This window comes from Helianthus annuus, chromosome 9 (genome assembly GCF_002127325.2).
Source record: "Helianthus annuus cultivar XRQ/B chromosome 9, HanXRQr2.0-SUNRISE, whole genome shotgun sequence".
Classification (NCBI taxonomy): domain Eukaryota; kingdom Viridiplantae; phylum Streptophyta; class Magnoliopsida; order Asterales; family Asteraceae; genus Helianthus; species Helianthus annuus.
The window spans coordinates 141803091-141947269 of record NC_035441.2 but is presented as its reverse complement, the minus strand read 5'-3'; the positions used below and the strand labels follow the sequence as shown (position 1 = coordinate 141947269).

Genomic DNA, 144179 nt, shown 5'->3' with positions numbered 1-144179 from the left:
TTCAGCCTATAAATAGGAGTGCTTGGTTTCATTTCAACTCATCCCTTGGCACACCACCTCTCTCACACTTCATCCACCACCCACCACCATCACAACACCATCATCCACCACCATCATCCATTGTCCATCATAGAGTGTGTGAGTCGTCTCGGGATCCAAGATTGATCGTAAGAGTTCTTGACAATCAAGGCCATGTTTGCCTAAGTCTCTTACATCACTTGGTGAAGACAAGTGTTTAGTATAATACTTTTTATTTTTAATATTTTGCACTTTTTATTTGGTTTTGTATTAATGACTTTAATAAGTAGTTGCTTATGTTGAAGGTGATCTTTCCTTATCGTTTGTCCGTGGTGTCTTGGCATTATTTTACTGTCTATATAAAATAAAAGATTTTCACCATTCATATCTCCACGGTCTATATGGAGGTATGTTGGCTACCTGGTCGGGGGTTAAGGGAACGGTTTGGTAAGGGTCTTGCCCTTGTTCAGCGTTTAGAGGTCCTGCAAGGGACCTGGGTCAAATTTAGTAGGATCTCCTTCAATGCCCATAGGTATTGGATGGCGGGGATCCAAACTCTTTGACCCCCTCATAAGTTAACTACTATTAATACTATAAACCGGCTATTTAGGACTGTATCCCTGCTGACTCAGACTACTTAGTCGAGGGTAACGTCACCGCCAAAAGCGGGGCCTACCATAATTTGCATTAATAACTTAATTCATTATCTTCCAATAATCCAACACTTTAGGATTGTATCCTTGCTGACTCAAACTACTGGGTTGAGGATAACGTCGCCTTCAAAAGAGGGGCCTACTACAATAACTAAGATAATCTCTTAAACAAGTGCAAAAGTGCGAAAATAATCAAAGGTTATACTAATACACGAGTCGGATCCAAGTGATTCATCTTGTCTATCTGTTTTTATTTTTATTTTATTTTTCAACATTTAGTTAGTTTTTATTTTCTTAGTTTAAAAACTTTTTCTAACTTTTTGATTTGATTAGACATTGAGGATAAACCGGTACTAAAAGCTCTTGTGTCCTTGGACGACCTCGGTATCTTACCAACACTATACTACGTTCACGATGGGTGCATTTGCCCATATGTGTGTTTAGTGTTAGTAAATATCGTGTTTTATAAATTTAAAACTTGGCTAAAAGTATAAAAAGGGCTTAAATATATACATCTAAAATATATTACACCTAACGCACATCAAGCATCATTACACATCAAACATCTATCATCTGACTTCTTTCAAAAATCTCTTCTTCCCAGTCATTTTCTAGGGTTTCAACTTTCATATTCTCCGTCTTCTACACTTCAATTACTGGAGGTTTTATTGTTTTTTCTTCAGCAACTGGTATGTACATTCATATTGTAATGAACTTTATATTGTTTAACCGATTTTAATTTAAATCCTATCTTGCTACAAATACGATTTTAAACGTTTATTTCTATACATTCAAGAAGGGTTTAGTTAGGTGTTTGAATCATTTGTTAAGAACATATTAAAATAGTTATTATTCGCAGAAAATTTTTAACTCATACTCTGTTTCTATGATTAATTTCAGTAGATACTCTGTTAATACAAAAAGTTAATGTTCATCTTCGAAGCCAACTTTTTAATTTCAATCTTTTAACATCTTTACTGATTCAGGTTTTATCATGTATACTACATTTGTCAAGTTTCTTGATAACCCAGAATCTTTGAAACTGGAATGACATGTTTTTATATACATAATTTATTTTTATTGAGATATATATTTAACAGTTGTTATGGTTTATATTTGATACACTACTTAAAAATTATATACAGGATGTACCTATAGCCTTTGCTAATCAAAAGTGGGGAGATTGTTGGCAAAAAAATAAGTTGCGAATCTATCATGAGTCTGGTAAAAAATGGGTTGTGAGGGTCAGAACAGAAAATTCAACACTAATAATAACTGACGGTTGGGACAATGTTGTTAAAGATCTCAATATGCCGAGGGATGCTTTGTTGGTTTTCAAAGCGTTAGGTGATTTTGGGCTTGAACTTTCATGTTTTGTTGATGGCATGTGTGGTGAATCTTATTTCACGTTTAATCGTTATGCAAGATTTGGTTTTACGGTATAACTATTGATCTTAACTTCAATCCTTTTGCATCTTAAACGTGTCAACACTTATTCTCATAAGTTACATACTTCACGTATAGTATTCATTATTTTAAATTTTATGCATGTAATCGAAGACTGCTTCATTAAACAATTTTACGTAAACAGCCCACCAAGTGGCAAATTTCAAATCTGTTATAAGGGTTCCTATTGGAATGTTGAGCTATCTAAGGTTGATACAAACTTTGTATTTGCTAGAGGATGGCCTGAAATGTGCAAAGATGTTGGGATACTTGAGGATGATTTGCTTGTGTTTAGCAGAATTGATGATGTTGTTTTTGAGGTAGTAGTTTATCGAAATGAGACTGAGATTTGCTTTTCGAAGAAACCTGAATCTGACGATGATAGTGTACTTGAGACATCGAAGGCTGATTATGTTGAGAATGTATTCAAGGTACGTATGTATTTAGCATTAGCAGTAAAAGTTTTAATTATTTTAGCATCATATTAATTATTTCATTAATGTTGACCAGGACATCTATGAGGATGAAGAAATTGTGTCTGTAGGTGAAGGAAGAACCATTACTTAGGTACTTACTAAATTATTAAAATTATTTATTTTTAATTTAACACATATAACAATTTAATGTTTTACAACTATTAGTAATGCTGTTTACTGATGTTACATTTATCCAATAATGTATTATTTAGAAGAAGTTACCAACCAATGTCGAATGCACGTCGAAGAGACGCATGTCTTCACGATTGAATAAAACACAAGATGTAAGTTTACCATCTTAAAGATTGTTATATTACTATGGTTATTAAAGTTACTCTATGACAACAGGTTAAGAAGAAAGGTAAAGTTACTTCTGAGAGGAAGGAGACGGTCAAGAATAGGACTAAGGGAAATGCTGCCTTAGTTGTCGACACAAGTGATCCTATTGGATGTTCTTCGTCTGCTCACAAAGTTAAGGTATCTTTACTCGCCACTTAATTAGTATATCTTATATAAACTGGTTTTTTTTGTGCATATATTCAACATTCCTTTAATTCACATGTATATGTTTACTTTTTCATCAAGGGGAAGAGAGCCGCCAACGTTCAGAAAAAGCTTAACTGTAGAAATAAGATTACGAAGACTGCAAAAAAACATTCTGGACATCTTCTCTACCCCGAGTTCTTTCATTTTGATCACAAAGGAGACTATAGGCTGGTATACCATTTTTTATAACAAACTAATGATTTATGTTTATTTGTCTGACTATTCTTTTTTCTACACAATACATGTAGCGCCTTGTTGTTCAAGTTGCCAGACGAGCAGGTCTTTCTGTTGATCTTCATCCTTTGAAAGTTCAAAACATGGTTGGAGTTGTGGAGGTTTATGATGTTAAGTTGGAGTTAGATGAATTGAAGCCACGTTATGCGTTGGACGGTTGGCGAAAGTTTATGACTGAGAATAACTTGAGGTTTGGTGATATGTTGCACTTCACATATGTGTTCGCAACAGAAGATCGTATTAAATCAAGTTACCTCACTTTAACAACGACATTTAAGTATGTTTTGATATCAGATATTATAACTATGAATTTTTTGATGGTGATGTTGTATGTTTTTTTTTTAATTATTAACTTGATGTTTTGTTGCTATGTATAGCTAACATGATAAAACACTGTTATTAGCTCTTTATGTTTTATATATAGATGATATCATGCTTCTTTTTGCTAATAGTAACTGCAATTAGTAGAAACTTGGTTTATTAATCGCAAATGTGACATTCTTCTGCATTTATGGGTTTATGAATTTAGAACAATGGATGGATATATATGACTGTATTTGGCATGATGATGTTGTGTTTCATGTTGTAAAAACCAGGGAATTTTCAGATAATAGATTTCTTTGCCCGATTAGATTATGTGTTAAATTATAGTTCTTTAAGTCATTGTTTCGTTTTCTTGAATTATATGTTATTTTGTAAAGAAGTACAATAACAAACAGTGGTTTGAACCCATATTTGCCTTTTGGTCAATAGTTAATGGAAACCCATGTTAGGTTCAACAGTGTTTTGAAGAGAAAAACAGTGTGAGAAGATAGTAGATCTGATTAAGTTAAACATCTGTTCAGACTTAAACAGATGTTTGGCCTTTTATATCAGAGGTTTGAACTTAAACAGTTGTTTGACCTTAAACAGATTTTTGGCCATAAACAGATGTTTCAGCTTAAACATATGTTTTGCCTTAAACAGATGTTTAGCCTTCTATATCAGATATTTGGACTTAAACAGATGTTTTACCTTAGACAGATGTTTGGCCATAAACAGATGTTTGGCCTTAAATTAAACATCTGTTTAAGGTCAACATCTGTTTGACTATTGGTCAACATCTGATTGACTTTTGGTCAACATCTGTTTGAATTTTGGTCAACATCTCATTTAGTATTCAACAGAACTTTGAATAACTCAACATCTTTTTAATTCGTTGTTTCGTTTTCTTGAATTGTATGTAATTTTGTAAAGTAGTACAAAAACAAACATTTTTATAAAATCCCAAATCACCCTATCATTTAAGTGCATTGAAATAAAAGTGGAAATGATGTTATTCATGTGGTCCTGTTGTGCTTTTGTTTGACCTCTAATATGGGTTCATGATCTAATCCGGTGAATTGAAGATATTGTTGTTGAATCGAATGAGATGCTTGATGTAATGTGGTCCTATTAATAACAAATAGTAATTAATATAATAAGTTTCCCGAGCCCGGGAAACAATCTCGGGTAATAACCTAGCTAAATAATATTTTATAAGGAGCATTGAATAAACCTATTGATCATTAATTTATATCAATTTTGTAAGTCTACACTAATTTTTTTTACTCTCTCTCAATATGTGTTATGCATGGTTTTCTAAGAAACGACCCGTGTTTGCACACGGGTCTTACCGCTAGTACTATATAATAAAAGAAACCACTTTATGGACACTTGTCATCATATTATGTCATCTCTGATAGATAATTATTATTTTTGTTTAATCTCTTCTAATTAATTATAGATAATCCTCCTACTAAATATTATTTAGTTTAATATCTTATATTATAGATAACCCTCCTACTAAATATTATTAGTTTAATATCTTATTGATAATTATTATTTAGTTTAATATCCTTCTCATTTATAATATTATTTATTTGAATTAATTATATTTGGACGTTTTGTTTAGCTTGGTATCAAATATATTTTACGAAGCTTAAAATAAAATTAACTAATATTATTTATCATTTAAAATTACATTTATTCAACCCGTGTAATAAATGAGGTTTTGAAAGATGTATTATTTTATTATTTGATAAACAATATTACATTTATTCAACCCGTGTAAGACACGTGGTTTAAAGATATAACTTTTTTATTTGGTATATAAAATTACATTTATTCAACCCGTACAATATGGTTCTTATATATAAATTTTTATTATTTAATATATAAAATTATATTTATTCAACCCATACAATAAATGAGGTTTTTAAATATATATTGTTTTATTATTTAGTATAAAAAATTATTTATTCAACCCCGTGTAATACACGGGGTTATAACCTAGTTTATCTAGATTTGAATGTATGAATTTGCGAATGAGGCTTAAAATTTTTAACTCGTACAGGGCAAAAAAAAATTGTGAGTATCGGAGATGACCCTATTCATTATACTAATTATTTGTCTTAGTATTAAACAAATTAACTAAAATAAATAAGGAATATGACACTAAATAGGAGTTTTTTCCTTAATGGGTGTAGTTAAAAAAATTATTTACTAAAATGGGTACTTTGAAAACTATTTAAAAAAAAATGGGTGTTTTTGAAAAACTTGTTTCTCTCTCCAACTTTAATTCAATAATCTATATATATTCTAAAGTTTAGTTATATGTTCTATTTTAAAACCAAAATTTATGGTTGTTTTAAATGCATCATCCTATAAAAATCCTATTAATTGCATTTAATTTATATTAAATAAATAAGAGATAAGATAAAAAAATAAAATAAAATAATTATATATCAATAATCATTAAAATTAATATCATCAATAACACATTATACTAAATAATATATTATAGATAAAGGTAGATTAGTTTAAAATTAACTTTGATCTTAATTTGTTTTAATAATTGGTTTAAAGATAATTATTCCAAACTTATGATTATTCTATAAAATGATCTTTGACAAGGTAACCATAAATTTAAATTTCGAAGTAACTAATATATTAAAAGTAGCTCAAATATAATTCGTAATAAAAACACAACAATATATTTTCAAAGAAAACATATAATAAAAAAATAGGTAAAGGGATCCAAATGATATCAAATATTAAGAACTTATCCATGATATTAGTATCAGAATTTAATAGATTAAGATAAAATTTAAACCGAAAGATCATAAATATCATAAAAATATCATTAAATTAAAGTTAAAAAGTAAAGAAAAGAATTATTATTATAATATTAAAATAATAAAAATATATAAAAAACTATATATATTATTAAAATATTAAAATTACTATTTGTACCGATACCAAACAAGACCGTACCGGTATTTTCGATACCAGTACCGGTTGACACCAAGCTTATCCCACCCCGTGATACTAAAAAATCATTAAATTAAAGTTAAACAGTAAAAAAAAGGAATTATTATTATAATATTAAAATAATAAAAGTATTAAAATAACTATATATATATATATATATATATATTCTAATATATTATTAACAAGATTTTGGCTAAATTAATTAGATTATTATAAATAATAATAATAATTTACAAATAAAACAACACAATTTGCAACAAAGCAATGCATGAAACACCATATTAACATATAGTACAGTACATTAATGCTAGAACCTAATCTATACTATATTATAAAGCATTTCATAAGGATACCAACCAAATTTAAGTAATTACAATCTTTTATACTTATGGTACAACAACTTAATGATGTTAGTAAGGGGTGAAATGGTCTTTCTACATTAATATTAAAAAATAAAAAAAAATAATTATCTATATCTATATCTATCTATCTATACTATATTATAAAGCATTTCATAAGGATACCAACCAAATTTAAGTAATTACAATCTTTTATACTTATGGTACAACAACTTAATGATGTTAGTAAGGGGTGAAATGGTCTTTCTACATTAATATTAAAAAATAAAAAAAATAATTAAATGAGAATATAATCACAATTAATTATAATAATACAATAATAAGTTCGGTTCTTAAATGCAATTAATAAACGAAACCTATTGGGATAAACCGCAAAAGCACTCCAAAGGTCCAATTTCAATCAATATGTAATAAATTTGACCGATTAAGGAATCTCCTATCATTGCTATAAATTCACCATTTCACTCAACATCAACTCCTTTGTCTACTATTGTGCGAGTTAGAGTCGAAAAGAAAGAGATAAGAAAGAGATAAGTTGATATGAAATTTATTTATCTTGGTGGAAAGGTGTGTTCTTTTATACCCATTTCAACATTTATTCGAAAAAAACTTTGGTTTGTTTCTTAAAATATTCAAATGGGATAACAGTTTTCTTTTACATAATCTATGAGTTTATATTGATGTTTTATTATGTTTTTGGTGATTTAGTGGTTTTTTTTCAAATTGATTTTATATTACATATAAAGTATACACACAGGTTATTGGATACAAAAAGACAGACACTTCATACTTCATCAAGGTACCCTTGCATGACTATAGTATCTGGAACCATTTACCAGTGTATTGTTTAATTGTTCATAAATTTATAGTCTTTTTCCTTTTTGCAGCTTCATGTATATGGAGGTTTAAAAGGGTGGGTACGAGAAAAGTTATTCATTTGGAGATAGACATTTATTTGGCCTATTGGTATTTCCTTTTTTAATTTCTACTTTACTATTTTTTTAAACATATGATGCTTTTTTGTGATTTAATTGATACTATATATAGACAATATAGATGCAGAGGAAATATTTGAGGATGTATTGTTTGACAGGATTGGGCAGCAAACTTTAAGGGCTCGGATGTTTTCAACCCGCGCAAAAGATTTAAATTGATTGCGTTTATCTATACTATCGTATAAAGCATTTCACAAGGGTTCCAACCAAATTTAAATAATTGCAACATATTATGCTTATAGTACAACAACTCAATGAAGTTAGTAAAGGGAATTAGTCTTTCTACATGAGTATAAATTGATAAATACAATTAAATTGATAACTTTATAAATTAAGTATTGTTAAATACTTGATAAAGAATTAAATCATTTGACTTAGTTGAACATCATCACCTTCCTCATATTTACATTGCTTTTCCATTTCAAGTTCTCCGTAACCGATTACTTGATTGAATTTTATAATTAAGTCATTATTATTTGGTTTAGTAATTGCTAAACATCATACAAATAAGGTTACAACCTTTTTTGCAATTTTATCAGATAGTTGATGAACATCATATGAAATAAAAATAAAAATAATAATAATAATAACAATTAAATATAAAAAAACTTAATCAACGTTATTATGAATTTAATTATAACTATAAATGGTTTTAAAACTTAAAAGATGCTAACCAATTAGAAACGAAAATTACTAAAAGGTAATTTCATGGGGTATTATTATCTATAATACCTAATAATTGCAACAATAATGATTAAATAATGAACTTAATTACAGATGGTTTAAAACTCAAAAGAATGCTCTTTGCATCTTACCTCAAGTCTCATGGAATAAGGTTCAAATGATAACCATTGCATAATTAGGAACCACTTTTTAGCCCTTGGATCGTATTTTGATGGTTGAGACCTTTAAGTGCAATATCTATATCTCTAAGATGAAGATAATGTATGGTAATGAAGATTTGGAGCAGCAAGAGGTAAAAACAGCCCGAATTTTTCCTTTTATAAATTCGATTCGATTCGTGAGTGTTAGTGTGTGTGTTTATATTGATTAGGGTTTCATCAAATGCAATGTGAGGGTTTCCAATCAGTGTTTATACAAATAATATAGAACCCAATTTTTATGTATGTGTATGTAGTGTGTAGTATGGGGTCTTGCTTACCTCATTCAAGGAATAACAGGGGTCATTGATTTCGAAAAACTCCGCTCCTTTGTTCGCCTTCTTCTTGATTTTAAGTTACGGTGAGTCAATTTCCTTTTTTCTGATTCTAATCGATTAAGAACTATACGTGATTAACCAACGAATTGTGGTAGATTTTATGTTTCTATTGCAGTATTAGGATTGAATTGACTGTTGCAATTTAATAATCGTCAGTTATAGTTCGTTTTTTGAATATAGAGAAACACTGACTTATTTAAGGTGCTTGATTTGGGTGAATAGTAGCAATATAAACTGCTATTGTAATTTGGTGTGATATTCAATTCAATATCAGCAACCTAATCAAATTGTTCCCTAAACATAGAGTAAATGTGTTCACCAGCAAGGTAATAATATGCACTAATTTTCAATTATAAGAGACTTCTAATAAGGAAATATAGCTATTAGGTTATGTCAAGGTAAGCATAGTTTATAAAGAATATGTTGCAGAATAAAGTTAATACAACATTTTAGTAATAAATAATAAACTGCTTTCTTATCTATAAAAGGGAACAAAACCTGCAATTTGACTTTTAGATGTCAAAACTGAATTTATATGTATATGTGTATGTAGTATAATATATATATTTAACATCTATTTTACACCATCTAAAACAATGAAAAAGAAAAAATAAAAATAAAAAAATTTGAAAACTGTGACGTCTTTTGAAGAGGGTTGAGAAACCACACGTCCATAGAATTGAAGTTTTGTGAGACCACATGTGGTGGGGCGCAAACCTCTCTCAAAGCGTCTTAAAAACGCGGGGGAACACTGTACCCTCGGGCGTTTTGGGCCTTTTTTTGACTGGTAGTGCTACCACAAAGCGCCGAACGAGGAGTGGACTTTGGTCAAAATAACCATGGTCAAACGGCTAACTTTAAAAAAAACCGGTTTTTGTTTTAAAAATCTATACTATATTCGCACTTTCGTACCGTGTCACGCACTATCTATATCAGTCGTCATTTCAGGAAAAAACAATAACTATTATGCATGTCGTGCATCGCACGGGTGTTCCCTCTAGTTAATTATAAAATAATAATTGTTCTTAGGTTTTTTTCTTTGCAGTGATTAATTATAAAATAATAATTGTTGATAGTTGATTTTTTGTTGTTTTTTCAGTGATGTTTTTATGCTCATATATGTTTTTTTTTTTATTTTTCTTTCTATTCTGATGAATATATATACGTTAAAAAGTAAAATCTGATATATTTAATTTGCCTTTTATTTTAGTAACATTAAAAAACTAATTAACCCTCTACTCTAAATATTAACTCTATGAACATGTTATTTTCTCGACATTCCGGTATTTATATTTTTGAAAGCGGAGTTGCATTTAAAATAGAGTGTTTTTTTTCTTATCGGAAGCTCAGTTTTGTTTGAAGTCTTTATGTATCGAACCAATGCCGACACGGTAGTAAATTAAATGGTAGTTCGGTATCACATTCTATACAACATTTTATTAATAATTTTGTATACATGAAAGTAAGTTAAACTTTAATTCATATAGGTTAATTTACAAATATTATTTTATCAACTCAAAATTAGGCATCCAATAGTTATGTAATATTCAGAAATATTCAGAGTAATTAATTCATATTGTACTATTCTACTTAATGTATTTTCATTAAAAGAAAACACAGAGGCAAAAGTTTAAAAAAAAAAACATAAAAACCTTATACAAAAGAATAAAAATAAAACCTAAGACTAATAATAACTGTTATTAAAATACAGTATGAACTTTTATTTAGGTATTATTTAATTAGATTTATCCGATTAGATTTAAAGAGAGAAACAAGTTTTTTTTTAAAAAACACCTATTTTGGTAAATAGTTATTAATGTACCCATTTTAGTAAATAATTTTTCCAACTACACCCATTTAGAAAAAAAACTCCACTAAATAATTTTTTAAGTGAAATATACTCCATATCATTGTTTCGTATACAGTTGTAAACAAAGTGCTTGTAAATAATTGCCAAGTATAAAATAAACAGATATTCACTTAAAAATAAAAAAGTTATGCGACTTTGGGAAATGAAATCTTCAACACTCAAATAGATATGATAACAATCATGATACATATGTCTAGAAGCATATTTATATCGTTTGAAGGAATGAGTCACGATTCACAGCTTGTGCACTTTATCTGTCTTTATATTTGTCGACATAGTTGTCCACATGTGTATTAACATATGATGCTACAGTTCATTTTTGGTGATCGGTATAGTAACCGACAGCATAAATTGTAACTTTCAACAAATTTATATTTATATTTTTATTGAAATAAAACTAAAAAGTAATAGTGCAAATATGCAATTACGAAGAATCTATGTCTTTCTTTAGTCTAGGTGTAAATGCCGACTAAGGTGATGCAAGAGTGACATGTTCTATAGTGTGAAAATGTGAATCGACGGGATCCTTAATTTCTTTTTGTATTCTTGTAGCACCATCATTTCAAGAAATTAATAATATCTATCTAGACTTTAAGTTTTATTGATTTAGACATTTCTTTATATATAAAAAAACAGTTAACGCTAGATTTTTACCCGTGACACGCGTTGCGGCCGCGATGTCGTGTTTGCGACTTTGTTACACGTATTACGATGATGACATTAACGTAGTTAGACATAGATAAAGAAGAGTATAATGCCTCCCATGCTTCAGTGTAATATCGTAAAAGTAATTTAAACAAAAGAATTGAAATGTTAAAGAATATGAGGTGTGAAGTTATCAAGTAGAAAAAAATAGGAGTTAAAGTTGAAAATCATCAAAAGTTAAGAGTCGATAAGTCACGTACCAAAAGATGACTGTTAAATGTATTAAAGATATAAAATTGGGGTCACTTAAAAAAGACATGAGCGTAGTTAGAAAACAAAGGGAAAACAAACCCAATACAAAAATCTATCTAGACTTTAAGTTTTATTGATTTAGACATTTCTTTATATATAAAAAAACAGTTAACACTAGATTTTACCCGTGACACGCGTTGCGGCGGCGATGTCACGTTTGCGACTTTGTTACACGCATTACAAGGATGACATTAACGTGGTTAGAAATAGGTAAAGAAGAGTGTCTCCCATGCTGCAGTGTAATATCGTAAAAGTAATTTAAACAAAAGAATTGAAATGTTGAAGAATATGAGGTGTGAAGTTATTAAGTAGAAAAAAATGGGGGTCAAAGTTGATAATCACCAAAAGTTAAGAGTCGATATGTCACTTACCAAAAGATGACTCTTGAATGTATTAAAGATATAAAGTTGGGGTCACTTGAAAAAGGCATGAGAATTAGAAAATAAAGGGAAAACAAACCCAATACAAAAACTGTCGATTTAAACTGAAACGTTTGATGGTAAAATATTGTCAGAAAAGAAAAAGAGCTTGAAATAGAGATGATAGAACAGAAACGCTAAAAAGTGATGTGAGTCAGTTTCGAACCTAGGAAACTACGTTGCAATTGCTAAAGAGTAACCACTAAACTAATGGTAAATAAAACACAGAGATTGCCATCTGCAGACTATTTGTTTTTCTGAAGACATTTCATTAAAAAAAAGTCTATGCGAGCTCTTCTTAGTACAGACTTGACCCAGCCACTTTTAAAATTTTCTAAGGTCTCCAGAGTGTTAAACACCACCATCCACCACCGTCTACCACCACCACCGCCTACCGTCCAAGTCCATCACCCACCACCACAGTCCACGTCCAGCACCCATCACCATCATCCACCACCCACCATCATCGTCCGTACACCATCACCAGTTTGGTACATCTCTTCTTCTACAGATGTCCGTAGTTGTGGTCCGCAGACTACATACTTTTTACCTCTTAAAAAACAAACTGCACCTAAATGACGCCAATGATTTGAATTAAACGTATAGAATTAGGGATTCCAATTGTGTCGGGTTGAATTGTTCAATCCGCACATGACGTGCTCTTAAAAACGTGTAATCCGAACACTACCCATTTAAGCCATTTATATATTCGTGTTAAAGATAAATAATCAAGATTTTAATATGTTAACCAAGTTGATGGGTTGTGAAAAAGGGATAAACGGGTTATTAGATCAACCTATTTAGTTAAATGGATTAAACATATCAACCCTAACAGAGACTCACGCGTATATATACATATTCATTCTTTTTATATAAAACTAGCCTAAGACCCCGCGAGCTTCGCAGGTGGCTAAACACCAACTAAACACATAAAATAATTTAAACATACAAGCGTTAAAGTGTGATTTGTTAAGCCTAATATTTTGAGAGATTTGAGCACGTCCCAATAGTATATCTACACAATTATATAACTTAAAATTGTTGAAATAATCCTTTGAAATAAATAAACGTTCAAGTAACGAAATCCATTCCTCTACCCACTGGTACGTAATGTATCAAACGAAGTTACAAAACCAACGCGCTGTTTTTACAGTCCAATTAAACAAACAATACAAATATCGTCCGGCTACCGTCAGGCTCTTGCACACGTCCCAACGTATCTGAAAGGTAAAATAAAACACACTATTTTTACGGCCATTAATATTATATGTAAATGACTTGCTTTAATCAAATCTATTATAAAGTCAAAAGAAGAATGTTTCCGTAGTCGAAAGAAGATAATTGAACTCTACATGTTTGGTATAGTTTACATATTGGTTTTTGTATACTTATGGTGGGTTATATTAACTTATTTTGAAAGGGCCTTTTTATTTATGTTTGTAGAGTTGTTTAGACTAATTGAAGTGGTAAGGTTTAGCTGTGGTTTCAGTGTATTGGCTATCGTTTACATACAAGACCTTGTTTGTTTAAGGCACATTATTTTTGAGTTGTTTTTCACTTTTTGTGGGTAGGTGGAGGTGCTTCAACATTAGTCATCAATGATCTTATTTTAGTTAGGATGTGTTTTTCTAGTATCTTTTGGTGGTTAAATATACAAACTCTTTTTTTATAGCATTTTTAAACACCTCGACCTGAAACTTGTTTTGACCTGGACCCGTTTTAACCCGAAATAAAACAACCATTTTTAGCGCATTGACTGCATAAATTAAATGTCTACCAAACTTTTTTTCAACAATTTTTCTCATCTGCAACCATTAAATAGAATTAATTTATCCCAATCGGCAAAATATCAAGCCCAAATCAGCGTTTGAAAACATAAAAACAAAAACCTCAAGAGTGTTTGAAATCTGTTTTTGCCTGTTCAAGGTGATGATGGATCAAATGAGGTTCAACTTATAAAAAAATCACTTCATCTTCACCTTCTTAGTCTCCTCTGATTCCTTTTTATCATTTGAAGATTATTCACTTAGCACTTTAGCATACTTTTTCAAGCCATTGACTCACTGCTTGGCAAACCACAACTACCACTAAAAATGTTGGGAATAAATAGTTTAAGAACCCGCGAGCTTCGCAGGTTGGTAAAAGAAATTTTCTTCACTAATACCGCTGACATTAAATATTATGATTTTATACACGGTAAAAGACAACCGAATAGATAAGATTACGACGACAAATTGAAATACGTGAATTTTTCCCACTTGACCTGCTATAGATATGATGATGCCAGTTAACATCAACTCATGTAAAATAATTGAAAATCAAAAGTTTTTGCACATACTGTGCTAAGTACCATTGCTGATAACTCATGTTGATTCGGCAGCAGCATTTTAAGAAACTGAATTCACACTCTCCATCATCTTCTGTAGTGTAAAGATTCAACCGCCATACCGTTTTAAAGGTTCAACATATTCCCACATTTAAGGCTTCACATCTTTGTCCTTGCATATCTATAAAATCACCCAAAATCATTTAAAAATATTTGAAATGAAAAAAATAATATGCATAGTCAGTAAGAGACTAACTCGCATCCGTCGAATGTTCTAAGAGACCAGCGTCAGCGCTGATTATCAGCGATTGGTGTCCGACATTTACATGCTTCTTTCGTTCTTTTTGCAACTTGGGTGCCTCTAAAAACTTAAGAATACGCGTTAGCGCCACCCTTGCTTCTATAAACATGGCTGCAGTATCAACAATAAGAAGAATTAAGCTAAAGGGTCAATACGGTCTTTTCAAAAAGCTTCAATTTGGTATGGGTCAAAGTAGGTTCCAAAAAAATAGGCAGCGGCCGCATTGACAAAAGTGATAACTTGTAGGTGGTGGCATTGGAATACATGAATACAAACAAAATAAATATTAATATCATAAACATATTAATAGTGTACCGACCTGTCGAGTTATGCGTTTATACATTCAGATGGTGGACCATATCTAACTTTGATTGATGGTGGTTGACTGTTGTAAGCAAGTTTATCCATGACCCGACCTGAACCATCACTAAGCACCATAATTGACTTTGTTTAATACGCCAGTTCCCAATGGCCTGTTCAATCATCGGCAGCTACCATAAATTTCTAATAGAAGGTATATCAAAATATGCATGCTAAATAAAGTAAAATTATAATATTATTTCTCAATACATAACTATTAGCATAAGAAGTACAATAAATTTCTATTGACATAAATATGATAGCATGCAGTTGGATTAATGAAGTTTTCCTTATACATACATGCGAACAAAACGTTGGGATTTCCATCTTATGCCACTTCGAAACTTGATTGGTCAAACTTCTCCGGCTCGGTAAAATACTAAGGTGAATCAATGTTTCTAAATAGTAGCAAAACCTTCAATCCTTTTGAAATTAGGCACCCTGCAAGATTCATTTTGAAACGATTTTAAAAAAAATTGAATCTTATAATAATTTAAATTTATAAAACTAATTTTAAGAAAGGAATATAAAACAAACCTGAAAATGGTTGCAATCCTGTGTTATATATTGATGCGTGTCAAGACTTATGGGAGTTTTGGTCGGTATTCTAATAAAGAAAAATCAGAAAGTATTAACGGGTCATCTTATTTAAGGTCTTACAATAGTTTTGTTCGATATTCTAATAAAGAATAGTCAGAAAGCAGGCATCGATCCTTTTTGTAATATTTTACCAAGTAGGTTTGAGAAAGATGGGTTAAGACAATCACATTCAAGTGTATCAGCAAAGCATGGTGAGTCATGGCCCATGAAAATAGTTGCTGACTTGACTGGTGCTAACAAAAATATCCATAGCCAAAACAATGGTGGTTCTTTACCGTCTGGTGGTGGCATTAGTGGTCTAAAGATTGCGTTTGAGAGAGATTCCCGATGTCTTGAAGTAGAAGAGAAATAAAAGGACCCTGAGCTTGGAAAAGTCACGTCTCCTGGATTGTGTAGTGCCATTTCATCCCATCTTTCTGGTATCCCAGTCCCAGCATAGATTAACGCTCCAAGACCATATTGATGCAAGTTTAACATGAAGTTGCGTAAGAATGTTTGTATATATAGTATATACAGACACCAGCAAATCCATCGCGATTTGCAAGACCCTGAGCAAGGTCAACTGTCCCTTCACAATAGTATTTGCCTACTGGTTGATTATTAACTCACCTCCTCGCTATTTTCATATGCAGTCTTCATAAGCTTATGAGGTTACTACTCACTTCATCCAAGAACTTAGTACAGACACAATCAATGAGAAATTGAAGATCAAATAAAAGGGTAACAATACTGAATTTACAAACCAAGATTCTGGCAAAGGCTTTTCTTGGGGGATACTTGAATACTTCACACTCTATGGAGAGACACATACCTTTTTGGAATCGGTTAAAAAACAAACGGCGGATCTTCAAGTTTAAACAAATAAGATAATTAAGATTAAGTAAAATAGATAAATGAGACGAACTCTGTGAGGTGGTGATAGCTTCACATTCTCATCATTTCCAGCAGATCTTATATTTGTAAGTGCCTTGTTTCGTACTGGGTTAACCTGTCACAAATCCTCAAGTTATAAAAAAAAGTTATAATTTCCGAGCGAAATTAACATAGGTTTCCTCCTTACATCCAGATCTGTGTCTCGTGAGTGTTCGCCAACAATCATGCCATCATATGTCTGCATCAATCATAAAGGAACTTAGTGAACAATAACAAAGATAAAAATTTAGCTAGAAATAAAACGGATCAAATGGATCAACATTTCCAACACATTTGCATTGCAAAACTATCCAACATGAATGTTATAAGCTGATTATATATGACACAACAATTTCATGTAAGAATGATTGTAGCCGACTCGATAAACCTTGAATTATGTCTAAAATAAGTTTTTGCGTGACCCGAACCCAAGACCCAACTTGATAAACATATTGCACATTCAATTTCAATGAGTCTTTACCTTCTTCTGCTAATGCAATTGGAACCATTGCAGGTGCAAACAACGAACCAAATACAGCGAGCATCAAAAGATCTCTTCTTTAAACTTTTAGAGATCCATCTTCAACAGCTAAGCTGGAATCCAAGAACACATCAACAATAATCAAACCCTTTTTAAAAATGTTAAAAAAAAGAGCAAACTTCATTGCGGCATTTGATTGAACATAAAAGCAGATAACCTCAACTTCGAAAAAAACGGATCAGATCTTAGGACAAATAAATATTAAGAGGTTCTCCAATAACTAAATATTTCGGTTTCGATTCAGTTTGATTGGGGCGTAAAACCGAGCCGCCAAATGCACAACTAATTTCACAAACATGCTAGTTACATGTTTTCAATTGCTATCATGGTAATATCACAGAAGATATTAAAGTACCTTCTAACTCACATTTATTTTAGTCCATCACCCAAACCAGTTGCATAATCTTAAACCAATTAGTAATTCCAACCAAAATTAATAATTCCACAAACAGAGACATTTCCACAAACACCTTGGCTACACTACTCTCACAACAAAAATAATAATTCCAACCAAAATAACCATCTAAAATTGAAATTGTGGAAGGCTATACCACAAAAAACAAACAAACACACAAATCATCATAAGGAAAAAAATGTTGTTTAAAGAGAGAGTCTGCATGCAAACTATGATCAATTAGGTTTAGATTGTCTTACCAGGTTGTAAGCGTCATCGATTTACTTGAATCTTCGAAGCACCGTTTGGTGCGATTAAGTAGAAGAAAGCGAGTGCAAACCCCAGCAATAGTTGATCGCCGTTATAGAAGTGAGAAATCCGGTGAGTTACTTTTTGGAATGTAGATGATTCTTAACATTTAGGGTTTTTTTATTTGAAATAGAAACCAATTCATAATTTTGGCAAGATTAAATTGATTGGAAAGAGAAAGAGCGTGTGAAGGTAGCGTAGTGAGGAAGGAGAATTGGAGAAAATAAACGACTTGAAGGAGTGGTATTGGAGTGGCGCTCAAATGAAAAAAAGAGCAGACCATCAGATGCCACGTGGAAAGTAATGGTTTAAGCAAATGCTATGTGGCATAACTTGGTTTAAGCAAAAATCTCTTGACTTCAAACTGGTCAAAATCCGGTACCTAGGACCTTTGACTGATTTATAAAAACGGTATATTAAAAGTAGAGTTTTGTTGATCGAGTAATACTAAAAAAAACAGTTTTAGTAAATCATTACTATATTTTGAAGCATCTCAGGCAATTTTATGTAGGTATGCTGAATGGTCTTCAAACTGTTCCTTACTTGGATGATAGACCAGGCACTTCGGCATCTTATCTGTCCAATCAAGATTCAGCTGTGTCAAACTTCTTAACATTTTGCTTTGATATGGCATCTCGCCCGTATACAACACCACCAGATTGTGTTAGTGCATTCGTATTGCCGAACAATCCCACACCACAAGATAAAGAACCTCTTAAAGCATTTCCACTGCTCCTAGTCATCAGGTTCATCACCTTTACACTTTCATTTAACTTGCCTGTTTTAAGTCGTTGAAGTCATTTTATGCTTCAAAAGTTAGAGCTTTGCCTTTCTAGTGAAGCAAATCACTCCTCCCCCTCGAATAAATACTTTAAACAATTTAATATTATCAAGTATAAAACACCAGCAACATTAAAATCGTACAGATATAGAAAATCTAGGTACAAAATTTAAAAGTTATAAACCACATGAGTACATAACATAAAAAGTCAAAGTGATGACCAATATACTTTTTACATTCTTCTTAATTCTCCAAAAAAATAGACAGAAGTTGAAAAAAGTTAAAGTGCAAAACATAGTTATTCATATAAAAGTTAGACAACGATAACGATTACAGTGCACTGTGCACATGTTTACTTCTAAGTATTTAAGTGCACTGTGCACATGTTGAATTGGTCACACATACTTTTTAGTCTATGTTTGTAAGTATTTAAGTGTTGAATCATATGAGAAGACACCTGTGAATAAGGGGTTGTTTGTTTACCTCTTAATGAGACTCTTAATGGTTCAGATCTCTTACTGGTTCAACACTTAATGGTTTAGACTGTTTGTTTCACGAGCAGATGTCGTTGATGCATGGGATGTCTGTTGACAACGTCTACGTAAAGTCTTAGGTCAAGATAGGTCAACAGAGGGTCTAGATAGTCAAAATCATGTTTTAATGTAGTAGGTTCGCTTTTATGTACATAGTTATAGTAGGTCCGCTCATAGGGTCTTGATAGGTTCGCTTATTGGTCATCAGGGTAGGTTCGCTTGTGTATATGTAGTAGGTCCGCTCATATGGCAGTCCATATGAGCGAACCACTCAGCCCTATAAATACCTGATGCTTGTGTTCATTCGAGCGGACGTATGTGTGTGCTTGTGGAACGGAACTCTGTCAAATTTACTTCAGAAAGCAATAAAAAGCATAGGAATTGAAAGGACAACCTGTGTAACTTCTCATATACTGATTCCGCCTTTATACGTGAAGATGAACTGTCTCAACTGACTTTTCAGGGTCGGAACACGGTCCAACAGATGTCTGGATGATTCAGACATTTACCTCAGAATGGTTAAGATTTATACATAGTCTGAATGGTTAAGACCTCTAATCTGAATTGGTCAGACATAACGCACCCACAAAACATGTTTACTAACACAAATATTCTTTGTTTATAAATTTAGTCCAAGCCCAAACCTTGTTTACTAAATGTGGTCCAAGTCCAAAACCTGTTTATTAAATCTGGTCCAAGCCCAAGCCCATATGTTGAAAACTAAATATTTGTTCAGTAGCATTGGGTTTTGTAAAAATCATCGACGATTGAATATCTTCACAACCCTTACACCAGTTCTATCGATTCAGAGGGAAGAATCGTTGATTCCAGAAAACGAACGGAGATCAATCGATGCCGGATAATCATCGCCGAATCCACTACAGTATTCTCTTCACCTTCAATTTCATCTTTTACTATTTTAGTATGTTTGGTTGCTTTGATCGAAAAATTTCTTATCATTTGGCTTTCTTTTGACGTTGTATGAGTCAATGTTGTTGATTATTTACATGTAGATTCTGTCAATTTTGTCTATTTATGATACTTAATCGGAAGATTATAACTGTTTTTGATAGTGACGTTGTTTGGGTATAGATATTAAGCATGTTTTGTTGTTAGAATTTATATTATAGTGTTTCACAAATTTAGATTGTAGTATATGTATGTAATATTTGATAAATTAGGGCTATGTTAAAAATCACTGTTTATCACTTTTTGTATAAAGATTTTGTAAGTTTCAGTTGGTGTTCTTGATATTGTATAAAGATTTTGTAAATTTCAGTTGGTATAAAGATTTTGTAAGTTTCAGTTGGTGTTCTTGTAAGTTTCAGTTGGTGTTCTTGATATTAAAAATCACTGTTCAATGTTTAGTATAGTTTCAGTTGGTATTCATGATATTGAAAAAGATTAGATAAATAATTTAAGTCTTCCACAGATTGAGTTATAATATTTTGGGTGTTTCACATGTTATGTATGTTCATATCAGTTTTGGTCTTTCACAATCTTATTGATCATATTAAATCTTAGTCGAATTGTCTTTACGAATTATTATAAATTCTGGTTTGAAATTATTCGTCGCCGTTTGCACTATGTTAGTTTAGATGATACAGTTGTGTTAGTATTATATAATAACTATAATGATAAAAGTTTTGAGAATCAGTTCTTTGTTCTGCATATGTATAGAATAGAACACAATTTTGATAATCAGTTCTTTGTTCTGCATATGTATAGAATAGAACACAATTTTGATAATCAGTTCTTTGTTTTGCTTTGGTTTCAGTTTTTGATAACCAAATCTTTATCAGTGAATAAACTTATTAATTGGTTAACATTCAAGAAAAAGTGTCAATAAATGGGTTGATTTGGGTATTTTTTTGTTAGGTAAATGGGTCACTCTGGTCAAAATGGGTTGCTGAAACTACTTTTTTTAATGTTTGCTTGTTTTGTTTTTGTTCTATGCTATCGTAGTAGTATCAAAACAGAAGGTTTGTTTGTGAAGTTTTTGTGAAAATATTGTTTGTTCTTCGAAGGTTTCTATTACCTACTTTGTTTAATGTTTGCTTGTTTTGTTTTTGTTCTATGCCATCGTAATAGTATCGAAACAGAAGGTTTGTTTGTGAAGTTTTTTGTGAAAATATTGTTTGTTCTTGGAAAGTTTCTATTACCTACTGTGCATAACATGTTTGCTTGTTTTGTTTTTGTTCTATGCTATCGTAGTAGTATCAAAACAGAAGGTTTGTTTGTGATGTTTTTGTGAAAATATGTTTGATTCTTGTGGGTTTTTGTCTCGGGTTTCAAAACAGAGGTTTTGTTTGATTCTTGTGGGTTTTGTTGAAATCTGAGTTTCTTACTATGGATGTTTTTATTGTACAGAATGGCTGTGGATGTAAAGATACACAAAACACAAACTACGAAGGCGAGAACATTTGACAACCTCCTAGAAGATGGTGCGGTGCACATAAGGAACTGATTGATCAAAACGATCAATTGCATATGAATGAATATAACCACAGTGTAGCTCTTCGATTTTCCTTGAAATTCCAGAGCTCGGTAATTACATATCTACCACTGGGGTTATATTCATTCATATGAATGAATATAACCCCAGTGGCAGATATGTAATTAGCTACACTGGGGTTATATTCATTCATATCTGCTACATTCCGAAGTGCACCCGCCAGTAAAGATCCACAATTGCTTGTGGTGGTATGACGTTTTGTCTTTGTATTGTATGTTACGGTCTTTTGTTATCGAGTCTGTAAGTTCCGTCAAGTCTACGAAGTTGGTATGAAGTTTTGTGTCTGTATTGTATGTATTAAAAGTTTACATTTAATATACAATTTAGGCTTTAATAATTTGTTATATATAATATACATTTAATTGAGTTTTTTTTCCAAAGTGGTGTAATTTGAAAACTTATTTACCAAAATGGGTAGTTTCAAAAGTATTTACTAAAATAGGTAGTTACTAATTTTATAGTTTCTCACTCCTGTTTAAAAAAATTAAATACGCAGGTACGTTTATTTTTTTCGCAACATTCTGATATAAGTTTACCATCAGTATTCTTTTTCAATCGTTCGTTTATATGGTTTTTGATGGACGTAAAACACGTATCGATATTGGTTAATGTAACACCTCGAATTTTGTGTCCAATAATGAGTTGACACGTGTCATGAGTTTACACGTGGCATTAAATATTAAATAAAGGACTAAAGTTGACAAACCTTGAAAGTATGTAAATTCGAGGGTTAAAAATGTCAACGAGGGGTAAATATACTGTATAGTAACCCTAAATGATGCTCGTACCTTCAAACGGATAAATCATGGATCGTACGGAGCGAAACGCGGAAGAAAGTGAGAGCAAACTACAGGGGTTAAATGTGTCAACATGTTTAATTTATACCTCTGAGTGACCATTTGACGAACCCGAGAAGTTGTAACAGTAAAATACGCTCACTAGAATATATGGTATAAATTTCGCGAAGTTCCGTTTTAAAACGAGAAAATTATGATCGATTCGTATGCGAGGGGTTAAAAGCGTCAACAATAAAAGTTAAGGCTTTTCGGATAGTAGTTAAACTAACCGGGGACTTAACAATGCGGGTAAAAGTCACGAGGCCCTTAATTGTAAATAATCGAGGGCCAAATCGCAAAGTTACCCCTTCGAAACCGAAAGGTCAGGTTAATGATTACAAAAGATTTGAAAATCTTGGAAATCAACCCTCAGGCGGGCCGCGTTACAGAAACAATCAAGCTGATGCGGGCCGCGCGCCATATAAAGATCCGTTTACTGACATGAGGATTCAGGCGGCCCGCGTCCAAGTGACCTGATCCACAATGCGGGCCGCGTGAAGGTCCCAGATGCAGAAAAATTGGACAGGTTCACTGTTTGAGCTTGTAAACGATCATTGATGCATTAATTGAAGCATGGGCGCCCTCTACATGTCCCCTAGCACTCAGAGACACCTACTGATCATCCATAAGCAATTATAGGGTGAGTTGTAATGATCTTATGCAAAAATTTTCACTATAAAAGGCAATGCATTGCACACATTTGAAACACACCTCAAACTTGCTTTCTTGATCATCTCTGGAGCTCTAAAGCATTCCTCTAACATCTCTAGTCGTGCACCAAGCTTCTGTAAGTGTGCCTACCCTTTTGTGGCTTAGTTTTTGCATAGTTTAGCTTAAAAGTCAATCCGTCGTAATTAACGATTGACTTTGCGATAAATCACAAATGGTCCAGTGGTTTGTCGAATCAAAGGTAGTTATATGTTGGTAATCATGTGGGCTTTAAACCCCTAAAAGGGCACCCTCTGATTCCCATTCTAACTAGTCCGAATGTCGAGTCAAACGTGCTTAGAAAAAGTCAACAAAAATGCTATTTTGCGATTTCATGCATAACCAGTAATGTAGATGGTGTGTAACCTGTTTAAACACTCATAAAACATGATAATAAGTATATTAACTAGTCTAAGCTTGTTTGATCCGACCATTTACTGTTTTGATCCGGTTCGGAGCCGAAAGTAGCAAAACTTTGACTTTTGCTTTGACTTCAGTTCTGACCCGTTAAAGTATGATTTAGATATGCCTTAGGACTCTCTTAGGACCAGGTTACATGATGGTATAACCCTCTGTGACCGGTTCGTTGTTTGTTCGAGTCTTTTACACATTTCCGTTAAATGCTTAAAAGTTGACCGTAACGCCCTTTTTAATTTAAAACGAGAATTCGGACATGTGAAAGGGCCATAACCTTAGTTACTGATTTCTAAGCATGTCCCAAAAATTTCACGTCAATTCAAGGTCCAGAATAGGAGTTATGCTAAATAGCGCAAATTACGAAAACTTTAGTAATTAAATAGCGCAATTAGCATAACGCCTATCTAAACCCAGATTTCGACACCAAACCTTTTACACACTAATGTAAAATAATATTTTGGGATTTTTAAAGATTTTTAATTATTTTTAACCTGCTCATAACCTGCGGTTATGGCAACGCTTCGGTAAATACCGAATATACTCTTTTCGGCCATAACTTGAGTTCTACAAGGTCTTTTGACCCGATTCCAGTTGCTACTGATTTTAAATAATAAATAAAGTATTTTGGACTTTATAAACTGTTCGGGAAACTCAGATTTCCTGTAGAACTCAGAAACCTCTTTTATAATCTTTAAAAAGACCGAAATACCCCTACGGGGCATAAAATGGATTTAAACTCGTTACGGGCATTATGGAAGATATCCTACTGATACCACAACCTCTTTAAAGCATATTGACTTAGGAAACCAGTGTAGGACTCTTACGGTTACCCGTTGCGCCTTTTGCGCGCACGGTTCGGCTTATGTAACTAGTTTACATAAACTAGCCGAAACGGGTCAAACCATATTGTTTTGACCCCAAAATCCAGAGTGTGGTTATTATACCCATATAAAACAAGTCTTCAAACTTGTTGGGTCCAAATCACATTCCATTCCCGGTTTTCGCCTTTCACGCGATTAAACCGTAATTATCCTTTGAAACTGACCGGTCTAAGCTACGGCTAAATTAAAGACCCGTTAGGATTCTAATAGGTTATTTTAAACCTTCGTTCCAGAATAGGAGACCGGTAAAAGCTATTTGCAATTTATTCGATTAAGGATTTATACTTGCAAAGGTAAATACTTTTAACTTATTTTCCGTTATACGGGCTTGGGTTACGGTATATAGCATACCGCTTGATCGGGCATCAAATTCTCCACCGTTGAGTGGGTAATTGAATAAATTTGATCGGCTCATTTAAACAGTCTTGTTACTTAAAGCCTTTAGGGGGTTAATGACCATGTCCCGGATATCCTTGGCAGCATTTTACGAAATGGCCACGACCTTGACATCCGGGTGTAGGCGTACACCCGGCATTATGTCCATAATTATAAAGGTATAGCCGTTGGTTTAGCCGCCACGGTTTTATGCTATGTGGTGTGTCTATTAATCTTTAACCCGGACAAGATCCGGGCTACTGAACGCATAAGGAACATGTAATCCGTTAACAAGATTATAAATTTAAATAATTCTCCCAAGTTATAAAAGAGTTTGTGCCTTGTGCATTCAAATCAATTTTAATAAACATTTTTACAAAAGTGTCAGTTGAATGTATTTACCAGTGTAAACTGACGTATTTTCCCAAAAAGATTAAATGCATGTACTAAGCGTAATTGGCTGGATATTTCTCCTTAGCATCAATAAAGAGTCTCGCAAGCTTAAGATGCCTACGTCTGTTGAACAATTATTTTTATCTTATTATTGATCCCCTGTCGATTTTATTTCAACAATGGTGATACTTTGATATTACAATCAATGTTGAAATATATTTATCTTTATGCTTCCGCTGTGCATTCATATAATTGTGTGGTTTGACTATATTGTTGCCAACTACGTCACGGTAATCCCCCACCGGGCCCACCGGTGAGACACGTGGAAATCGGGGTGTGACAGTCAATATACAACTTTAAGCGAAATATATGTGTGTGTAAACAACAAAAGAACAATTTGTTTAAATATTCGGTTCTGTAGTAGTTCATACAAAAACATCAAATAAAATCTGTATGTTAATTACCTTAGCAAAACTAAACTGAAAATAGTATAATTCAATTAATCATAAAACTTTTTTGTTTAGACAACTGTTTATATACGATATTTTTTTTTATATTTTTACTTTTAAGCTTTATTATTTTAAAAACAAAAAATAATTAATTATACTAAAAATAATAGAAACAGCTAACAGAAAATTTAATAGAAACAAAAAATTTAAGTATACTAAAAAACTTATTACTTATTTTCAAAGAAAAGTAACAGGTAACAGAAGGTATTTTGAGCCAAAAAAATGTGATTAAAACAGTGAAGAAGAAAAAAAAGTATTTATTTATGTATTATGGATTTTTTTCAAATAAATTCATTTTTTAAGTAAAGAATATAAAACATAAAACTAACAACATTCATGCTAAAAAATGATTAATTGAATAATTAGTTGATGAATTGATATTATTATCCAATGAGATTAGGAGTTAGAAACTATAAATTAGAAACTACCTATTTTGGTAAATATTTTTGAAACTACCCATTTTGGTAAATAAATTTTCAAACTACACCATTTTGGAAAAAAAAAACTCCATTTAATTATTAGATTGCATTTATTTAAAAAGAGTTAATTATTAGATTGCATTTATTTAAAAAGAGTTAATTATTAGATTGCATTTTTCTCTAAAAAGAATTAATTTTAATTATTAAATCAATGATTTCTTAACAAAAAAGCAAGAAAAGAATTTAGGGGCTCAGATTGATATTTCACTCTTACCATAGGGACGCAAAGTGTTATTATGTATGCCAAAAGACGGTCTTACACATGGCACTAACAGTCAAACAGACAGCACACTGACGGAGGGACTCAAAGTGTTATGAATTCATAAGCTCAGGGGCTCAAAAAATGAAAAAATGAATTTAGGGGCTCAGGTTAATGTTTCACACAAACCACAGGGACGCAAATTGCATTTTACTCTTATAAATATATTATCTAATACATCATTTAGTTCCAAACCAATATAAATGAAAAATATGAACACGAAACAATGTTTAAAATTTCGATTTTCAAAACAAACACATATGCCTTTAGAAACATTCTCCTGTAAAAACTGCAGCATTTTCCAAAGCCGTTAAGACAAAACTGCATGAAAAACAAAATCGATAAATTCAGGGAAAATGGGTTTGAAAGATAATAACCCAATAGTGGAGGATCTCATTCTACAGCTTCGATAAATGCAGGGATGTTCTCAAATAAAGGTTCCTAGATGTTTGAAGGTCAACAAAGAATGACAAATGTCTACAGTGCTACTTCTTTCAACATTTGTCGGTCTTCAAACATCTAGGAAACATTATTTAAAAACATACCTGAATTCATCGAAGCTATAAAATGAGATCTTCAACTATTGCGTTATCATCTTTCAAGCGCATTTTCCCTAAATTTATCAATTCTGTTTTTCATACCTTCCAAAGCCACCTATCCGGCTCCAACTCAATACAAAAATTAAAACCTGAATCAATGAAAAGATTTTGTTAGAGTTATGATCATGAAAACAACTGTTTTCAGAAAATGTTTTAAGTCATAATTATAAGTCAAAACCACTTTTGACTTAATAAGTCAAAACCACTTTTGACTTAATAAGTCAAAACCACTTTTGACTTAATAAGTCAAAACCACTTTTGACTTAATAAGTCAAAACCACTACTTCCAAATTCAGAATCTACTCACATGTCATTTCATCTTTAGTTCCAAAATAACGTTGAATTATAATTCAACATAATTTGGAACAGAATTTTATCAAGAACCAGAACTTTCAAAAACCATTTTTAAATTAAAGTATTACAGTTGACATATAAAAGTCAAAAGATCAAAAGTCAAGCAATTTTCTTACAAAACTTACCTGTAATCCTGTTTGGCTCAACTGTTTAACAGCCACTTCTAACCGTTTATCAGAATCTGTGAATAGTGTAGTTGATGATCAAATAGATTCTGATGGGGTTTTTTACGGAATAGTGTGTCTAATTCACCAATACCATTGTCAGAACACCAGGCTCAGATTGTGCATAAAGATGACAACACCATGGCTGCAAGAGAGGTTGGATGAACAACTGCCATCCTACAAACTTGCCATGCCATGATGCTATCTTCATTCAATTTTTACTCACATCTACAAAATCATCATAGCCTCATCTTGAAATAAAAAGAAAATTGCACTTTGCATTCATTTTTACTAAGACAAATATTCTTTGTTTATAAATCTGGTCCAAGCCCAAGACCTGTTTATTAAAACTGTCTCAAAAGCCCAAGCCCATATGTTGAAAACTAAATATTTAATCAGTCGCATTGGGTTTGTAAATCATCGACGATTGAAGGTCATCGAAACCCTTACACCAGTTCTATCGATTCAGCGGGAAGCAACATCACGTGGAGTTGGTCTAATTGACCAACACCATTGTCAGAATGCCAGGCTCAGATTGTGCATCAAGATGACAACACCATGGCTGCAAGAGAGGTTGCATGAACAACTGCCATCCTACAACCTTACCATGCCATGATGCTATCTTCATTCAACATGTTTTTACTCAGATCTACAAAATCATCATAGCTTCATCTTGAAAGAAAAAGAGAATTGCACTTTCCAGTCATTTTTATTCACCATCACAGTCAACCCTAAATGTGTTATTACTCATGTTCAAGATAACCTCTTTCGTGTTCATGTGCGCAAGAAGAGAGGAAGACACAAATGATGTTATCTTGAACATGAGTAATAACACACCTGTCTTCAATCTTTATCTCTGAAATCAAGAAGCACAAAAAAACATCAAGAACCAAGAAGTCAAGGAGCCAGTGCTCATAAGCGATTGAAGAAATCCAGAATTTTCATCATGCTCATAAATTTTAGACAAGGAATAGAACAATTCTACTACTACAAATTTTATAGCAAGCCAAATTATAGATGATCTAAAGGTGGAAACCTAGAAATATGCAGGAGAAATTGAATAAAAATTAGTTACCAGACCTCTACATTTAGTGTTTTGAATGTGATAGTTCATACATTTAAGATGAAATCGAAGTTGGTGAAAACCCGAACAAATGCATGTTCTAACAGTCATTGATTATAAAAACATATATAGCTTAAATAAACAAAATGGCAGATTTCCTTGAAATTCATACCTGAAATTAGGTAATAAAGGCGTGAACTTCTTACCAATTGTGAGCTGACTGCTAGACAACAAATCACGCTATCAACGAAACTGAAAAATGAAACACTAAAGCCTTTATTTCAAAAAGATCTATGAAGGATATATTGAAAGCTATGTATCTAGTGTGTATTTCAATAACACAGTTATTTACCAAATGTTAAACATATTTTACTTACATGCCATTTCCTTAGCGTTCTTTGATCACCGAATCAAACCATAATTCGATCAAAAGTGGTTTCCATTTATTCTGATAGGAACATCATTGATTTTGATATTTGCATTTGTTCGGCTGCACACTTCAGAGTTGTAGTATACATGGTTGTATCCGTATACTTTAGTTCAAAACCCCTCTCATCTCGGTTCTTCCAATAAAGCTCTATACACATTTCATAAATTCAGCCAATTTGACTACATATGAATAGAAAAAAACGTAAATGGAAAGAACTACATTGATATGAAACCACCAAATCACTAAATCACTTTATTACCCTTCGCTTCCACACTTTATTAACATTCAGAAGCACGAAGATCACAAATGATGCCCATAGTACTGGAATGAAAGTTTTCAGAATTATGAATAGTTACGGTGATTAAAAGTTGAAATCTACTCCCCACTATTAAATATCTAAATATTTGTTACTTATTGTGTTTTGAATTTTAAGCAATTGTGATTATTAAATAACTAAATTTTTGTTTTTTTTTTTTGAAAATTATCTAAATTTTTGTTAGTTATTGTTTTTTAAATTTTAAGCACTTGTGAAAGGAAATTGAATATATACATATAATAAAAAAATCAGATTTAGGACACTTGTCATATTATGGAATGATCTTTATAGTGTTTTCTCGCCTAAAATGTATTTATTCACATTTATCCCTACTTGATTTTTAAAATATAAATAAATATCATAAGTATCAATTTAAAAATTTTACTTTTAAAATAAAAAGAATTTTTTTTTCAAATATTATTATATTGTAAAAGTTGTTCCCATCCTCCGTTTATCATAGGAAATAATTTTTAAAACTAATATTTTCAAATATAATATGAAGGTAAATATGATATGAGTATTTGTGATTTAAAAGTATGTTCCACCATATTAATTAATTTTCGGATAAACCAAATAAAATGTATTTTTTCAAATATTAATATGGAGGTTTTTTTTATTTTAAAATATTTTCCCTATTATCTTTTTCCAAACTTTATATATTATATTACTTAAAAGTTTACCCATCTTCGTTTTTCCAAATACAATTCCAAACGAATAACTACGTATTTTAAACAACATGTATAAGTGTTATTAGTAACTTTTTTACTTAGAATTGTTTTTTTTTAACTGGAGATATGTATAGATATTATTCATGTTGAATAATTATTAAACAGATAAAATATTAAAGGAATATTATAAAGTTGTTCGTTTGATGAAATTAATAAATACAATGAGTTGTATAATTGTGTTTGTTATTTGGTATCAAACAATCTTCGTTATAAAACATTTACGAATGTTCTATATTATTACGAATGTCGGATTTGTACCTGACTCCCATAAACATTACAAGATTCTGAATTTGAAAATTCTGAGTTTACGAAATTCTGGGGTTTTCAATAAACACTTCTTCATTCAATATTAAATAGTATTACAAAATTCTGACTTTGAAAAATATTAAAAATTAAACATTACAATTAACACTTCCTAGGATATCTATTTCTCTCGCCTTCTTCCATGCAATTTCATTTTTTGTTTTAATTTGCAGATCAGCTAGCATATCACAGGTCTTCTGATCCTGTTTCAGCAGATGTCTGATAAACTCTTCTGCTTTTTCTTTAAACTCTGATGGAGTAGAACAGGCAACTTCATCAAGCAGTGCAATGCTACTCCATGTCTGCTTATAATATTTATCACTCACCATAGCAACTTTTTTGTTGAGTTCTTCATCTTTTCTCTGTTCATGGAGTGACCATGTTGAATATTCAATTTTAAGATCGGTAGTATCCGACCAGTGGTAGAAGGTTTTGCTTGCCATTTAGAAAGACTGTGAGTGGTTTTGGACGTTTTGTTTTAGGATGAAGGGTTTTTAAAAATGAAGTCTTGATGTTTTCAAGTAGATTAATCATGATCCTTTATAGTGTTTGAAATATTTGATAGGGTAAACGAAGAGACATCTACTAATAAAGATCATTTTTTTTTGAAAGTTTAAATTTTGTTCTTTGGTTTTCTACATATTTAATTTTACTTGGTTTCCCATGAAGAGACATCTCCCATATACACGTTTTTCATTATTAAATCATTAAATGTATCATGTTTTTAAATATAAATTTTTATTTAATGGTTGCATTTAAATCTGACCTTTGGGCTCTTACATATTCTATATAATACCATTGCAAATTCAAATGTTGTTTCATCATACCCAGATTCATTCAGTGAAATAGAAGAGCAACTCTTATTGTTTTTGTTTTGCCTTAGTTCTTATAAATACATTAAAATGGAGTCACATACTTCTGCACAATCTGAGGATTTCAAGCAACGCTTTATTAAACAAATCGAAGAGCAAGTTTTTGCTGATAGGGCTACTCTTAAAGAGTTGAAGAGGTGTTTTAACGGACTGCAACTTGGTCTGCTGACAAGAGACCAAGTTTCGAGAGACCTGATGTATTGGCCGACTACTTCCGTTCGTGACCTGTGTATTGCGAGTAATATAGATTGTGGGGAAAGAGACATGGACTTCATGAGAAAGATCAATGACATACATCGAGAAGTTCAGTGCTCCATGGAGTTGAAGTTAAAGTTTCTTAATTCTTGCAATTAGAGTTTAAGTGTCTGATTAGTTTTCTTTTTTATATGTAATTGTTACTTTTTTTAATACTTTATACTTTAATCGTATTAATTTATTTTATGATAGTTTATTTTTGCTCAATGATATGAGTCTGAAGATAAAGAGACAGTGTTCCATTCTCGATAAATTAGAAAATCTTTCATCTGAAGATTTGTTTATTTATTGTGTTTTATTAACATTTTAATGATTCTTTGTTAGTTACTGTTGATGATGATCATAGTACCTTACACATGGTTGTTGTGAGTTATCCAGATATATATTCTGATTATATCTCTTAAATTCTTGCTTGTATGTATCTTCATTTACTTCAGTCGTTGAGTTTGTTTACGACCCTCCTGCGTCTGTTTCATTATAATTTTAGGTATGGTTTTAGGCTGACGACTTTTTTTTGGTTTTGTTTTAAATGCTAAATTTTTGTTTTGTTATAGGTTCTTCAAACACAAAACGACTTGTTCTCAGCCAACCAACTTTCTAAGGAAATGGAAAGACTCAATTGGAAGTTTACAAACAACTAAGTGCAATGTATCAATTTGAATGCATGTAATACCAGTGTAAAAGACTAAGCCCATGACCTAAGTGTAACCTGACAAAATTACTGCAATAGTACAATATACGAATTTCAATTCATGTAATACCAGTCACACAAGCATGATTACTTTGGATCTCATACCTTGTTTTAGGAGTTTGCATTGTCTAATTTACCCTTGAATGAAAGCAATTCTTTGAAAAGACCCACCTAAATAATGTAGCAAACAATTAGTACACTTTAAAACCAACATATTGCATGAAAGTTTACCGAATACACAACCAATTAGTACACTACAAATTGCATTAAATCGAGCAAAAATACAACACAACGTGCACTTTACCTTAAGATGAAGATCCTTATGGTCAGCCTCTGTATTTCATATATTATCATCATCATGGATTCCAAACCTATGTCGGATTCTGGAAAGCATTTTGTGCCACTTATACACTAATTTTACAAAATAAAAAAATCTTAGAAATAAAAATTAATTTGCAAAAACAAAATATACAAAAAGGTAACAATCGTATTTAAAGGGTAATATTACTGCATCTTAAAGACAGTGTTTGATTATTAATATTAACATGCAATCGTTTATATGTTTTCATCCAGTGTTAGATTATAGGGATGGGAATGAGGACCATAGACTCATACTTATATGCTACATAGCAAATAGCGATAAATAGCGTATGCTTTTTTATAAATACGATTACACTGTAAAATTTGTTTTTGAAATTTTTATATATATATGTTATATCAAAATACCCTGGTATATACACTTTTTGGGCGATTCTTTATGTTCATATAAACAATCAGTATGTCAAGTATCTACTTTGATTACAAAATTGATACTATCTAAAATGATTCTATGATTACAAATCGAGTCCAAAACTGGTTGTTATGAAACATCTCTGCATGATCTAAAAGGGTGTATACCTTCACCATGCACATTCTTTGGAACCATGAAAGCCAATTTCCTTCATTTTCCATCCACTGCACCTGAAACAAATATTTATAGATAATTAAAAATCATTTGCAATCAAAATCATCATGATAAAAATATGGTCTAAAATTTTTACATGTAGTACTATTCATCGAGAGTCATGTGCAATTATGATAACTTTCAAGCATCTTGAGCATACCCAGCGAAACATACTACTAAAAGAGCAGTTGAATTGGTCTTTAGCATTACAGAATCCGACATTTGTCTTACACCAGACCAATTTTTCCCTTTATGATCTTCAGTAACAAATTTTAATGTCCCATCCCTTTTATATTATCTGAAATTGCATTCCATGGTTACTCGTTAGAAAACCATGATTGATTCATTAAAAATAAAGAAACTTATCAGTTCAAGTTTGATTAAAGATCATACCATCCAAGTCAATGAACAACTAAAGAGAAGTCTTAAAGCATCTGTTGAACGGAGATCGATATCGAGTTTCGGAAAGAAACTTTACAGATATCAATTAAGAAACTCATCGATCATTATCCCGCAGACATGAATCAGGTAAATTCTTTTGTGAGAGATGAATTACTTACTAAAATATTTCATCTAAACAACATACAAGACCCTTTTCAAATCTAAGATATTTACAGCAATAATAATAAACTGAAAAGAGAAGTGTAAACTACACGAAGTAAGTTCTCATAGGTCCTATGTTACATAAAGCTCAGCCGTTGTTTAAAGAAGTATGGCTAGTCTCTTCCATGTACCTACACATGAATATACATGAGAACAATTCACCAAAACAACTTTCCCAAATATAGAGAGCCCCTTCAATTTGCTTCAGCTCTTATATACCAACATTCAGAATTTAAAATCATTTTATATCAACATTCAATTTGCTTCAGCTTTTATATACCAACTTGAAGTCATTTGCATCAATGTCACATCTCTCATTATATAATTCAATGAATATAACTTTCAAGAAATAAACAGGAAACAAAAGTGTTTATATATACTGCTGACACTTAAAATAAGATTAAAATCTACTAAAAGTAACATTTCACATTCAACACCTAACTCCTAAAATAAAAAAATAAAAAAATCCTAAAAAAGCATTAATCAGCCCTAATTTCAAGATCCAAACCTAAAACCACAGAAACTACAAGCCCTAACTAACCCATTCGATCATAAGTAACCTAAAAACACATAAAGAATCAACAACACAATACTTCATTTCATCATTCAAGAATAATCAACATCCATACGAGCTCAATCATAGAACACTGAAGCATACGAAATAAAAAATGTAGAAAAACTTTACCGAAATTGAGCTCTGGAGGTGTATAAACAGAATCATATCAGATTGTGAAGTAGAAATGCATCGATTTCAACTCACTGCAACTGAATCTGTTGGCGTTACTTTCAAGACCAAACTGTAGTTGTTTGTTGCAAGTGAATCATCACAATACTCCGATGATTGTTGTTCCAATGGAGTGAGGAGCGTTGATCTCGACAGTAGCATCGCGATCCATCGTTTGGTTGCAAAGGATTTGTGAAGAAAAAAGCCCTAATTTGCAGAGAGAGAGAGAGAGAGAGGGAGAGAGAGAGAGAGAGAGAGAGAGGATATAGAGAGTGAAAATCGTATGTGAATTTGAAATGTCAGTAGATTAGAGGATGTAATAATGGAGCTCATTTTCTAATTTGAAATTTGAAATTCAAATGAAGAGGGCAAAGTTTTAAAGTGAATTATTTATGATTTATGATGTAATAATGAAGTAAGAAAATCCTAGTTGGCATAGCTGAGAGGATGACACCTAAGCTTTTCTTATGTCAACATTACTTCTCCTTTTATAGATAAGTAGATAGATATATATTCTCCGTATATTAAAAAAGAATTATTTTTAATATTGTAGAAAGATAAATGTAATTAGAGTATACAACTAAACATTTAATTTTTAAGTTTAGTCAGTTGTAATTTTGATTTCAAATCAAATACGATATTCATCAAGGATGTGACTAATTACATATGAGTTTTAAACTTAGGGCTAAGGATCTACTAAAAATGGGTTTTGCCTAACTAGTCTAAGAATCATTGTGATAATTATGTGTGCCACTTCTTATAAGTAGGAAGAAATGACATTTTGATATTGAAACATTTTGGTTCTTATAAGTAATAGTTTGAAGATGACATGTGACACCCTTTTTATTTTCTAAAAAATATAACAAAAAAAACTAGTACAAAAAATCTAGCACAAAAAATTCAATAAAAAAAATCTAGTACAAAAATATAGCCAAAAAAATCCTAAACGAAAAAATCTTGTACGAAAAATTCAGCACAAAAATTTAGTAAAAAAGTTAAAGAAAAAAAAAATTCAGTACAAAAATGTAGTATAAAAAATGCTATACAATTTAGAAATACAACACATTTTTTTGGGTTTTTTAGCTTTCATATTTTATATAGCAATATGGTGTTCAAATTAAAGATAAAAAGATACTCGATTTTATGGTAAATTTTTTTATGAAAAATAATGTCGTATAAAAAAGTTTCGAACATTTAAAAAATGAGGGCAAAATATGCATATGCCTTGTATATGGAAAAAAAAAGTCCATAAATAGGATTTTAAAAAAATATTGTTACACTTCTCTTTTTTCCTACATTACATTTTAACCACTAATTTAAAAAATGGACTCTTAAAATTTCTTTTCATCCTACCTAGACAAAATAATTTTTTATTTAAATAGTTAGTTAAAGCGCAACTATTAGGCACGTATATAAAATAATATAAATACATTCTATAATGAATGTTTGAATAAATTTTAGTGATGAGAGTAATGTTGAACTTATGAAAGTGTCAAATAAGCTAAAAGGAAATATGGGTGTAATAATATTCCAACTTTGGGTTCTTTTAAAAGATACAAATAATATAAATACATTCTATAATTAATATTTGAATAAATTTTAGCCATGAGAGTAATGTTGAACTTTTGTAAGTGCCAAATAAGTTAAAAGAAAATATGGGTGCAAACACTATGGGTGTAATAATATTCCAAATTTGCGGTTCAAAAAAATAAAAATAAAAAAAATATATATTCCAACTTTAAGTTCCTTTAAAAGATACCACAATTTAACAATAGAGCTTATTCTTTGTGATGTCGTGGAAATTCAGTTAAACTCGACATCAGTTAGTTAGTACCGACACTTTATATTGCAACCAAAATTAAAAGTTAAAGATTTGAGGTCGCGATATGATTAAAACGATACATCAACACGAGTTTTACATTGATCGAAAGCTATAAGAAATATTAAAATCGTGACATGCCCAAAACAATACCGACACATGCTTTATATCGATAAAAAAACCATAAATACAAATACTAATACGAATACCGATATTAATATCGATTCGCTTCGTTATAAATATATGTTGTAACATCGAGAAAAACAATTAAATATACAAGCACATTCATTTTTTTTAAAAAGAAAAATGTGTGTTTGTGTGTGGATACACATGGTTAATTAATAAAAGTTGTCTTATGGGGTCAAAAAATTTTAAATGGAAACAACTTTTTGAAAATTAAACCCTTGATAGAATACATAAACATGAGATTCAACAACTTGTTCAAACTATTTTATTTTTAAATTAAAGCATACAAATTAGAATAGACCTATCATCTATTTATACTAAAGAAAAATATTTAAACTCACTGATTTTCATTCAAAACACTTCTTCGATGCATATAGCAAAGAAAGATAACTATTACTAAGGAATAATGGATTTTAATAATCCCAACTGTTAGCTGTTGGCCGGCAACGGTCCCAACGTCAAAAATAACCAGTGGTGGTCCTACTTTTTCACATTGTAAACCAATAGACCTAACTAGTAGAAAAGGAAAAGGAGAACACAAAGAAATTAAAGTTTTATTAGTAAAGGTACTAGCAGAAAAGGAAAATGAGAACACAAAGAAATTAAGGTTCTATTTGTAAAGGTCAATTGGTTTACAATATGTGAAAAAGTGGGACCACCACTGATTATTTTTGAAGTTGAGATCGTTGCCGATCAACGACTAATAGTTGAGATTATTAAAATCTATTATTTCTATTACTAACTACCTCCTAACTTTAGGGAAAGTGAAAGCTAAAGTACTAATACATATGCAGAAAGTACAACTAGATAAAGGATAATAAATTAACAACTAGATAAAGCATAATAAATTAACTAATTAAAACATGAGAGCGAATAAAATAAAAGATGCTACATCATGGTGGGCGTGGGGGTGTGTAGGAATTTCCATGATTCCATTTCAACCACCAATACGGGTATTCGGTCCAACCTGATTGATCCGTGTTGTTGTCGACCTGTATTTTGAACCCGTTCCAAATGACTATCTCTTGCCAGATTGTACGCAATTTCAACTTGTGTCGTTTTACCGGGTCACAATTGCTATCACTCTGCCCCTACCACCAGCCACCGTCGCCGCTGCCGCCACCCACTGCCACCACCTCCGACCACCGCTACCACTACCACTGCCACCTATCACCACCCACCACCACCGACTGCCGTCACTCACCACTGATTTTATTCCTTAGTCTATTCTTTCCTATTAAACAACACAGAGTAATGTTTCATTTCGTTCTCACATGGTAACAAAATAAGACATGGAATTGTGATGATCCATTCCATTACATTGTCCATTCCATTATCTCGGTCATTCCATTCCTCCGTCCATTCCATTACGATATACCAAACAGTCCCTTAGGGAAAAATACCAAAGGATAAGGCTTTAGGGAAACTTTCTCAGACAAGGCTTCAGGGAAACTTTCCCTAACAAGCCTTCAGGAGTACTTTCCTTGAACACTTAGGTGCTGTTTGTTTTTTGTTAAAAGAGCTTCAGGACCTCTTTTGTCTTCACCAAGCAGACCACGCGCAGACATCTTGGTCTGCAGCTTGTTTGTTTTTCGGAAGACAATTCATTAAAAAACCTCTTCTGTGGCTCTTCCTCGCGCAGATCCTATCATACCTCTTCTCATACTTCTTCAACCTCTTCCAAACACAACTCTCTCAAAACCTAGGGTTCCCTTCTTCATTCCACAGCCGACCCCCCTGCTCCTCCACCTCCAGTCGCCGACCTCCCCTGCTCCTCCACCTCCCCTGCTCCTCCACCTCTCCCCGCAGCCGTTCTCCACCGCTGAGCACCACCCCCTTCCACAGCCGCAGCCGTTCTCCACCCCCTCTACTGCCGTTCTCCACCTCCAGCCGTTCTCCACCCCCTTCCACAGCCGCAGCCGTTCTCCACCGCCGATCTCCACCCCCTCTACTGTCACAGACCTTGTATCTCCACTCCTCCTCCAACATCCAACATCTAAGGTAATTTTATTGTAATAGTTTGTGTAGTTTTATGAATGGTTGTTTATAAAGATTCTTGTTTTGTGTTTCTTGATTGTTTATATGATAAAAAGATGCCATTTTTATTAATGGGGTATTGGGTTTAGGGCTGAAAAGATGACAGTGTTGTGGTAATTGATTTTGAGAACTGTTTGTGCCCTTTTTTTGTTTCTTGAAGATCTTCTCATGAGTTATCTGTTTAACCCTTAAAGTTGGACTTGTTACAATGGTTTTTTTGATTCTTACGTTAATTGTTGGAATTGAATTAATTGTTGCAGAAATAAAAAAACAAACAGTCTTCTTCTTGCAGACTGCAGACATTTGGTCCAGCACTTCTGCTACAGATGTCTGCAGATGTGGTCCGCAGACTGCAGACATTTTACCTCAGAAAAAACAAACACCACCTTAGTAAGGGTTTATTCCACATTCTCGTTGACTTTTGTTGACCAGAAATGATAAAGCCATAATTACTTGCAGGTTACTACACTTATAGACTAAAATCTCTAGCCCACATGAATCTTTATCCGTTGACCTACTTGTGAATAAAATCAATTATTACTCCATCGACATGTAACAGTAAGTCCACCACAATCCCTAACTACGTACACACTTGTAGTTCGATATCTTTATTTCTCTGTCTTCATATTCAACCTTTGTCGGTTTCACCACCGTTGTTCCCCCTTCACAGAAAGCGACTCTCAAACCGCTAAGCTCCAATACAAATTGTTGGAGAATCAGACCCTTGATTTAATACACAAACACAAGATTGAACAACTTGTTCGACTCTTTTATTATTAAACCAAAACACACAGATTACAATAGACCTACCATCTATTTATACTAAACTCATTCTAATCATAACCTAACTCAAACTCTAATAAATAATTACTTAAAAGCAACTAGATAAACGTATATGATAAACTGACAATTCAAATTATTTAAATAAATAAACTAAACTATAATTATCTCCAACTAACTTAAATTATCTTTAACTCATATTAACTTTTATGGATAATCCACCGAATCGGAATTATCAATTCAACAACTTGTACATATGTCTTTGTTGACTTGCATTACGCACAATTTCGTTTTGAATGAAATTTACACTAAAATGTAAAAAAATAAGCATGTCACAATTGTATATTCAAAATTTTATGAAACTTATCATATATATACATACATATATATAAAAGAGGAAGATGGAAAAAAACAAAAAACTGTGAGTGAGACATATGCCAGAATGTGATTGGTTAAAAAAGAAAAAAAAAGGATATAAATGGTTAAGAAAAAGTTATTGCTATAGTTTTCTTGTCCGTACAAGGTACCATAACCGTCTTGATAACCCGGACACGCGTAACCATAATCACCGCTAGGCACAACCTAAAAAATCCAATGGTTAAAAAATGACGGCACATCTAACCCCTAATTAAAAATAAGTAAATAAATGTTTATCTCATTTAGGTCTGGCAACAATGGTTCGCAAGGCACAACAAACTAAAAAACCAATGGGTAAAATATAAAGGTAAATTTACCCCCGAATACAAATAAGTAGATAAATGTTTACCTCGTTCAGGTCTGGCAACAACGATTCCTTGTGATGGGAATGAAAGCCGGAAACGATCTCCTTCGGGTGATCATCATTTACTCTCCCATTGTAAGAATCAGGGACAACAGACCCCTCCTAAAATAACGATGTGGAAAGTATTTCATAAACAAAATAAGTTAAAAAAAAATAATATACCACATTGCTTTCTGGAATAAACATGCCTATGTTGCTGGACGACTCACCAAAATAGTAATTGAGGTCGAATAAGACATGGTGGAATCGTTTGTCGAAAGAAAGAAAGAAGCGAAGAAGAAACAATGAAATTCATTATCTTTTTCGTCGTTTATAAAGGTAGAAAGTTGAATTCATTTTTCAGAGGCTAATATGGGTCAGGTCGTATAGCCCTATACGATGCATATAGCGCTGACGTAATATCACGTCTATCCCTTTCTGTCACTGTCGAGTGACAGAAGGTCTACCATGTACGTAATACGAGTCGTATAGCCCTAAACGATTTGTATAGGGTTTGCAGCACGTGACGAAGTGTCAACCTTTAACTGACCTTGAAAATTGTTATTAGCTCTATACGGGTCGTATAAACCTAACGACCCGTATTGAAGGTGCCCATTTAAAATGGTTGGTATGCTAATAATACGAACCATAAATAATAACATAACTATTTAGAGTTTTACCAATAAAAAGAATATTCTTTTATGATTACGTTTTTATCTTCCTACTTGTATGCAACAGCGCAACCCATCATTCTAAACCCGAAGAGTATCAAAATTCTAAAAAGTATTGTTTTTTAAGTATATCTTAAACATAACTAATAATGAACATTTACACTACTACGAATATAAAAAATTACACTACCAAAAAAAATTATTTTCCACTAGACTGATACGAACCGAATCGTTTCTCAAATGGTCGAAGAAAAAAGGTAGAATCCACCTCACCTATGGAGCCACTTTAATTTACATGGTGTGAATGGAGCCCCTATTAAACAAAATTAAAAAAAAAAACATTTGATTGGTTTAAAACTAGCGGGCCCCACCTGAATGCTTCAACTTTGGCGTTACCACCATGGAGCCCAAGCCATGGCGCCCCCCTCTTCACTTGAAGGGTGTGGTGCTCCATCGCCCATATGGGCGCTATACATGGTGAGGTGGCGGGGGTGGCGCCCCCACACCCTCCAGCCTGAGAGAATTGATAGACTTTTAGAAGAGATTCAACTTATCATTTTCATTCATAAAAAGAAATGGATATACATAAACTCGTTTAAATAGAAATCACAATGTTAACCATCTAACTCACTACTCAACTAATAACTAAATATGGGCATAAAAAAGGAAATCATGCAAATCGTGTGGAAACAAAGAAAGTGTCACGTAACATAGACACCACAACTAATATATCTTTTGTTGGAACCTTTTATTATGTTTAAATTTTGTGAACTTGCATTATATTGGGCTGAAACGTTTTATATTTTCCTGACAGTTGGTATAAATTCGCATTTAAGTTATATTAATTTACATATGAATTTATACCGTAATCTACACTATGATTAAAGCTTAAAACCAAGTCAATCTTAACAACTACAGTTGTAAACCCAAAAGAAACCAATATTAGTAAACTCAACATCACTTGTATGCATGGTTTTTATGAAGGTATACTGAATATCATGAAAAGCTTGATTTTACATTGCAAATACAAGGCTTTTTAAACAAGGCGATAATAACAGAACCACTAATGGAAAGGATTTGGTCTAGGCTACAATTGTGGAGGTCAATAACAACTCAATAATATCTAAAAATACAAATGAAATATACATGCAAAATAGTTAATTATGATTATCCTCAATAGTTTTCACATAAAATATGGTGCCACACACTACTAGAAAATTCTTCCGCATGTGTATTAGAGCATCCACAATAAGGTGTTTATAAACGTTTTACAGGAAAGAGGGGATGATGATGTCGGGGAGAGAAGGGTGGGCATTCTAGTACAGTTACGTACGCGTACGGATAACAAGATCAGGACCTAAAGTCCTAAACAACTATGAAAAACACCCCTAAATCACAAATCAACTCATGAAATGCTTTGTTAATAAAACTATAAACTAGAGATTTATTCATCATCATCTTTACACAACAGCACAAACTTTATATTTTGAAATCATCACATGCTATAAGATGTTAAGAAAACCTGTTTTCTAAGGAAAACAAGAAATATGGACAATCTCAAAGTAAAAGTTAAAGACTATACAACCTATAACCAATACATTTACAATCTCATTATATTCTTCCTTTGTGAAAGTGTTTTGATGCTACAAAAGCTGAAACTATTCCAGCCAATGCAAACCAATCTTCTTGTAACTGAAAAAAAAGACAGAGCATATCGACATTATTAGCAATTCCACAAACTGTGAACTACCTTAAAATGATCTAAAAAGAAAAAAGTGAACCGTACCGTCAACAGTCCAGTTTTGAGGTCAATCAACGCTACTGCTTTCCCATACGGGTGGTCAACTGAAAACTCAATTGCCGTCATGAAATTGCGTTCGTTTGTTTGCTTATGGACGTGCTTTGGCTCATAATCAAGCTTTCTACCAGTAACGAGTTTAACCTTGTAGTATAATCATAAACAGCTGTTAGCTATGTCAAGAAATGTAGATATGATTGAATTAACAGACAAACGATGCTCACCATGTGCGGGCCGGTGAGCAGGAGGGCGGAATCTTTGTTGTTGGTGTTCTCGGGCTTAAGGGACCATACAGAATCCAGTAAAGACCACTCTTGCCCTATAAATTGTCCAACAACAAGTGTTTCTCCTGCTTTTGTGCGCGCATGTATCTCTTTAGTTGATGACTTGTCTGTACTTTTACTTCTTTTCAACTCCCTGTAAACCAAAGTTTTATAGTATCATGTTAGCTTGTATTTGCTGAATAAACGCTTACCTTTGGAGGTGGCAATTTATTCTTGAGTTTTGTTTTTATCTCAAACGGGTTTTATTGGTCAAATAAAAAAAGAGAACGGGTCCAATTGGTTGAACACATTAGAAAAGACCTCTCAAATCATCTTATAGTCCAGGGCGAATGTAACCAAAGTCATCGGTTAATCTATTTTATTAACCATTCGGTTTTCGGTTAATCGGTTCGGTTTATTCGGTTATTTTACGGTTTTCGGTTAGCTTATTTTTGGTTAATAACCGAAACCAAACTTGGGCTTTAATTTTTGCTTAGAAATACATGTAATGGAGGTATAAGTACATGATATAGATGTATAAATACATGAAATGGAGGTATAAATAAATGAAATGAATGTATAAAACTAGGGCCGCAAACGAACCGAACGAACACGAACAAGTCCTTGTTCGTGCATGTTTGTTTGTTAAGGAAAAGAACTTGTTCGTGTTCGTTTGTGTTTGTTAATTTTAGGCAACGGATGATGATGAACACAAATGAGCACAAACTAATGTTTGTGAACACAAATGGTAACAAACGAACACAAACAAACGTTCATGAACAAAATATATAATACATTGACACTGATTAAATATTTTATTTGTCGGAATTTTGAAGTATTTAAATAAAATATAAAATCTAAAACACTAATGAGTTATCGAACACAAACACAAACGAACACGTTACCGAACGTTCACGAACATAAATGAACGAACGCGCCCTCTGTTCATGTTTGTTCATTTAACTAAACGAACGAAATTTCTTGCCTGTGTTCGTTTGTTTAATAAACGAACGAACAAAAACGAACTTCCTGCCGAACGGTTCACGAATTGTTCACCGAACGTTTGGTTCGTTTGCAGCCCTATATAAAACATGAAGTACATGAAATGGAGGTATAAAAGCTTATGAAAATATAAATGCTTCGGTTCGGTTAATTTCGGTTAACTAAGGGTATAAAAAAACCGATAACCGATTGTCGTTTAATTCGATTTTTAGTTAATTTCGGTTCGTTTTGTCTGTTTTCGGTTCGGTTTCAGTTAGCGCGGTTCGCTTATTGCTCACCCCTGTCGGATACAAAGAATAAGATTGTTATTGTAGTAAGATTATTTTTTGTAATCATAGTTAACGCATTAACTATTTATAGAATACGCATAGAAAATGGGAAATAATTTGTAGGTTAGTCAGCCCAACCCAGCTGTTTCAAGTTTCAACTATGCTAAAAACGACATGTTTCAACCCAAACCTATTTTGACCCATTACCCAATCCGTCCATCTTTCCACCTCACGTTAATTAGCTCAAATATAGGTTTTTGATGAACATTGTAGTTAAAAAGAATTACCTCATTCGAAGTCTGATAATCTCATCACCAGCTGGGTCTATAATCAAGCTCCAACTCTTGGTGAACCGAACCATACTCGAAAGCGGAGAAAAGCAAGATCTTGTTGTAATACGGGAAGTTTGTAACATCTGAGCCACATGTGGTGCTGGAATCGGCAAAGTACACGATGCTGCAACTCGTAGACTGATTAATTCAGAACCAACAGTGCCTGAACTAGGAGCCAAATCCAACCATCTTTCCACCGAGAGTTTATAAACAGGGCCAAAGAATTCTTCCATAGATATATAACAAGTACCGATGGTTTTGGCCTTTGTTGATTGAGACACAAGTTCAAATAACAAATATCCGCTAGGTTGACACTGGAATATTGCAACCTGTTTCTGGCCTGTCTCAGATTGGATGGTGAGTTTCCTTTTCACGTTGAATATTCCGTCAGGTTGTGCCTTGCTGAACAAGACGTTGACTTTTCCCTTATTACTCTCTGGCAGGTTCTTAATTTCTACAAACTCCAAAAGGACTTCAATGTAGCTTGTTTTAGGGCCGTCAATCAACCGCTCAAACCCTCTAGTCGAATCAGAATTACTGACAGTAATCTCCGGTATGCAAGGAGCGGTAGCTACAGGAGACGGGGCGGCACCTCTATACATCGCCCCTGCCCGCCAATACCGTGAACCGAATGTTTCCTCCCATTGTTTGGTAGTTTCGGAAAACCCCGTGTCCAGTTTCTGACCTTTTGCTCGGTTTTGATCCGTGTCATCATGCTCAAGAACTTTTCCTATTAATTCTGTAAGATCTTTGCAGTAGGAAGCGGGATGTAACTGGTGAGTATGCCAAATCAGATCGATATCATAAGTCGGAACACAAAACCGTTTTACGGATCGTTCCCTGTTTCTCCTGATGATATGCAAAAAGCCTTTGTATCTTGCTACAGCTGCTTCGAGAAATAGATCGCTCTTCACATGGGGTCTGGATACCTGATAATAGAACGGGCTTTGTCTTTCAATAGCCAAAGCAAAATCATATTTCGAAAAGCTTTGAGTTTTATATACAGCTTCAGTTGAGAAAGCGCGTGTCATGTCAAAGTCATAGGGCTCGTCAGGGTATAGTTTGTTCCATATTTCTTCCGTTTCGCTTTTCGATATTCCTTGAACAGACGACGCAACGTTACAATTGTCAAGAATCTTTTCGTAAAATTCTTCACAATCAGATTTGTATCTAACCTAATAAAGATATCATGAACAAAATGTTTTAGTCTCCAAAAAAAAATAATAATAATTAACGAATAACACTGATATAAGGAAGATTTCAGTTCAGAATCATACTGGATTGAGCCTGTGGCAGTGCCAAACCCATTCGCAATCAAGAGGAACAACTAAAGGTCCTTCGGTGATCGGAGAATCGGAATGTTTAGCAAGCAACGGAAGCCAGCATGCATTGTACCTGAAATTGTGTTCACCAAGATTATGATATTTACATCATGCAAAATATACTTTCTAGTTTCTGCACACAGTAAACAATAAACAAACATCCCTGGTATTAGATAATTAGTTTGTTGATGTACCTATAGATTGCCCATTGTAAGGCCGGGCCTTGATAAAGCCAACGGTTTCTATCTACAACTTGAAGAAACTGCAGTTGACGCTTAGCAGCATCCAAGAGATTTTCACTTATTGAAATATTCTGTGCTGCGTTCCACTCTGACTCTTGTTCCATGTCCATTTTGATTCTCACCTACAAAAACCTCTGCTACCAGTTAAAATACAAAAATCATCTTGTTTTAGAGAGATATTTCAGTTCAGTATTCCACAAAATGTTTAAGAAGAAAACTTGTTTACACATACATATCTACAACTGAACAAGAAAAATCACTTCTTAACAAATCATCAAATATACAAAGTTTCTCGTGTTAAAAAGTGCGCAAGAGGCGTGCCTAGGTTAGGGCTGTTCAAATTGCTCGGCGCTCGACGCTCGTTCGATGCTAGCTCGAAAACTGCACTTTATTATAATAACTAGCACTCCCATCGTCACTTTCCTTGTTTGTTCTGCGACGCTCGATGCTCGCTCGACGTTCGTTCGAAAAATGCTCGGATCGAAAGACGCTCGCTCGACTTTGGCTCGGTTGAAAAAACGCTCGCATCGGTTTGGATCGGTTTGTAAACGAACCGAGCACGAGCAAAGGTTTGATCGGTTCGGTTCGGCTCATGAACAGCCCTAGCCTAGGTGCAAGGGCAATCAGTTTACATAAGGCGCATAAAAATTGGCTTAAGACGCAGTACATGAGAAGTGTTAGTGCATCATACTTTAGGCTTTTCAGGATGGACATTATATAACCCTACAAAAAGTAACTTAGGGTATGATTGACCAACCTAATAGTTGTGTCTCTTCACATCATACCCTTTAAATAATACACTTCATTTAATAAACACCTTTTAAAATTGAAAACTTATTATACACCGATACATTCATAAACATATTATCCATGTTGAACATTATATTGTTGTTATCCGTAATCTAAGAATATTAAAATAATATTAAACCCTTAATTTTATTTTTGTTAATATCTCAAACTGTTTCTACTTCTCACATCTCAGACACCCACCCAGGCTTTTCAATCCCCATTTTCTCTCTCAGACTTTGAAACCGTCTTTATACAACACCATCCACTAACAGCCACCAGTTCATTTCCTCCCTAAATTCAATTCTTTTGGGCAGTAGCCATGCCTGTTCAACGTGACATCAACAGTACCGGTTATACACTGAGGGCATACATGATGACGATTGAAAAATTCAAATAAACCAACACAATTATTCAAATCAAATGAATATTATATTAATAAATCCACAATTACCATTTACCATTACCAACCGTCGTTATAAATGCACAATGGCCATTACCAAAAACACTACGACGCCGTCTGTTTGCAGTTACTAACAAACCGTCACGTCTCCTCCATGCAGCGTTTCCCGTCATTTTCCATCAACAACATAACGCTAAACGTTGATTTTCTAATACGGTCGTGACTTTAATGTTAATAACCAACGTGTCGCATCTCCTCCGCCCACTGTCTGCCACCGTTACACGCCCTATATAACCCCCCACCTCCACCAAAAAATATCCGGCGGATGAGGCTGAATGCTCGGTTGCCGCAAATAAGAGGAAGATGAGTGGAATTTGAATGATGCGAGGGAGTCACATAAGAAACCCAGTCACCGATAACATCATTCTGCCGCCACTATCTCTCTCTCCCTATATCCGTTCGAGGGCAGAAAACGGAAACAAGGAAGGGGGTTTTCGTTGGTGTGCGAGTTGATACCTATGTTGTCGGACGGTTGCGTGTACCGGAAACCGGTCGGAGATCACCGTTCTCTCTCTCTCTCTCTCTCTCTCTCTCTCTCAATGGATTAAACGACGGTTACATATGGATGATGTTGTGATGATATACAACTTCAGTCTTCAAGTGATAAATGTTTACGGTCTTCCACACTCTTTCTTTTTCATTATAATTTTACTTAATAATATTATCTTTTGAAGTTTTACAAAATTCGGGTATAGTACAATGAATTTTGTTCATATTTATAATATAATATAATAAAATATAATATAATATAATATAATATAATATAATATAATATAATATAATATAATATAATATAATATAATATAATATAATATAATATAATATAATATAATATAATATAATATAATATAATATAATATAATATAATATAATATAATATAATATAATATAATATAATATAATATAATGTATTTTAAACTTTATTTAATAAAACTCTATACTTTATTAAGTGAATAGTTTTATTATTTTAAAACTACACGTTTTGTATAGTTTTAAACATGAAACTATGTAGTGTGTATTTACATTTTAGTTCCTCTATCAAATTATTGCATATGTAAAATTTACAGTTGATTAATTATTAGATTTAGATGTTCGAAATTAATTTAAGTTCTCTTTCTTTACAACTTTTTACCTTAGTTTAGCGCTACAAATCATACGTGTTAGATTTTGTTATTTCTTATATAAATTTTACTTTTAAAACGTGCTTTTAATGTATGCTTTTTTTTAATGTTTTTAATCCCGACTTTTGTTCGGTTCATTGATCCCGCCGCAACGCGCGGGTTGGCATTAACTTGGGAAATAGTTAATCTGGTATCATTAATCTAAACACACCAAAAGAACACAAAAACCATTCAATTGTTGTTGGAATAAAAAATTGTATAATAGTTTGAAGAAACCGAGTATAGAGTTAACGTAACACATTGTCTACGCCGAAACCCTGATTTCGGACAAAGACTAAGATAACGATTTCAGACTTTGGTTCGTTCGATTTTGCTTCATTCGCTTTCGCTGCAGGCGATAACCAGATGATTTCGGGTAGACGACGGTTTCGATTTTGGTTCGTTCCATGTGCAAAACCTCGATTTTTAAGGTTTTATGTGTTCGTTTTTCTTTTTTGATTATATGTTGCTTATCATTCAAATTTGGTTTGCTAAAGATGAAAAAAAGTCGTGTGTAGAGGGATCACTTTAACCAATTCTTAATTACGTGAGGGGAAAACATGTTTAAACTATTGAAGAAAAAGAATTGAATGTGATGGTTTTGTTGGAATTAGATCACAACCTGTTTTGTTTAATTTGAACAAAAGCAATCACCAAAATTTGTTTATTTTTATGTTCATTTTTATGCATGTCCGCCCAACCTTCAAATCGGCGGACGGCGATGCAAGGCCGACCAACCTTTAAGTCCGGCATGAGGGAGACGCACGGCGAACCGTCCATAACTTGCAAATCCTTGTTAGATATATATAGCTTATTTACTACTAAATTTTTCAAGAAAACTATGAAAGTTATATAAAATGCTGCGCCCTAATTTTCTAGTTCCATAACCAGAAATATTAATAGATTAATAATCCTTTCTTATTGCAATACAATTATAAGGACGGAAATTTTGGTTCATAAAAGTGAAACATGATATTTTTAAGAAATCCGATACAGTTACCAACATCTTTCGTATCAATTCTCTATACAATCTAATTGAACTACTGAACTTTGAAAGAGAAATCGGAATAGATCGAACGATAAACATAAACTAGTCATAATTGGCTAAAAATAAAGAGATATCGTGATCAAAACAATCAAGTGAGAATGATTACCAGCAGCACAAGTTAGTTAGTAGTCCGTGTGACAGATAGAGAAGAAGTTTGGAATTGTTTGATCGAAGCAAGCAAGCAAAGGCAGTGGTATACAATACAATTTATGTTAAATTTCTTGGAAAGTCTGTGATTATGCGATATTTCTTCTTCTTGTAGTTTCCCCCAAAATACTGTCACGCGGTTTTGCTCGTCACCGCCACGCATGACGACGCATTGACGCAAAATTAAACTCTTTTTCCCCTCAAATGGTATTAATTAAAAAGATATGAAAATGAAAAACTAATTTACTTTAAACTCATATTGTTTTAAAATCTGGTTCACAGGCACAGCCCAACCATAACGGATTTAGCCAAGTCAAACTGAAATTCATTAGATCATGTGGATAATTTTTCTCATAAACAATTAAATCATCCCACAAACTCAATTTTTGTTAAATGTTTTGTTACTTTTATGGGTGTTTTGTACTTTTGTTATGTATCTTGATGAAAGCTTAATTTTTTTTTATAAATGAAATTGTTTAAATGTTTTTACTCAAGTGACGCAAAGTCATACGTTCATAAAAAATTAAATTTAATAATAAAAATAATAATTACCCTCAAGTCATTAGGTGTGAAACGAATTTTCTGAACCTTTGCTGGTCATCCATATTAACTGTATATATTTGTATTTATAAATATTTTGTATTTGTATTGAGGATAATGCCTTTTAGCTTGCCTGTATTTATCCTAGTCGGTTAGGGATTTATGTATATATTCCTCATTCTTGGTAATAGAAATCATCAACTCATTTGAATATTCACATGGTATCAGAGCATTGTGCTCTATACCCTAGCCGACCCCCCTTGTAATCTTCGATCCTGCTGGCTACGGCCCTCCCTCTTTCACCGGTTTTTTCATCATCCCATCTTCTCCTCTTCTGTCGGCTATGGGCGACAAAACAGAGAAGACCGGCTCTGATTCCGGTAATCACACCCCCTCACTTCATCCAGTGTACACTGTTACAAACATTCAACACAAGGTCCGGGTTCTGGACGGCAGTAAAGTGACCTATTCTTCGTGGGTCAAGTTGTTCCAGTTGAACGCCCGTGGATACAAGGTTCTAGACCACATTGACGGAACCCTGCCGCCGGAGGAAGGCGACCCGAACCGAGCCTCATGGCTTGAGATTGATGCAATCGTACTACAGTGGATTTATTCCACTGTCTCCGACGATCTATTGGTCCGTATTCTTGAAACTGAATCCACGGCCCTTGAAGCTTGGAACCGATTAAAGAAGATTTTTCTCAATAACAAAGGTCCCCGTGCTGCCGCCTTGGAAAAAGCTTTCACCAATCTGACCCTCAAATCAATGCCCTCTCTCCATGACTACTGTCACAAACTTAGGGAGATTGCCGGTCAACTCGCCGACGTCGATCAGCCCGTGTCTGAAAGTCGCCTTATCATTCAACTTGTGAGTGGCCTTCCGCCCGAATACGACGTCATTGCTGCTCAACTCAACAAAGATCTTCCCCCGTAGGAGGATGCCGTCAATCTTCTTGATGCTGAAGAACGTCGTCAACTGGCCCGACAAACACCCGTGGTTGCTGCTGCTATCCCCGAGCCACATCAACACCCTACTGATCCTTCGGCTCCTCATCGTGATCAAGTGTCTCGTGGTTCCAATAGGACAAATCAGCGCCGCCAGAACTCCGGGTCTTGGCAACGTGAAGGGCCGTCCAGACAAAATAATAATCGCGGTAAAAACCATCAGCAACATCCATCGAGTAGTAGAAATCGAAATAGGCCATGGAAAGGCAGCAACCTCCTTGGTGGGCTGGTCCTTCTGGGCCGATACTTGGCTGGGCTCCTCCTCCATGCCCTTACCCAACACAGGCTGGTTGGGCGACCCCATGGCAGCAGAGCAACTGGCAGCAGCATGGGTCGGGCAACTCTCGTCAGGATGGGAACAGGCAACAGTCTACCAACTCAAGCAGGTCCGGTCCTCAGGCTCACGTAACTGATTTTGACCCGCTCGAACCTACGGATATTGGCCAAGCTTTTCAAGCTCTTGTTATCGACTCGGAGGAACCAAATTGGAACATGGATACAGGCGCATCTGATCACCTAACTGATGACGAAGGTATTTGTTCAAACTCTCAAAATTTTAATTCCATCAAATCTATTTTAGTCGGAAATGGTCAAAAAATGCCAATTCTTGGATCAGGTCACGCCTATTTTCCCAACCACCAAAATAATCTCCACTTAAAAAATGTTCTTTATGCCCCCCATGTCATTAAAAACCTCATATCCGTTAGAAAATTTACCACTGACAATTCTGTATCCGTGGAATTTGATCCTTCTGGTTTCTCTGTGAATGATCTCAAGACTGGGAAGCTCCTCAGTCGGCACAACAGTGACAGCAACCTTTATCCTGTCACCGCGCCTGCTCAAGCAACACCTTCTGTTTTTGCTGCCTTTGATCCCGTATCATGGCATAATCGTCTTGGTCACCCGGGAGTTTCCGTTATTGAAGTTTTAGCTTCTAATAAATTTATTTCGTGTAATAAGACAAGTCGTTTGTTTTGCAATTCTTGTCAGTTTGCCAAACATAAACGTTTACCTTTTTCCACTTCTACATCTGTTACTATTTTACCCTTTGATATCGTGCATTGTGATTTGTGGACTTCCCCTGTTGTATCCAACACTGGATACAAGTATTATATGATATTAATTGATGATTACACACATTACACGTGGGTTTTTCCTCTTCGGTACAAATCTGAAACCGTAACCAAATTTATCAAATTCTACACATATGTCAAAACTCAATTTCATTTACCAATTAAATCTTTTCAATGTGACAACGGTGGTGAATTTGACAACAACCAATTTAAAGCCTTTGCTTCTGCTAACGGCTTACAGTTTCGATTTTCATGCCCGCACACCTCTCAACAAAATGGAAAAGCTGAACGCATGATTCGTCGCATAAATGAAATCATGCTTTCCATTTTGACCCATGCGTCCATTCCTACCTCTTATTGGGTGGAAGCGGCACACACCGCCGTCTACCTTCACAACATTATCCCAACCAAACTCCTAAACAACCACACACCCACCGCTGCTTTATATCTTCGACATCCCGAATACGATCATCTTAAAGTCTTCGGTTGTGCCTGTTTCCCAAACCAATCTTCGACCCGTACTCACAAACTTGCCCCTCGGTCTTCCCTATGTGTCTTCCTCGGCTACCCGGCCGACTACCGCGGATACAGATGTCTTAACCTTCAAACGGGTAAAACCTTTTTCTCTCGCCACGTCACCTTTGACGAGGCCACGTTCCCGTTTTCCACCCAACACCCAGCGACCGATTACTCATCCCTCGAACATGACCTCTCCAACCCCGTGTTTAACCACCCTGACCTCTTCTCGCACTCCACCATTCCGACAAACCATCCACCACCTACACCTCCCACATCACCACCTCACAGCCCACCTACACCTCCCACATTACCACCTCACAGCCCACCTACACCTCCCACATTACCACCTCATAGCCCACCTACACCTCCCACATTACCACCTCACAGCCCACCTACAGCCTCCCCATTTCATTCCCTCTCAACCTAACAACATTCGCCCACTCCGTCTACCGCTACTACACCTCCCAATCCTACGACCCAACACACATCAAACCCCTCGGCCCAAACCCACCAAACTGACGCTCAACCTGCTACGGCCCAACACCAACATCCGAACCCACATCACCCCAACACTCATCCTATGATTACACGGTTAAAAGCGGGTATCACCAAACCAAAAGCCCCAATGAACCTACACACATCCTCTATACCCACAATTTCCCCCATACCCAAATCCCACTTATCCGTGCTCACTGATCCGAATTGGAAACATGCCATGTACGATGAATATAGAGCATTAATGGAAAATAAAACTTGGGAGTTGGTTCCAAGACCTTCTGATTCTCATGTTATTCGGTGCATGTGGCTATATCGCCATAAATTTCATGCCGACGGCACTCTACAGCGATATAAGGCCCGCCTAGTTGTTAACGGAAAATCTCAACAGCTTGGTATTGACTGTTTTGATACATTTAGTCCGGTCGTCAAACCGGCCACGATACGCACTGTCCTCAGTATTGCGGTCTCTCGCCAATGGCCTATCCACCAACTTGATGTCAAAAATGCGTTCCTTCATGGTGACCTAAACGAAACAGTATACATGCATCAACCGCCTGGCTTTGTTGACAAGAACAATCCATCTTTTGTATGCCGGTTAAGAAAATCCTTATATGGTCTCAAGCAAGCTCCACGAGCTTGGTACCATCGATTTGCCACTTTCATCGCACGGTGTGGATTTCAAAGTACAACTTGTGACACGTCCCTCTTCGTGTATCGAAAGGGCCAGCGCACCGCATATCTACTCCTTTATGTAGACGACATCATCCTCACTGCATCAGACACCGGGTTTCTCAAGCAGATACTCAAGCTTCTATCCAATGAATTTGCTATGACAGACTTGGGTCACCTTCATCATTTTCTGGGCATACATGTCACCTGTACCTCAGATGGACTTCGTCTTTCTCAGGAATCTTATGTGCGCGACCTTCTCGCCCGTGCCAATATGACAAATTGTAAGCCATGTAGCACCCCATGCGACACTGACTCCAAATTAAGTGCTCAAACAGGTGCTCTGTTATCCGATGGCACCTTGTACCGTAGTATAGCTGGCGCTCTTCAGTATCTCACTTTTACTAGACCGGACATCTCTTATGCCGTGCAACAGGCCTGTCTTTTCATGCACGCCCCTAGGGAGCCGCATTTTAAATACTTGAAACGCATATTACGTTACCTCAAAGGAACCTCAGATAATGTGCTCCATATCCGTCCCTCCAGGTCCTTTAAATTAACGGCTTATTCTGATGCTGACTGGGGCGGATGCCCGGACTCTCGTCGCTCCACATCTGGTTATTGTGTCTTCTTAGGTGACAATCTAATCTCCTGGTCTTCCAAACGACAACACACCGTTTCGAGATCAAGTGCTGAGGCTGAATACAGAGGAGTTGCTAATGCCGCAGCCGAATCTTGCTGGCTCCGTAACCTCCTGCTCGAGCTCCACCTTCCTACTCGTGAGGCCACCCTCATCTTTTGTGACAATGTTTCTGCGGTATACCTCTCTGAGAATCCCGTTCAACATCAGCGCACTAAACATGTGGAGATCGACATTCACTTTGTTCGTGAAAAAGTTCGTATTGGGGACATTCGAGTTCTACATATTCCAGCTCACTATCAATTCGCGGACGTTTTTACCAAAGGTCTTCCAAAGCAGCTCTTCAACCGATTCAAGTCCAGCCTTTGCGTTCGCTCCGCTACCGCTTCGTCTGCGGGGGAGTATTAACTGTATATATTTGTATTTATAAATATTTTGTATTTGTATTGATGATAATGCCTTTTGGCTTGCCTGTATTTATCCTAGTCGGTTAGGGATTTCTGTATATATTCCTCATTCTTGGTAATAGAAATCATCAACTCATTTGAATATTCACAATCCAATCCAAAGAAGAAACAATATATATTGTTGACTTTTGAAGCGACACACATTAACAATCACTCAACTGTAGCTAAGCATAAATGTGTATATATAGTAACTAGTGTTGTACAACCACACTGGTTAATTCGTTTCGTACGTTATAAAAACAAATTTATATACGGAAAGAAAGACTGATGATCTTTGGTTCTCTTGGAGGTCCTGGGTTCAAATTCAGACAATGGGGTTTTAATACTAACTTAGTGATACTAACATACTAACTACTAATCTGGTTAACGATATCCTAACCGTACACTGTTAAAAAAATACACAAAATACACGAAAAGAAAGGAACTTCCATATGAAGGAAATTAAAGCCCACACTTTTTTGACTTTTTTTTTAACGGCCCACACTTTTTGACTTTGTTATTCACTAAGTCACCATATGGCCTAAGTTTATTAATTGGGGGATGTGAAGCATGACGTGCTTGAATGTGGCTGGTTGAACTACTATTGGTCACACTGTAGATAAGACTCTACTTGAAATGTTATATATAGTAATATCACTTATGATAGATGTGAAAAATTATTAATTATCCTTTGAACGAGTTGTGGATTACAATTTAGAAATACCCATAGTTTTGCATTTTTCTTCTAGATTTTAGTAATCCATATGGGTCAAGCACATTGATTTTAATCCAACCCGTTTGCTATAAATCCAGCCCGGCTAATTTTCATTTCAATTTTCTTTTTTTAATCTTATTTCAATTCCATATAAAGATTGTCATTTTAAGAATCGTTTTTCATACGTAACACTATAAGATCTATCATCTTCATGCAATTTATGATGTACTCTCGTAAAAGGCGGCAAGTGGGTATATACATAAAAACTTGCTTAATTGCATGGTAATGTATATGTATTGTTGTTGTTAGAATCAAATCGGCCCATCAATTGGCATAACCTACACAACTAGTCTTGTCCAGTTGAGTACGAGTACGCTTGAATGGCAAGTCTTCTAGTTATTTTTTCTTTTTAGAATGACAAACGCACATACCCCTAATTTTATATCAGTCACTAAATTAATACGGCATAACAACATCCATAAGTTTTTAACATCACAAAAGACGAGGATGTGTGAACGCCAATAATACGTTTAGCTTAATGTTAATATGACAGAAATTATTAGAAAGGTATGATGGTAGGATCGGAGTGTTGTCTCCATGGCAACAAAGTGCAATATGATAAGAACATGTAACTACCAGTCTCACCATCTTTGCTCTCTTCGTATGATGCAATTCTGACGTCATTAAGACGGTGAGTGGAATTCAGATCACTTAATACGAGCTCTAAAATGGTATAGACCCACCCAATTCGCTTACGAGTCATGAACACTTGCAACTATAATGTTGCACTAGTCGTGTTCTCGTTTTTCATGAGATAAAATCATTGTATAACACCAGTCTTCTTCCGTCATTGGTAGTACGGGCCATCGGTGTAAGAAGGATATGTTAAAGACTTATTTTAATAGTCAGTTATCCTAGAATGTACAATAATATGGAATCTACAAGTGCAGTTAATTCTTCCACGTGCATCAAGCAATTGCTAAGTCATTAAAAAGGGCTAAGAGGAACACAACGTCACAAGGTACTATAGTGAAAACATCAATCAACATATTGTAGTGTACCCATCATTAGAAATGTATGTATGTTGGTTGTTCTCTTCATGTTGACAAATTTCAATGCAATTAGTGTTTAATCACCATTTTTGCTGTCTTATCATACGGCATACGGCAAGTCATGAAAGCAGTGATACAAACATCATTCTGTTTAAGTTCTTAAAATGGGTAATAATATTTACAAACCATTTCAACATACTAACCTTAGCCTTTTCATAAATCATAATGCATGGGTTTTGCGAAATATTTTTTCTTGCTCCATATGATTAAGGATTATCTGAAATTTGACTAATTCGATTGTATGTGTATGACTTGTACGTTGTGTATTAATACTTGTACGTTGTGACCCCAAAAAAATATAAAAAATTTTTGGCTTTGCCGGAAAACTCGGTTTGCAAGTCGAAGAAGATGGAGCTGATGTTTTTGAAAAGTTTGATTCCTTTTTAACACATTCAGTCCCTGTAGTTTATAGTTATTTACAAAACTTATTTAAATCTTATTCCTTTTAATTTCAACTTTTAAAACTGGCAGGTTTGGTCCTTGTCATCAAAAAAAAGTGTTTCTTTTATAAACTTGGAAGATTTTTTTTATAAACTTTATAAAATCTTGAATCTTTTTAAAACTATGGGATATTATAAATGTTATAAATGTTACGAAGCCATGGCTGATTTGTTGTTAATTTAATTTAAAAACAAAAAAAAAAAATAGGTTGTGAGTGATGGAATTCCATCACTAGTGATGACCACCGCCACTAAAAAAACCTTGTGAGTGATAGAATAGTGGTTGATGACATGGTGGAACTTGATTGGATGTTTGTGAATGATAGAATTTTTGCAAGTGATACCACCCCCACTCCCATAATTTCCTTTTTTTTGTTCATTATGAGATATAATCTTCAATCAAGCAAATACCAAGTAATAAAGATAAACTGAGAGTGAAATGAAAAGAAAGCTAGCAAATTATAAGCATCTAGACGATAATAATTTCGAAACTATGAAATGAAATACTATATATATATATATATATATATATATATATATATATATATATATGATAATATACGTTCATTATCGGTGGCGAAGCTTGAGATTTCTGTCCGGGGGTCGAAAACGTATATACCTAAAAAATTCTATACGAAAACTGCATACTAGACACCACTGAGCAAAAAGTTCGGGGGGTCGCCCCCCCCCCCCTCCCGGCCCCTTCTATCCTGCGCCGCTGTCATTTGGAAACCAGTTACAGCATAAGAAATTTATGGACTTACAACTTCCCTAAATCATTTGGAAACCAGTTTCAGACTAAAACATTTTAAAGTCCTCTTTGAATCAGGCATGACTTCCATACATGGATTTCAGACAAAGAAAGACAGACAGATCATAAGTCTTCGTAAAGAAAAGCTCCATGAGAGTTAAATGTTTTAGAGGTATGTGTTTGTCTTTCATTGGCTATTTAATCATACATTGCACCTATTTAGCTGATGACAATGATATTTGTTTGTTTCTTTTTCTAGACTGATTTTGCGCATCAAAACCCTTTTACTACTGCATTGAGGAACCTGGGCAGTAATCAATCGGTGGAGAAAGATTCGGGTAATTGTTTGTTTCTAAAAGTGTGTAAATATGATTAGAAATAGAGATGCATACCTTATGGGTATCATGATCTTTTACAGACTTATGTTCATTAACAGGCGTAGACATTGACATTCAAAAAGAGACGGGAAATCGTTAAACCTGACACAATTTGATAAGCAGTACCAATTGTGGCTAAGGGAAATGCATGAAAGATATGACGATGAAGACAATTGTGGAAAGGTATGAAAATTAAGTTTATAAAAAGATTGAAAATATGCATAGATGAAGTGACATGTGTAAAGATGATTGAGGTTTACTGATTTCAAAGAAGCAATTTGTTGGGTGTGGAAATGGAGCAAACACGATCGGCTGAAGTATGCCATGCTAACATCAAACAACAAATTATATCCAAACCCTTTATCTACTAATCTACAGTATCTAAACATAATCCAGTCCATGGGTCAGGCACTGCAGTACCTCGCCAATACCGGATACGCCTCCCTCCCTCCCTCCCTCTTCTTTTATTCATTGAATATATTAGTTAAATCATTTGGAAACTAGTTGCAGCAGAAGAAATTTATGGACTTACAGCTACCCAAGTTTTTGGGAAAACTTCAAATGGGAAATTGAAGCTGCTGACTGAAGATGATGATCCAGAGGATGTAATTGCAAGCCGTCAGGGGCATATTGACCCATATCTGTTTGGAGTGTTTTACCCAGGAGGACGGTAAGACAAGTGTGTGGGCTGATGAAGAGGACTCTATTGTTGCTAAGCTCTGTCGTTTTGTACGTGAATCAAGAACACGACGACTATTGTTCCGAACCTAATCGAATCTTCGATGAATTACCTAAGGCTACCATTTTATCGGTTTCTCGACCCGACGTTAGTGATATTGGACCGTTGCTTCTATCTTACACAATTCAGATCGAGAATAAACGCGTAGGTAATGGTTATTGTTTGATTCGTTTACTGTTGTGAATTAATTACTGTGGGGACATGATACACAGTGTAATAATTGCTACGCTGTTAGCGATTAATCAGATTGAAATTTTATATATAACTTTCCAAACTTATGTGTATATATACAGGGACACAAAATTGGACGTATTTGATGTTTTTAAATGTGAATATACTAAATAACATGAGGATTATGTTCTATCTGATTTGACTAACTTCAATTCTGTATTGCAGCTCTTGAGGCATGTAACTCGATTAAGTGTTCGTTTGCAGTTCGTGTGCTTGGTGAGAGTGATGTGCTATTAAACAACATTCCAGAAAGAGGTAACAATCCAAGTAAATACTATTTTATTTCAAAATATTAATGTGCCATATCATGTGGACCAACTCGACAACCTGTATACACACCGGATGTTGCTCTATCGCAAGTTGGCAACCACCAAACTGTCATTTATATATGTTTTGAGATTGTGAAGCCAGTGAATATGAATAAACCATCATCATATATGTTTTTAAAACGAAATGATGTGCAGGAGAGATGAGGGAACATGAACTTTTTTCATTTTAAAAATATTTTCTTTTATGAATATTCATGTTGATATGCTGGAGATTGTTTTTTATGTATCTTAATTAGTTGGATATTCAGAAAGCTTTATACGGGAATATTTATAAAGTTGTGGAAGTGGCCGCTAATGGTTCTACAAAAGACGGAATACACAGAAAGTGCTCCAGAACAAACTAATGGACATGAAGATCACATGGCGGGATTTCGTGATGATGGAGGTGTAACGTTGTTGGATAGATCAGGTGAATCTGAGTTCTGTTGACCATGAGTCAAATCAAATAACTTTGAATTCTTGATCTGTGTTCATGACAGTTGAACAAATAACAATTTCACTGCTTATCAAGATCACTACCAAAGTCTTATAATACTTTTGACATATTACTCAGAACCTGATATAGTTTTCACATCAGGAGAGAACCATGGCTGATGCTTTTGGTCTTCGCGTGGAGGAATTAATCAAATACTTCTTGAGATATGACCACTCATATGTGGGAGGAGCACAAGAATTCAAGAGAAAAATTACTGAATATTTTGTTGATCTCATTAATTACCTCAAAGACATGATGGTAGGGTATGAAAATGCGGAAGTGCTGGCTCTACTGAAAGAAATGCAAGGCATGGTAGATACCGAAGCTTTGGATATGATTGTAAAAGCAGCGAGCTGCTCTAGATTGTCAACTTTGATATCATATTATGTAATATTAGATATAACTCAAACGTAGAGGAAGAAAAAATTGTGGTGGGTTTTGATAATGAAATAGAAACACTACTTGATCAACTTACCTCAATTTCTACAAAGCAGTACCAAATTATCTCAATTACTTACTGGAATGGTTGGGCTTGCAAAGACTACTTTGGCAAGAACATTATACAACCATGAATTAGTCAAGTACATGTTCAACTTTCGAGCATGAAACAATGGTTGATACATCTGTTGGCTTTGGTCAACAGATGGATCAAAACAGATGTTTGAAACCACAGTTGAGTTAAAACAGTTGGGTTAAAACAGTGTTTTTTGGAGAAAAAGTGAAACCACTATTTTGGTTTAATACAGTTGGGTTAAAACAGTGTTTTTTAGAGAAAAAGTGAAACCACTGTTTTGGGTTAAAACAGTGTTTTGAAACCACTTTTTGGTTAAAACGGTGTTTGAAACCACTGTTGGGTTAAAACGGTGGTATGAAACCATTGTCGGGTTAAAACAGTAGTTTGACTTTGGTCAAACAGACTTTTGAACCACTAAAAGAGTGGTTTACTCTTTTAAACAGAGTTTTTCTTTTTGGTCATTTTTCTTTTTACTCTTTTAAACAAGTTTTGTTATGGATTAATGAAGTTTTGTCATGGTGATTCGTTGTTTAATAAAAATTGATATGTAAAATTTATAAATACTACCCATGTTTTAATTAAACCTTAAAAAATGTATAATCATTCATATTCATCGTTTAATAAAACGCGGTATGTATGGTTTTCTAAAATCTACCCGTGTTTGCACATAATTTACATTTTTTTCTATCGTGGCAGACCGTACTGCCTCTTTTAATTGGAACATTTGATTATTGACTGATTCCTTTTGGTCACCTTTGTTTGCCTTAGACATTAAATTCATTAATTTTATTTTTTTATGTTATGGATAGAAAACACCCGAGAGGAAGCAGTAATATAGAGTTCAACAATGGTTGAAACCACTGAACCACAGTTTTAAACTACTATTGGGTAATCAAATGGAGGTTGGAGAAAACAGTGGTTGAAACTACTGTTGGATAATATTTTGTTGGGTTAAAACAGTGTTTTGTGGAGAAAACAGTGATTGAAACCACTGTTCGGCTAAAACAGTGTTTTGTGGAGAAAACAATGGTTAAAACCACTGAACCACAATTTTAACCTAACAGTGGTTTCAACCACACTTTTAACCTAACAGTGGTTTCAACCACTGTTTTCTGCACAAAACATTGTTTTAACCCAATAAACCCAATAAAAATTACCCAACAGTGGTTTGAACCACTGTTTTCTCCAAGCCCAACAACGGTTTTTTTTAATTACAGATCAGCCAAGATTAGTTACCTCAGATTTGGTCTTAATCGCATAATGACGGCCGGAAAAAGTGAAGAGAAAAGGTAATATCATGGTTATGATCATTAGATTGTTTGCAATTCGTTACAAATTGTTTACCATTTTTGAGTATTTCATGTTTCACTTTCAGATATTCGTATTCTTAGATGCTAATAAAAAGGGGCTGATATGGATGAAACTACGAGTTGCATACTTAGGTGATGGTATAATGGATTAATTTGAGATGTGAATAGCTAGAGCATGGTGGAAAATCGACGTATTATGGATTAAACTTTACTTATCTTAAGACACAATTATACCCCTTCTTTCATTATAATTGCAGAGAGAGAAATTAGAAAAAAAGAAGAGAAGAGAACGTGCCAATGATTTAAGTTTGTTAGACATCTTTTATATCTACTTATAGTTGTCTTTTAGCTATAATAGATAACACATTTTGGTACAATATCTATACATGTATCTATTTGTTCTATCAATATGTGTTATGCATGGTTTTCTAAGAAACGACCCGTGCTAGCACATGGGTCTTACCGCTAGTACTAATAAAAGAGTAACTTTAATGCCACATGACATTCTCTTATAATAAATAATTTCAAACATATAATAATAAATAATAAGTAAATTAATATTAAGACTATTAAATAACTGAATTTAATATATATTAGAAATAATCTTATATTCATGATTATATCTCTTCAATATTCTTAATTCTTAATAATTAATATTAGTTATCTACTTACCTATACTTTAACATAATATCTCTACTTTAATAAAATAAATAAAAACATACTTATTAAAAGAAGATGGGATAACCAAAAATTTATACACTCATCACTATTTGATGTAACCAAAAATTTAAAACATCTACATGTTTATAATTTGTTATTATCGTTTTCACAAATGTTAAACATATGTATAAAAAATATATATAATCTTAGATCAGGAACTACTTCCATTCCATCTTCTACTTCGATAACACTTTTTAATATTTGAAAATATTAATTTGAAATAAAATATACTAATTATTTTGTATTCAAAAACAAATTTCTTACTTTGTAAACGCATCATTTAAAACGAGTAATGTTATATTTTCTTTAATTTTGTATGCATAGTTCATGTTCGGGATATATGTATTTTTATCAAAATTTATATTTATGATGTGTGATAAAAGAAATAATATAAAATATAAAAAACAGTTTAAAATTTATAATCATTGTGTCCTTCAAACACAACCAACCTCAACAATAACATATTTGTTTTAAAAAGCTCATTCACGTTTATATAAATGGAAAACACATTTATTTCCCCAAAGAACTCGATCAACTCCATGATTATCTTAAAACCTTTCATTTTTATCCTAAAACACATGTAATACATGGGTCTATAATCCCCAAAGAACTCGATCAACTCCATGATTATTTTAAAACCTTTTATTTTTATTCTAAAACCCATGTAATACATGGATGATAAAATAACAAATCTACTAATAAAAAAGTCCACTTAATGCCACATGTCACACTAATTATTATTATTATTAATCTATAAATAAGCAACTTAATTGTGCTTAAGGTTGTTATACCTTTAGCTTTGGGAGTTTTTCAAAAAAAAAAAAAATAGAATTTTCCTTTTTAACCCTAAAGTTTTAATCTTTGACAATTTAAGTTTAAAGTTTTAATCTTTGTTTCCTTTTTAGTTTTAATCTTTGACAATTTAAATTTAAAGTTTTAATCATTGGTAATTTAACCTCTTTGATTAATTTGATTTTCACTTCTAATTCAAAAGTTTCCATCTTATACAATTTAACCCATTTGATTAATTTGATTTTTCACTTTTAATTCAAAAGTTTCCATCTTTTGCGATTTAACCACTTTGATTTTTTTACTTATGTGTTGTAATCTTGGCTTTGAGGGTTTTTCAAAGAAAAAATGGTTATGCATATGGTTGTTGTAACCTTGGCTTTGGGGGTTTTTAAAAAAAAAAATTGATTTTTTTTACTTTTCACCCAAAAGTATTTCATAAATTACTTTTAACCCAAAACTATTTGTTTTTTTTTTTTTTTACTTTTAACAGAAAACCTTTTATCTTTTGCAATCTATCCTCACAACTTTTTTTACTTTCAACTTTGGTCCTTTATAGTTTTCATTTTCAGCTTTATGTTTCGTTCTGAATTTTGTGACTTAACACATCGCAACGTGCGTCCTTGGTTTAACGTTTTTACGTTTCGTTCTAAATTTTGCGAGTTAACACGGCGCAACGTGCGTGTGTGGGTGAACGTTTTTACATCGTCTATTTTTTCCCGTTTGACAGGTTCAACATAATGTGCGCTTCCTAAATCGACTTGGTTATAACTAAAGAATCCCCGCCGCATTTCAGCGGGTCGTAATTCTAGTTTAACTTTTAATAAACATCAAATCTTATTTACTTTTAATATAAGATTCCAATTATTGTCAGGAGTCACTCTCTCCTTCAACTTTATAATTTAGACTTATATTTTATTTAAAAATATTTTTTAATCCTTATCCCTACTAATATAATAATAAATTAATTTAAATGTGTTAATAACCATATTAGGATGCACTATTTAATTAATTTTATAGATAAATACAATGTATTTTATTAAATATTATCGTAAAATAAAAAATACAATAATTAGATCTTTTTTACTAAACCATCCTTATATTAATACTAATCGAAAACACGCAATAATTAGATTATACTATTATTACATTTTTTAACTATGTGATCAGGATTATATAGAAGTATGATTTACAAAAAAAAAAATTATTTTACGTGTGTAATACACGGGTTTGTAAGATAAGTATAAACCGTAACAAAAATTATTTTCGTTAGGAAGGATAGAAAGCATTTGAAAAGTGGGGAGAGGATCAAATGGGAAGTTTAGTTTCGTTAGGAAGGATAGAAAGCAATAAGATCATGACATGTGGCAAAATTTAAAAATAAATGGGAAGGGTATTTTAGTTAATTTTATCTAATTTTCTCCATTCTTCTTCAACCTTTCCTTCCCTAGATCTAAAAAAACCCAGATCTGTATGGTTCATCCCACCTCCACACCACCAACACCACTCCACCACCGTTTCGCTCCGCCACCATCATGCGACCTCAAATTCAGCGCCGCCACAGTCTCCTGTTAAGATGGTCCCACGATGGAAGAAAAATAAGGCAATTTTATTGAGTTCTGCAGATTGAGTTTTGAGGGAAAGGATAGAAATGGTGGCAATTTCTCTAGTCAAGAGTCTTCTCATGATTCTTCGGTAAAGTGTTGCTTGCTTTTATAATCAACTAACATCCATGGTTATCCAGTATCATTATTATCTAGAAGAACTTTGAAGGGGTATGGTCCCAAAAACCTTGCGCAGGCGCATGGGACCATACCATAACCTCATTACATAAACGTCTTTAACAGAACCCTGCGCGGTTGCGCACCGGTTCTAAACAAAGGCATAGAAGAAAACAATCCTCGATAACCATGCGCCAGAGAAAAGACAAAACCAACATTCAACTAACACCCCTGCGCGGGCTCGCGCAAGTGTATAGTTAGACTTGAAGACGAGAGCCTAAAACATCTTCGCGCACCTAAAACCAAGACTTAAGCAAAAATGTTCCTTTCTGTTGTAACAGAATTAACACGTCACAAGGGCATAAAGGGTTACAGCTGTAAACCTTCTTGAAGACTTCATCGTGCACAACCATTCAGTTACAACCGAATGGTGATGTGACATCATCCTGGACGCTCATCTAAGTCACAATGATGGCACTAACTTGGAGAAGGATCCATACAAACCCACTTTCCACGTGGCATCTCCCCAGCCGTTGATCACACTCACTATCCGTGTGCATGGACGTGACGTTAGTGATCAACGGAAAAGGGGATAATCGCTCACGAAAAATGCTTTCCGTTACTATCTCCGTCAACAGATTTTCCCGCCCAAATCCAGCTATAAATATGTCAAGTCAGGTATGATGTCTTAAGTTACTCTCACTTCCCTTTCACTACTTCTTCTTCTTCATCGAGATCTGTACTTATTCTCACGCCGGAGGGTGGTCACGGAGAGAACCCCCATTCTCCCCGTGGCGAGTCTAACGGCTTTCTGTTTTGCAGAGATCACCAGAGAAGGAGTTCAGCTAAACCCCGAATCGAGCGAGAGGACTAACCCTTTTATGCAAAACTAAACCCCTGGTTCGATTGATTCCGGTCATTCGATCTGTTGTTTCTACATTGGCGTCCACCGATTTTTCAATTTTCAATCTCATCTTCTCGTTTCGATTCATTTCTTTTCATTCTATGTTTTCCATGGCAGAGACTCCGTCAAACCGTCCATCAGGCACTCGACCGGCGAATTTTGCTCATGATCTTCGTGTCGAGGGGATTGTGGAAGAAGCATCCGATGATAACGATGTCCAGCACAATGTTAATCATCCGAATGATCCTGTTACACCGGGAGCACAACCCGAGATCCCGATAAGTTCGATCTTACCTCCTGGTGAAACCCCGATTTCATGGTATGTAAGATCTCAGGGTTCATTGAACGCAGTATATGCACAGCTCTGTGCACAGGCTGCTCCACCTGCAAATCAATCACGAAGATCCACACCTCAGGTACGAGCACCGGCTGCACCACGTACTTCGCACTACGATGCACCATCACGAATGTCCGTGGACGATACAGAAGTTTACTCCAGATCTCCTACCAAGTACGAATCTACTCACTCCGAGTCCATACGAAGAGATTACAGTGATGAACAATATTCCCATAGACGTCAGTCAGTCCATTCTCGGTTGGGCCCGCGTTCTTACCAGAGGCGGGACACCCAAACCGATGAATATGACAAAACGTATCAGGAAGGTGACAACACAAGCGTTTTTAGTCGACTACAACGAGATCATGCAAATTACAAACCAAAAACCCGTGCGGTTTACAACCCAGACGCAGAGTATGATTACAATCTAATTTACCGACCAACAGAAGCAGCGGAAAACTCAAAGTTTGTTAGCGAGATTGCTCTAGCTCCCCTTGAGAGGGCGAAATTACCGTTAAATGTTGGGAAGTTCAACGGAATGTCAGATCCAGACGACCATCTACGCGTGTTCACCAGCGCAGGACTAGTCGGAGGATGGACATTACCCATGTGGTGTCATTTATTTGTCCAAACTTTGACAGGCGCATCACGATTATGGTTTGACAACTTACCAGTGGGCAAGTTAACATCCTGGGTAGATTTGAGGAAGAAGTTCCTGGTCCATTTCAGTCAACAGCACAACTTACATCCATGGTTATCCAGTATCATTTTTATCTAGAAGAACTAATACGCATTGTGTTTTACTGAAAATTTGGTTGATTTTTGGTAATTTATAAAATGCAATGGTTTCAATTATATTATTGTTTTATGCATAGGTGAAAACACCACGTTATATTATTCTTTTTCATAACAAGTGGGTTGATTTTTGGTAATTTTAGTAAAACGCAATACTTCAATTATATCGTTTGTTTTATGCACAAGTTACAACAACACCTACTGCTATTTATATTATTCGTTTTTCATAAGTTATTCTTAAAGCAAAGTTTCAATCATTGAAAAGATGGTTGGTTTGTGGGAATTTCTAAAACGCAGCTCTTTTGATTATGGAAAATGTCATTTTTTTATATTCTATATTGTTTTCCATAGGTAAAAAACCACCTAGCCGCCACACATGACACTGTTATATGCATTTTACAACATCTAATGTATATTTCTAAAACGCAGTAACACATCTAGTTCATCACTTTTTTTATTGTGTTTTATAAAACACACTAAATCATTCTGTTTTATAACACAACTAGGTTAGAACCCCGTGTATTACACGGGTTGAGTAAATGTAATTTTAAATATTAAATAATAAAAATTTATATCTTTATGAACACCGTATATTGTACGGGTTAAATAAATGTAATTTTATATATCAAATGATAAAAAATAGTTATATCTTTAAAAACCATGTGTATTACACAAATTAAATAAATGTAATTTTGTATACTAAATACTAAAAACGTCGTATCTTTAAAAGACCTGTGTATAATCGGGTTGAATAAATCTAGCAAATAATAAAATATTACATCCTTAAAAACCCCGTATGTTACAAGTGTTGAATAGATCTAAAAAAGAGTTATATCTTTAAAAACCATGTGTATTACACATATTAGTTAAATGTAATTTTGCATATTAAATACTAAAAACGTCGTATCTTTAAAAAACCCGTGTATAGTCGGGTTGAAAAATCTACCAAATAATAAAAAAATTGTATCCTTAAAAACCCCGTGTATTACACGTGTTAAATAAATCTAATTTTACATAGCAAATGATAAAAATTTTATCTTTAAAAACTTCGTGTATTACACGTGTTATATAAATGTAACTTTATATAGTAAATAATAAAAAAAGTTATATTTTTAAAAACCCTGCGTTTTACACGAGTTGAATGAATATAATTTTGTATAACAATTAATAAAAAAAGTTATATTTTTAATAAATTAGGATAACATTTAATATTAATTTATTATTTATATATTTAATATAAGATAAGCAGGAAAGAGAGGTATTTGTTTTAAAAATATATTAAATTAACAATTTAGATTTGAGGATAATATTAATTTATTATTTATTTATCTAGTTAATATAAGATAAAAATAAATTTTAGGATAACTTCTATGAATGACACGTGTCCAAAACTTGGTTTCTTTTTATTATAGTAGATAGATGATAAAACTCATTTTATTGTGTTTTTGGTCCATTGCGTTTTAGGAAAAACATATTTTATTGTGTTTTTGTTCCATTGCGTTTTAGGAAAAACATATTTTTTGTGTTTTTAGTCCATTGCGTTTTAGAAAAAAAAAACATTTTTTTTGTGTTTTTATCTATTGCGTTTTAGGAAAACACATTTTTATGTGTTTTTTGGTCTAATGCGTTTTAGAAAAACACATTTTGAAGTCTTTTTAGTCCATTGCGTTTTATAAAGAACACTTTCTTTTGTGTTTTTGGACCATTGCGTTAAAAAAAACATTTTTATGCGGTTTTTGGTCCATTGCGTTTTAGAAAAACACATTTTCAAGTGTTTTTATTTAGTCCATTGCGTTTTAGGTAAAACACAATTTTATGTGATTTTAGGCCATTGCGTTTTAGAAAAAAGACATTTTTATGTGTTTTTTGGTCCATTGCATTTTAGAAAAACACATTTTGAAGTGTTTTTAGTCCATTGCGTTTTAGGTAAAACACATTTTTATGTGTTTTCAGTCCATTGCGTTTTAGAAATAACACTTTCTTTTGTGTTTTTAAGGCATTGCGTTTTAGAAATAACACATTTTTATGTGTTTTCTAGCCATTGCGTTTTAGAAATAAGACATTTTTGAAGTGTTTTTAGTCCATTGCGTTTTAGGTAAAACACATTTTTATGTGTTTTCAGTCCATTGCGTTTTAGAAAGAATACTTTCTTTTGTGTTTTTAGGCCATTGCGTTTTAGAAATAAGACAACTTTTTTGTGTATTCTGGCCATTGCATTTTAGAAATAAGACATTTTTTTGTGTTTTTAGTGCATTGCATTTTAGAAAAAAAAATCATTTTTTTACGTTTTTTGTCAATTGCGTTTTACGCAACTGAGTTTTCGAAAAAAAAAATTTCGAAAATATAGCAATAGTATACTTGTTGTAAAGATAAAAAAAGGCTCATTTTTTGGTGCAATTTTAATAAAAAAAAATAATGTCGTATAAAAAAGTTATTAACCTTTAAAAAATAGGGGAATTGGAGGAGAGAGAAACTATTGTTCTGGATTGACTAGAATGTCCTTACACAAACCCACGCGCCTCTTTTTTTTCTCTTGAATTTCACTTATTTAATCTTAGCCCTTGATTAAATCAATTGATGATCAAGATTATTTCATAGCCTTTCTAGCCAAAAAACTTCCTATTATATCCTAACCCTTGAAAAGTGTTGCCCATATTAGTTTTTACGGTTTTTATACTTGTATAACTTCTTACGGTTCCTCTCAACCCACCGAACCCTTCTATCTCTCAACTGTGTATCAGCGACGAGCCTCACGTCTCCTCAACTCAAGCATATTCCCTTCACCATCAACGTTGTCCTTGTGCCCTAGCACTACTACTACTCCTGTTAGTTGGCGCCGTCACGTTGCCCATGTGTCATTTTTATTATGAACAAAATAATACATATACAACCGGTCTTCTCTCTAAAAGGCAAGAGTCTTTATCACCCAACCAAAGTTAGAAGCTAAAATTTGTTTACACAGAAGGAATTTGAGTGAACTGGTTCTAATTCAAATTCCAATTCATTTATCAACCAAAGAATGGAGTTTAGTCATTTAAATCCCAACTCTTAACAGATTCTACAAACCAACCACACTTGGAACGAAATTCTTCAGATTCAATTTCATTTAATTCCATAAACAAGCCGCACTCTTTAATGGTAACTTTTGAATTTGTTTCAACTAACATACACCCACAGGCCACCTAAATATCTAATTATTTAGTGAGAATAAAAAATCATTTAAGCTTTTATATATATATATCAATTATTAATTATCAAAAGTAATTTAGTTCCAAGAGTTCTTGATTCTTGTTTAAACCCTTCCCTTTTATATATTTAATTATTCATTTTACTTGGCTTGTTATGATTGGATGCAACTCTAGAAGCATCTTACTGTTACAACCCAAATAATTTATATTCACCTTCGGTAGCATATTCTCAATAGGCAACAGAATAAAAGTGAGAAACAAACTTATGTTCTCCTAAGTTGTTATAAATAAGATTTTAATCATCCATACAAAACCCTACCTCACCAAAATTTAATTTTGTTATCAGGTATCACAATAATATATGCTTCAGTTGACATTCAAAGCATATATTTTGGATATCAAACTCAAAACCACCAAATTTATACAACTGTTGGATATTTTTTCTTTCTTATATTGAGAATTAAGTAGGGTTTAAACTTTGAACCATATGGTGGTCAACCATCATCATTTTTATCAAACTCACAAATCACTTGTATTTTCTTTTTTATGCTGTTGTGACCCGTGGTAAATAAATGTTAATGAAATATCAAAGAGACGGTACTAACTTAACTGGGACTTCACTATCTTACAGCTACTCGATTTTCTTGTCTTGAGCAAAATCGACCCATCAAACATTTGAACTCGTCACAGGGTCCGTTTTCATCTTGTATTGCTTACATACAACTATACAAGTAGGTCCCACATATGCAAGAATCCTTAATAGCAACTGGTGGTTATGGGGGTCTAGTTGGAGAGAGATGATTGGTGGTTGAAGGTCACAATCGATGAGCGTTTTTTCCTAATAAACAAAGATGTAATGATGTTGGACTCCAAGGTAGCAGACAAGGGGAGAGACGGAAGATCCACCAAGACGAAGGATTAATCCGCCTTAACCTTACGCTAGTTAATTTAATCATTAAACATTAGTTTAACATAAACAATGCCCACCTTCATCACTAAAACTAACTAATCCTAATTAAAAAATATGAAAATAACCTGGAAAAAATTAAGCAAATTGATTGAGAAATTTATGTTAAATTATTCTTAATCATGCATTTCCCTCTCATCTTCTGTTTAAGGCATCTGCAATCCTTCAAATCAGAAAGTCAAAACCCTATTCTATCAATACCTTCTGCCTTCAAGAACCCTATTGTTTTATGCTAATTTGTCCTCAAAGATTCATCCTTTGTCAACAGAGTTTCTCACAAACTTGAAGTTGAGAAAATCACACTTTTTTTCCTTTTCGGCTTTTGATCTGAACCTCAATCAGTCAACAGCTAGTGAGAATTCTGAGAGGCAAATAATGGATAGAATTCTGAGGTGAAAATATTAATTCTGGAGTTATGAATTTGATCACCAGATGGGGGGACCTAAATTGATAATAAGAGGATATGGAAGGACTGTATTGCAAGAATTCAAGATTGGTTGCATGTTGTATTGTTCTTTGCATCTTCATAGCTATCCAACCAACCCGTTCACAAGAAGGTATGCTTAATTATCACAAAATTCCGTTAATATCAATGTCATATCATATTAGAGAATCATATGATAATATTATACATCAGAACTAGTGCAAAGACTTGATCTTGGCAGATAAGGAGATTTGGTCAAACAAAAGTAGATTAGAAAACTAATAATCTTGATCAAAGGTTGAAAGATATTATTTGATCATGTATACCACCGCTAGGATCGATAATCTGGATTGAATTTGATACATAAAGTATGTTTGAGATAGATAAACTAATTCAGTAGATAAACATTAACGAACCGACACAGATTTAATTAATACAGAAGCACGGAGATCACATGTGTGATCTATGTGATCTCCTCTCTAACACACACGCTAAATCGCTCTGAACCAAAGGTTATGACTCTATGAAACAACTGGGGTTTACGCCTTTATATAGGCGATTGGCTCAATCACTAGGAACTCATTCTAATGATTGAGTCCAATCATTTAACCCCATAATCGTTTACATTCCCAAACGATTGAGTCTTAATCACTAGACACTTCCTAGCCTATTCAACACACAACTCTTCTAGCCTATTCGAACATCAACGGGCACACCAAAACGACTCTATTTAACACTAAACTATAAAATTTATTATGCAGATTTTGTAAGTATACAATGTTGTGCTGATTACATATTCACCGATCCAAACAACAATATAACATGGGTCCCAGATGATAAATGGTTCTCGGACAACAGACAATGTCAAAACATAGTAAGACCACTACAAAATGGTACAACGTATGAATATGCTCGATTCTTCAACTCAAAGTACGGTACAAAATGGTGTTATGAATTACCAACAAAAAAGGGTCAGAATTATCTGATTAGGGGCACATTCCCTTATAAAGATATTATTAATACATCACCTACAGGGACAGTTTTTGATGTTTCAATTGGTATTACACCAATAGGCCGGGTTAACTCAACAGATGAAACCGAAATTGAAGGGATTGTAAGAGCTACTAATGACTATATCAACTTTTGTTTATTACCAAAACAAGGAAATCCTTATGTTTCCAAGATCGAATTAAGACCATTGGATTTGGATTATGGAGATTCCTCAACAATCCTCAAACTTGTGCATAGAGTTGATGTTGGGAATACAAATGGAGAAATCAGGTATGTTTCTATAACTTCACGCGCGAAAAAACGTTAAAATTACCTACATGCCCTTGTAATGTTAAATATGCAATTTCAGGTACCCACAAGATCCATACGATCGAATCTGGAAACCTGATTCGGGTTTGAACCAAAATGGCAATTCCACATCACTAGAAAACAGAAAAATCATTAGCCCAAATAGCACAAACACATTGCCTCCGGTTACGGTGCTACAAACAGCTCGAACACATTCAGATCGTTTAGAATTTCGGCATGATTTTCAGTCAGGGTACAGTGATTATATTCTTAATCTTTATTTCCTGGAACTCAACGAATCTGTGCAAACTGGGCAACGAGTGTTTGACGTTTATATCAACGATAAACAAAGGATGAATATTGATATAATATCTGGTGGTTCAAACTACAAGGCTGCTTCTATAAACTTCACAGCAAACCAATTTCTTAATTTGACTATAACAAAAGCTAATGGATCTCGGTGGGGTCCGATTTGCAATGCTTATGAAATTTTGCAAGTCCGCCCATTACTTCAAGCTACCGATCAAAAAGATGGTAATACAAATATATTTTACTCATGCCTGCTTTATATAGTATATACCCTTAACATGAGAACTAGTTCATTAATCAGTTTTGGTAATTTCCTGCAGTGGATGTGATTTTGATCATAAAAAAAGAGCTGTTGGTGGAGAACCAAGATAATGAAGTATTAGAAAGTTGGACAGGTGACCCGTGTCTCCCACATAGTTGGCATGGGGTGACGTGCAACAAGTCGAATGGAAATACGGTCATAACTAAGCTGTAAGTTTTTAAGATTATAAGATACCTAGGGGTGTGCAAACTGCGGTTCGGTTCGATTTTTACCTTTAACCGTAACCGTAACCATAAGCATAACCGCTATCTTCGGTTATGGGATTTCCTTAACCATAACCGTAACCGAACTTCGGTTTCGGTTAATTGGTTATGAAGTTCAGTTGGTTTGGTTTCCGTTAATTTCGGTTAAATAACCAAGCTAGGTTTAAACTAAAATTTGGACTAAACGAACATAGAAAGAGAATAGGTGACAACGAGAAAGCTACTTCAAAAGAAAAAAAAAACACAGTAGCAGAATCATGCACTTTAAAACAAACGTTAGAACTTATACACAATGAAACATGACTAAATCACCTAGGCATCGTCGTATTATTTGGTTTCATCAACACTCTCATTTGGTAATAAATGTATAATTATCCATCATTCCTATGTTACTTTTGACTCGTAATTTTAAAACCAAATAATAAATATTTATAGCGATCATGCTTAATGTTTATTGCTAACATATTAAGCTGGTATTGTCTTAGTTACAATTGTATTTACGAATAAATTAAAGATATAAATAAACATGCATAAAATAAGTCAAGTTTTATATAATGCTTATTTTTTAAACCTTTTAAAACTAATTATTTATATTTATATGATGATTATTTTATAAACCTTTTAAAACTAATTATATTGTATAAAAAATCTTTTGTACATGTTTTTCTTATGTATATAAAGAGTTTGATTCCTTGAACATGTATATTCTACATGTAGATATATTTTAAAAGTATGTCTTAATTTTTTGTGGTTCAGTTCGGTTAACGTTCGGTTATGACCTATGAGAAACCCTTAATCATAACCATAACCGATTAATCGGTTAATCAAATAACCTTAACCATAACCGTCACTTAATCTCCGTTATCGGTTACTTCTGTTCCGTGACGGTTCAGTTAACGATTAAGGTTTGCTCACTCCTAGATACCATAATAGTATGGATAAAAAAATAAAAATATATATTTTGCAGGGATTTATCCGACGGAAAATTTAAAGGACCACTTGCACAGGGCATCACTATGCTGACTCATCTTACGGAACTGTAAGATATGCTAATTTCTTTCAGTCAAAATAATTAAAAACCCAAAATTCAAAACACATTAATTGCTTACCTCTTGATTGTCAACTACAGGAACGTTAGCAATAACCAGTTCACCAACAGCATTCCAGTATTCCCATCTTCTGCGGTTCTCACTTCAATGTATCCTTCTTCCTTTCAAAATCTATATTTAGCAGTTAAATATTAATCGATTATAAATCAGTGGTTTAACAGAAGCAAATAATTATTAATAACAATATCGTAGGGACCTACGAAACAATAATTTCATGGGAAGGATCCAAGGCTCACTCACCTCCCTTCCACACTTGACACAGCTGTGAGTTCTCTATTCAGTTCCATGCAAACTATAACGTTAAATGAAATATTAAAAGAAAAAAAAAACAACTAATACAAGTGTTGGTATTTATGTAATTACGTATAGATACTATGGCTGCAATGAGGATTTCAGCAAAGAGCTTCCTACAAGTCAAAATTCATCCAGGCTTGCTACAGAGTAAGGATATTAAGTTTATAAATACGTATAAATGTTATACAAAACATATAATTGTTCTGTTTTTTAGCAACGGAATGTGCAGAGGAGAGAAATCATCACATCTAGCACACGGTGTTTTTAAAGCAGCAATCGCAGGTGCTGCCATTTTAGTTGTGGGAATACTCGCTTGCGTAATTTGCGTTTACAAGAAACGGAGAATGGTCAACAAAAGATCAGAAGGAAAAAGAAATGCAATGACCAAGAGTGAGTATAGTTAATTTTTTATTTCGAGAATTTATATTTCATCATCATCATACTCAGTAAATCCCACCAATAGCAAAGCAAAGGTAGGGTCTGAGGAGGGTAAAATGTAGACAGCCTTACCTCTACCCCGTAGAAATAGAGAGGTTGCTTCCAGTGAGACCCCCGGGCTCCGGCTCGATAGTAGTTTTGCATCAAGCCTTGGACATAAGGCACATAACACTCAGACCGATTAGTGCATGTACCCTTTTGTCTTTCAGCTATCAACGCCACCACATGATGCATGATTAACCGTCCTCAACTTTTAACGTTATTTTCACGAAATTAGTAAAATAACGTTAAAATTAGTGCACTTTCACTTTTGCCCCCCGATTGCCCACACATATATACATTATATGCGCATACCGCAAGGGGGGCGTAAGAGAATTTATATTTCTTTCGAAATATTAAGCGTATTTCTGTGTAACGAACTTAAAATGCAGATGCGATTTATGCAATACCTAGCAGTAAGGATGATATTAGTTTAAAGGAGATATCCATAGAAAGTTTTACGCTTGACCAAATAGAAAGCGCGATACAACATTATAAAACATTAATAGGTGAAGGAGGGTTCGGATCTGTTTACCGTGGGACCCTACCAGATGGTCAAGAAGTAGCTGTAAAAGTCCGGTCAGCAACTTCAACACAGGGAACCCGTGAATTTAACAATGAGGTGAAATAATTTATACTTTTTTTGGAAATATGATATAAATATAGATATAGATATTGACAGCATTGTCTACAGTTGACACTTTTATCAGCTATTCGGCATGAAAACTTGGTGCCACTTCTTGGTTTTTGCTGTGAAAATGATCAACAAATTCTTGTTTATCCGTTTATGTCTAATGGGTCCCTACAAGATCGGCTTTATGGTACGTCTTTTACAAATGTGATTTTTTTTTCAGCTCATATGCATTATATTATAGTGTTTTAGATGCAAGGGTAAAAATGACAGCCTATCAACTTAAAAACATATGAATTGCACCTATCTTAAAATAGATTCCTTCTGTGTATGGACGTAAAAGTGAGACAAAAGGAGTATTGTTCTTAATGGTTTCATTGTGTCTTAAAAAAGGTGAAGCATCTAAGCGAAGAGCTCTAGACTGGCCGACCAGACTTTCAATAGCTTTAGGATCTGCTCGAGGTATGTTATTGTCAACCTTATATTATGTCTGAATGTACTAATTAAAATTTATGCGTAGGCAGAATATTATTGTACTAATCTACCACTGCACTAAAGCATCTAACATAGTATAGAATACAGCTTTAAAATAAATCAAAGCAAACAGCAATATTAGGGTGCCATTAAACATAACCAAGTTAGATAGTAACTTCAACAAAAAAAAAAATATAAATAATTATTGCTAATGCACAGTTTCATGCTCCAGGTTTAAGCTATCTTCATACATTCTCGGGACGTTCTGTCATACACAGGGATGTGAAATCAAGTAACATACTCCTAGACAATAGCATGTGTCCCAAGGTGGCAGATTTCGGTTTTTCAAAATACGCACCTCAAGAAGGTGATAGTAACGCCTCCCTAGAAGTAAGGGGAACAGCTGGTTATTTGGATCCAGAGTAAGTATCTGTATGACCTTTTCAATTCCCAAAAACGAATCATCAATTTTAGACAGTAACAAACTAAAGCTTTTCGATCTGCAGGTATTATTCAACCCAACAATTGTCTGCCAAGAGTGATGTCTTTAGCTACGGAGTTGTGCTACTTGAAATCATCACTGGTCGGGAGCCTCTTAATATACACAGACCGCGAAATGAGTGGAGCTTGGTTGAATGGGTATGCTTCAATTCTAATCCAAAATCAATAATAACTATGTAAAATATTATGGAGAAAAATGCCATTTTTGTCCCTGAGGTTTGGCCAGTTTTGCAACTTTCGTCCAAAGGTTTGTTTTTCCACATCTGGATCCAAAAGGTTTAAAATCTTGCCATTTTCATCCGGCTCGTTAACTCCATTTTTCTCTGTTAAGTCAAGGGTCTTTCGTCTTTTTTGTTAACTTAAAGGGCAATTCGGTCTTTTTCACTTTATGTAAAAAGAGCGAATACCCCCTGAAAAAGACTCAAATTACCCTTTAAGTTAACAAAAAAGACGGAAATACCCCTTACTTAACAGAGAAAAATGGATAGAGTTAGTCAGCCGGATGAAAATGACAAGATTTCAAACCTTTTGGATCCAGATGCGGAAAAACAAACCTTTGGACAAAAGTCGCAAAACTTACTCAAGATTATAACTTCCATTCATTATGTAGGCAAAACCTTATATAAGAAATTCACGAATAGAGGAACTGGTGGATCCGAGTATAAAAGGAGGGTATCATACGGAAGCTATGTGGAGAGTTGTGGAAGTAGCATTAGCATGTATCGAGCCGTTTTCAGCTTATAGGCCATCTATGATAGACATTGTTCGTGAACTAGAAGACGCTTTAATTATTGAAAATAATGCATCTGAATACCTGAGATCAATGGATAGCTTTGGGGGATCTAATCGGTTCTCCATTGACAGACCGATTGTTACTTTACCTTTACCTACTCCAACGTCAGAACCGTCATCTCTTCTTTCACAGCCTGCTCTTCCCCAACCTAGATAAACCTGGTGTCTAAATGCAGCACATGATGTATGATATTAAGTAAATATGTTCACTTTTCGGTTAATTCCAATCTAGTAAATTTAATCAGAGGGCATATTTTGGAATATATTTATATTTTTATGTTGTAAGACTTTATATTGCAGATATGATAGTGAAAGACAAAAAAAAAATAAAATTAATGATTTAATATAGCGATGTTGACGAGATTGTTTAAAAAAACGTGGATAAGAGAAGAACAGAAAAGCGGCAGAGACAAGAGAATGACAAAATGCACAACGAACTACATATATAAAGTGATATGTAAACAAAGAGAAGGGAACTCTTCCAATAACAAAATGCACAAACAAACTACATATATAAATATATGAAAAGTAGGCAAACAATCTTTTATCACACGGAATTTGAACAAGCTAAACAGCTCTTAGTATGAAAGACAGGCTTTTGTACGTAGGCCTTAGATTTTTCTTTTCTTTTTCTACAATGTCATAGTCTAGTAGGATCAAGTCTTGAATAAATTCGGATTGGCTGTAGCAGTACTAACTTGTACTTCAAGCAATTCTAGACGACGCTCTAGCGTATCAAGTTTCTCATTCAGAGATGCCAGTTTGCTCTTTGTTGTAGCCTCTGAAAGAGAAAAATATCTTTTGTAAATACACGAAAGCAATTCAACTTAAACTTGTAGCATACCTACACGACACGAAGTACGTAAAGGATAACCATTCTACAATATTTGTCATCAAATCCATAAAATGCGTAACTGTTTGGTGCCCTAAACATACCAAATGATGATATCATTTAAGGGTAAAATTTATCCTACAAAGTCTCTAAATCTAGGAAGGGTACAAAGACACAATGGATCGCAAAAAATATAACACAATGGATCGCAAAATATAACACAATGGATCGCAAAATATAACACAATGCGTCAATGCCAAGGAAAAAAGACACAATGAATCACAAAAAAATACACAACGATGAAAAAAAAATTAAAAAAAAAAACACAATGCCAATGAAAAGACACAATGATCAAAACAAAAATTCTAAAATCTACAAAGCGAATACCTAAAATCTAAGATCGTATAGTTAGACGAGACGGTTCCAGTGCCACTAGAATGAGTTCAATCAGAGTGCGGTTGATACCCTTCCTACAACTTCCTATTTTTAGGAGACTACGTATTTGAACCTTTTCCTATCATTTAATTCTTATTATCATTATTCGAAACAGATGACTCAAAACCTAAGTTGTAAATTCTCTTTAGAGTGTCAGATCTACTGATATATTGCTGCATAGCATATACTTTATACAAGCTTCACATTACAGAGTCATTGTCATATAAGAAGCCAAACCCTAACTTAACTTGTTACAACAATAAAAACATCACTAGATCACTTAATGTAAACTCACATAGTGATCAGAATTCAAATAAAGGCCCAGACTAGTATCTCTATAAATGTTAACCTAATTATGGAGATCTCTATAATAGTATAATCTTCAATCTGCAATTTTGTTAGTAGATAGAATTGTTGAAAAATTCAGTATAAAATCATCCGATTGCCAATTTAAATAATATATAGAGATATAAACAACACAAATCCTAAAATCTTCGATACAAATTCGTCGTGTAAATCACAAACACGAATATAATAACAGAAAACAAGTGAGGATATACCGAATTGAACGAGGAAGTCAAAGAGTTGACGAACGTTGAGAGAGATGTGAGAAATGAATTCTCGATTCTCCCAATCAGCTTGAACTGCTATCCCTACGTTTACTGCATTTGTTATTCCACCTGCTCGAGCCATTTGTGTCGATGTTGATTCGGATTTTCTCGATTTAGGTCTTCTGCATATGATGAATCGGTGATTGATGATGATTGCTTCTTGTACCTGCGAATTGTGTGATTTAAGCAACGGATTTCAAAGCAAACATGATGGGGGTATTGCTGCTGGTCAGAGTTGGTCAAAAGAAAGAGGGATTTATTTTGAAGAAAACCCTCCCACTTTTGCAAAATCTAATTAACGCCCCCAAACCTTTTCTATTGAATTACATTACAACTGATATATTTGTCTCAATAATTTCAACTCTATGTTAAAAAAAAAAAAAAAAAAAAAAAAAAAAAAAAAAAAAACACCTTTTAATTTATATGTGTGTTATTTACTTTGTTCGTGTGTTATTTCTGTATGTGTGTTATTTTTTATGATAAGATATGTGGGTATTTAAAAAATACTTTTAATTTAAACAATTTCAAGAAAGATTTGGATGGTGATTGTAGGTGAAGTTCTCAACACCGTGGCCACATCTTTTCGTTGAAAAAACTATATCAAACATTTAATTAGATCGTTGTAAACAATTATCCATTATGTTATTAATTATCACTTTAGTATATTTTACAAAATAACTGAACAAATCGAGAAATTTTACGTAAACATTCTAAACTTATGTGATTAATTATCACTTTAGTATATTTTACAAAACAACTGAACAATTCGAGAAATTTTACGTAAATATTCTAAAACTTTATACTTTAATCATTTTTTCAACTACATTCTAATCAATATTCTATGTTTCGTAACCAACTAACCATGTGCTGATGTGTTCAATCAACCTACAAATTAGTGACTGTAATAACAAATCATCTATGGATTTACATATACATATTGACTTCATACACAAGCCTTGTAATCAACTCCACCTTCATGACACCTGTTTCAGTTACATAACAATTATCATGCCATTAAACAATAAACAAATATCCACAAACACATGAAATCACAATATAAACAAGTCCTTCGAAATCCATACATAGCTTGTATGATTCCTTAGTTTGTGTATCTCAAATTGTGGCGTAGCGCTGAAATTAAGTTCCGATTGAAAGGCACTAGACTGCACTGCAGCCATGAAGTCCTTCAACGTTGTCCCTGATTCACAAAACCAGCACCATGATTATAATTCTGAACAAATTGTATCACATTATATAAATGATACGGAGTTGATCCAAGATTTAGCAAACTCATATTTGAAAAAGGGTTCAACTTAAAAGGAGCATGGCCTATGTTTGGAGTTACATGACCCATTAGTAATGGACGGAAAGGTCTAGGCAGGCTAGATCATGACCCAACCGCGGACCCAACATCTAGAGCCCTAATTACGATATGAACATTTTCCCCAATTTTCATAGTTTTTTTTTATTTCCTTTCCTATATAAAAATACATTAGTCTTTTATTTAAGTAATTCATGCATCTATGTAAGTCAATTTTGTACTTAGCCAATCAATTTTAGTTTTTATCTTTGCTTTACCCGGCAAAGATGTGTGAATAACTTAAATAAAAGATTAATGCGTTTTTATATAGGAAGAAGTCAATTTCGTATTTAGGAAGTCAATTTTAGATTTTATTTTTGCGACAAAATTGGAGTCACCTATAAAGAAGGGTCTGATGTAATGGTTTGAGCACTCAATGATATATCAAATTTCCTTTAAGATTATTTCTCTTTTGATTTGCTTCCACTATACGTATAAAGATGATAAATACAAAGGTATGAAAGATTGAAGAGTAAACTGCGATTTTGGTCCCTGAGGATTGGTTACTTTTGCCACTTTAGTCCAAAACTCAAACCTTTTGCATCTGGGTCCCTGTGGTTTCAGTTTTATTGCCATTTTGGTCGAAAAATGAAATCAGGTCATATTTGACTTATAAATTCCTGCAATTTTGTCATTTTCCTCAGAGACAAATCAGGTCATATTTGTATCATAAAATATGGTATTTATTTATAAAAAGGAAATGATCATTTTGCCCCAGCGAAAAATGACAAAATAGCAGGATTTTATAAAACAAATATGACCTGATTTCATTTTTGGACCAAAATGGCAATAAAACTGAAACCACAGGGACCCAGATGCAAAAAGTTTGAGTTTTGGACTAAAATGGCAAAAGTGACCGGCAGTTTACTCAAGATTGAAAGTATACCTTGGGCTTCACCCTTGATGCAATGTGAAGGGCTTCCAACATCTTTTCAACCCTTGAGGCTTGAACCATCATTTCCCTGGTTAAAAACATATATGTAAATGGCTTGTAATTTTATATTTTTGAGAATTATTGGCCAAATGAAATTCCGAATATGGTTTACCTTATATTTCAATTTGACCAAAACTAAGTGGTTTTCTGTGTCCCCAATCCCATATCCACTCTTAGGCAGGAGGGTGTGGTCGTGTGGGGCCCCACTCTTTGCCTATTCAGCATCAATGGTGTCTGGGTGGTGGCGCCACCCCACACCATGAGGTTTAAGGAGGGGCGCTATAGGTAGCTCGCCACCATGGTAACGTTTTGAAATTGGGACGATCGAGGTAGTTGGTTAACATATCCGTTGCCAACGTTCACTTTAAAAAAAAGTTTTTTTATTCAAATATAAATACAAACCTATCCCAAACTAAAACACACACCAATCACAACTAAAACACACACCAATCACAACTAAAAAATGGCATCCGATTTATCATTAACAAGGAGGAGACGGCGAAGATGACGAGTGACTTTGTATTTTTTTTATTTAATTATGACATTGTATGTTTTTTATTTAAATTATGACTTTGTTTTTTATTTTTTATTTTGAAATATTTAAATTAATATTTCAAAATTAAATAATTTTTAAATTTAAATAAAAATAATAATTAGGTAATGATGACGGGGCTTTATCCCACACCCTGCAAGTTAAAGGAGGGCGTTATAAAGCCCCCTGGCTGACGTGAATCCTAGGTGGTGCTGACGTATCCCATACCCCATAGCCTTAACAAGAGTCTGAAAAATGTATATATGTGTAAATGACTTATGATGATGCTTAAACTTGAAGAAAAACCACAAAAGGTTCATAGACTTTCCAGGAAATTAGATGCGGCTTAGTCATATCATACCTCTGCAAACTTCCTCTTGATATGCCTTACATTGTGTTGTTGTGGCTATACATTCATATACTTAAAAACGCGATATTAAAAACCATATTTAACACATATAAGAGAAATATATAAGGGCAAACAAAGATTTATTATACTTTGGAAGAATTATTTTGAACTCATATTAAAAATGTAAATAACTTTTATGTATGTAAATTCTTGAAAACGTTGCTACCTGTTTCAATGTAACTACAATCTGGGCCGCCTGAAGTCCAGGAAAACATCCTGGTTGATCTTGTCTTCATAATCATGGAAAACCTCTAGAAGATCAAAGTTTTAATATTTGTATCATCAATCAATTATTTAAACAAATGTATCTCTCTGCCTTGTTTGTTGACTTCCTTTCCTAAAGAAAATCATGGTACCTCGTGGGCCTCGAAGTGACTTGTTGTTGGTTGTGGTCACAACATCTTCATAGTCAAATGGGGATGGATGAAACCAACCGCTAATGTGTGTCGTATCTACTAACAAAATAGCTTTTTGTTTGTCACAAACCTATTGAACATGTGGATAGTATGAATCTTAGGGTGCATATAAAACTTAGCCATGCTCATAAAACCATTTACACTCTAGTACATACCTTGCGAATACGTGCATAGTCAGTCATATAAATGAGCATAAGCACTTGCACCAGTAACTATCAGTTTAGGCCTGAAGAGTGTGGCACTTTCACCAACTGCAATTTCGGAAATACAAATCAAATATGTCAAAAGTTTTATACAATTTAAAAGTTAGATGTACCTGGTCATAATAATTATAGTCGGTGCTCACATTCAATTTGCAAGCATAGTCTCAAAAAAATATGGATACCGTGGAAATCTTCTTTGTATCAGTTTGAGATAGGACAGGAAGGGAAGGTAAGTATAAAGCTGAATTACCTAATAATAGTAATAACAATATAATTGATGTAATAAGTAAGCAAGGATGCCAAATAAGGATTCATGATCCCAAAACTAAATAGATAAACAACACATAAATGCAAGTAAAGGATCGTAGCAGGAAACTAACATCAACATACTAAACTTACAAAAGTTAAAGTTTTGGTTGGTTCTTTTAAAAGTTCATCATAGAAGTTTCCAGTACGTGACATTGTGAGGAAGATCAAAGGCCATGATTCTGTCATGAGCCTTCAACTAATGCATCATAGACATGGGAATTTGCTGGAGATATTCAGTGTATCATAAATGATAATTATACATTTTATATATTCATATAGAAAGAATATATTGCATGTTTAGAGCAGCTAATAAAATTAGGTAAAATATAATTACCTCCCCATTTTGTTTACTCATTTCCACTACCTTCACTGTGTTTGTTTGTTGGTCATCACATATCCAAAAACTTTGCATCACTGACAAAGAGGTAAAGTTCTTTAAGGGCACCAGTTAGAGAATGAAACCTTGCTTCAAGTGTAAATACATGATCTTTTATTGCTTGGAGATCAAATAGAATCATTCTAAACACTAGGAAGCTAGAAAAAATCGAATTTTTATCTTCAATAACATGACTAAACCAATGAATCATATCTCTATATATGCCGGACGAAATGGATGGCCTTCAGACAACTAGTGCAGGCCTTTAAGAATGACCTTGTGACAAGTAGGTTCAAGCTTCAAGCAAGTTATAGTCACTATCCCAAAAATTGATGGGTAGGCGACTAGGCGGCAATGGTGGTGGCCTGGTGGGAGAGAAGATCAAAATTGGTGCCCATTCGATATGACTAGCAACGAAAGTAATGTGTCATGTGAAATATTTGCTCAAAGAAGACGACGACAGTAAAGCTATATAGCATAGATATTTATTCTCGAGACTAGGGTCAAGGTTACATCAAGCGACAAAAGTAATTATGTGCTCCACTCAAGCCAGGTACCAGAGGAGGTCAGTTGATCAAGTTGGAAGTCCTCATCGGTGGGCTTGATGATGTGGTAGATGGAAGCCAAGAATTTCAACGGTGTCCATGAAACCGATATGGTAGGGGAGGGGAGCTAGTTATTGTAAACTTGCAAATTAATTAATGGACAACATGGACCTACCCAAAGGACGGTTTGATGCAAAATGGTCCACTAGGGTCAACATTAATGAGCATCCATTATTTAGTCAATAAGCCAAAGTGAAGCCTTTATTTCGGGTGTTGTTGCGACGTGTACATAGTTTGGTGGTATGAGAATGTGGCGTACCAAATCTTTGAAGTTTACATATCCGGAAGTTCCTCAACTCAACGATTAAAGTAAAGCTATGCAACGAAGGTGCTTGTATCTCACGTACCACTGATGACGATTTAGAACCACTCCCTTAATGAACTCATGAAAAAACACAACTAGTTATCCATGACAATAAACAAGATGGAATGGTAAATGGTTGGTTTTCACATAACCAAGAGCAACACATGAACCATTTCAATTTTTTAGGGAATGTTAAAGATGAATCAGTGTTTGTCAACATACCCGAAGTATCCATGGAAGAAAACGGGTATGAAAAAACAAGTAAGGAGAACAGTGAGGTAGGGGAAGAAACAGGCAATTTGGGGGAGGAGAACAGTCCGGTGAACAACAACGGAAGTCACACGCCGGAAAACGGAGACACAGAGAACACGATGGAAGACGGTGGCGACGAGGAAGGACAGGAGGAAGAAAACGAAAAGTCAGGGAACCAACCAGGAGCCGAAGACCAACCGTCCATCGAGGAGGGTGTAACATTAAATGAAGGTAATAATTTCGGTGGGAATTGGAGAGAGATCTTTGCCGATTGCATCAGAACCGAAGAAGTAGAAGATTCTCAAAGTCCTAGGAATACAATTGATAATAACAATAATTATGTTTTAGAAAGCGAAGAATGGGAAGTAAATTTCCAGGCTGGAAGTGGGAGACAAAATGGGCCTACGAATACTGGGCCGGTAAAAGATAAAGGGGGAACTGGACCAAATAAGAAATTAAGTCAGAATGATAATGTCACACCCCAACCGATGGCGGAAACATCGGAGTGAGACGAAATAGATTGCAAGAGACTTCATAACGCAATTTGTGTCAAGTATTTAATGATTTCATTTTTTTACATTGCTTGAACTAGAAATACCACAAGTTTGAAACAAATAAAATACAACAAGTATTCAAGTAATTAAGCTCCATTTCATTGATTAATGATTCTTACAAAGATTGGAAACAAATTACAACAAGTTTGGAGATAAATTACAATACAACAAGTATCAAAGTTTAAATGTGTTTCTAGGCAATCCTACTAGATTCCTTGCATCATTAATTTATATCAACAACCGTAATAACACGAGATGTAAACTGAAATTGGACCGACTAAAATGCGACTGAACCGGCTGAACGAGACTGGACTTGAGTTGTATCGGGCTTGACGAACCCGAGCCGTGAACCACCACCTCTGTCCCCGTCGTCCACCGCCGCAGACGGCGGCGATGAAGCCACCGTCGTCACCACCATCGGTTCAGCTCGTCGGACCGAGTCTCCGATTCACCACAACCATGACCACACCTCCGCTCCGCCGTCCGTACCCGCTAGCACCACCGTCGTTGCAGATGGTTCCACCGCCGCCGTGAGCGGCGGCGCCGTCTCTGTTCACCACCGGCATAACCAGTCTTCTGTAGAGGGGGAGGAGTGACCGTGAGGGTGAAAGTGTGTGTATAATGGAAAGGTGAGTATGATTTGGTTTGAGTTTGGATATGACTGAGAGAGAGGGTAAGGTAGAGAAGATGTATGTGTTTCTTGTGTGAGGGTTTAGAGAGTGTAGACAAGGAATTGAGAAGGAAAGAATAGATAAAGTAGCGGCTGGTATAAAATGGTAGAATTAGGGTTCTCTTTTCTACACAACTTCTATGTAGGTTAGAGTTTGTTTAGGTGGGCTTGGGCCCAAGGCCCACAAGCCTAATCTCGTGTTTAAGTAGCCCGTAATTCCTACGAGACCCGTTATCAAGAACCCCAAACTCTCAGTAATGTCGTAAATTATAATTTTTAGTATTTAAAATACCTAAAAATACGGTCGGTTGCGTAAAACGCGTAAAATAAATGCTTCGGTTTGTTGTTTCTTGATCCGTTCTTCGAGTGAGATTCTAAAAATAGGGAAACGGCACGTATTTCCTAAAAATATGAATTTACGGAAATACGAGGCGTTACAGTCTCCCCTACTTTAGGAAATTTCGTCCCGAAATTTATTCAAGAGAGAGTTTTAGAGGAAGTGTCGCCTCGAAGTATGTCTGGGTATAACCGAGAAATAGGTTGTGATTAATCAAAGTTTGTATTCGATGAGGGTCTAAGGAAACACCGAATTTCTCATGGCACGTTTTCACGAAAATTTGGTAACATGATAGGAACACTTATATATAGGAAGTACCAGCGGCGTATCCACCATGTTTATACCATGTTAAGTCCGTTTCGCTATTCGGTGTCATGTTACGTTCCCTGTTATGAGTTATGATAGACAATAGAACCTACTATGGTTCTCATGCACTTAACAAGATAATCCCGTATGCATCCGCGATTATTTTGGTATGTGCATGATCAGCATAGTTTGTATTAGTAGTGCACGGGTCAGGGCACATTAATGTATGATGAGTAAGAATATATGTGTAGGGTAGCGTATATAGATTTAAGTGTGTAGTATATGAGAGTATAGCGTATGAGTATAAGTATGAGTATGAATACGGATATGAGTGTATATCAATTTTGTATATAGTATCAATTGTATAAATAACGAGTTTGAGCATGATAGATTTTCCAAAAGTTTTGGTAACGATCACCGAGATAGGGTATTCACCCATAGCTCGTTGGTGAAGTCGTTATAAAAGGAAAAATGTGGAGGTAATCGTCAAGATAAGGAATCCATTCCTAACTTGATGATAAATCTTCCATTCTGAGGATATAGGTACTAGCATAAAAACTTTAAACAATCCACATGACATACTTAGTTATCAAGATTAACGTATTACTGGTATGTGAGAAACAGGTCAAACCATCGTGTACCGCAATGTTGACTACCCAACTTCGTCGCAACGAAGAGGGTGTAATGTTGTTTAATTAACATGACCCTAAGAATCGGGGCGGGTAGGGCTGTAAACGAACCAAACGAACACGAACAAGGCCTTGTTCGTGTTCGTTCGTTAAGGAAATAAATGTGTTCACGAACGGTTCATGAACACTTACCGAACGAGATTTTATGTTCGTGTTCGTTCATTAAGGAAATGAGTGCGTTCGCGAACGGTTCACGAACACAAACGAACACAAATAAATTTGACGAACTCGGCGAAGGATAAAGATAGATGGCCCAGAGAGTAGCACTCGAACTTGAATCCCTTATTGTGGAACGGAGGTCGATCGTATTTGTGGATGTAAATAATGAGATATGAAAGGGAAATGATGCATAAACAAGGTGAAAGTGGGTTTCCTAGTTTAATTGTTATGGAAATAAAATAAATAAAAGTTTAATAATATAAAAAGTACAAATAAAATATAAGAAGTACAAAGGTCTTCAATTAAAACACAAACATAAACGAACGCAAATCAACGAATGTTCACGAACACGTTCACGAACATCTTACCGAACGTTCACGAACACAATCGAACGAACGAGACCTCTGTTCATGTTCGTTCATTTAACTAATCGAACGAAATTTCTTGTTCATGTTCGTTCGTTTATTAAACGAACGAACATAAACGAACTTCCCGCCGAACGGTTCACGAACTGTTCGCTGAACGTTCGGTTCGTTTACAGCCCTAGGGGCGGGCGCTACTCCTATAACGCTACACAAGCGCTATACATGTTAAGGTGTGGCCTGATCAAAGTTTACGGATCAAACCATCGTGTACCGCAATTGTGACTACCCAACATCGTCGCAACAAAGAGGGTGTAATGTTGTTTACTTAACATGACCCTAAGAATCGGGGCGGGCGCTACTCCTATAACGCTACACAAGCGTTATACATGTTAAGGTGTGGTTTCAAGGACAAGTTCCTCACAATAGAATAATCCAGTAATCCCGAACCAAGTATAACGTATTAGTATGCATGTATCGAATTGTTGTGAAATAAATTTTGAACTTTGGAATTGCGAAGTGTGTTGTGCATCAAATTGGTTCTAGTATAACATTGATTTTTTTTTACGTCATAAGAGGTATTAAATTGTATAGAAATTAAGATAACGTAAAAGAGAGACTTGGTAAGTATTGGAGCGTTTCGGGTTGAGAAACTTCGACTATTCCAAAGTGAATCGTAAGTCCTTTCGAATTAGGGAGACATGCTTTGGCCTAACAGGTATAATACTCTCGTCGCCAAGCGATTAACAGTATTTTACCCTTTCAGTTAATACATGTCCCTGATTTGATGGAAGATACGAAACTTTGGCGAGATTGAAAAATCGAAGAGTGGGACCAGTCATCAAGGTGCGGATATCAATCCTAGCTTGACAATTTCGCCCTCAAAATGTGGTTCATTGAACGAACAAGATAAAATCTCGAGTCGTCGATAAGGATCCACTAGAATATGAAATGGAAATTTTCCATCAAGATATGGATATCACTCCTGACTTGATGGTGAAATTTCGTGCTAAATAACATGTAAGGCGGATTGAAATTCGTCACCAAAGGCGGGAATCACCCCTATTTTGATGAGTTATTTCGATTGTGGAATATGAGTGTCTTCAAGCTATTTATTGCGTATAATGCCTTAGAAAAGGCACTTGTATATTTAGACAAAACGAAGAGGTAGAAGCAGATAGGGAGAATTTCATATTAAGCAAAAATCATGAATGGTCAAGTTTTGGTACTTAGACTATAGACTAGGTCGAACATGGCAATTCTACCTAATTCCCTATAGTTATGGCTCTGATACCAATCTGTCACACCCCAACCGATGGCGGAAACATCGGAGTGAGACGAAATAGATTGCAAGAGACTTCATAACGCAATTTGTGTCAAGTATTAAATGATTTCATTTTTTTACATTGCTTGAACTAGAAATACCACAAGTTTGAAACAAATAAAATACAACAAGTATTCAAGTAATTAAGCTCCATTTCATTGATTAATGATTCTTACAAAGATTGGAAACAAATTACAACAAGTTTGGAGATAAATTACAATACAACAAGTATCAAAGTTTAAATGTGTTTCTAGGCAATCCTACTAGATTCCTTGCATCATTAATTTATATCAACAACCGTAATAACACGAGATGTATACTGAAATTGGACCGACTGAAATGCGACTGAACTGGCTGAACGAGACTGGACTTGAGTTGTATCGGGCTTGACGAACCCGAGCCGTGAACCACCACCTCTGTCCCCGTCGTCCACCGCCGCAGACGGCGGCGATGAAGCCACCGTCGTCACCACCATCGGTTCAGCTCGTCGGACCGAGTCTCCGATTCACCACAACCATGACCACACCTCCGCTCCGCCGTCCGTACCCGCTAGCACCACCGTCGTTGCAGATGGTTCCACCGCCGTCGTGAGCGGCGGCGCCGTCTCTGTTCACCACCGGCATAACCAGTCTTCTGTAGAGGGGGAGGAGTGACTGTGAGGGTGAAAGTGTGTGTATAATGGAAAGGTGAGTATGATTTGGTTTGAGTTTGGATATGATTGAGAGAGAGGGTAAGGTAGAGAAGATGTATGTGTTTCTTGTATGAGGGTTTAGAGAGTGTAGACAAGGAATTGAGAAGGAAAGAATAGATAAAGTAGCGGCTGGTATAAAATGGTAGAATTAGGGTTCTCTTTTCTACACAACTTCTATGTAGGTTAGAGTTTGTTTAGGTGGGCTTGGGCCCAAGGCCCACAAGCCTAATCTCGTGTTTAAGTAGCCCGTAATTCCTACGAGACCCGTTATCAAGAACCCCAAACTCTCAGTAATGTCGTAAATTATAATTTTTAGTATTTAAAATACCTAAAAATACGGTCGGTTGCGTAAAACGCGTAAAATAAATGCTTCGGTTTGTTGTTTCTTGATCCGTTCTTCGAGTGAGATTCTAAAAATAGGGAAACGGCACGTATTTCCTAAAAATATGAATTTACGGAAATACGAGGCGTTACAGATAAAGAAGGACCTGGTAACGATAGTGGGCCTGATTATGATCCTTTTAACTTAAATGAACTAATATGGGCCACTAGTAAAAGGAAGATCACAGGAAAGAGGAGAAAGAGGGTGTCCAAATGTACTCATATCAACACTTATTCGAAGAAACATAAGAGATTAAGGACTGATGATGAACGGATAGGTATTAGTCAGGTGTCTAACGATGATCTGGTTGACCCAATTGATAGAACTTTTGATTTAAATGAAGTACCGGCAGCCGACACACAGGATGAAACAGAAGAAACGATACGTATCGAGAAAAAGATAGGAGTAAGGATCTCAGGGCATCGATCAGAAGTCATCAGGACTATTCAACAGGAATTGGAGTCGAACGGAGAACCATGAACTTCTTGTCAATAAACATCAGAGGGACTGGGGGAATAGAAAAGCCAGATTGGATCAGCAAATTGGTAAAAGAAAATAAAACTTCCTTCCTTTGTATGCAAGAAACTCAAGTCTCGAGTATTGACGGAGTAACAGTGGGAAGATATTGGGGCCAAGTAGAGATGGAATGGGAGTCAGTCGACGCTTCGGGTAGATCGGGTGGCTTAGTCTCGGTATGGGACCCATCTATGTTTTCCAGGATCAGTGTGTTAAAAAGTGAGTCCTATCTACTAATTTCAGGGAAGATTGCTGGAACGGAGATAATTATTAATATAGTAAATGTATACGCTCCTTGTGTGACAATGCGTAGAAGAAGTTTATGGGAAGACTTGAAGACCATTAAGGAACAAAAAGAAGGAATATGGATCATGCTGGGAGATTTCAACGAAGTAAGAGAAGAAGGGGATAGAATGATTTCAAGATTTGACAGCTATAGCGCAATGTTATTCAACTCGTTTATAGCTGACTCAGGGTTAGTCGAATATCAAATGGGGGGTTATAAGTTCACCTACATGCCGGAGGATGGATCAAGTCTCAGCAAAATAGATAGGATCCTAGTTTGCAACGAGTTTTTGAATAATTGGCCAACGGCAAAATTCGAAGCTCTAGCGAGGAATTTGTCCGATCACAGCCCACTGTCGTTGATATGCCACTCGCCGGACTTTGGGCCAATACCTTTCCGATTCTATAACAGCTGGCTGGAAATACAGGGACTCGATGAAGTGGTAGGAAAAGTTTTGGGGGTAAATGGTACCGGGACAACTTCGTTAAAGGATGTGGCAGGCCTTTTTAAGAGACTCAAAGGCGATATAAAACAGTGGAGGAAAAAATCAAAATCAACAGAGGAAAAAGAGTTACAGGAGTACAAGAAAGAAGTAGAAGACATTGAGAAATTGGCTGAAACCTGTAGTCTTACAAGGCAGGAAAAGGAGAAAAGAATAACAAGTAAATGGAAGATAAGGAAACATGAAAAAAGAAGGCTGGACGATTTAAAGCAAAAGGCTAAGTTCAGATGGGCGAAACTAGGGGATGAGAACACAAAATTTTTCCACGGAATAATAAGCTGTCGAAAAGCGAGGAACAGAATAAACGCAGTAAAAGTAAATGGGGCCATGGAGACGGACCCAAAGCTGATTAAGGAATCCATTGTAGAAAGTTTCAAGGCAAGATTCATAGAACCTATAATTAGAAGACCGACGCTGGATGGTAGAGGTTTCGCACATATCACAAATGATCAAATAAATAAGCTGGTTACTGAGTTCTCAAGAGAAGAGATTAAAAAAACGGTTTGGGCGTGCGGCAATGACAAAGCTCCCGGACCTGATGGTTTTTCGTTCAAATTCATTAAAAAATACTGGGATCAACTGGAGAAACACTTCATGGGAGCACTAAAGGAATTTCATGAGAAGGCACGTATCGAAAGGGGCTGTAATTCGTCCTTTGTAGCTCTAATCCCAAAGACGAGAGATCCCAAAGACGTTAGCGAATATCGGCCAATTTCTCTGATTGGAGTACTATACAAAGTGATTGCTAAGATTCTAGCAACTGGAGTTAAAAAGGTCACTAGTTCTGTAGTCGGCCCGGTTCAAACTGCTTTCGTGGAAGGAAGGTCTATTTTTGATGGCCCGGTGATTGCAAGTGAGGTTATATCTTGGGCAAAGAAGAGTAAGCAGAAAATATTCGTTTTCAAAGTAGACTTTGAGAAAGCATACGATTCAATAAACTGGAAATTTCTCTTGGCGAATCTAAAAGCAATGAAATTCCCATTCTTGTGGAGAAAATGGATCGGAGCATGTCTGAAATCAAGCTGGGCTTCAGTATTGGTGAACGGATCCCCAACCTCAGAGTTCAAACTAGAGAGAGGCTTAAGACAAGGTGATCCCCTATCCCCTTTCCTATTTATCCTAGCTATGGAAGCGTTAAATGTCATAATGAAGAGGGCGGGAGAAAGGGGGGTGTTTAAAGGAGTAGAGTTACCAAACGAAGGCCCGTGTATATCACACTTATGTTACGCGGACGATGTTATTTTCATGGGGGAGTGGTCCGAATCAAATATACTAAATTTAAAAAGAATACTAAGATGCTTTTATCTAGTCTCGGGCTTAAAAGTAAACTTAAACAAATCCAAGCTATTTGGAGTGGGTATTGAAGAGGAGGAAATTGATAGTATGGCAGCCAAGTTGAATTGTAGCAAAGGAGAACTACCTTTCCGGTTCCTCGGATTAACTATCGGAGCAAACATGAAACGAGTTAAATTCTGGAAACCAGTTGTGGATAAGTTTAATAGCAAACTTTCGGCTTGGAAAGCTAAATGTCTATCTTTCGCCGGAAGATTGGTCCTTGTGAAAGCAGTGATGGGAGCTTTGCCAAATTACTATTTGTCAATGTTTCGAGCACCAAAGAAAGTATTACAAAGGCTAGAGGGCATCCGCAGAGATTTTGTCTGGGGAAAGAAAGACGGAAAGAACAAAATCAGATGGATAGCGTGGAATAAAATGACAAAACCAAGAAAAGTTGGAGGCTTTGGTATTGGGGATATGAGCATTGCTAATCTAGCGTTGCTAACGAAATGGGGATGGAAATACAAGACGAATCCGACAGAACTGTGGGCAAGGGTCATAAGGGCTATCCATGCAAAATCAAGAAGTAAAAAATACTTTCCTGTAAACAATAGAATCAGTGGTACGTGGAAAGACATAGTAGCATCATACAGAGAACTGGAAAGCAGAGAAATAAGTATTCAAGATCGACTAATGGTGAAACTGGGAGATGGAGCAGAGACTAAATTTTGGCTGGATAGATGGGCTAGAGAAAAACCGTTTATAAAACAATTCCAAGAATTGTATAAAATCGCAAAAAACAAACAGGCTAGGGTTTCAGAACTTGCCATATGTGTTCGGAACGAAGTACAGTGGAACATCGATTGTTTGAGACCGCCATGCTCTGATGTTGAATGGTCTCAATGGACGGGATTGTTAAAAGAGTTATATAACATAAAAACTCTCACAGGTAAAGATAGATGGGGATGGGCGGATAGTAACTGGGAAGAATTTACAGTAGCAGCCGTCAAAGAGCAGATCTATAAGCAGATGGATAACAATAGAGAAGCGGAATGGAAGCACTGGAACTCGTGGGTGCCGGCAAAAATAAATTACTTCATATGGAGGGCGGGGATCGGTAGAATTCCGGTAAAAGCTGAATTGAGGAGAAGAGGTATAATGCTAGAAGATTACCTATGCCCTAGATGTAGATCAGCGGAAGAGACGGTTGAACACACCATCAGCGAATGCTCAGAATCAGTATTAGTGTGGAGGAAAATTATCTATTGGCTGAAACTTCCATCAGCGGGGGATATCAGTTCTTGTGAGAAGACTCTAGCATACGCAGACGAGTTAAATGGTTCTACAAAGTGGAAGAAAATAATAAAAATGGTTATACAGACGACCATGTGGCACATATGGAAAGCAAGAAACGAAAAAGAGTTCAAAGGTATAGTAAGGACAGGAGAAAACATAGTTGACGAGATCAAAGCAGAATCGTTTTTATGGCTAAAAAGCAGATCAAAGGTGAAAGATGCGGTTTGGGAGAGATGGGAGGATTTCAATATAAGAGATATCATAAATTAGTAATAATCTGTTGGTGGATTGTGTAAAAGTTTATTTTTCTCTGTTTTTCTGCTCCTAGTTGTATTTTGGGTTTTACAGCATATGCTGGCCCGGTTCTATAAATCATAGAATTTCTGCTGTTCAAAAAAAAAAAAAAAAAAGCTAGCCAAACAAACGAGCTCACCTTGCTCAAAATTTATGTAAGTCATCACGGCTTGGCTCGAAACTTATACGAACCAATATCAAACGAGTTATTAAAAAAAGACTCCAGTTGCGAACTATTTTAGCAACCTATCATTTTAGCCTTTTATAAGTTATACTAGGTTAGAACCCCGTGTATTACACGGGTTGAAAAAATGTAATTTTATATATTAAATAATAAAAAAATATATTTTTATGAAAACCCCGTATTGTACGGGTTAAATAAATGTAATTTTATATATCAAAATTAATAAAAAAAGTTATATCTTTAAAAACCATGTGTATTACACAGATTAAATAAATGTAATTTTGTATCCTAAATGCTAAAAACGTCGTATCTTAAAAAAAAACCCGTGTATAATCGAGTTGAATAAATCTACCCACTAATAAAAAAATTACATCCTTAAAAACCTCGTATGTTACACGTGTTGAATAGATCTGAAAAAGAATTATATTTTTAAAAACCATGTGTATTACACAGATTAAATAAATGTAATTTTGTATATTAAATACTAAAAATGTCGTATCTTTAAAAAACCCGTGTATAGTCGGGTTGAAAAATCTAACAAATAAAAAAAAATTATATCCTTAAAAACCTTGTGTATTACACATGTTGAATAAATCTAATTTTACATTACAAATGATAAAAAGTTATATCTTTAAAAATTTCGTGTATTACACGGGTTATATAAAGGTAACTTTGTATAGTAAATAATAAAAAAAAGTTATATTTTTCAAACCCCGTATTTTACAGGAGTTGAATAAATATAATTTTGTATATCAAATAATAAAAAAAGTTATATTTTAATAAATTAGGATAACATTTAATATTAGTTTATTATTTATATATATATATATATATATCTATCTACTATAATAAAAGAAATCATTTGTGGGACACTTGTCATCATATTAGACCATCTATTGTTTTACTTAAATATAAATTATTATTATTATTTAGTTTAACCTCTTCCACCAAATTATAGATAACTCTCTTAATTATGGATAATTATTATTTCGTTTAAATTTAGTGTATGTTTCAAATATAAGAACAATAAAAGATAAATCATATATTTCACACTTATCTCTTATTTATTGTCTTAATTAACCTAATAACAATAAATAAAATTCTAAGCTTTGTGATAGATTTTCATGTAATTGTAAATTTTAGTACATTTAGTAATCAACCAAAGAATACGTTACTATGTAAACATTTAAAAATTCTTTTCCTATTCGTTACTTTTTTTCTTTGCAAAATTATCCCATTAAATAAAAACAATAATAGATAAATCATTGCTATGTAAACATTTAAAAACTGTTTTATTATAGTAGATAGATTATTAATAGTTTTAATCAATTAAATGAGAAAATGACAAGTGTCCCAAAACAGGTTTCTTTTATTATATAGTATAGATATTTATATATATATATATATATATATATATATATATATATATATATATATATATATATATATCTACTATAATAAAAGAAATCATTTGTGGGACACTTGTCATCATATTAGACCATCTATTGTTTTACTTAAATATAAATTATTATTATTATTTAGTTTAACCTCTTCCACCAAATTATAGATAACTCTCTTAATTATGGATAATTATTATTTCGTTTAAATTTAGTGTATGTTTCAAATATAAGAACAATAAAAGATAAATCATATATTTCACACTTATCTCTTATTTATTGTCTTAATTAACCTAATAACAATAAATAAAATTCTAAGCTATGTGATAGATTTTCATGTAATTGTAAATTTTAGTACATTTAGTAATCAACCAAAGAATACGTTACTATGTAAACATTTAAAAATTCTTTTCCTATTCGTTACTTTTTTTCTTTGCAAAATTATCCCATTAAATAAAAACAATAATAGATAAATCATTGCTATGTAAACATTTAAAAACTGTTTTATTATAGTAGATAGATTATTAATAGTTTTAATCAATTAAATGAGAAAATGACAAGTGTCCCAAAACAGGTTTCTTTTATTATATAGTATAGATTATATACTAATAATACATATATAAAATACGTACAATATATAATCTTTACATAAGATATAAGTTATAGATTATTTTTTTTACTGGTCAATTAAACATGATACTATAGTATAAAGGTTTAGATTATTGAATAGTGATATTGTATTGAATTGTTATTGCTGTACACTATGGTTTACATTACAATATATAGAGGATACAAAGTAAATACAAAGGCATGAATTGAGGCAAGAATAATGTGTACCATTAATCGATTGATTTGCAATCATTTTGCCAATCATCTTGATTGACTAAATAAGCGGGGAGAGAATAATCTTCAATCATTGATTGCTTGATTAATGGTGTTGATACGCCCCCGCAAGATGGAGGATCCGTTGGAGACTTCAATCTTGGATCGAAAATATAGAAATGGTGCTCGTGCAAGTGGTTTCGTGAGAACATCCGCGAGTTGATCCTTGGAGCTGACATGAAGTACTTTGAGTTGTCCAGAATTGACTTGTTCTCGCACAAAGTGATAGTCCAGAGCAATGTGTTTCATGCGTGAATGGTAAACAGGATTTGCACATACATAGGTAGCGCCGGTGTTGTCACAGTAAAGCGATGGAGTGCTTTTAATTGGGAGCCCGAGTTCACCTAGTAGATTTTTAACCCAGGAAAGTTCAGCTGCAGCATTAGCGAGAGCTTTGTATTCAGCTTCGGTAGATGATGAAGAGACAGTTTTTCGTCTAGCTGATTTCCAAGATATGATGTTGGACCCAAGATATATGAGATAAGCTGTAGTGGATCGTCCCCCATCATTAATACCGCCCAAGTCTGAGTCCGAAAAGGCCTGCAAGTTAAGGTTAGTATTGTGTTTCAAGAACAACCCATGATGGACCGTTCCTTTCAAGTAGCGGAGTACCCGTTTGAGAGCTTGCCAGTGTGATTGTTTTGGTGAGTGCATGAACTGAGATAATTTATTTACTGCAAAGGAGATGTCGGGACGAGTGAAGGGGTACTGCAAAGTACCTACCAGTTGGCGGTAGGGAGTAGGATCAACTGGGGGAGTGGAGTCAAAGGAAGAAAGTGAATCAGAGGTGCTTAAAGGAGTGAGGACCTCTTTGGCACCATCCATTTTAAAGGTGCTTAGAATATCTTGAATATGGCGATGTTGGGAAAGAAATAGAGCACGGGGCGTAGGAATGACTTCAATTCCTACAAAATGATGGAGAGGGCCTAAGTCTTTGATAGAGAATTGTTTGCTTAGGGCTTGAACAAAGGAATCTATAAATGGATTGTGGTTGCCGGTGAGGACAATGTCATCAACATACACAAGGATATAGCAAGTGATATTGTTGAGAGTGTAGACAAAGAGAGAGGGGCCAGAGATACATTTTTAAAGCCAAAGCAAATAAGAAAATTGGTTAGTTCGATGTACCAAGCACGCGGTGCTTGCTTAAGCCCGTAGAGGGACTTTTTTAATTTGCAAATGTGACATGGGAATTCCGTATTGGTGAACCCGGGAGGTTACACCATAAAGACATCTTCGTGAAGAGTCCCATGGAGAAACGCATTATTAACATCTAGTTGACGCAAAGACAATCCTTTGGAAAGAGCGATAGAGAGAACGGTGCGAATGGTAACGGGTTTGGTAATGGGACTAAATGTTTCATGATAGTCTTTTCCATATTGTTGGTGAAAGCCTTTGGCAACTAGACGGGCTTTGTACTTGTCAATGGTGCCATCGGGTTTGCGTTTGATTCGAAATACCCATTTGCAACCAATAGGAGTTTGGGTTATGTGAGGAACAAGTTCCCATGTGATGAAACAATGGTTAACCGGGCAGGGTTAACTCACTGGTCTCGTCAAGAAGGGTTAATCCCTTCCTCTCGAGGATCGTCGACTGGATCACCGGTGGGTTGATCTCCTGCACAAGGAAACAAACCGTGACTCGTAACAAGGAGGATGGGGTGGGGGGTGCTCCTTGTTACCACTCTCCGGCGTGAGAATCAGTGATCTGCTTGGGAAGCAAAGTATGATAGTAGTAGTAGTGAGAGAGTTGTGAAGAGATACCTCAAACCTGGTTTGGGGTTGGTATTTATAGCCGAGGAGTGAAGGAGGAGGATGATGGACAGACTGACGACGTACTGCACCTTTGCAGGTATGTCAGGCTTGTCGGGTGTGGAGGTTACGCCACGTCAGTCTGTTATTTACGTAGCCCTGACAGATGACTGTCAGTGGCGCTACTTGCACTGGTGTGTCAGTCCCACTTGTTGGGCGTATAGGATGCGGTGCGAGCCGCATCGCTGCCTGCGGTAACATCTGGTGTTATCGTGTCTCTTGCTTGTGATCAAGAAATACGCGAGATGCGGTGCTAGCCGAATCGTCGCCTGTGGTGACTGTTGCTGTTATCCAGCTTCCCTGTATTGATAGAAGTGTTCACTGGACGCGGTGCGAGGCCGCATTGCTGTGAATACTTCCGTTTTCATACACCAGATGTGATGCTATGCCGCATCACTCTACCGTTCTACTATTCCAGGTAAGTCCTCCTCTATCACTAGACAGATTGGATTCAACCACTATGTCGATGCGTTCCCGCATGGACATAAGTAGGTTGTTTAGCTAGCGGGGGTTTTGATAAGGGTAATGGTCACTCGCGATCGATGTTGACGCGAGATCTGGGACCATACCCCTTCAAGTCCCCCCAGTCTAGTGTTGCTGCCATATGCAAGTTGCATGTGGGAGGAGTACTGGACTATGGTGTTTAGAAGGTAGTCTGGAGTTTGGAGAAGATCCTAGACCATGTGGATGGTCTTTGCTGTTTGTAAATCAAGCTGGAGGTCTGGAAGGGTCATTTGACGCCTCTTCCGTACCGGTGAAAATGTTTCGTCTGATGCGAGTCAGCCTTGGGTTGGGTGCCACCTGTTGGTGTGTCGAACCAACCTTGAGTCCTTGCTGGGCGTATGCACAAACTTCGAACCAATCTCTGAGATGGTGGTTGAAGGTGTGCACAAACTTCGAACCAACCTTTGAGTGGTGAACGAAGAAGAGAGTTTTCTGATGTCATGATTGGACATCAAATGATGACCCCTCTTGTGGGGTGTTCGTGTTCTTTTAATTAGCTCTCTAGTAACTGCACGTCCTTTGCGGTTACCTCGTTGCTTGACATTGTTGGCCACGGTTGTGGGAACAACGTTGAGTACTTGCGTCATTGTTGGCCATGTTTGGTCGAACAATGTGATTTTGGATAATGGTCAAATAAACATGGTCATAGGCATGGTAATGCCCACCATTGTTTATTCTATCCATGTTACAAGTAGGGTAACAAAGTCATAAGCAGACTTGTTGCCGCTTGTTCGATCGCTTTTTGTTCGACAAGGGCTCGTATGATCATTGGGGATCTCGTCCGCATCTCTTCCTTAGGCACCTTCCTTCACGCTCCAATACCGAGGAGTTTTCCTTGAAGTAGTTTCGTTCCTCGATGTGAAGTTAGTGTGGCTCTTCCGTAGCAACCGTTTGCGGAAGCTATGGTTATGTCCGCAGCGACTCGTGAGTGTCTGCGGTTTTGTCACCCCATATTCGCTTGAAACGGGTTTGTTGCTATGATGTGGCCCTTGAAGGATCAGGAGTCAGGGTTGCTGATGTGCGTTCACGTATATTCCCTTCCTTCTTCTTGTTAAAGAAGTTGTTTATGCACCCTCTGTGGTTGTGAACCGGACAGGAGGGATTTGAAGCTTGAAGAGAATGAAGGCAATGCGGTTTACCTGTTTCTGAGATGCGGTTCCGTCCAAAGAACAACACTGGTTCTGAGTATCTGACACACCTGAACGGGCTCGTGTGTGTCATTTCCGCATATTCCACGTGTGCTCGTGGTAGTGCGGACAGGTATTATACCCCCTTATAGTGTGGAGATATATATTTTTGCCTATTTTTAGGGATATGTAAAAAAACGACATGCGGTATGGGTTATGGTGCGGTGTACCAGAGAAACCGCATGCCGCTTATAATTGGATAATGTAGTCGCTTTTTGTTGCATACGTGGCTGATCTCACGTGTGAATTGGTGGAAGTTGGTGAGATCATTCTGGCATGTGCTGAAATGAAAGGACATTTGCACTGCCCGAGGCATTAAATGCACTGTAGCAAGGAGTGTAAAGGTCTCTAATGTCAGGCGCGTGGGCGGCCACGCGCGCGTGATAACCGTCAGCGGAAACGACGCTTGACACGTGGTGTCGCGTAATTCGTTCTTTTTGAACGTGATGATTCGTTTTCTCCCTCCGCATTAATTGCGATGGGTATATAAGGGGAAACTGTTCGTGGTTTCCCCTCACTTGTTCGAAATTTCAAAAATTTGCTGGTGAGAGAAACATTTTCTTTGTCTTCTCCGACGATATTTCTTGAACTTCCGGTGAGGTTGAGTTGAGTTTTTCCACTCACTTTCTTCTGTTTCTTCGATATTTCTGATGGCTGAACCATCAAGTCCACATAATGTGGAGGGTGAAAACCCTGAACAGCCGGTTGTGGCGGCTGATGAAGAGGAAGATGATGATGGTGGTGCCGTCGGTGGTGGTTTACCGGTATTGAAGTGGACAATAGGTGGTTTTAAAAACCTGATGACCACCGTTCATATGGCCGACGACTGGAAGGCTACTTACCCACAAGAGGGGGACACCGGTGCCGATGCTCCGGCCGGTTATATTACCATGTGGGCAGATTTTTTCACCGAAGGCAACCTTCGGTTGCCGGTGACGGTGTTTGTTGCGGAGTTGTTGGAGTACTATCATCTCCATATCTCCCAACTTAGTCCATTTGGGATGTTCCGGATCCGGAACTTTGAGTATACTTTTCGTGCCCATGGCTTGCCTATTACTGTTGAGAATTTCCGGCGGTTTTACCAGTTGACGGTGAACACCAGATTTTTCTCTTTCAATCAACGTCATGGGAGTTTGAAGTTGATGACACCCCCTAAGGGTGTGACCGGCTGGAAGAAGAAATTCTTCTATGTTAAAGCCTGTGCGGTATATGCCAATATGACTTTCCGGGATGTCAATATTGGTGTTACTGATGAAGATATTCCTGTTGCCAGTGCGAAGACTGTGGACTGGTTCTCTAGGTTGCCGCCTATTGAACTCAAGAAGTTAGACAACAACCAGCTGTGGGTGTTGCGGATGATGCTTACTAGGCCAGACAGGAATGCAAGACCCGTTCTGCGGGAAAAGAGTGGTGGTAAGCCTTTTACTCTTTTTTGCTTTTCTTGCTTCATTATCCTTGTAGTAATATGCATGCATGTGTTGTATCAGCGGACGCGGTTGGCTTGTGGAGGATGTTTGAGCCCGATTTCGAGGGCCAAGTTGATCTGATTCCGGTTGAGTTACGGCAAGGTTTCAATCTAGAAATTGTTGGTAACTTCCGTGTACCCAAACGTGATGTGTTGAGGGCACCCGTGCCAGAAGGCGAAAAAGGTATTTTCCAAGTTGTACTTGTTTTCCAAGTTTACCCTTGTAATTTGTTTGCTTGCTTTCTCCCATGCAGCTATCCTTGCGGACTTGGGGAAGTTTGAAAAGCGCATCCCCAAGAAGCACGTAGAGAAGAAGCAGGTGAAGAAAACCACGCGGGGTCGTGGTAAGGGGAGGGCTGAAGGCTCAGTTGTCCCTCCTTCGGTGTCTCAGGCCGCAGGTACCTATCGATCCTGTTATTGCAGATATACCGATTATGTGGTAGTATCTGATACCCTTGAGGGTTTGGGTGTTCTAGGTAGTGGTGCGGTTGCAAGTGGAACTGCTACGGGTCCCCCCGTTGTTGGTGAGAAGAGAGAAACAGAGCAAAAGGCTGCTGGTGGTGGTGAACCGAAACGTCGGAAGCTGCAATCTAAAAGGGCTGCTCCGGCGCAAAAGAAGCCTGCGGTTGCTACTGGTGAGTAACTTTTTTCATTGTTTTGCATGCACAACGTGTTAGAATAACAGTTATTGCTCTTTGTATTGCAGAATCACAAGATGCAGGTTTTTCATTTTTTGATTTCCCTTCGTCTCCCCCGCATACCGCTGCTGCGGACGCGGGGGTTGCTGAAGGAGCCTGTGGTGCCCAAGGAGCCTGCGGCACCTTTTGTTCGCGATCCCACCGTGCAGGTGGAGAAGACGGTGGAGAAGACTGCTGCCCACATTTTTGATACTGTGGGTGATGGATTGGACTTGAGGTTTTCAGATGCTGGGAAACAGAAGTCAGATGCTGAGGTGCGGCAGCATGGTGCTGAGCCGCAGAGAGCTTCTGCTGGTGAGAAGGTTAACGGTTCTTCTTCCGGTGGTGCGGGTTATGATGGGCCTCCTATTCAGCCTGGGGAGTCTGAATTGGAGTACTATTACCGCACCTACACGTAGGATCGAAGTACAGCGTATCATCGACCCCCCTGGACTGTTTTGCAGGGGGATGATATTTCTAACGATCCTTCCGCGTGCAAGGAGATTTTGGGTGGTCTGGGCACCCCCTTTGAAGTTGAACGTGCCCGTGCTGCACCCCGTGAGCTGCGCATCAACCAACTTTCTACAATGCTAGTAGGAAGTTCCATTGTGGCGAATGCCATTTTGGAAGACTACAAAGTGCTGGGCCGCAGGGAAGAAGAAGCTGCTCGTTTGCGGGCTGAAGCAGAAGAGTTGGTGAAAGCTGCCCGTGCGGGTGCGGAGCAGCTTGAAAGAGATAGGGTTGCTTTTGACAAGCAGAAACAGACTGCAGAGTGGGCTGCCACTGCTGAGCTAAAACAAGTTCGTACTCTTGCCAAGCTCCTTTCTGATGAACGCAAGAGTTGGAATGAAAAGTTTTCCAATGAGCGCAAGAAGTGGAATAAATCTTGGGCTAAGCAGAATGACAATCTGTTTCGTGCTCGTCAGGAGTTGACGAATGCCAAGGCGGCAAACGCTGCTTTGGGCAAAGAGAAAGCTGCAGCTGAGGCGATTGCAGTTAAAGCGCAGCAGGCGGAGGCCCGGGCCGTAAAGGCGCTTGAAGAGGCCAAGGAAACGGGGGCTCGTGCTGCAAAGGCCCTTGAGGAGATGAGAGGGAGAGTCGCTCTTCTAAGGCTCTTGAGGTGGCGAATGCGGAGTGCACCCGTTTGGATCAAGTTGTTGCCAGCCTTCAGGTATGATTCGTTATTTCTGTTTGTATATTTCTTTCCGCCTTTTGAGAATGTTTACCGATTTTGAGTGAACTGCTTTTTGCTCTTTGAAAGGTTGAAGTTCAGGCCCGGGAGGTCGCGGTTACAGACCTCACAGCCCGCGTTAGTGTTGTGGAAGAGCGGGCTAATGTTGCCGTTGAAGCCAGAGATGCTCTGACTTCTTCGCTCCAACAACTAGAGGCTGATCGTGAGTGGATGTGGAGTCAAGGCATTGCATATGTAAGTATTTTGTGACTTTGTATCAAAGGTTGACCATATGGTGACCTTATTATCCTTTTGTTGCAGATTGTTCAGGCCATCATGGATGCTCTTGAAACCGCAACTGGTTTGGACCTGGTCAAGGAACGTGCCCGCGATGCCAGTTTTAAAGCTGGTTATAGCCGTTGTATCGGTCACATGAACGTCATGTCTGAAGGCCGTTTTACTGAAGAGCGATCCGGGTTTCGTGACGTGGATACCGAAGGGCGCCTTAATGCGGCTGTTGCCTCCTTTTATGATACGTCCCTCTCTTGCGTGGAGAAGTTGGACGAATGCTTAGTGGCTGCGGATTACGTTGACCGGTTGCGGATGCTGTATGCCGATGCATAAGAGGAAAATCCCGCTGGTGGCGGCCAAGTTGGCGCGGGTACCAGCGGTACAAAATAGGGTTTAGGTTGGCTAGTGTGCCCTCTTTTTTGTTTTCCTTTTGTAAATGTTGGAAACTCTATTTAAATCCATTAAGCATCGTGTGGGTGCTTGAATTTTTTGAATATAAAGTTTGATGTTCAATGTGTACAAGTTTGTTAATTTCTTGCATGTTTGAACGTGTATATGCAGGACTCTACCCATTGTGAATGGGGTCAAGTATACTCCATACCTTTGTCGTATGAGTACGCGTCAATTCCGTCATTTACCCCGTTAGGGTTTTAGAATTGTGTAAGCTTTGTAAAAACTTGTATATCCGGAACTCTACCCATTTGTGAATGGGGTCAAGTATACTCCATACATTTGTCGTATGAGTACGCGTCAATTCCATTATTTACCTTTTTAGGGTTTAGGAATTGTGTAAGTTTTGTAAAAACTAGTCTATCCGGCCGGACAGACACTTAATATTCTGCCTTTTGCTGGCCTATTACAATATTTGTGTGTGGTTGGCACTTTGTGTGGGTATCGCGAATGAAGATTTTGCCAATCTGTTTTTGCGGGTACCGCAAAGTGGAACACGCATTTGTAATAGTAGTAACAAACAATATTGCATTGAATTGCTCGTTTATTTAATTGCAAATGGCCTGCGGCCTGATGGGTTACATGCAAATGTAAAAACATGGCTTACATGTAACAGCGTCTAAGCTGTTGTGCATTCCATGTACGTGCGATAGGTTCGCCTTCTAACGTTTGCAATTTGTACGCGCCTTTTCCCAAGACCTCATTGATGAGGTAGGGTCCTTCCCACTTGGGGGCAAGTTTTCCTGGGTGTTCAGCATTAGATGCTTCATTGTCACGGAGGACGTAGTCTCCCGGGTTGAAAGTACAAACACGGACCCGCGAGTTGTAGTACTTTTCCAGTTTGGATTTGTACTTAGCCTCATTGATGGCAGCGTTTTCACGCCTTTCTTCCAAAAGGTCTAAGTCAATCCTGCGTTCCATACTGTTGTCTATTTTTTCAATAGCCAACATTCTGGGTGAAGGGAGGCCTACTTCCGCGGGGATCACCGCTTCTGAACCATAGACTAGGCTGAAAGGTGTTTCCCCATTGCTCGTTTTTGGGCTCGTACGGTGAGCCCATAGGATACTTGGGAGTTCATCGACCTAGCCACGCCTGGCTGTTCCCAACCGTGCTTTGATGCCTTCGACTAGACTTTTATTGATACTCTCAACTTGGCCGTTTCCTTGCGGATGTGCCACAGATGAAAATATATGTTCAATGTGTAGTTCTTCTAGCCATTTTTGAAATTCGTCAGCAGCAAAGTTGGTGCCATTATCGGTAACGATGCACATTGGTATACCGAAACGACAGATGATGTGTTCCCATATGAATTTTCTTGTTATCATAGCAGTGGTCGAGGCGAGCGGTTTTGCCTCTACCCATTTTGTGAAGTAATCAACCGCTACTATGATAAATTTGACCGCACCTGGTGCGTCAGGGAAAGGTCCCACAACGTCGATTGCCCATTTCTGGAAGGGCCAAGCGGTGGTGACCGGGACCAAGTTGTTCTTGGGGCGCAAAGTTTTTGGAGCATGTCGTTGACAGTTGATACATTTGCGCAACTCTTTGACGGCGTCCAGGTGCATGCCGGGCCAGTAATACCCAGCATTCATGATTTTGGCCACTACCATGCGTGGTCCTGCGTGTATGCCGCACATACCCTGTGTATCTCTCTGATGAGGTATGTGGCATCCTGGGGGTTGACGCATCGTAGGAGTGGCCCTAGGTATGATTTGCGGTATAAGATACTGTCTCCCATTTGGTAGTGGCACGCTTTGTATTGTAGCTTGCGTGCCTCTGACTTGCTTTCGGGAGTCACACCTGATTGCAAATATGCAATAATTGGTGTCATCCACGATGTTGTCCCGTATTGGATGACGTTGACCTGGCGCAGGGGTACTAAAGGATTTTGTAGAATTTCGATACGTATTTCCTTTGCCAGGTGTTGGAAGCTGGTGGATGCAAGTTTGGAGAGTGCATCTGCGGATTTGTTCTCACTTCTGTTAATATGGCGGATATTAAATGAAGTGAACTGTGATGTTAGTTGTAGGGCTTGCTCGAGGTAGAGGATCATGATACCCCCCTTTGCGGCATAGTCGTCGCGTATCTGTCCTGCAACTAACAAAGAGTCGACGTGCGCTTCCAGATGTTGTACGCCGAGTTTGACTGCTAAACGTAGTCCTGCCAGTAGGGCTTCATATTCGGCCTCGTTATTTGTGCTTTTGAAATCGAGGCTGATTGCATATGTAAGTTCTTGGCCATCAGGGCTGACGAGTCGCAGACCTGCGCCTGCACCTTCTTCGTTGGAGGCCCCATCGGTAAATAGTGCCCATGTTTTTGGAGAAGATGGTGTGGGTGCAGGGTTTTGTGCTTCTTCGCATTCTTGGATGCGATTCACCGGTACTTCTGCGGAGAAATCAGCTAAGATCTGGCCTTTAATCGCAGGGCGCGGTTTGTAGTTCAGTGTGTGCGCGCCCAGCTCTATTGCCCATTTTGCTAATCTCCCAGAGATGTCAGGTTTGGATAGGATCGGGCCGATCCTGTAATTGGTTAGCACCGTGATAACATGGTTCGCGAAGTAGCGTCGCAACCGTCTTGATGCGTGTACTAGTGCTAATACCAACTTTTCCATTATTGAGTACCTTGTTTCTGGGTCGTTGAGCATCTTGCTGATGTAATAGATGGGTGTTTGAACCCCTTCCCGCTCGACTATCAATACCGCACCTACCGCGTTATCCGCGGCAGATAGGTATAATATGAGTGGTTCATCTTTGCGTGGTGCGGTCAGAGTCGGGAGTTGTATCAAACACTCCTTCATTTCCCAGAAAGCATTTTCTGCCTCTGCGGTCCATTGGAATTGTTCTTTCTTTAGACAGTTCCGCAGGGTCTTGATGAAGGGATAGGACTTAGCTGCATGGTTGGCTAAGAATCTATTTAGTGCGGCTAGCCTGCCGGCCAGCCATTGCATGTCTTTCATCGTTGAAGGCGATGGCATGCGCTCGATCGCCTGAACTTTCTCCAGGTTTACCTTGAATCCATCTTTAGTCACGATGAACCCAAGGAATTTGCCTTCTTCCATTCCAAACGAGCATTTCCCTGGATTGAGCTTTATGTTAACGCTTCGCAGAGTCTGGAATGTTCTTTCGATGTCTGTGAGCATGGTATCTTCCTCCATGCTCATGACGACTAGGTCGTCCATGTAGATTTCGACACTTTTGCTTATTTGCCCGCGGAAAGTGTCGTTCATCAGTTTTTGATAGGTTGCGCCCGCGTTGCGCAACCCAAACGGCATTTTTGTGTAACAGTAATTCCCAGTAGGAGTGCGGAATGCCGTTTTGTCTTCATCCTCGATTGCCATTTGTACCTGATGGTAACCTTTGTAGCAATCGAGGAAACACTTCCATCTGAATGGTGCGAGGTTATCGACCTTTTTGTCGATTTCTGGAAGTGCGTAACAATCCTTGGGGCAGGCTTTGTTGAGGTCCTTGTAATCGACGCACATGCGCCAGCCCCCGGATGGTTTCTCTACCATGACTGGGTTGGATAACCAAGTCTGGTATTTAACTTCCCGCAGGATGCCTGCGGAGAGCAGTTCTTCGACCTGCTCTTGCATCGCCTGGTTTTTAGCGGATCCAAGGTGGCGTTGGCCTTGGATCACCGGCTTGATACCTGGCAAGGCATTCAAGTGATGTTGCGCAATATCACGTGGGACCCCTGTCATGTCTGCGGGTGTCCATGCGAAAATGTCTTGGTTCCTGAAGAGAAGCTGCTTCAGGTGCGCTTTTGTGGTCGGGGACAAGGCGTGACCCAAGGTAACCTTTTGTTCTGGGTATCTCGCGTTGAGAACCCATTTTTCTGGTTGGTTGTTGGGGGTGGGCCTTGCGACCTTGGTCGGACGTATTTCGTCCAACATCATGACGTCCCTTCGTGCGTAGATTATCGCGACCCCCGATTCGGTTGGAAAACTGACAGCAGAGTGAGGGACAGACGTAATCATATTGAAATCACCTTGGGATTCCCTCCCAAGGAGTACGTCATATCTGGAGGTGTGAGGTAAAACCATAAAGTTTACCTCTTCTGTTCTTGTGTGCCTTCCGCTGGTAAGACGCACAGGAAAAGTAATCTGGCCCAGGGGAAAGACAGTTTCCCCTGCGAACCTGGCCAACGGGTAATCTACTGCTTGCAACCGATCTTTGTCCTCCTGGTCGAACTGGTTAAAGCATTGTTCGTAGATTATATCAGAAGTACTGCCCAGGTCGATGAATAGACGCTCGGTGCAGTAATGTGCCAGTTGGCCTGTAATTACGACGGCGCGCCTGTCGCGCGGTCCGCCTCGGACCTTTGGAAAGACGACTTGCTCGTCTTTCCAGTCATTGTCCGGCCTTCTCGCCGCTTTGTGCGGTCTACCTTTACCTCCGTTGATCATGTGCGTGGAGGCCACGTACATGGTCTTCTTCCCGGAGGAGGTGCCTTCGCCATGAGGGGTGATGCGCTTGGTGGGTTTTTGTCCACCTGGCAAAAGATGTTTCAGTTTCCCCTCTTTTAAGGCTCGCTCAATCTCCAGCCGGAGACTGATGCAGTTGTTTGTGGTGTGGCCCGAGTCCTTGTGGTACTCACAATAGAGTGTGAGGTCCTGATTTTTCTTGGACTTCATTGGTTGGGCCGGTCGCAAGAGCTGTGCGTCCGTAAGAAGGACTTCGCTTGGCGACACAGTGATCTCGGTCCAGTTGCGGTCCCGAGAATCTTTCTTTGGGGCCCGGTTGTCCCGTTGGGGATTGTAGTTCCTTGGGTCAAACGGGTTGGTCCGCGGGAAGTATGGTTTGGAAATATCGCTATTTCCAGCGTCCCGGTTGCGTTTATTGTTACGCTTGGACCCTTGGTGGGAGGTTTCGGCTTGGGGCTGTGCCTTTGCCACGTGCGGTTCGAGGGACCGCTGCGTTTGGGCGTATGTCTTGACCGCGGCCATGACATCTTCCCATTTTTTAGGCAAGCCCTCCTTGCCAGAGATGGTCATGACCATCTGCCTGTCCCTAACGGCCTTTATGAAATGGTTCCGTGCCATTTGGTCCTGCACGTCACCTATCTCTAGGCACTCTTTATTGTACCGGACGACGAATGCTTCTAAAGATTCGTCGTCCCTTCGCCAGATGTTCATGACGTCCAACGAGTCACGTACGTGACGTCGTTGTTGGCTGAAATGAGCGAGGAACTTTGTGTGCAAGTCCTCGAATGAGGCCAGGGATCCCACTGACAAAGAATCGAACCATGCCCTGGCCAGGCCCGTGAGGGTCTGGGGGAAAAAGTTGCACCAGGTGGGTTCGTCCCACAGGCCGTTGCACCCTGCGCCCATGAAAACGTTCATGTGGTCGTCCGGGTCGGACGACCCATTGTATTTCCCGACATTGAATGGGAATTTTGTTGTGGTAACATGGGCGTGTGCAATTCGCGGGGCAAATTTGGAATTTTCGGACGCAGCTTTGGGCCTGTATGGCTGGTTCTCAGGGCGTTTTGAGGCCCTGAGGTATGTGTTGCGGGGATGAGTGGGAGGGACATAGTTGCGTCCTCCCGGTCTGCTGTTGGTGTCATGCGAATCCCCGATATATGTATGGTCGTCCGGGTCGGTACGACCATACCCTTCGGTATACGGTTGCGGGCCCAACCGGCTCTGAATTCCAGAGCCATGTCGGGATGCGGACCGTCGTCTGTCCTCAACGTGAGGACCTAGGCGGGTATGCACTGGTCCCCTGGTGTGGGACCCATACGAGGAATCGTCCTCGTTGACTGTGTGGATCGAACAGTAGGATGATCCGCGGTCTTCACGTCTGCTTCTCGAAGCTGGACGTGAATGTACCCTGCCTTCGTATTGTAGAATACGTTCAGCAGGGGTGTGCGGTGCTGGGGTAGGCCCAGCTTGTATTTGCGCTTCCGCACAAGCGCGGTTGTATGATGCAGTCAGGAGGGCTGCCTGCTGGTCATACCAGGCATGAAGGTCCATGCCTGGTGGGATCACAGATGCGTACTGTGATAAGTCATGTCCAAACGTAAGAGATGGACCCCTATGCGTTGACGTGCCGATGTGTCCGGGTTGCGAGGTTGAGGGATTGACCCCTACCGGACCTATGTTTGTGGGATTTTGGTTATCCCCAGTGTTGTTTCGATGATCAGTCATGATCTTGAGAGAGGGAAAAGGATAGCTGAAAAAGTGCTAAGAGTAGCTGTGGGCGCCAATGATGAAACAATGGTTAACCGGGCAGGGTTAACTCACTGGTCTCGTCAAGAAGGGTTAATCCCTTCCTCCCTAGGATCGTCGACTGGATCACCGGTGGGTTGATCTCCTGCACAAGGAAACAAACCGTGACTCGTAACAAGGATGATGGGGTGGGGGTGCTCCTTGTTACCACTCTCCGGCGTGAGAATCAGTGATCTGCTTGGGAAGCAAAGTAGGATAGTAGTAGTAGTGAGAGAGTTGTGAAGAGATACCTCAAACCTGGTTTGGGGTTGGTATTTATAGCCGAGGAGTGAGGAGGAGGATGATGGACAGACTGACGACGTGCTGCACCTTTGCAGGTGTGTCAGGCTTGTCGGGTGTGGAGGTTACGCCACGTCAGTCTGTTATTTACGTAGCCCTGACAGATGACTGTCAGTGGCGCTACTTGCACTGGTGTGTCAGTCCCACTTGTTGGGCGTATAGGATAAGGTGCGAGCCGCATCGCTGCCTGCGGTAACATCTGGTGTTATCGTGTCTCTTGCTTGTGATCAAGAAATACGCGAGATGCGGTGCTAGCCGCATCGTCGCCTGTGGTGACTGTTGCTGTTATCCAGCTTCCCTGTATGATAGAAGTGTTCACTGGACGCGGTGCGAGGCCGCATCGCTGTGAATACTTCTGTTTTCATACACCAGATGTGATGCTATGCCGCATCACTCTACCGTTCTACTATTCCAGGTAAGTCCTCCTCTATCATTGGACAGATTGGATTCAACCACTATGCCGATGCGTTCCCGCATGGACATAAGTAGGTTGTTTAGCTAGCGGGGGTTTTGATAAGGGTAATGGTCACTCGCGGTCGATGTTGACGCGAGATCTGGGACCATACCCCTTCACCATGTGTTGTTATGGAGGAGAGCATTATACTCAAGGTCCACTGCACGGCGCCAATCGGGATCTTTCAAGGCTTGAGTATAAGTGGATGGTTCAAGGGAAACGGGTTGAGGATGAATGGTGGTAGAGTTGACAAATTTAGGGTTGTAATATTTTGAATTGGGTTTCGGTTGGCGACGAGGTGGTTGAGGGTTATGTGAGGTTCGGGTCGTATGCGGTGCGGATGAGTTGGAGTGGGATATTGGGGAGGTGGGGTCGGTGTGGTGGGAAGTGGTTGGAGTGGTATGGGTGTTATCGGGCTGAGAGGATGAATCGTTTGGTGAGGGTGGGTCGGTTGGTGAAGGAGTGTCGATGGGTTGATGTGTGGGGCAGAGAGGGTGGGTGTTGGATGTTGGGCTGATGGTGGGGTTGTTGGAGGTTGGGCTGTTAGATGTGGGGCTGGTGGTGTGGGAGTTTGGGCTAGTTAGAAGAGAGGGGGGAGGTGGGCCGAGAGGTTGGGAAGGTATGGGGTTTTGGGCTTCGATTGTATTGGGCTGTGGGGTATGGTGAGATATTATAGGTGGATCTGCACAAGATTGGCCAGGAGAAGGTTTTGATTGGTCCGATTGGTTTGTGAACAGGAAGGTGTCGAAAGACATGTGTTTGGGGTGGGAGTTGGTGGATTTAGATGGAAAAATATGTTTGATAAATTCAACATGACGGGAGTGGTATAGTTTGTGACTAGTAGGGTCATAGCATTTGAATGCCAATTTGGAGGATGAGTACCCAAGGAATATGCACGGCTTGGAACGGGAGTGGAGTTTGGAAGTGGCATAGGGTCGCAACTATGGGTAGTAAAGACAACCAAATGGTTTAAGTTTGGAATAAGAAGGAGCAGTTTTGAACAACATATCATAGGGAGATTTGTTGTTAAGAGTAGGTGTAGGCATCCGATTAATAGGTGAGTTGCGGTTTGAAAGGCATGGGACCAAAAATGTTGTGGCAAGTGTGAATAGTGAAGTAAAGCGAGGCCGGTTTCAACAACATGGCGGTGACGTCGTTCGGCAATATCGTTTTGTTCCGGTGTGTAAGGTGGTGTTGTATAATGAGAAATACCTTGGGAGGTAAGATACGTGGAAAGACCCACATATTCACCCCCATTGTCGGTAAATAATGCGATAATGTTGGTTTAAAAAAAAAATTCTACAAGTGATTTGAATTGTGGAAAAAGAGTTTTAACATCGGATTTCCGTTTGATTGGGTATAACCAAATGTATTTGGAAAATAGTCAACGAAGATGACGTAGTATTTAAAACCATCAATAGATGTTGTGACGGGACTCCAAACATCCGAGTAGAGGAGTTGGAGAGGTTGATTAGCAACAAAAGAATTTTTGCTAAAGGGTTGTTTGTGGCTTTTATTTAAAGAACACGACATACAATGAAACGAGTCATGGGTCACCTTATAACAATGAAGTCCTAATTTAGAAATTAAAGACTTAAACACTTGAAATGATGGATGTCCAAGTATGTGGTGCCACATGAGAAGAGAGTTGGTTTGGGTGTTGTTGACTTGAGGTGATAAGGAGATTGGTCCATAGTAGACATCATTAACGTTCACTCCCCGCATGAGATGCGCCCCCGTGCGTAGATCCTTGACAAAAAAATGATATGGAAAAAATTCAACGGAAACACGATTAGTACGACAAACTTTAGCAACGGAAATAAGATTATTTCGAATATCTGGAGCAATTAAAATATTGTTTAAAAGAAGTGGACGAGATGTTGTTGGAATAGTTGTTTGAGCAATATGAGTTATGGGGAGAGTTTTACTATCACCTAGCACGATCTCATCGGGTCCTCCGTATTCGGAAAGAACGGGAAATGGTTGGTTGTTGTTTGCGGTATTGTTAGATGCACCGGTGTCCCACATCCAAGAAGGTGTTGTAGCCGTGGGATGGGGAGTAGTGTGGTTAACTACCGGGGTGTTTTGAGGCGAGACATTATCTTCTTTTAAGAAACGACCGAGTTTTCTACAATCCTTGGTGTCATGTCCGGGAATGTTACAATAGTAGCAATAGGCATTGTTGTTGCGATTTGGGCGGTTGGTGGGGTTGTTAGGCCTAGATGACCATTGGGGTCGGTTAGTGGGTGTAGTCGCATTGCGGTTCGAGCGGTTATCATAGGTGGTATTTTGGCGGTTGGTGTTTGAGCGAGAGGAAGTGCGGTAGGTGTGGTTCATGGTTGTAAGGGTAGGTTCGGTTAGGGTGTCCTTAAGGTTGCGTTCACTCTAATAATTTTTCAAAAAGATCCGCAAAGGAGATTGTGGTGTCACGGGTGCGAAAAGAGGCTACCAAGTTGGAATAGTCATCGCCTAGTTGATTCATAATGTGAACAACAAGATCTTCATCGGACATAGGGCTTTGAGCAATAGCAAGTTCATCGAAGAAAGACTTCATTTCATGGAGGTAGTCGGAAATAGAGCGATTTCCTTTTGGATTTTTGGCTAACCGGGACTTAAGGGAAATGATGCGAGAACGTGATCGACTCGCATAGCTTGAGTTTAAGAGATCCCAAGCTTGGCGGGCTGTTTTGGCGGACGAAACGATAGGTTGGATTTGGTCGGAACAACTACCAAGAAGGGCGCTTATGATCATTTGATCTTGACGAAACCAACGAGTGTATTCCGGGTTTGGTTTGGTTTTGTCGGCAAGGGTTTCGGATGGGATTGTTTCGGTACCAATGATGTGGTGGTCAAGTTCAAGGCCAATTAGGGTGGCGGTAACTTGGGTGCGCCATGAGGGGAAGTTTTGAGGGGTAAGTTTGATGGGAAAATGAGTCGCTGCGGTTATGTGGACTATGGGTGTGGCCATGGTTGGATCGGACAGGAGTTGGTCGAAAAAAGAAACAGGGCTGTCGAGATAGATGATGGATCGAGAAAGGCTCAAAGGAGCTTGTAGGCTCTTGATACCATATTGAATAGTGATATTGTATTGAATTGTTAGACCATATGTAATGGGGCTTTATAAGGGCATGAAATATTTTGATAATGTCCTTACACCATTACTCATGGGCATTATAGGGGCATGAAGAGTGAGTGGCATTTCTATAATAATGCCCAAAGAGAAGAAAAATAATGGAAAGTAATAAATGAAATGGGCATTAACCATTACACCTTTTTTAAAAGGGCATTATGATGATGATGTGGTGAAAAATGCCCCTTAGTGGGCATTAACCATTACCTATGGTCTTATTGCTATACACTGTGGTTTACATTACAATATATAGGGGATTAAAAGTAAATACAAAGGCATGAATTGAGGCAAGAATAATGTGCAGCCATTAATCGATTGATTCGCAATCATTTTGCCAATCATCTAGATTGACTAAATAAGTGGGGAGAGAATAACCTCCAATCATTGATTGCTTGATTAATGGTGTTGATATAGATCGTATACAAAGTCTCCTCAAGAGAAAGGTATTAAACGGACTTTGACTTATCTCATTCAAGCAGCATTGAAACCGCCTCATCAAACTCTATGAGATTTTAGATTTTCACTTTTGGATTAGGTGCTTGTAGATTTTAGAATTTTTTTAAATCATTGTGTCTTTTATTTAATATTGTGTCTTTTTTCTAAATTAGCGTCATTAGATGTTATGTCTTGACATTGTATTATATTTTGCTTGACATTATGTCATATTTTGTGATCTGTTGTATCTTTGTACACTTATTAAATTTAGAAAACTTTTTAGGACACCTTTACCCTAGTATAATGCAAAACTTATTGCTATTTCGAATCAATAATGAGTTTAAATGCCTGAAACGATGGATATCATATGTACACATATACATGGTTCTCATAAATAGAAGTTAGTGTACAATAAATATATTGTTACTTTTGTAGTTTTGTGAAAATAACCATTAAGGATTGCAAGTTTTATATCATTAGAACTAGGTTTAATATCCTAGCTGCGTTGCGGCGAACTTCTTTTGTTATTTAGTTTGTGTTTACATGTGTTTTGAAATCACTATGAGCGCATTGCACGCGGAACAACTAACAAAAATAAAAAGAAAATGTAAAAAACAGTAAAAAATAATCGAAAGAAAATCAACCAAAAAAGTTGTATGTTAATGATGTTGTTCGTATGAAACTCGTGGTCAGAGATGAGCAAATAATACTGGGTACCGGTACCGAATTTCCCAAACCGAGGGATCCTAAGTACCAATTCGGTACTGACTTTTGGCGTTCATAGTATCGGTTCGCTACCGATTTTTACCTTCATATGCCGGTACCGTAACCGGTATTTTCGGTATCGGTTGCCATCGAGCTCATCCCTACCCCTGAAACTAAAAAAAGAAATCATTAAAAGTTGAAGAAAATCAAGAAGAAAAAGTTGTACGATACCATTGTTGTTTGTACGACATCCGTGATCAGGGATGAGCAAATGATACCGTGTAGCAGTACCGAATTTCCCGAACTGAAAGATTTTCAAACTCAATCCAGTACCGACTTTTGGCGTTTTCTGTATCAGGCTGGTGCCGATTTGTACCTTCATGTACCAATAATGAACCGGGCCATACCTGTATTTTCGATACCAGTATTAGTTGACACCAAACTTACCCAACTGAGAAAGCAAAGAAAATAATGATAACGAGTATTATTATATTAATATATTATTATATAATATAATGACTGTTCATTTCCTTTGTAATATTAAATAAACTAGTTTTTTCAATGACGCGCGTTGCGCGAAAGACATTGGTGTTTTCGACCGACATCATTCTTCAAACGATTCGAGATAAACAATGCGTAACCAGCCATATCCGGCATCGTGGAGTGTATTAAAAAGGGAGCAATTGGACGATTGGATGCTGGGCTAGGTGTTTCTTGTAATGCCCACGGATTGTTCGGGTCAAAACCACGATTATGAGGATTCATTTTTCGTATTGTGGTTGGATGAGATTTTTTTTAAATAAGATAGAGATGATTATAGAAGAGGTGGAGTAGTTGTGGTAAAAAAATGAATAGAAGTGTGAGTATTTATAGTGAATAAATTTTTTTAAACACATAGCCGTTGGCCAACGGCTACTTGTCTTGGCCAATGAGATCCTGCCATGTCATCTTGATAGTCCCGTCCAACGCCCGGGCTGAAACCCCCGCCCAAGGGGCCACGCCAAAACCCAAGCCCACCCGGGGTGGTGACTTGGGCGTTTGTACCCAACCCACGCCACAACCCCCGCCCCCAGGCTGAAACCCCCGCCTAAGGGGCCACGCCGAAACCCAAGCACACCCGGGATGGTGACTTAGACGTTTGTACCCAACCCACGCCACAACCCCGCCCCATACCCCATATTCTAATATAACCTAAATTAATTGTTCATTTAGTATGGTTTTTTTGTTTTTTATCATTCACTGTTCATTTAGTTTCCTTTTTATCATATATGAATATTAAATAAATAAATAAATAAATAAATAATAATAAATAATTAATTAATATATAGTAATAATAATTAGTTTATATAATTATGAAAGTTTTCGTTGAAAGGTGTATCATGTGTATTTATATTATAAGTTAGGTTCCGGTATAAATGAGTATTAACATATGTATTGGCTTAACGAAAAAAGTTGATAATTTTTTTTCAAAGTTTTTCTCATATTATTAAATACATATTTTAGTCACAAAATCTAAAAATGTGTAAATTTCACTAGAATAATTATAATTACCTTAGAGTAATTACACATAATTACTCTACTAGATTAACTACATAAGTTATTTATTTGTTTTTTTTTTACATTTTGCAACTAAACATCATGCTTAGGTAGGTTGAAAAGAAATTTCAAAATAATAATAATAATAATAATAATAATAATAATAATAATAATAATCTCTTAGTGGCCATTTTGTATGTTAGGACTCGTTGTTTATCCATACATTTATATTATATTTAATAAAATAAATTAGCTTTTTTTATTATGTACAAATGCCTTTCCTTCAAATTGCCCTATTTTATATTTATTTATAATTAAAACTAAGTTATATATCCGTGTATTACACGAGGTAGATATAAAAAAATATATAAACCATAAATTTGTATAAAATTCTTATTAGTGAAATGACTTATTACATAAAACAATGAAACAAAAAGAAAAGTTACATTGTTAGCTATCCAACTACAATTTTCTAAGTTGTTCACTCATAAGTCACTATAGTGAATCTTAATATATACAAATGTAAAATGGTAATGCCAAAATAATAAAAAATAATAATGATAAGCCTCTAAGTGTTTATAACAATAACTTGTAAGTGCCACTTAAGCTATGGCCTAGTGGTCAAGAGGAATTAACTCTTGTGAGGAGACCAAGGTTCAATCTTTGAGAGTTGTATGTGTTTGAGGAGAAAAAATTAGTCGTAAAAAAATTGGTAAGTTATAAGATTCTGACGAATTAATTGTAATTAAATTCTACTACGTATATTATCTATATGAATACAAACTCACGATGAACAGTGTTTTAATGATTTTGTTCAATATTGTTTTTCTTTTAAGTTTTTATTATTTTATTCTTTTATTATTTTAATTGATTTTAATAATTTGTTTTCTCATAACACTTTTAAGATATGATCAGAGTATCCGTTATCAAATAAAATACCATAAAAATGAATGCATATCGGTATCTATGTTGTTCGATTGAGTTCAGTACGGTATCACAACGATAGAGTGTCAGTTTATCAAAAATATTAACAATAAAATTAAATATTGGTACCGATTGATACAAATGTTGTTTAATTGGTTTCAATTCAGTTTGGTACGACAACGATACAACGTCCATTTTTGAAAAAAATATGGCAATGTTGAAATAAAATAAACAAAGAATGCAAACGAACATAACTGATATCAACTGAACAAGATCAGTAACAATGTTTTAAGTTTTTATTATTTTATTCTTTTATTAGTTTAATTGATTTTAATCATTTGTTTTCTCATATTACTTTTAAGATACGATCAAAGTATCCGTTATCAAACAAAATACCATAAAAATGAATGCATACCGGTACCTATGTTGTTCGATTCAGTTCGATACGCTATTGATGTTTGTAAAATGCAACATATAAATCACATCAATTAAGGCATAAAACTAACCCTTTTTAAGTACTAATGTTGGAAAAAGAGTGTTTTTGTCTTTCTTTTGTATTTTCAGGATGAAATGAGCTCAAATTCACATAAGAAGCAAAAAGACAACTAATTCTAGCATAAATACAAGAAAAGGAATAAAAGTAGACTGCCCGGACCCTCAACGGCATCCTCCAAGGCAAAGAAGAGAAAGCAGAAGACTGAACACGCCCCGTGTCCAGCGGACACGGGGCCGTGCCCAAGAAGCAGCATAAAAGACAAACCTATAGAAGCTTCCATTGCCCACCACGGGGCCGTGTCCAGCGGGCACGGGGGCGTGGTGAAAGTACAGCAGGCGCATTAATTGTAATTGCGAATTACAATTAATGAGGAGAGAGTGTGTCAGACGGGCACGGGGGCGTGTCCAGCGGACACGGGGCCGTGCCCAGCCTTCTGTTCAGCCTATAAATAGGAGTGCTTGGTTTCATTCCATCTCATCCCTTGGCACACCACCTCTCTCACACTTCATCCACCACCCACCACCACCATAATACCATCATCCAACACCATCATCCATTGTCCATCGTAGAGTGTGTAAGTCGTCTCGGGATCCAAGATTGATCGTAAGAGTTCTTGACAATCAAGGCCATGTTTGCCTAAGTCTCTTACATCACTTGGTGAAGACAAGTGTTTAGTATAATACTTTTTATTTTTAATCTTTTGCACTTTTTATTTGGTTTTGTATTAATGACTTTAATAACTAGTTACTTATGTTGAAGGTGATCTTTCCTTATCGTTTGTCTGTGGTGTCTTGGCGTTATTTTACTGTCTATATAAAATAAAAGATTTTCACCATTCATATCTCCACGGTCTATATGGAGGTATGTTGGCTACCTGGTCGGGGGTTAAGGGAACGGTTTGGTAAGGGTCTTGCCCTTGTTCAGCGTTTAGAGGTCCTGCTTGGGACTTGGGTCAAATTTAGTAGGATCTCCTTCAATACCCATAGGTATTGGATGGCGGGGATCCAAACTCTTTGACCCCCTCATAAGTTAACTACTATTAATACTATAACCCGGCTATTTAGGACTGTATCCCTGCTGACTCAGACTACTTAGCCGAGGGTAACGTCACCGCCGAAAGCGGGGCCTACCACAATTTGCATTAATAACTTAATTCATTATCTTTCAATAATCCGACCCTTTAGGATTGTATCCTTGCTGACTCAAACTACTGGGTTGAGGGTAACGTCGCCTTCAAAAGAGGGGCCTACTACAATAACTAAGATAATCTCTTAAACAAGTGCAAAAGTGCGAAAATAATCAAAGGTTATACTAATACACGTGTCGGATCCAAGTGATTCATCTTGTCTATCTGTTTTTATTTTATTTTTATTTTTCAGCATTTAGTTAGTTTTTATTTTCTTAGTTTAAAAACATTTTCTAACTTTTTGATTTGATTAGACGTTGAGGATAAACCGGTACTAAAAGCTCTTGTGTCCTTGGACGATCTCGGTATCTTACCAACACTATACTACGTCCACGATGGGTGCACTTGCCCATATGTATGTTTAGTGTTAGTAAATATCGTGTTTTATAAATTTAAAACTTGGCTAAAGGTGTAAAAAGGGCTTAATAATATATCTAAAAATATATTACACTACACACGCATCAGCTATCATAACGATAGGGTGTTAGTTTATCGAAACAAACTCACGATGAACAGTGTTTTAATGATTTTGTTCAATATTGTTTTTCTTTTAAGTTTTTATTATTTTAATTGATTTTAATAATTTGTTTTCTCATATCACTTTTAAGATACGATCAGAGTATCCGTTATCAAACAAAATACCATAAAATGAATGCATATCGGTATCTATGCTGTTCGATTCAGTTCAGTACGGTATCATAACGATAGGGTGTCAGTTTATCAAAAACATTAACAATAAAATTAAATATTGGCACCGATTGATACAGATGTTGTTTAATTGGTTTCAATTCAGTTTGGTACGACAACGATACAACTTCCATTTTTGAAAAAAGATATGGCAATGTTGAAATAAAATAAACAAAGAATGCAAACGAACATAACCGATATCAACTGAACAAGATCAGTAACGATGTTTTAAGTTTTTATTATTTTATTCTTTTATTACTTTAATTGATTTTAAACATTTGTTTTCTCATATTACTTTTAAGATACGATCAAAGTATCCGTTATCAAACAAAATACCATAAAAATGAATGCATACCGGTACCTACGTTGTTCGATTCAGTGCGGTACACTATCATAACGATATGGTGTTAGTTTATCGAAAACATTAACAATAAAATTAAATATTGGTACCGATTGATACAGATGTTGTTAAATTGGTTTCAATTCGGTTTGGTACGACAACGAGTCCGTTCTCGAAAAAAAATATTGCAATGTTGAAATAAAACAAACAAAGAATGCAAACAAACATAACCGATATCAACTAAACAAGATCAGTAACGGTATTGATATTTCATTTTTATTGTTTTATTGTTTTCGACTAATGTAATGTTTTCTCTTTGAAATAAAATAAACAAAGAATGCAAACAAACATAACCGATATCAACTAAACAAGATCAGTAACGGTATTGATATTTCATTTTTATTGTTTTATTGTTTTCGACTGATGTAATGTTTTCTCTTTGGAATAATACTATAGCAAATGTCGATGCCATAACAAACCGAATTAATACCGACTGATTCCCGCTGCAAAGCGCGGGGGACTCTCACTACTATATATGAATACAAAGTGAGGATGAACAGTAAATCTAAATTTTAATATTTAATTTAATTATATTGATTATATTGATTATATTTATTATAGCTAATTAATATTATATTTTGATTTATATTGAAAATAAATAGTAATTTATTTTTATTATTGTAAACTATACATGTGCCGATAAAAACATATATTTTTGTATTTGAGTATTGATACGTGACTAACGAACCGATTTTAGTCGAACAACCTTGGTACCAACATCGGTAGTATCGGAACCGGTATTCTTTTTATGGTTTTTGATTGATATTAATATATTATACATATTAATAGAAACAAGCCATGAACAGTGTTTTTTGACTTTTTTTTTAATATTGTTTTTTTCTAGGTTTTTATTGTTATATTGTTTTATTAGTTTAATTGATTTAAACATATAGTTTTATATAACTTTTAAGATACGATCAAAGTATAAGTTATCAAACAAGAAATCATAAAAATGAATGTATACTGGTACTGATATTGTTCAGTACGGTATGATAGCGATACAATATTAATTAATGAAAAGCAAAAAAAAAAAAACACTAAAGATAAATATTGATACGGATAAAGATGTTATTCAATCGGTTTTGATTGAATTTGGTATGATAGTGACACAATATCCGTTTAAAAAATATACATCGTAATGTTGAAATAAAAAGAGGGGAAATGATTTTTTTCAATATTGTTTTTTCTAAGGTTTTAATATTTTATTGGTTTATTACTTTAATTGATTTTAGTATATTTTGTTCTCTCATATAACTTTTAAGATCCGATCAAAGTACCTGTTATCAAATAGGAAACAATAAAAAATGTATAGTGGTACCCATGATGTTCGGTACAATATGGTAGCGATACAGTATCAGTTTATTGAAAGCAAAGAAAAACTAAAAATAAAAAAATATTTGTACCGATACAAATGTTGTTCAATTGGTTTCGATTGGGCTTGGTATGATAGCGGTAGAATATCCGTTATCAAAAAAATATCGTAATGTTGAAATAAAATAAACATAAAATGCAAGTGAACCGAACATATATCAACTGAACAACATATATGTGTTTTTTTTTCGATCGATGTAGTGCTTTCTCTTTCAATTACTATATTGAGTGTAGGTACTGTAAGGAACCAAATTGATACCGACTTAATCCCCGCCGCGAAACGCGGGGAAATATCACTAGTTAATAATATAATAAATACTTTAGTGTTTCGAAAGAATATAAAATCTCATTTTACTTTTACATTTATAATTGAAGTTTTTTTTTCTGTAAGTCACGTCATATGATCCTAAATTTGTAAGTTACTTAGAAAAATCACAAAATGTAAATAAAAACATAAATCATAAGTCATGAGACTACGAGAATGAGTACCTACACTCATAACACACTTAAGTTTTACACAATAATAATTAATATTGTTTAGTAACTAACAATTGATATAATTATTTAAGAGAATAAACTAAGTCGGGTCTCTAATCAGTTGGAAGCTAACACACATTGTAGCCGGGTGGCTTGAAACCCACATACTTGCTCGTGTAACTAAACACATGCAAATGATCAATGCCACGATGTATTGTAAACATGTCATAATAACTAAGTCACATGTACACTCCTGAAAATTCTTAAAACGTTTTTGACGTAGGACGAGTGTTTATGATATAAACTTAATAATCATATAAAAAATATAATATGACAAAATAATTGTTATAACTTTGTAATGAGTTTTAAATGTTTAGTTATTTATTTATTTGTTTAATTGTTAAACAATTTGAAAAGTTGGTTCAAAATTCAACTTAGATTTAATTCTTTAAACTAATTGAACATTATATTATTAGGGATTATATATATATATATATATATATATATATATATATATATATATATTATATGAAGTTTTGATACAATAGTCTTTAACGTGCGATGCGTACGATATTAAATAACACATGTTATAAAATTCAAACTTGAATCATGCATTAACAATATATAACATGTGTGATTAGGGTTTATCCTCATGCGTGATTTTCTGATATGATCATGCGTGATTATATGATTTCTTGATGCTTGATTATATGATTTGTTCATGCGTGATTATGTAGTTTGTTCATGCGTGATTGGGGTTTGAATTTTATAACACGCGTGATTTAATATCGCACATTAAGGACTATTTTAGCTTCCTATAAAAGGACATTTTTCGTAATAAGTGTGAGAAGACATAGGAAATGACATGTAGCATCATGTTTTGGACTTAGACATGATGTTTGTGTTGTTTGGCAATAAAAACACCAAACATAACAATTTAAGACACAATGCAATGAATTCTAGTCTTAAAACGTAAAACACCATGCCAAGAGCGTTAAGTAGTAGGTTTTAGGTGTTAAGCAGTTTGTTTTAGTTGTGTTTTGAATTCCGTGCCTATAATACATTGCATTATGTTTTAAATTGTTATGTTTGGTGTTATCCTATAAAAACAACTCCATACCTAAGTCCAAAAAATGATGCATACATATCAATTCCTATGCCTTCTCACATTTCTTACGAAAAAAGTCCCTTTTATAGAAACCTCACCCTATATATACACAATATTAAAAAAAACACCTAGGGCCGTTGCCCACCCGTCCCTCTCTCAAAGGCGGCATACCAGGCACTCCAAGGTGTCGACTAGTTCAGAATGTAAATAAACAAGCAACAAGTTATTAAATGATAAATAAGAATGTCAACTTATCTCGCTTTAGTAACTAGCTTAGTGCAACTAGTATGTATCAACAATAATCGAATCACACCAGGCACTTCAAGGTCTCGACTACTTCAGAATGTAAATAAACAAAGAAATTTGTGAACGACCCATATTTTAGGTGTCGTTGTTGCTACCACAATACCACATATATGGCTACCTTCAAGTATTTATTTTAGAAAATACATTTTGACATGTCACATTATTACTCCAAATTAGTAATTTCGTATCGGCTAAAGTGACATCCAAAGTTTTAGAAATCAAAAGATATTAGACCAGACGTTGTGGGTTAACGCCACCCTCCACTTCAGCCGGTAATGCCCTGGAACATCGCCTCCCCGATGTTAAAGGGGAGCGCCACTAGAGGGGGCATTAGTCGCTATATGTTCTTTTATTTAGTTATTAGTTAAACCACAACATAATAATTACATACTGGTTAGTTAAATCTCACAGTCTACAAAACAGTAATGTAACGAGGCGTTATGTTAAATCACGAAGGTCTTATCCATCTACTTAATTTAACTAACACCGAAAGTCTATTCTTTTGATGTATTAAATGTGGTCCAATTTAGTGTGGTACAAAACATGAAAACAATCAAAACATCAACAAGATAGAACAAGCCAACAAATGTAACGCCAATAACAGTGTGGGGTCCATGGATGACAATGAATAAACGGTTAGAAATGGGTGGGTTTGGTACACGTTGGTTAAAGTTATAGTTGGTTTTGTTTCTTTCTAATTCCGAGTCATTTTTTCTTTTTTTCTTTCCTCATAGATGATATTTTAGCTTTGCCTTTTCAAAATATGTTTTTTTTGTAATTAATCGTTTCTTAATATCCGTTTAATTCATGTTCCACTTATGGGTAAAAATTATATATGATTTTATATTTTCAATTAAATGTAATTTGGATTATTGTTTTATTATAACTAGGTGGTTGTACCAAACTCTCACATGGTTCTTTTCTTCACTCATGTTGTCCCTCTTCATCCACTAACTCCCATAGTGCTATGTTGTACTACCTTCCATTTATGCAAAGCAATAATACTCCTTTTTTGCCTTTAAAACTTCTTTTGAAATTGCAAATAAAATGTATATTCAAAAGGGTTTTCTATTTTGCATTTATCAATAATATATACTTCACAAATATAATCAATAGACATGTAGTTATACTTTTTACAATTATGATGATTTATCAATATATGCTTCACAAATATAATCAATAGACATGTAGTTATACTTTTTATTACGGTGATTCAGTCTTTTTTTAGTTGTACTTTTTACTATTATGGTGATTCAGTCCTTTTGTTTAGTTTGAACTGAACTTTTGATTCAAAACTTATTTGACTGGTCCTTTGTTAGTGAAGTGGCCCTTGTTGTTGCCTAATATATTTATTTGTCAATGTCAATTATCCTTTTTAACAATATGGCAACAAGCAAGTGCACCTTTAAAACGTAAATCGATTTTAACTAAATAAGAAGCTAGTTGCGTCACGTATTATAATTCTTTGACCTTAAGATTTATTTCCCCGGTTATCTTATTTCTCCCTTTTTCATTTTCAATATTGTTGTTTTATTACTCAAACTGTTTACTTATTCGAAATTTCAATCATATCTTATTTTGTATTATTGTTTTATAATTCATAAATCTTTAATGCTCACTATTTGATCATTCCTAATTGGGTGGTGGTCTATTGACAAATGCAAAGTCTTTAAACACCCGGGTTTGAGAGAGATAGGTATTGGGTTCGAGTCCCACAAACGACAAGAATTAAAAACAATTCGCCGTTCAAAAAAAACTATTGATATATTTTTGGGCGCTAGGTTTTAATAAGAATGTAAATCTCACCTTTCTGGACGCATAAACGATTAAAAAACCAAATTTTAACCTTTGAACCGTACCGGTTTAAACCAATTTACCGGCGATACAATCACTTTGTTGTTCCCTCAATTTACCGGTATGATACTATGATTCATGTCGTTCAAACTTCCAGCATCCGATTTAACCAGTTACTTTAAACCAGTTTTTAAAACCTTGCTCTTATGATAAGAATATCTTATATTATAACATCATAAAAGATAATAATCCTAACAAAAATAGAAATACACGCCCCTCACACGCTATTGGTACACGACAACACTCTCCCAACACAACAACAACTTGACCAAACTACCCTCAAAACCAACCATAAAATCTTCTCATTATCTTTTTCAATTTGCATTCATTACTATCACCCTAACCAAACTGAAACCATATCTCTCATGAAACAAATGGCCACTACAAGTGACTTCAACACCACCACAACTACTCACCGGAGACCATCATACCTCGTCGGATGCATGTCGCCGTCATGCGTCCCCGTCCACGAAGAATACACACTCATAAACAGCGGCACACGTGGTGGCAACAGGCGGAGCAGGCGGTGGAAGAAGCTCATGAAGAAGGTTGTTGAAGAAAGTAAGAAGAGCATTTACGGGTCCTCGAAGCCGGTTGTATTCAGCTACGATGCTGTAAGCTATTCACAGAATTTTGATGAAGGCAATCACTATGATGAGTTTTATCTATATGGAAGCCGCTTTCCACAAACGTTACGAGAATGCTCGTAGCTTTGATTCTTGTTATGTACAGGAAGAAGAGTTTAATATTAATTAGTGTTGTAATTAGTTTAAGCAGGTTTTATTTGTTTGATTAACAACAGTTAATACTTAATTAGAGTTTAACTGTATGTAAATCCGTATATATATATATTTTTAATAAGATTTTGTATTTATATAAGTTACAATGTCATACTTGGGGAACAATGCTTGATTCGGTTTATTTATTTGTTTTTTTTTTTTTTTGAAAGACAAATTTGGATCACTGACGGACCACTGGAGCTAGTATTATCGTGTCACCAACGGAATCACCCGATCATAGATTCATATCCATCACCACTAGGCAATAATGCCTATACACCAATTCAGGAGAAAACCCAATAAATCTGGGAAAAACCCCCTTGTAGGATTCGGTTTAGTAATGGTTAAATATCGAATATAAAGTTGATCTTTTAGATTTTATAGTTGATCCGGTTCGGTTGCAAATGGTTTGATTAATTTGGTTACTAATTGGTAGGCCTGTAAACGAACTGAACGTTCATGAACTGTTCGTGAACTTGTTCGGTGGGAAGTTCGTTTTTGTTGGTTTATTTAATAAATGAACGAACACGAACAAAAAAATTTGTTCGTTTAATTAAATGAACTAACATGAACACACCTTGTGTTTGTTCATTAATATTCATGAACGTTGGTTTATGTTCGTTCATTTATGTTCATGAACGTTCGTTTATGTTCGCTTAAATTTTAGTAAATACATAAATAATTATATTTATATGAATATTAGGTTTTCTGACTATTTATATAAATATAACTTCTAGTAATTGAGTTTTCTAGTAAAAAATGAAATTCAAATTTTTTTCTTAGATTGTAACTGATCACTTACTTAATATTTATATAAAAACCTACTTAATTTTAGCATATATGAACTCTAATTTAGATGTGTTTCCGAATAAACTGTAATATATTAGACTTGTTTGTTTGTGTTCATTAATGTTAAATCGTGTTTGTTTATATTTGTTCAATTATGTTAATTTGTGTTCGTTTGTGTTCATTTATGTTCATGAACTGTTCGTTTAGGCTTTAAATGAACGAACATAAATGAACACGAACAAACCTGATTTCTTAATGAACAAACACGAACAAAAAAATGTGTTCGATTATATGTTCGTGTTCGTGTTCGGTTAAAGTCAAATGAACAAACACGAACATGCCAATGTTCGTGTCCGTTCGGTTCATTTACAGGCCTACTAATTGGTTAACGACAGATTCGAGGTGTAAGCTAAACCAAACTCGTTAATGTTAATAAAACACAAATCCTGAAACAAATACATGTTAATAAGAGAACAAGGACAAGTGATTTTTTTCTAAAGACTGTAGCAATGGTTTCTAAACATAAAAAAGGTTGGTTCTCGGTTATTTATACGTATATAACCGTAGTAAACTATGAAACTCATATGAGTTATATTCTAATTCATATGAGTTACCCGAAACCGGCGGATATACCCGATACCCGATGGGTATTTACCCACTAGAAACCTAACAGGTTTTGGGACGAATTTTGGACAAGCTTATCTAATCGGGTTTGAGGTAAGGATTACTTAAACCTGTCCCAAACCCAACCCAACCCAACCCATTGTCATCCCTAAATTAGAACCATAGATTGACTAGTTCACTTTTCAGTTTAGTTATTTTGATTATATTAAATATTTCTATTCACTTTAATAATTTTAGTTTCAGTTTATTTTATATTACAAAGACTTAATATTTTTCAATAATAATTTAAAATACTAAGGGAGTAGGGACGCTCTACTAGTGATGGAATTCTATCACTCACAGTATCCAATCAAGTTCCGCCATGTTATCGAGATTTATTCCACCACTAGTGATGGATTTTAGTGAAAATGCCAATCATGAGTGATGTTTTTTTATTTTTAAAATATATATTAATATCACAAAAGTTAATAATATTCTGTCGTTTTAAATCCATCACAAGAGATGATGATCACACCCATCTTTACACACACCAACACCAGAAAATGGCGCCCACTACTTCTTCAATTCCACCTTTGCTGACTTGAAGCTCTCTTCACATTCACACCACCGAGTTCTTCGATCTCACAATACCCACTTATCTAACCCTATTAATCTCCTCAGTTTCCCCCAAATCAACACTCAATTCAGACTCCCTTTGTTTAATAACATGCCCTTGATTTCAAGTTTAACCCACATTCCCTTTTCAATTTTGTTAATTTGGATAACTATGGGTGGTTGTTGTTTGTTTGATGTTAAAATAGGTTAGGGCACCTTCAGCAGCCGTATTCTTTCAACGCGTGATGGTAAGAACGCGTTATGTATTCCACGCGTGAAGATTTGGGGTGGCGGCGGTGTTTCACTATCTTCCACGCATGAAGATGAGCTGACCACGGGACGCTCCGGGTCCTCTTATATCATCTTCATTAAACTGTCATCTTGTTGTGCCGTTATCCTAAATTATCATTTTATATAGGTAGTTGAAATCTAGCTATAAAAGATTTTAAAGGTATTAGTGGAATCTAATTAAAATATGAATTTTATAAGTGTAAAAAATCAAATATGTTGTGGAGTTGTGGGTACTCCTTGCTAGTGCTTCTTGAGTTCTTTATCTGCTTTCTATACCATAGAAATTTAGAATAGATAAACTTAATGGGCCATAAAAATCCGTTAGGCCCAGCACATATAACTTTTTCGTTCTTTTTTGCTCTTTTTCAACGTTGACATGAGTGGATAAGACTGCTAACGTGTCATGTTAATTGAGAAAAAAACTAAAAGAACAGTTGTGTTTTTTAGTTTTATCCAAAAAAACAAAGTGGTGGAGCTTTCTTTTCTCAGTAATAAGATATTCTTTTATATAATTCATTCATTCATAAAACATAACATAACAATTTAAAAGTTTTTAATGGTTCGCATTTACAGTTTAAAACTAGTGAAAATTCCCCATGTCAAGTGGCAAGAATTCCGACAATAGGGTATTATTATTATAGTGAATTTAACAGGTATAGATTAAGAGCACTAAATCAAAAAGAAATATATGTAATTTAACCACTTCTTATTGCATTTATTTGGATGTTTATACCTTAATAATCGGTTTTAAAAATTATGGTAAAATTTTCATATCCAAATTTCATAACAAGCTTAACATGTATCTATCACATTTAACAGTATATTTTCATAGTGATTATAGCATTTAGTGATTGTTTTTATAATTCAATGATACTGTTATAAGTTACTATAATGTTTTTAATTTTATAGATGTGTTAATATTTTTTTTCACTTGAGTAAAATACATGGATAGTCCTTGTGGTTTTGTAAATTTTCATCTTTAGTCTTCACCTTTTCAAAAATACTTGTATGTTTCATGTGGTTTAGCAACTTGTTACTCGCATAGTCCCTACATTGGATGGACGTTAACTGATCCAGTTAAGTTAAGTGTGAGTGAAATGACTTAACTAACCTTCCTTTTAAAAACTCAATAACTAAAACATTATAAAATAAGTGGGACCGCCATCACCGACCACCATCGTTCATTTCCACTATCCAGTAATCCCCTTATCCTTTCTTTATCGTCAATCACAATCCAACCTCCTTCTGCCACATCTAAGGGCATGTTCGGCTAAGCTTTTTGAACCAACTTATTAACTTATTAGCTTTTTCAAAAAGTTAATAAGAAGATTTTGTGTTTGGCAACCCAAAAGGACTTTTCAAAATGACTTGTTGTATAGGAGAAAAAGCCATTTTTGATAAGTCAGGGTGTTGTGACTTTTTGAGGAGCTTTTAACTTTTCAAAAACCAAATTACCATATTACCCCTGTTTTAACTTATTGACTTATAAAAGAATGCCCCTTTTAGTCATTTTACATCAATAAGCTAATCCAAACACTTTTTTAAAAACTCATTTTCAAAAAGTTATAAGTCAATAAGTATTTTTCACAAAAAGTCCTTTTTAAATTAAATAAGCTTAGCCAAACATGCCCTAAGTCACCGGAAAATGAATTCCCAGTCATCACAAAACCACCATCACCACTGCCCTCATCTCTGCCTCTTTCTCGCCGGCGAATCCTAAGTAACCGGAAAACGAGTTCACCACCATGAAGCATGTCCGTTACCATGGCCGGTCCTCGATACACCACCATGGTCGGAAAACAAGCTCAACACCATTGGGCATGTTTAACTAGAGGGAGAGGACAAGACAGAAACATTTTGACTTTTGAAGTCTCATATGGCTCCACCTACAGGGTTTTCTCAATTGATTGATTTTGAAAAAATTAGACCATCAAAATTAAACAATGCTCCAACAACTCCTCCGATAAAAGAATATGCCATGTATCACTGCCGACGACCAAAACCGACGATATCTCATTAGAATTTTCAAATTGAAGCTCAATTCATCTCAATAATCTAAAGATTTAACGATCTAAGAGCATTCACATCCTATCCATCATCTGTTACCCTATAATTACACTAAAAACAACTATCTATTCTCTCATCTTTCAATTAAATAATATTTTTTATACCTTTATCATCACATTTTTTCTCACTTCCACTCACAACCACTTTCAAAATACATTAAAAATTATAGAGGATGAACAGTACCCCCTCAAATATACAGATGAAAAGTAATATTTTTTCTCCCCTCTACTCACAACCACTTTTTATACCTTTTATAATATGAAAACCCCTTCTCACTGATTTTGATGGGTAGGATATGAATGCTCTAACGCTAGATCTTACTACCTAACCAACAGATTTTCCTATTAACGAGCTTAGATCTGAACATCTTTGATTTTCCGGCGTGAATCTGCAATCTCTAAATTACCGGCTAGTTGCAGGTCGACACTTCATCTTAGTTGCGGGTCGCACTGTCGGACACCTCCCCATCGCACCACACTTCCACATTCAGAGGCCTACCAGGCTACCATCGTGATACCTTCCTCTGTTGCAGAGCCCTTCCACCGTCGGACCACCTTTTAACCGGAGAAGAAATGGAGGGAGAAGATGTTGTTGTGGGCTGAATTTGAGAAGAATCAGAGAAGAAAGGTGGAGGTGGGTGTTGGGATTCGTTTATTATATATTTTTATTTATATATTGAGTGGGCCCACAAATATATCTATTATTTAATGTTTGTTAGCAAGGGTATTTTTGTCATTTCACTCACACTTAATTGGATAAGTTAACGTTCATCCCGTGTAGGGACTATCCGAGTAACAAGTTGCAAAACCACAGGGAACAAACATGTAATTTTCAAATGTCGGGGACTAAAGGTGAAACTTTATCAAACCACAGGGAATATCCATGCGCTTTACTCTTATTGTTTTTTAAAATCTTGAGAACCACTAATGATAAGCACCATAAGGCGTCAAAGAGCTGGTGGTGGAGCGGTAAAGAAGAGACATAGTGTTTCAAGTGACCTAGGTTTGATTCCTGCTTCCCTCAATTAGTTTCGGCGGCACCAGGTGATGATGGGAGATTAGGCGAGTAGGTGAAAATCGCTTTTTCGATCCTAGAACTCAACAAGTTTTATCTCACCGCACTGTCGTGCCTTCGGGCGAGTATTCACGGGCTTCAGCCCTAGGTGAGGGTTTTCCCGGGTCAGAGGCGGGTGTATCCCGATGTGGTGAATTTTGCCAGTAGCCAATTTGGAGGATTCGTTGGCCGTTCGAAAAAACCATAGGCCACCCTTGACCACCAATCACCATAACGGATGACCACCCATGCCACTGCCACAACCATCCCATCACCAAAACTTGAAAGATCAAAAGCTAAATCTTTTAAATCCATAAATACCAAAAATTGGGAAATCAAATCACCAAAGTAGCTTTAGCCTAGCGGTATCAAGGTATTGTATAAGACTTTACCTTTCCATGTAGTAATGATTAAAATCTCACTGATAACAAAAATTAAGTTGTTCAAAACAAATTTATCAAAAAAACCCTTAAAAATATCAGTTAGAAGGCACTAAAGCTGAAATCATTTATAAAAACAAATTCAATACCAAAGATATAACTCAAATTTTAAATATGATACAAAATCTAAAATGAAACAGAAATAAAAGCTAACACGTTTAAATCAAACACATCTCTTACTTATTGTTCGAAATAACCCATGTAGTGGCCTACGGGCTATGGATCATTGAAGTAACTTTCCCAATATGACATAGTTGGTAACAATTACTTGTTGGAAGCAATTGTGAATAATGATTAGTTAAAGGGGCAATTATGATTTCCCTTTAGATGCCTATTAATTGTGGAAGGCTTAGACTATGCGTAGTGCTAAGCCAAGTAAAATACCATTTTTCGTCACGTGTTGTTCACAAGGTCATTTAACTAGGTTAGATGGTGTAACGGTTCACACCCTTTATTAAGTACTATTCAAACCAATACCCACTTTATATACACATTCACTCTCTCTCTCTCATCCAAAACAACCAATCTCTCTTTCTCTTCAACTCATGGCCACAACAACGAGACAATGACCAAAATTGCATTTGCCAAGTGGGTGTGTGTGTGTGGGGGGGGGGGGGGTTCGTGGTGTCCTTGTAGTTGGCCCAACCATGAGCCACTATGCTCAGTCTTATAGAAATTAGTAACTAGTGATCATAATTGAGGCACCATTAACAATATTCCAAAGTATTATCCATTTGATTGAGGCATTATAACGAGAATTACTATAAGGGTACGTTTGGTATGGGGTAATGGAATAGACGGTGGAATAGAATGGACGAGGTAATGGAATGGATAAGGAAATGGAATTGATCATTACCATTCCATGTATTGTTTGGTTACCATGTGAAAATGGAATGAATCATTACCTTTGTTGTTTGGTTGGCAAGAAAAGAGGAAGGAATAAAATCGGATAGTGGTGGTCAGTGGTGGGCAATGATGGTTGTCACACCCCCAAAATCCACCTGCGGAGTATCACCGCTTGGGAGCGTGACTGACCAGGATCAAGCCACCAATCATATAGAACAATATATATAGTAAAAGTAATTGCCATTAAACCAAACCAAATCCATATGAAAGGTGTTCCAAAACATCAGTAGGTTATCATTGTTTAGCGGAAGCGTATAATCAAAACCCAACATAATTAAGTACGAAATGTCATAAATGTTTAATAAGATAATCACGATCCAAGCCCACAACGACCTGCTCCTCCATGTGCAAGCTCCATGTATCTAACGACCTGCAAGGCATGTAACAGAGGATCAACAACTAGTTGAGCGAGTTCACAGAAAGTAAATGCGTAATAGTAAGTTCGTATGTAACATGTGGCTCTACTGGGCCGATAGTACGCTCTATTGGTGGGGGCTTCCCATGTTGTATATCCACTAGACTATTCGTAACCATAAGTGTTCCACATATCCCGAGAACAGTAACACGTACAAGTTTACGTAGGTTTTACGTAAGTATCCTTCACAACCGAGGATAGGGGTACGCGGGGGTTTACGTAGGTTTTACGTAAGTGCCTGACACAACCGTGGCAGTAGAGAGTATAATTTCACGTAGGTTTTACGTGAGTGTCCTTCGCAACCTGAGGACAGTGAGCAATACAAGTATACGTAGGTTTTACGTATGTATCCTGCACAACCGAGGACGATGGTATGGTAGTCTAGTAATAGTGTCCGTATGAATCTATTCAACCTTATCCTTTAAACCCCATTCCCTAACCCTGGGAATCCCATGCCTTAGTAAGAGTATGTGAACTCACCTTGGTTTGCTCGGTATACTAAGTATGTGCTCAAAGTAAATCAATCACGTCCTAAAGTACGCACGTAGGTATAATCAGTACATATTCACGAAGTTGATCACGTATAAGTATAATCACAGAAGTACTAAACACGTATTCAATATCATACCAGTCAAGCATATCACTTAATCAGCAGTTAATCAATCCAGTTAACATTTAACAGGGTTAAATCAGGTTACTGTGCAAAGTATTGACGAAACACAGGTTGGCGAAACACAGGTTGGCGAAACACACTGTGTTTCGTCAACTACCCTTTGACGAATCAAAGCCCTGTTTCGTCAATTACCTTTGGCGAAATTAAAGTCCAGTTTCGTCCATATTATCACAGTAACAAAAATAATTTCCTAATAAATTCGGTTGACACCCATGTATAAGTGGGCCGATAAAAATAACCAATACCCTTATAAGGGCCGCCCAAACCTACCAATCGGAAATCACAAGTAGCCGTCCATTATTACCAATCACTAGATTTATATTACTAATTTATTTGTGTGGACCATTGTGCACTTTAAATCCATATATATACTAGCCGACATTTAAAGTGAAACCCTCCATAATTTTCATGTATACCAATGTACAGTGGCCGACCCTTATCATAAATTCCTACACAATCATATAAGTTAATGGTTTGACCATCAATTCTCATTGGACCTCACATGTTAAGTAGTCAACGGTCATAGGATCAGTTGTGGGTTTCATCATCATCAACACTCTAAACAAGACTACATATAAATAATAATATCGATATGGCCGACAATGCACTGTTCAATAGACTTTTGGTGTATTTGAGTGTATGAGATGCCATTATTTTTCGATTGGACCAACACTTGTTCAAGCCGCCAACTGAGCCAATGGCACACAACAATTCAACCAAAATTGGCTACTGACAACACACGGAATTTCGATACAAACATTATGCAATAACTATTATAATGGCCGACAATAATAATATCAATAATCATTACGGTTGAAAATGTAAGAATAACATTCAAATAAATGTTTTAGAACATATAACCGGATAATCATTAGCAACTAACCACGATGTTTCTTTGAGAGTCTCGCAGTCACCAGTCGCCGTCGGTAAGGGAGGACTCTAGGGTTTTAGAGTTTGATAACCGTTCCCATGAAAAAAACCTAACTAATATATTTATTTACGCATAAGGGTTTGGGCCGTGATTTGGGCTTTGGCGGTTTTGGCGAATCAGGGCTCGGCGAAACACAATGTGTTTCGTCGAGTAGGTTGATGGTGCAGAAAGCTTTGTTTCGTCTAGTTTGTTTGATGGTGAATCACACCTCTATTCGTCGGGCATTACGTGATTTAATCATTCTAAGTATTTTATAATAATTCTAATATTATATTTTTACCACAACAAGTAATCACATGCACGCACAATGACAACACGTTTCGTTAGAACACAACACGTACAATTACAAGTCCAACAATTCAAACAACTAAGCAGTCAAAGTCAACGTGCAGTGAAAGTGAGAGTCGAAAGTTCGAGTTGTCACAATGGTGGGTGGTGATAGGTGGCAGTTGTACCGGTGACGATGGGTGGCGGCGGTGGTAGGTTGTGATAGCTGCAGTGGTGGTGGGTGACGACGAGGAGGGTGGCGGCGATGGCGGCGGCGATGACGGTGGCGGTGGCGATGATGGTGCGGCGGTGGTCGGAGGTGGTAGTAATGTCGACGATGGGTGGTGGCGGCAGCGGTGGCGGAGGTGGGTGGCGGCGTTGATCGGAGGTGGGCAACGGCGATGGTGGGTGGTGGTGGTAGACGTGGGTGGTGGCGGTGATCGAAAGTGGCAACGACGGTGGTGGTGGAAGTGGGTGGCGGCAGTGATCGGAGGTGGCAGTGGCGACGATGGGTGGCGGCGGCGGTGGTGGTGGTGGTGGTGGGAACGGAGGTGGGTGGCGGCGGGTGGCGGTAGCGAAGGTGGCGGGTTGGGCGGTGGTGGCGGCGATGGTTGCAGTGGCAGTGGTGGTGTCGTCAGTGGGTGGCGGTGGTGGTCGGAGTTGGCGGCGGTGGCATTGGTAGCGGTGACGGCGATGGGTGGTGGTGGTGGTGTGTGACGACGACAGGCGGCGGTGGTGGATGGTGGTTGTGGTGGGTGGGCCTGGCAACAGTGGTGGGTTGTGGTGTTATTAATAATGGGCGAAAAGGGAATGGAATGGAAAAAAATAGGAGGGACGGATAGAATGATTTTGAGGGGAATAGAATGCATTTTGGAATGGACGATTCCATTCCATCGACCAACCAAATACTCTTTTTCTCATTCCCTCGCAATAGTCCATTGCATTCCACCTCTCATTCCTGCATACTAAACACTACCTAAGTGATTTATCATCATAAAAGATCATGGTTCCCACAAGTAAGTGTCACTATATTTTATGCTTAATTACGTTATTGATTGAATAATATGATTAAGGTTCTATATTTTTGTCAATAGAAACTTGTTACATACATATTAATCTAAGGAAAAAAAGTATAGTTTTGAACAATTTTTTGCTTTCCATCCGATTCATTAAAATCATCATTCCCTATTATTTGAGTTAGTGGAAAAGAGGGAAAGATAACAGTTAAAAAGAATAAAGAAGTGTTATTTAATTTAGGAATAAATGTGGTTTTTTTAGACTAGGTTGGACAAATTTGATAAGACCATCCGTAGTGGAGAGGATTTTGGGCGTTTTCTCCTTAAAAAACGCCCCTTCACGACCTACATACCGTTCCCACGGGCGTTTTTTTTTTCCAAAAAAATGGCAGAGGCGTTTGATTTAAAACACCTAAATTTGCGTGGTGATCGAGAAAGGACCGTTGGCTCCAACAGTAATAAAACAATTTTTTTCTTATTTTTAATCCATTTTTTACCTATAAAAATGTCACTTTCCACTCCAATTTTTATAAACTTTACACTCTTCTCTTCAATACTTCTTTACATTTTATAAAAAAACTAGCCTAAGACCCCGCGAGTTTCGCGGGTGGCTTAACACCAACTAAACACATAATGAATTCTAAACGTTGAATCGTTAACCTATGATTTGGTAAGCCTAATATTTTGAGACCGTTGATCACATCCCAATAGTGCATCTCGCTCATCTCTGTTACATATTAACTTTTTGTCAACTAAAGCTTCATGATCTTTTCATGCATTTTGGCCAATATGACTTGCACCAGCAGTGTTAACATCTAAATATACATTAAGACATGAACGTAGAGTCATAGATAACACACACCAATACATCTAAATATCTTAACTTTTCATCTTTTAATATTTTCGTTTTGTAAAAATAATATTACATTTTGAATCTTTAATAACATTTTTTAGACAACAATCAAATTTTTTTGTGCATGTTAAATTGTTGTCCATTTTCTCTTTTTACAAAATTATGCCTATAAGTAAAATATTTGACCAATTTGTAAATTATGGATTATTAAAAATTGAATTAAAAAAACATTTAAATCAAAATAGAATCAAAATCACCAACTTGTTAATAGAAAATAAACATACACCAATGATGTGTGTAAAATGCAACATATAAATCACATCAATTAAGGCATAAAACTAACCCTTTTTTAGTACTAATGTTGGAAAAAGAGTGTTTTTGTCTTCCTTTTGTATTTTCAGGATGAAATGAGCTCAAAATCACAAAAGAAGCAAAAAGACCACTAATTCTACCATAAATACAAGAAAAGGAACAAAAGTAGACTGCCCGGACCCTCAACGGCACCTCCCAAAGCAAAAAGGAAGAAACAGAGTCTGAACACGCCCCGTGTCCAGCGAACACGGGGGCGTGCCCAGGAAGCAGCAGAAAAGACAAACCAGTAGAAGCTTCCATTGCCCACCACGGGGCCGTGTCCAGCGAGCACGGGGGCGTGGTGAAAGTACAGCAGGCGCATTAATTGTAATTCGCAATTACAATTAATGAGGAGAGAGAGTGTCAGGCGGGCACGGGGTCGTGTCCAGCGGACACGGGGCCGTGTCCAGCCTTCTGTTCAGCCTATAAATAGAGGAGCTTGGCTTCATTCTCTCTCATCCCTTGGCACACCACCTCTCTCACACCTCATCCACCACCCACCACCACCACCATAACACCATCATCCACCACCATCATCCATTGTCCATCGTAGAGTGTGTGAGTCGTCTCGGGATCCAAGATTGATCGTAAGAGTTCTTGACAATCAAGGCCATGTTTGCCTAAGTCTCTTACATCACTTGGTGAAGACAAGTGTTTAGTATAATACTTTTTATTTTTAATCTTTTGCACTTTTTATTTGGTTTTGTATTAATGACTTTAATAACTAGCTACTTATGTTGAAGGTGATCTTTCCTTATCGTTTGTCCGTGGTGTCTTGGCATTATTTTACTGTCTATATAAAATAAAAGATTTTCACCATTCATATCTCCACGGTCTATATGGAGGTATGTTGGCTACCTGGTCGGGGGTTAAGGGAACGGTTTGGTAAGGGTCTTGCCCTTGTTCAGCGTTTAGAGGTCCTGCTTGGGACCTGGGTCAAATTTAGTAGGATCTCCTTCAATGCCCATAGGTATTGGATGGCGGGGATCCAAACTCTTTGACCCCCTCATAAGTTAACTACTATTAATACTATAACCCGGCTATTTAGGACTGTATCCCTGCTGACTCAGACTACTTAGCCGAGGGTAACGTCACCGCCAGAAGCGGGGCCTACCACAATTTGCATTAATAACTTAATTCATTATCTTTCAATAATCCGACCCTTTAGGATTGTATCCTTGCTGACTCAAACTACTGGGTTGAGGGTAACGTCGCCTTCAAAAGAGGGGCCTACTACAATAACTAAGATAATCTCTTAAACAAGTGCAAAAGTGCGAAAATAATCAAAGGTTATACTAATACACGTGTCGGATCCAAGTGATTCATCTTGTCTATCTGTTTTTATTTTATTTTTATTTTTCAGCATTTAGTTAGTTTTTATTTTTCTTAGTTTAAAATCATTTTTCTAACCTTTTTGATTTGATTAGACGTTGAGGATAAACCGGTATTAAAAGCTCTTGTGTCCTTGGACGACCTCGGTATCTTACCAACACTATACTACGTCCACGATGGGTGCACTTGCCCATATGTGTGTTTAGTGTTAGTAAATATCGTGTTTTATAAATTTAAAACTTGGCTAAAAGTGTAAAAAGGGCTTAAATATATATCTAAAAACATATACACACTCACGCACATCAAGTTTTTGGCGCCGTTGCCGGGGACACAAGGATTTTAAGAAAGTTAGGAATCAACGGCCTAATCATATTTTTATTTTTCTTTAATTTTTTAGGATTTTTTCTTAGATTTTCAGCTTCTGCAGAGCTCAGCACGGGGCCGTGCCTGGTCGGACACGGGCCGTGCTCAGCAAAGTTACTGGCAGTTTTTGTTTTTCAAGTTACAGAAGGCTGACCACGGGGCCGTGCCGGTGCAACACGGGGCCGTGTCCAACTTCCAGTAACTGGGATCTGGAAAACAATCACTGTATTTCCAACCACGGGGCCGTGTTCGCTCAACACGGGGCCGTGGTGAACCTTCTGACCGACATTCTTTTTTTGTTTTTATTGCAGGACTTGGAACCCGACACCATCCTCACGTAGTGTATGAGCTCCAGTTCCAATAAAGACATAAAAGAACCGCTAGAAGAACCCGAACGCTTTCTCAGAAAAAGGTTAAAAGCCAAAAACCAAGAGAAGGTTTCGGGTGATCCACCCCCAATGGCGGACCAACGTACCCTTATGGATTATCTACGGCCCACCGTAGGTAATCTAGGCGCCGCTATCAATGCTCCGAATGTCGAAGCCAATAACTTCGAACTTCGACCGCATTTGATACAAATGCTCCAAAACTCCGCAACCTTCCACGGGCTTGCGGACGAGGATCCTCATCTACATATAACTAATTTCTTAGAAATATGTGATACCTTTCGGATCAATGGAGCATCAAACGACGCCATACGCCTCCGTATGTTTCCGTTCTCACTAAAAGACCGAGCGAAAGCTTGGCTCAACACCCTCCCAGCTGGATCGGTAAACACCTGGGATGAACTAGCCCAAAAGTTTCTATATAAGTATTTCCCTCCTTCTAAAACTGCTAAATTAATGGCTGAAATTAACACATACTCACAAGAGGACGGGGAATCCTTATATGAAACATGGGAAAGGTTCAAGGAGCTATTACGCAAGTGTCCCCATCATGGCCTCTCAATATGGCAACAAGTATCCACTTTCTACAATGGATTGTTGCCACACACTAGGCAGACACTTGATTCTAGCTCCGGGGAACTTTTAGGTAATCGACGCCCACACGAAATATATAATCAGATTGAGGAAATTGCTCAAACCAATTTTCAATGGCACACTCCCCGGGGAAATAAGTCTATCGCCCCGGGCGCCCATAAGGTCGACGAAAGCACCTCTTTACAAGCCCAAATCGAGGCCCTTTCTTCAAAAATAAAAAAATTAGAAATGACAAAAACAGTCTCGGTTATGGCTTGTGAAGGGTGTGGTGGGTCACATGAAAATTGGAGTTGCATGAAAGAAACGGACGATCAACAAGAAATGGTAAACTACATTGATAATAGACCTAGGTCGTCGGGTCCTCCAACGGGAGCTTACAACCAAGGATGGCGAAACCACCCAAACCTTGGTTGGAGGGAAACCGGCAATAGTAGTAACCAACAAACCCAACGAACAAACTTTCAGCAATCAAGAAATGAGTCACAAAATTTCACTCAACAACAAGGTGGACGAGAAAGGCTCGAAGATACTATATCTCGCCTCGTCTCCGACACTGATAAGAAAAACTCGGAAAGATTTCTACAATTAGAATCTAATTTTAGAAATCAACAAGCTAGCATTCAAAACATAGAAAAACAAATAAATCAACTAGCACAAAATTTTTCCGAGAGACCACAAGGCGCATTACCTAGCAATACCGAAACAAACCCAAAAGCGCAAGTTCACCTCATCACACTACGAAACCGCACCGTAGGGCCTGCAGAAGTACCTCCACCAACGGAAGAAACAATGCCAACACATCTGCAGGAAAAGAACTCTCCCCCATCACCAGAGCCTACCAAGGCTCCTCGAGTTCCGTACCCCGGTAGGTTAATTCGTCAAAAGACCAATGAGCAATTCGCAAAATTCAAAAGTCTGTTAAAACAATTGCATGTCAATATTCCTTTTATCGAAGTCCTAACCCAAATGCCCAAATACTCTAAATTTATGAGGGACTTCCTTACACATAAAAAGAAAATTGAAAATTTGCAATTAGTTAATTTAGGCGAAGAATGCTCTGCCCTCGTACTCAATAAACTACCCCAAAAGAAAATCGATCCCGGAAGTTTCACGATTCCATGTTCAATAGGGGAATCACCCGTTCGCAATGCCTTGGCCGACTTAGGGGCTAGCATTAACCTCATGCCCTCATCGATGTTCAAAAGGCTTGGCTTGGGAACCACGAGCCCTACAAAAATAAGCATACAACTCGCTGATCGATCAGTCAAGTTCCCACAAGGTGTCATCGAGAATGTCTTGGTAAGGGTAAGCAAATTCGTTTATCCCGTTGACTTTGTCATAGTTGACATGGAGGAAGACACCGAGGTCCCCCTTATCCTAGGGAGACCCTTCCTTGCAACAGCACAAGCAGTGGTAGACATGAATGAAGGGACACTGACTTTGAGGTATGGGGACGATGAGGTGAAGTTCGGAGTTGGGAAGAAAATAGAGGACGACGACCCAGTCAATTACATGAAGGTTATTGATTCAAGCTTGGATGCCGCTCTCCGACGGTGTAACTTGGGAAGCAAGGCACTCCACTCAGAAGACATATAACCAGGAATCGGGTCTAGCCAAGGACCCTTATAAACGTGGCGCACCACGGAGGCATTCCGCGGATCTATCCTTAGTTTAGTTTAGTTTAATCTTTTAATTTTTGCAGAATAAAACACACTCATGGTGGTAATGGATGAAAAAGGGAACGAGAAAAAATGGAACCATGCACGAAGAACAGAGCAACCCGACAAAAATCTCCATCACAGAAGGCTCAACACGGGCCGTGCCCAACCAACACGGCCCCGTGCTGAGCCCCTGCAGAAAAATCACCCAGTTCAGGTAACTGGACACGGGCCGTGTTCAGCGGACACGCCCCCGTGTCCAGGCTTCTGTTTCAATTCTGTAATTTTTGTTACTGGC

The 144179-nt window shown here is 36.3% G+C and overlaps 4 protein-coding genes, 2 long non-coding RNA genes and 1 other non-coding gene across 17 annotated transcripts; 2 read left to right on the top strand and 5 right to left on the bottom strand.

Moving 5' to 3' along the window:
* Window positions 1–27063: 27063 nt before the first annotated feature.
* On the bottom strand, window positions 27064–41790 carry LOC118482141. 3 transcript variants are annotated; one of them, XR_004867415.1, is made up of 12 exons: window positions 41582–41790; window positions 40546–40662; window positions 34024–34364; window positions 33728–33928; window positions 33585–33647; window positions 32992–33098; window positions 32793–32858; window positions 29470–29669; window positions 29265–29344; window positions 27991–28885; window positions 27554–27600; window positions 27064–27233 (listed from the first exon to the last, which is right to left on the bottom strand). It is a non-coding gene; the product is annotated as an uncharacterized LOC118482141 (long non-coding RNA). The 3 variants fall into 3 exon arrangements; XR_004867414.1 differs by having other exon boundaries at window positions 27064–28885; XR_004867416.1 differs by lacking the exon at window positions 34024–34364 and having other exon boundaries at window positions 27064–28885.
* Window positions 41791–42630: 840 nt separating this feature from the next.
* Window positions 42631–80644, bottom strand: LOC110879004 (glycine-rich domain-containing protein 1). 6 transcript variants are annotated; one of them, XM_035977655.1, is made up of 9 exons: window positions 80509–80644; window positions 75713–75804; window positions 75513–75623; window positions 46391–46560; window positions 46152–46269; window positions 44830–46049; window positions 43233–43425; window positions 42997–43152; window positions 42637–42902 (listed from the first exon to the last, which is right to left on the bottom strand). In XM_035977655.1, exons 4-9 carry the CDS (start codon window positions 46546–46548, stop codon window positions 42822–42824), a joined length of 1926 nt encoding a protein of 641 aa, XP_035833548.1. In that variant the 5' UTR covers window positions 46549–46560; window positions 75513–75623; window positions 75713–75804; window positions 80509–80644; the 3' UTR covers window positions 42637–42821. The 6 variants fall into 6 exon arrangements, with proteins under 6 accessions (XP_035833546.1, XP_035833548.1, XP_035833547.1 ...); XM_035977654.1 differs by having other exon boundaries at window positions 75753–75804; XM_035977653.1 differs by lacking the exons at window positions 75513–75623; window positions 75713–75804; window positions 80509–80644 and adding an exon at window positions 47679–48281 and having other exon boundaries at window positions 42631–42902.
* Window positions 50926–51516, top strand: LOC110876513. Its single transcript, XM_022124683.1, has one exon. It carries the CDS (start codon window positions 50926–50928, stop codon window positions 51514–51516), a length of 591 nt encoding a protein of 196 aa, XP_021980375.1.
* Window positions 72010–78958, top strand: LOC110879002 (nodulation receptor kinase). Its single transcript, XM_022127406.2, has 15 exons — window positions 72010–72403; window positions 73032–73551; window positions 73631–74103; window positions 74199–74349; window positions 75371–75442; window positions 75533–75601; window positions 75705–75776; window positions 75882–75953; window positions 76021–76196; window positions 76676–76905; window positions 76978–77104; window positions 77308–77376; window positions 77621–77810; window positions 77895–78027; window positions 78500–78958. Exons 1-15 carry the CDS (start codon window positions 72310–72312, stop codon window positions 78836–78838), a joined length of 2787 nt encoding a protein of 928 aa, XP_021983098.1. The 5' UTR covers window positions 72010–72309; the 3' UTR covers window positions 78839–78958.
* On the bottom strand, window positions 79136–80794 carry LOC110879003 (protein BRICK 1). The gene is made up of 2 exons (XM_022127407.2): window positions 80509–80794; window positions 79136–79462 (listed from the first exon to the last, which is right to left on the bottom strand). Exons 1-2 carry the CDS (start codon window positions 80639–80641, stop codon window positions 79338–79340), a joined length of 258 nt encoding a protein of 85 aa, XP_021983099.1. The 5' UTR covers window positions 80642–80794; the 3' UTR covers window positions 79136–79337.
* A 502-nt stretch (window positions 80795–81296) lies between these two features.
* On the bottom strand, window positions 81297–85706 carry LOC110879001. Of its 4 annotated transcripts, none has more exons than XR_004867413.1 (6): window positions 84366–85706; window positions 84151–84280; window positions 82966–84045; window positions 82806–82881; window positions 81642–81757; window positions 81297–81542 (listed from the first exon to the last, which is right to left on the bottom strand). It is a non-coding gene; the product is annotated as an uncharacterized LOC110879001 (long non-coding RNA). The 4 variants fall into 4 exon arrangements; XR_004867411.1 differs by having other exon boundaries at window positions 82806–84045; window positions 84366–84461; window positions 84527–85706; XR_004867412.1 differs by having other exon boundaries at window positions 82806–84045; window positions 84366–84461; window positions 84557–85706.
* Window positions 85707–142079: 56373 nt separating this feature from the next.
* Window positions 142080–142186, bottom strand: LOC118482399. Its single transcript, XR_004868439.1, has one exon. It is a non-coding gene; the product is annotated as a small nucleolar RNA R71 (small nucleolar RNA).
* Window positions 142187–144179: the final 1993 nt, after the last annotated feature.

Excerpts from the sequence above, each read along its gene's own strand:
- LOC110879004 (XM_035977653.1), bottom strand. Across the intron at positions 43,426-44,829 it reads ATTATCAGACTTCGAATGAG|GGAGTTGAAAAGAAGTAAAA; the intron begins GTAATTCTTTTT and ends TTTGGTTTACAG. Across the intron at positions 43,153-43,232 it reads TGCTCACCGGCCCGCACATG|GTTAAACTCGTTACTGGTAG; the intron begins GTGAGCATCGTT and ends TTATACTACAAG.
- LOC110876513 (XM_022124683.1), top strand. The coding sequence starts at position 50,926 with ATGGGCGACAAAACAGAGAAGACCGGCTCTGATTCCGGTAATCACACC.
- LOC110879002 (XM_022127406.2), top strand. The coding sequence starts at position 72,310 with ATGGAAGGACTGTATTGCAAGAATTCAAGATTGGTTGCATGTTGTATT. Across the intron at positions 72,404-73,031 it reads ACCAACCCGTTCACAAGAAG|ATTTTGTAAGTATACAATGT; the intron begins GTATGCTTAATT and ends TTTATTATGCAG. Across the intron at positions 74,350-75,370 it reads AATACGGTCATAACTAAGCT|GGATTTATCCGACGGAAAAT; the intron begins GTAAGTTTTTAA and ends TATATTTTGCAG.
- LOC110879003 (XM_022127407.2), bottom strand. The coding sequence starts at position 80,641 with ATGGCTCGAGCAGGTGGAATAACAAATGCAGTAAACGTAGGGATAGCA. Across the intron at positions 79,463-80,508 it reads TGACTTCCTCGTTCAATTCG|AGGCTACAACAAAGAGCAAA; the intron begins GTATATCCTCAC and ends TTTCTCTTTCAG.